General features: G+C 49.8%; 2 protein-coding genes, 1 long non-coding RNA gene and 1 other non-coding gene across 8 annotated transcripts; 3 read left to right on the plus strand and 1 right to left on the minus strand.

Annotated features, from left to right (window-relative positions):
• Positions 1 to 12,700: 12,700 nt before the first annotated feature.
• On the plus strand, positions 12,701 to 18,790 carry LOC121831528 (uncharacterized). Of its 2 annotated transcripts, XM_076543810.1 has the most exons (4): positions 12,701 to 13,852; positions 13,954 to 14,194; positions 15,598 to 17,039; positions 18,634 to 18,790. In XM_076543810.1, exons 3-4 carry the CDS (start codon positions 16,376 to 16,378, stop codon positions 18,666 to 18,668), a joined length of 699 nt encoding a protein of 232 aa, XP_076399925.1. In that variant the 5' UTR covers positions 12,701 to 13,852; positions 13,954 to 14,194; positions 15,598 to 16,375; the 3' UTR covers positions 18,669 to 18,790. The 2 variants fall into 2 exon arrangements, with proteins under 2 accessions (XP_076399925.1, XP_076399924.1); XM_076543809.1 differs by lacking the exons at positions 12,701 to 13,852; positions 13,954 to 14,194 and having other exon boundaries at positions 16,231 to 17,022.
• Positions 17,063 to 17,249, plus strand: LOC121831914 (small Cajal body-specific RNA 16). The gene has a single exon (XR_006075509.1).
• A 27,569-nt stretch (positions 18,791 to 46,359) lies between the features above and the next one.
• LOC143267055 (uncharacterized) lies at positions 46,360 to 49,857 on the minus strand. The gene is made up of 3 exons (XR_013041993.1): positions 49,560 to 49,857; positions 48,804 to 48,840; positions 46,360 to 46,943 (listed from the first exon to the last, which is right to left on the minus strand). It is a non-coding gene; the product is annotated as an uncharacterized LOC143267055 (long non-coding RNA).
• A 14,922-nt stretch (positions 49,858 to 64,779) lies between these two features.
• Positions 64,780 to 111,220, plus strand: Sec14l1 (SEC14 like lipid binding 1). Of its 4 annotated transcripts, none has more exons than XM_006990250.4 (17): positions 64,780 to 65,013; positions 67,039 to 67,131; positions 90,801 to 90,950; positions 91,054 to 91,185; positions 92,874 to 93,002; positions 93,371 to 93,608; positions 94,560 to 94,669; positions 97,595 to 97,784; positions 100,145 to 100,233; positions 100,995 to 101,065; positions 102,371 to 102,542; positions 102,840 to 102,974; positions 105,072 to 105,206; positions 107,046 to 107,297; positions 108,369 to 108,547; positions 108,819 to 108,920; positions 110,689 to 111,220. In XM_006990250.4, exons 2-17 carry the CDS (start codon positions 67,069 to 67,071, stop codon positions 110,702 to 110,704), a joined length of 2,163 nt encoding a protein of 720 aa, XP_006990312.2. In that variant the 5' UTR covers positions 64,780 to 65,013; positions 67,039 to 67,068; the 3' UTR covers positions 110,705 to 111,220. The 4 variants fall into 4 exon arrangements, with proteins under 4 accessions (XP_006990312.2, XP_006990313.2, XP_076399926.1 ...); XM_006990251.4 differs by lacking the exon at positions 110,689 to 111,220 and adding an exon at positions 109,252 to 109,558; XM_076543811.1 differs by lacking the exons at positions 64,780 to 65,013; positions 110,689 to 111,220 and adding exons at positions 65,212 to 65,400; positions 109,252 to 109,558.
• The last annotated feature ends 10,676 nt before the right edge of the window (positions 111,221 to 121,896 follow it).

Consider the following 121,896-nt stretch of genomic DNA (forward strand, 5'->3'; position numbering starts at 1 on the left):
AATGGTCACATAGAGTACTAACTAATTCTAGAAAAAAGGCTAGCTGCATATATATGTTTTTGTGTTCGAGTCTCTTATCAGTTTTCTGCAGGAAATCACGGCCAGGCCTAACATCAACTGAAGTCTCCAGAAAGAAGATGGGGCCCCACAACAACAACAATTCCACGTGGACAATAATAATATCATTAAGCTGACAAACATCATCCATAGATCAGCTTTGAACTACAAGGTGCTCAGAGCAAATTTGAGATGACTAGCTGAGATGATCCAGTCTCAAAGACTACTTGAATAAGGACTTGAGATAAACCCTCAACTTTGGCATTATACACAGACTGGATAATGAAGGATATAGTTACCTCTCCTAGAATTTGACAATTAACCTAAAATTTTTCTTTCAGGATAAAGAAAACTTCGCCCATACCCAGCAGGAAGCAATTTTAAGAATACGACGCCCACATTCCCAAAGAGGTGGTGTGGGGCGGGTGGTTTTTTGGTCTTTTTAATGGGTTCTGGGTCTGGGATAATTTTCAGTATTTAGGGGGGTTGGTTACAAGTTATTGTCAAGGGTTAGGAAAAAGGCTAAGCAAAGGAGATTAGATTTAAGGTTCTTGTTTAAAAAAAAAAGAGAAAGAAAGAAAAGAAAAAGACAATTACTAGTTTTAAATACTTTACATTGGATTGAATTGTTTTATATTGTACACAAATTTGAAACTGATATTGTTAGAAAATGCTATATGTATATTTCTAATTGTATTTATTCCATCCATTTAACAATGTAATGCAAATTTCTGATCCTTGAATGTTATTATTATCAACTATTAGGATATAAAGAAATGAAAGCTAGTAGTTAGACATTATCATAGAACTTGTAGTCATATTAGATATGTTTTAAAAATTGAGCAGAGATGTTTTAGACAGGTCATCTTCAAACCCTTCAGAGATCTACAGAATATGGCATTTAAAATGTTTTAATAACTTAGAAAATTTTTCTTTTTTGAGACATGTCGGCTCCTGGCAGTACCAATCTACTTTAGAGAAAATATGGGCATTGAAGAAACTGCATATGGAGTCAACTTTCATTCTGGCAAAAGTTAGCCACTGGACAACAAAGTATCCTCGAATCAACAGGACAAAATGGACAGACAGATCACGAAACAAGAGACTACTGATTCTTGCCAAAACAAGTGTGGTTATGGCTTTATCAAAAGGCATCTTCTGAGGCCAGGACAATATGGCCCCATCCCTGAAGTGGCCTTCGCATCCGGAAAAGGTACGGTGCCCTTTTCTTCGAAGGCAGCTTAACAGGCAGAGGGCCGATGGATTCTGTTGTACAATGGAACAGCAGCTGAAAGCTCATGCCTCTCAAAAGTAGACTGGCATTTAATAGAGGGATGTGGAGAAGAAGGGGATGCTGAGATGAAGCCATATATACACAGCCAAGAAGAATGGACAGCTGAATTAAAAAACTGTCAACAATTTCCAGAATTTAAAATCCTGAATCATGACAGGACACTAGTGGAATTCAGGTGTTTCTGGTACGTGGACTGCTCTCACCCAATGTGAGGTTGAACTGTTGACCTTGTGTACATCCTACTTCACAAATGAGTCTGTCAGATACACTAAGCCTATAGGCTGAAGATGATGCCCCAACACTGCGGAGAAACCTCAGGTGACTGCCCAGGCAGCTGGCTGTTTCTGTCAACTCACAAAATTTTTTTGGAAGTTGCTTGCATGCACTTCCTGTTTTTATTTTTGTTAGCTAATATTATTCCCTTCTTGGGTCTCTGAGGGAGTTGAAGATTAGTTAGTTATGGTTGAAGATTAGTTAGTTATAGTTGAAAATTAATTAGGATAGAAAGTACATTAGATACATCTTGGAATTATCAAAATAGGATAGATAATGGAATTATTTTCTCTGATTCGTCAAATACCTGTTTAGGTATTTATTACTTGTATATATTGTATATAGTTATTGTACTTTTGTATATAGTTTTTCTTTTGTTAGTCATAACCTTTTGCTTTTTTTTCTTTTTATTAAAATAGAAAAGGGGAAATGTGGTGGTAATCTAATTGTATTGAAATATTATTTTGATTTGTACTGAAATATTAATTTGATTGTATGTTAATAAATAAAGTTGTCTGGGGGTCAGAGCTATTAGAGCCATAGCAAGAGTGTGGCGGTGGTGGCACACGCCTTTAATCCCATAAGATCTCTGTGTGTTCAGGGATACAGCCAGCATTGGAGACATATGCCTTTAAGACCTAGGGGGCTGTACATTCAGACAGTGACGAGGCAGTCATGTGTTTGGGTTTACAACCAATGAGAAGGCAGAACAACATACTTTAAAAATACGAACCGACAGGAAGTAGGTCTTTTTTCGCGAAGCTGGGACAGCAGGAGGAAGGGTGAGATTTTAGCTCTGAGCTCTGACTTCTCGGCTTTCTCTTTTACATTGTTTCTGTGTTTCTTATTTAATAAGACGGTTGGATACATCAACACTCCCCTCCTTCCTCCACTATCCCTGTGAGAACGCCCCTGTCACCCACATCTATCTGCTCAGCCCTGCCTGAGCTCACGGGCTTTATCACCATGTGACCCTGTCCGTCAGGCGGGACAAGGGTGAGTCAGGGGACATTTCCCAGGTGAGTTCCGTTTGCATCATAGATGTCAACATGAAAGGCAAAACTGTTCTAATCCCGGAATGATTTCAGGGTAAATATTGTGATGTTCTTCTCTTGTGAAGTAGAGAAAGCTATGTACAAGAATAGGTCTCCTTTTGTGTGTATGACTTCATTTGCATTTTAAGCAGGCTGTGGGGCCTCTACTTGGCCTTAACTCCTGAGCTCTGAAAGGATGCTGGCAGAGATGGGTGGTCTAAGGTGCTGGGTCTGGAAGGCCCCTCCCTTAGCATCACCCCAGCAGCCAGATCCCATCTAGCTCTCTCCCCACCCCTCCAACTCGGCCCCGATGGAGCTGATCTGCCAGGCCCCCGTCCTGGTTGATTCTGCTACTGTGGCAAACACCATAACCAGCAGTGACTGAGGAGGCAAAGAGGTTTGTTGTTGAGAGAAGTGAGGGCGGGAACCCAAGCAGGAACATGGATGGAGGCAGGCCTGGGTGCTAGTCCACACAGCACTGCCTCTGATCGGGGGAACTCACGGAAGGTACAGCAGCCACACCTGCTGGTCAGTCAGCTCTGAGCACTCCCTCAGGTGAGACTCCCTTCTCAGGTGACTCGGCTGTTGCTGAGTGACAGCTAAAGCTCATTAGGACAGCAGGGCATGGTGGTGCACACCTGGAATCCCAGCACTCGGGAGGCAGCAGCAGGAGGACCTCTGTGAGTTCGAGGCCAGCGTGGTCTTCAGAGCGAGTTCCAGGACAGCAAGGGATACATAGAGAGATTCTGTCTCGAAAAAACAAAACAAAAAGCCAGGACACCTCCTCCGCCAAGATGGGCTGTACCCTCCAAAGCTGTGAGCCAGACTCTACTCTGAGGGTCCCTCACCTGACCCTCAGACCTTCCACTCTGAGGGTCCCTCACCTGCCTGTCAGACCCTCCACTCCGAGGGTCCCTCACCTGCCTGTCAGACTCTCCACTCTGAGGGTCCCTCACCTGCCCATCAGACCCTCCACTCTGAGGGTCCCTCACCTGCCCATCAGACCCTCCACTCTGAGGGTCCCTCACCTGACCGTCAGACCCTCCACTGGGCAGCCTCTCACTATACGCAACTCCAGGCTCAGGACTGTCCGACTTAGCAAAATGAGTAAGTGAATGTGAATAGTTTGTTTCAACTTCAGAGTAACAATGCACTAATGTAAACACAGACATACACAAATGTCACCCGCCCATGATTGTCTATCTGAAATGTAGATTTAATTGAGCTTCCTGTATTTTATCTAGCAGGCCTATTCCATTAGGATGGTGGTGAAAAAAAAAAATCACAGCTCCATGCCTCTTCTCTCACCCCAGCAGCCATAAGAGGTGGGCAGGTGAACCATTCTCTTCTTCCTAGGCAGCCATTCTGTGGCACATGATCACTCTTGAACCTACTAGATCTCCCAAGGTATGTCCTGCTCTGATTGGCTCAGGCCTGGGCACTTGTACCAACAGTCAGACAGGGGTTGGGAGGCTCTGATTGGCTGAGATCTCCCCTGAGTTAATTCTTCCAAAAGAAGGAACTTGTTTTGTAAGATCCGTTAGGGTGGTCACAGTCTGGGCTTTCTCTAAAGAAGATATAATACAGGCACTGGATCAACACTGGGGCTGGAGAGACGGCTCAGGAGTTAAGAGCTCTTGCTGCTCTTCCAGAGGACCAGGGTTCAGTTCCCAGCACCCACATCACTGCTCACAATCACCTGTAACTCCAGTGCCAGAAGACCTGATGCCCTCTTCTGGACTCCATGGGTACTGCACACAAGTGGTACACATGCACACAAATAGTCATGCACATATACACATAAATAAATAAATCTAAGTTGGGCATAGTGGCGCACACCTTTTATCCCAACTCTTGGGAGGTAGAGACCAGTCTGGTCTACATAGTTCCAGGACAGCCAGAGCTATATAATGAGACCCTATCTCAAATCAAATGAATAAATAAATAAATCTAAAAATATTTAAAGAGAACATAATGTGGCCATGTCTCTGTCCAGCCAAATCCCTCCATGTTGCCTTCTCAGATGAAAGCTACTGGGCTCTCCAGGCCCTCGGGCTGCCTCTAGTCCTTAGCCACATCCTTCTTCACTCTGCTGGGCTGCCTCAGTGGTTTCCTGCTACCTGGGAAGACCCCCTCCCACTTTCCCTAGGACTTGGCTCAGGTTCCCTTCTCCCCAAGCTCCCTTCTCTAGCTCCCTCTGCTCTCCCAGGACCTCCCTGAACATACCCTGTAGGGGGCTCTAGGTCCAGATTTGGAGATTCTCTGTGAACAGGAATTGTGTTTAGTCAGGAATATTACAAGAGTCTGTTGAAAGGGAATAAATAAATGAAAGCATATAGCTGCTGCCTTCACAGAGACCCAGGGCTCAGAGGTTCCTCCTCAATCTGGCTTCCTCCATCTCCCAATGATTAGCACTTCTCTGTCATCAGCTGGAGTGTGAGCGTGCACACGCACACGCATGCGCACGAACACACACACACACACACACACACACACACACACACACACACACAACGCCCTGTGCCCACCAGAAGGGGAATTGCCTCCCAGCAAGAGATTTCATGTAGTTCTGACAGCTCAGCCCACCTTGCAGGGGGACCACTCCTGAGACAGAAGACAGACGGGGCCACACCTGACCAGGACTGCTTGGTTCAATACCACATCTACCTCCTATTTGTTTATTCATTTTGTTTGTGTGTCCTGCTCTTCACTGTCTTCCCTAGAGGCAGGGTCTCTCACTGAACCTGGAGGTAACTGGTGACCAAGTCCCACAGATCCCGTTCCTGTCCCACATAGTGCTGGGATTCCAGACTCATGCCGCCCCTGACTTTCACGTGAGTTCTGGGGGGTCAGACCGGGTCCTCATGCTCCGACAGCTAGCACTCACCACTGAGCCGTCTCCCCAGCCCCTTGGCCTTTATCCAAATCTAAACCTCATGTCAGGACTCTGAAGATGAGTCTGCTGATGGCACTGGGGTCACTGGACCTCTTTATTTGTCCCTCTCCTCAGCATGGGCACGCTGAACAGATCTTCTTTGTCTACTTTCCACCATGATGTGTTTTGAATTGCATATGGAGGATGGGTGAGTGAGCCTTAGCTTGTCCCCAGGCTTCAACCCTAAAACTTTCAGTAATAATCCCAACCCATCACCATCTCCAGCTAACCCATCAAGCCATCAATCATAAAATCAGATAGGCTTCTGGAAATCTATGGTCCCCACTCAGCAAGGCTTGCAAGAGCAGGGTATACTTCAGCGTGTGCCACTGTCAACAAGTGAAGACACAGGGACAGGATGCAGTCATCTCAGTCACTCTGAAGACATTCTGGGACCCAGTGCTTTTAATCAGGACCCAGGCAGGTTACAAGTTGGGGGTGCTCACAGAGGCGCAGGAGCAGATGGACAAGGACATCCTGATCCCTCTCTGCCAGTTCTTCCAGGCTCCAAAAGGAGCAGAGCCTGGCTTTGAAGTATTTGTTGTGCTGAGTGACATGGATAAGGACGATGGACATTACACAGGGCATCTCAGCAACTGGAGGAGTCCCCAAGGCCTGCTGCTGACTCTCTGTCATAATGAAATCAGACATTTGCCAATAAATCGTCAGGAGGGAGGGAGTCACATCTGTGGCTGCTGTGCTCAGGAAGATGGGGTATTGTGAATAATACCACGTATTCATGCTGATTGGGTGTAGAACATGCTGGGGTATTTTCCCCAAACATCCATGGAAAATCCAAGAAACTAAAACAGAGGGCCTTGGCTTCATCTAAGAACCATTTGATGGTAGCACACGCCTTTAATCCCAGCACTGCAGAGGCAGAGGCAGAGGCAAGGGATCTGTGAGTTTGGGGCCAGCCTGGTCTACAGAGCAAGTTCCAGGACAGCCAGGGCTACACAAAGAAACCCTGTTTCAGGGGGCAAAAAGAAAAAAACCGTTTCCTCAATGTGCTTGTTGGTGTGATTTCTGAACTCTGACCTCTGTGTGCAGTCTTCCGAATCATGCTCCAGATAAATCAATTTCTCACTCTAGGCAAATGTCTAGGAATAAAAATGAGCATTTAGAGGCAGGACAGCTGGCCCAGCAGTCAAGAGCACTTATGGCACACACACACACACACACACACACACACACACACACACACACACACACACACAGGAGAAGGAGGAGGCCAGGTGTGATGGTGCATACTTTTCTTGGTTGTTCTTCTGTTTCATTTTGTTTTTTGAGACAGGGTCTCACTATGTAGACCAGAGTGGCCTGGAATCCAGAGATCCACCTGCCTCTGCCTCCTGAGTAAGTGGATTAAAGGTGTGCGCACCACCACACCAGGTGGTGGTGTACACTTTGCACTTTCAATCTCAGTGCTGGAGAGGTAGAAACAGGAGGATCCTTGGGGCCCCCAGCCAGCTCAGTCTACTTCGTAATATCCAGACCAATAAGAGACCCTGTGTCAAAAGAGCATTTGCAGAATATCCGAGGATGTCCTCTGACCTCCACATGCACCTGCACTCACATGTGCACCCACACACGTGAACACACACTCAGGCATACACAAAATAATAAGAAGTTTCTTGACTGAGCGTGGTGGTGAACACCTTAATCTCAGTGCTCAGGAGGCAGAGGTACGTAGCTCTCTGGATTCCAGGCCTGCTTGGTCTACATAATGAGAACCTGCCTTCAAACTAACCAACCAAAACCCTCACAACCTCAACAAAAGCTGGGCATGCTTAGAATGTCGGAGACAGAGACAGGGGGTTTACTGAAAGATCAAGTCAGCTTGCTCTACAGAGAAAGTTCTGGGCAGCCAAAGCTACACAGAGAAACTTTGTTTTGTTTTTGTTTTTTGACAGGGTTTCTCTGTGTAATTTTGGTGCCTGTCCTGGATCTTGCTCTGGCCAGGCTGGCCTCGAACTCACAGAGATCTGCCTGCCTCTGCCACCCAAGTGCTGGGATTAAAGGCATGCGCCACCACCGTCCAGCTTATATGGAGAAACTTTTGTATACATATAAATATTTGCTGGGGACGGCTCAGCAGGTAAAGGCACTTGGCACCAAGCCCGAGAACCTGAGCTTGGCCCCTGGGACCCACTTGGTGGAAGGAGAGAACTGACTCCTTCAGGTTGTCCTTTACACTTCCCACACAGGCCATGACATGTGTGTTCACACACACGTGCACACCGAACACAGAAAGTGTAATTTAACAAATGTTAAATCATTTCCAATTTGTGTTTTTAACTTATAATGAGTTTGGTGGAACATGACATCACTGTACAGACACTGAGTAATGGTGGGTACCTCACTATGGAAAGAGAGGTCCAGAAGCTTCCATTAACATTCTTGGCAGATGCTGCTGGGGCCACACTGATCTAAGTGGGCATGATGTCGTCCCAGTCCAAGCTGCTGCTGAGGGCCATATCTGGGTCTGTGGTCCTGCTGCCTCTGGGGTCTGTGTTGATGTCTGTAGCCCGTGTTACCACAGGGGCCCATGTGAACCCTGTGCTGAACCATGTCTTGAGGCCTCACCCTCACTGGCCTGGGAAGAGCGCCCCCGATAGGAGAGCTGATCCCACCCCTAGCCAGCCCTGGGATAGTGGACCTGATGACCCTTGCACAGGAAGGCTGGCCCCGCCCCTCATAGCAGAGTCATGCACCCCCCACACACACACACACACATTTGGGAAGGCCGGCCCCGCCCCTCACCACAGGCGTGGAGAGCTGGCCCCGCCCCTCATAGCAGAGTCATGCACCCACACACACATTTGGGAAAGCCGGCCCCGCCCCTCACCACAGGCGTGGAGAGTTGGCCCCGCCCCTCATCTGAAGGGGTTGAAGGGGTGGTGCCAGTGGCCTGGACTGACCAACTCAGCTACCACCCAGGCATACATCCAAGGCTTTGAGCTGGCCCACCCCAACCTCTACCCCATCTGTGACCTGCTGGGGTGTGTGAAGGGACTGGTCCTGCAGAACCACAGTGGCAGGATCTCCCTGAGGCAGGGCAACAGCGGGACACCTGAGAGGCGTTTGGGTGAGGGTCCAGTGCTGAGGGTGTGCCAGAGGCCAGGGGCCTTGAGTCTGACCAACAACACATTCCACAATGAACGTTCGCAAGTCAAGCCGTTTGGACAGCAGGGTGCACTGTGTGATACACAGCAGCTCCCCGTGCCGCTGAGATGGGTGAAGAGCCGATGGAGAGGCCGGAAAGATGGAGGAGCGAAGTGGTTTTGTTTTGTTTTGTTTTTTTGTTTTTTAGATTAATATTCTTTTTTAAAGATTTATTTTTTATGTATTTTATGTGTATGAGAGCTCTTTCTTTGTGCACACAAGAAAGAATCTGACCCCGTTACAGATGATTGTGAGCTATTATATGGTTGCTGGGAATTGAACTCAAGACCTCTGGAAGAGCAGTCAAGTGCTCTTAACCGCTGAGCCATCTGTCCAGCCTTGTTTTTTAAATTTATATATATATTGGTTTTTGAGACAGGGTTTCTCTGTGTAGCTTTGTGCCTTTCCTGGAACTCACTCTGTAGACCAGGATGGCCTCGAACTCACAAAGATCCGTCTGCCTCTGCCTCCCGAGTGCTGGGATTAAAGGCGTGTGCCGCTACCACCCATAATATTCTTATTTGTAGCTTTATTTTTTATTTTATTTAATTTTTATTTCTTTTTCATTTTTCCTTGGGGAGGGGTGGGGGGATGATACAAAGGTGGAGGGCAGATATGGAGGACTGGGAAAATGAGTGGGATTGGGGTGCATGATGTGAAACTCCCAAAGAATCAGTAAAAAATTATGTTTAAAAGTCATTCTTGGCAGAAAAAAATAATAATAACAAGGCCATGAAGGATGAAAGAGAGCCTCAGAGCACACCCTTCCTCGGTCAGGGCCTCGGGTACAGCTCTCCCCGCCCGACTGTCTCTGATTCATTTCTGGCGCTGTGATAAAATGCCTGGGCAAAAAGCCACTTGGGGAGAAACAGCCTGTGCCAGCTCACAGTGACACGTTACAGCCCCTCAGCGAGGGGAGGTCGAGGCGGCAGGAGCTTGAAGCGGCTGGTCACCTCACGTGTGCAGTCAAGAGAAGAGAAAGAAATGCACAGGCTTAGTGTTTGGCTAAACAAACCAGAACCCCAAACCGGGGAGCTGTGATGTCCACTTTACACCGCATCTCCCCATCAATAACGATCAAGACAACCCCCCACAGACACACCCACAGGCCAACCTGTTTCTTTCCGGTGATTCTAGGGTCAAATTGACAGTTAAAACTACCCACCATGGCCGGGCAGTGGTGGCGGCGGCGCACGCCTTTAATTCCAGCACTCAGGAGGCAGAGGCAGGCGGATCTCTGTGAGTTCGAGGCCATCCTGGTCTACAGAGTGAGTTCCAGGACAGGCTCCAAAGCTACACAGAGAAACCCTGTCTCGAAAAAACAAACAAAAACTACCCATCATACTGGGTGATTTTTTTTTCTTAAGGAAAGGAAGGAAGGGAGGAAGGAAGGATAAACTCTGAGGGCGTTAGTCAGATCATGTCAGTGTTTTGAGGTTCCAAGGAAGCAAATCATCCGCAGCCCGTGTTTGGCCCGTGACTGTTTGGTCCTGTGAACTGGAGCTGAACATACGGTGTGTTCTAGAGAGCCGCTCACATCATAGCCAGCAGGAAGCAGAGGATGATGGGAAGTGGCTGGGATAAAGAACTACCCCCTGTAACCTACTTCTTCCCATAAGGCCCCACCTCCCCAAATTCCTAGAACCTCCTGAAATTGTACAGCCCTTTGGAGACCAAACATTTAAAACAGGAATCTGTGTGGGACATTTCACATTCAAGACATAACAATGGGAATGGACCCCGACATCTCCCCTTCAAGAGTGCCCTCCTTCCACAGGGACATTCCAGGAGATGGCATCTTTTGGACACCAGGAGTTGACCCTAGGACTTCGAACATACTAGGTGAATAGTCTATCCTAAGCTACACTTTCAGACTCTCTTTACTCATTGGAAACAAGGTCTCACTAAGTTGCAAGGCTGTCCTTAAATCTGCAATCCTCCAGCCTCAGCCTTCCAAGTACCTGGGATTATAGGTGTATGCCACCATGCCCAGCAGAAGGCATTTGCATCTGTGTGTGCACACATGTGTGGGTATTCATGCAGTTGTGTACACATGCATGTGGAGACCAGAGGCCAGCACCTGAGTTCAAGTCCCTGGCACCCATGTGAAGATGGGGCATGCTGGTACGTGTCTGTGCCTTGGCTGCTCTTCTGTCACCGTGAAGAGACACCATGACCAAGGCAACTTGTAAAGCATTTCACTGGGGCATGTTACAGTTTCAGAGGGTGAGTCCGTGATCATCATGGGAGAGCATGGTGGCTGGCAGGCAGGCAGGCACGCGAGCACTAGCTGAGAGCTTACATCTGATCTGCAAGAAAGAGGCAAAGAGAGAAAGAGAGGCTGGACCTGCTGCGGGCTTTTGAAACCTCAAAGCCCTCCCCAGTGACACACCTCCTCCAACAGCCACACCTCCTCCAACAGGCCACACCCCCTCCAACAGGTCACACCTCCTCAAAAGGCCACACCTCCTCCAACAGACCACACCTCCTCCAACAGGCCACACCTCCTCCAACAAAGCCATACCTCCTATTCCTCCTAAACAGTTTCACCAACTGGGAACCAAACATTCAAATATATGAGCCTATGGGGACCATTCTTATTTAAACCACCACGGCTTGTAATTCCAATACCGCTGTGGTGGAGACAGGAGGATGTCTGGGACTCTCTGGCCAGTCCAGGTGAACCAGTCAGCTCCAGGTTAAGTAGAAACTCTGTCTCAAAAAACAAGATGTGTTTTCTCACATAAATGTGAGAATGCGTTACTCACTTAAAGAGAGAGGATGTGTGTGCACTCGTGCCGTGGCGTGCATATGGAGGGCAGAGGATGACTCAAGGGAGCAGCTTCTCTCTCTCCATCATGTGGGTCTCTGGGGATCGAACTCCAGCCATTAGTGCTGGCAGCAAGCACCTTTACCTGCACTACGTCTCAGCTACCTACTTTTAAATTGTTTGAAAGATGAGCAGAAGGTCCAGGGACGCAGCTCAGCACAAAAGTGCGTGCTTCAAATGTAAAAGGCCCCAGGTTCCATCCCAGTACAAGAAGTAAATTACTATATAATAAATATAATATAATATAATATAATATAATATAATATAATATAATATAATATAATATAATATAATATAATATAATATAATATAATATAATATAATAAATATAATATAATATAATACAATACAATACAATACAATACAATACAATACAATACAATACAATACAATACAATACAATACAACATAATATGAAAGGAGCCCCAGTCCCGGTGGCGCAAGCCCCTACACAGTCAAGCAGTGAGGATTCAAGACCCGTGACGGAGCCTACGAGGCCCTGAGCCATGCCCTTTGCAGGGTCCTCAGCACAGGTGCCGATGCCCTCATCCCACAGCAGCGACATTCCGAAGAAACACACAGAAGACCATCCGCCCTCCTGGAGACAGTGCTCTGCAGCTGCGGGGCACTCTGCGGCCTCTCCTGTGCACCCTACCTCTGCAGTAGAGACCCCGACACCTGCAACAGCCTTTCCCCTTCTGAAACAGGAGCTCACGTCCACAGTGCTCAGGAATGAAGCCACAGCCTTGTGCAGCAGCCACACCACCAACCCGAATCCCTCAGAGTCCCTTGTGAACTCCGCTGCCCCTACTGCTGCAAGGGCACACCTGGACAGGACACCTCTTTCTTGTTGCCAACCCGACTGCATCTGAAATCAACTAAACCCAAGCAGCTGGCCGCACCTGTGAGGGATTTTTCCGATTGGACCATTTGAGGTGAGAAGACCCACGCTAAACCTGGGCCATGCCTGCTGGTGGCAGCCCACATAAAATGACGGAAGGAAGCTTTTGCATTTGCCTGCTTGCCCTCACTCTCACTGGCAAGTTCACCCATCGTGTCGCTGAGGCGTTCCTTTGCCGGGATTAGAACCTGCTTCTTCAGGACTCCAGTGTGTACTGACGGCCAGCTGAGACGTCCAGCCCCGCGGGCCGAACAGCCGCTAGACTCTTGGCCCTTGTTGGACCAGCTAGACCACAGCCTATAAGCCACTGCAGTCGATCCCCTTTTTGGTACAGGTGGATCCAGTCTCTCTGTTCTGTCCCTCTGAGAATCCTGACACTCGGTTCATATGAAAGTTTCCCTCAGGAGTGCTTTGTTTGGTCTACCCTGGCGCTTGGGGCTCTTTTCTTGGGAGGTGCCGTTGAGCCCACCAGGATATTTTGAGGCACTCTCTTGTCGCCCTTTTTGGGGTGACTCTAGCGTGACTTCACCGGACAGGGCCCCCAGTTGAAAGGCTCAGTGTGCCACCTCCCTTGTAGCTGGCTGTGATCAGCCAGGTGTCGGCTGCCCAGCTGCCTCTGAGCCTCGCGGCTGCCCGCGCTCCTTGGTTTGGGGGCTCCTTCCTCCAATTTCAAACCCAGCAGCTTGAGATCTTCAAACTCGCCCCTCTCTCTTTCTGAGTTGGGGAAGTCCACAAACTTTTCCTTCCCACACACCTCTCCGTGGGCTATTTAATGCAATGCTGTGAGGTGTGGTGAGCTGGGTTTCGTTTTTTATCTAATGAGGCCAAAAGCGGAAAGGAGAAGGGAAGTGGCCAGGACTGGGCTTTGGCGGGGCATTCCAGGCTGCACTGCTCAGAGCCACCACTAGGGGGCACACGGGGCCGTGGAATGCACTTCTTGTTCAGCGGCTTTCTCTGCTCCTGTCTGCCTGGCTCTGCTAACTTTGGGAACTGTCCCTCTCTGGCTCCAAGTGGCAGAAACAGTTCCATTGATCCACATGTCGCCGTCACAGGGCACCTGTAGCCCGTTACTTGGGAGGTTCAGGCAAGAGAATCGCTTCAGCCCAGCAGTTCTCGGCCAGCCTGGGTAACACAGGGAGGGAGACCGTCCCTCAAGGGGAGCACGTTGACTGGTGTTTCCAGCCCAAGGGACACGGGAGACTGGAGGCTCCTCTCTGTGGTGACCGACTTCCACTACCATCAGCCACTGTTCCCAAACCCGTTGGTGCGGTCGGACTTGTTCTAATTACATTTTTAATTATCAAGTAAGCTGATAACAAGAGCAAAACCAAGCAAAGTTGTCCTGGCAGCAAAGCCAGACGAGGTAAGTAGTGTGGAGCAGAGGAAACTAAAACAACAGGTGTGGGCAGAGAAGTGGGGTGGGGTGAGGGTCCTGGGAACCTCACTGACTTTCTCTCACAATAGTTTCCAAGTGTCTTCGAGCCTGATGGATGGACAGACTCATACCAACACTCATAAAAGGCAGCCCAACGCGATACAACACGTCTGGAATCCCAGCACAGGGGAGGCAGAGGCAGGAGGATCAGGAGTTCAAAGTCACCCCCAGCTGCATATGGAGTTCCAAGCCAGCCTGGACTACATGAGGCTGTGAAAGAGAATTCCTGGAAAGAAGCTGTCCCTGCAGAGACTGGCTGGCACCACAGAGGTGTGGAGAGGTTATAATGCTGCAGGTCAAGAGCCTAATGACCTTATCTTGGGCTAGTTTATGCTTCTTCTTCTTCTTCTTCTTCTTCTTCTTCTTCTTCTTCTTCTTCTTCTTCTTTTCTTGGTTTGGTTTTTCAAGACAGTTTCTCTATGTAACAGCTCTGGCTGTCCTGTAGACCAGGCTTGTCTCGAACTCACAGAGATCCTCTTGCCTCTGCCTCCCAGTGCTGAGGCTAAAGGTGTGAACCACCATTTCCTGCTAGTTTATGCCTCTTAACTAGCCACTCCTCACCCATGTCAGTCCTAATGTTTTGTGACTGATAGAAAAAAACAAAAAAAATCTATTAACTTAGCAGACCACTAGCTTCTACTAACCCCAAAGCTAAGAAAGCCATCGGCTAGAACCTGAGGCCTCAAGGAGAGACTCATCGTCTTGTGACGGCCTCTTTTATGTCTCCACCAAGGCATTTTAAATTTGTATTCATTTTTTAATTTTTATGCACATGAATGTTTTTGCCTGCTCATATGTCTGTGTACCATGTACATGCCTGGTACTCATGGAGACCAAAGGCGCTGATCCCCTGGGACTGGACTTATGGTTGATTGTGAGTGCCATGTGGATGCCACAAATTGAACCCAGGTCTTCTGGAAGAACAGCCACTGCCCTTAACTGCTGAGCCAATGCTCCAGCCCTCCGCTGATATTTTATTTTAAAAGTGCCTTGTTTTAAGACTTTCTTTATTCTGTTACTATAAAAACTCCAGGAAACTGCTTTCATGTGGGAACATGGAGCCTGATGTAACCTAGGTCCGTGTTTCCTGGAATTTGGTCACTCAAATTTGACTCCAGAATAAATTATCTCTTATTTCCTTTGAGGCAAGGGTTGTATTTTTATGTCAACAAGACCCATCTCAAATAAATAGATAAAAATAAAAGGCCTTGGGGCAGGGGCGTGTAGCTCAGTGGTTAGATTCCCATCACAGTGAAATATGCAGAACCCTTCATTTCATATGGAAGGTGTGTGAATGCCATTTTTCTCCATTTTACTGTAAACTAGAATATGCACACCCCATCTGCCCTTCCCCCTTCTTTTTTTTAAAGATTTATTTATTTATTGTATGTCCATGAGCACTCTATCTGCATGTACGACAGTAAGCCAGAAGAGGGCGCCAGATATCATTACAGATGGTTGTGAGCCACCATGCGGTTGCTGGGACTTGAACTCAGGACCTCTGGAAGTGTTGCCAGTCTCTTAGCTGCTGAGCCATCTCTCCAGCGCCCCCAGTTCCTCCTTCTCTATCTCATCTGTGGATGGACTTAAGTCCAGTTAGAGTGCATTGGCCAGAAGGGGCCACTATAAACTGCCCGAAGCTAGAGGAGTAACTTGTGTGACGCTTTTTCTAGGGAGATAGAACATCGTGTTTACTCACTCCAACGGGGTATCAATGACAGACCCAAGTAACAATACCACCAAAGTCCAACCAGGTGAAGCCTCGAGTTTCCAGGGTTACTTACAGGAGCCTGGACAGCCTGAAGCCACCTGCCACTAGAAGCCCAGGTCAGCCGGATGGGTGACAGCTCTGGAAAGCTGGAAATGGGGAGCCGGACTGTTTACTCGGCAAGTTTCAGGGACTTCTTGAGTTATTTTCTTAAGGTCCCTCGTTGTAGCGCTTTCTCAAGCTTCTCTCCAGGATGGGATGTTTCAGTTCAGGGAAAATGACTACAAGCCCTGACTTGGCCCTTGGACAATTGATCTGTTTCTTGGTGGGATTTCCTGTTGGAACCCTGGGAATACTTTGGGGTAACTGAAGCCTGGTGCTGTACGCAGGGCTTGGATGCCTACTTTGGAGGTTGGGGGTTTGAGCCCAGAGATGCCACAGCACAAACTCAAACCCTTGCTGAAGCACAGTGTGATGTCCCCCAAGAGCTCTTTGTTGAAGGCTAAGATATGGTCCGATTTCAGAGGTGCGGCTTTTGGGGAGCCATCGGATCAAGGGGGCGCTGACTTCATGATGGTCAACTGATACCACTGATGGGTTCATATTGTGATGGAGGGTTACAGGCTTGCAGCAGGACCGGCTAGGTTTCAACCTGTTTTGCCATACCGGGATGGTTTGCAGGGCTCAGGGAAAGCCTCCAAACCCCTCAGAGCTTCAACTTTTTGGAACGTACCATCGACCCAATGTCCTGCACAGGGGCTGAGAGAGAGGAAAAGGGACGGTGCAGCTCCTGGCGCGCACGGGTAGGACGTCCCTCCCGTTTGTGCCGCTCTGGACGAGGCCCGACAGCCCCGGGGCTCTCGGGCCGCTGTGACCCCGACTGGAGCGCGGCCCCTTTAAGGTCGCTTTGGATGACCCAAAGGCCAGAGCGACCCTCTAGCGGCAGTCTCGATGGTAAGTCTTCACTTCCGGCCGGAAGTGCATTTGCGGAGCTGCTTCCGCCGGGGAGACGAGCCCGCGTGCTTCGTCTCGAGGGGAGTTTACTCTGCGGAGCGCGGCCCGGAGGCGCCGTGCGACCTCCGGAAACAGCTCTCGGGGCTTTGGAAACCTCTCCTGGGGCTCGCGCAGCCGCCCGCGGGAGGAACCGCGGGACGGCGGCGGGTTGCGGGGTGCACTGTGCCCCGGCGTCCCACCGGCCGGGCGCCGGCTTCCCGTTCGGTGTGCCAGCGCCCACGAGCCCATCGTGTAAACCGAATTGTATTACTCTCTCTTTTTTTCCCTCTCTCCCACTCAGAAAACGAACTATCCGGCCCCCAGCGACTGGACGAAATCACGCAACAACTCCTTTCTCCTCTGAGGAGTTTCGAGTGACCTCAGCTGGGGCCACCAGGTCTGTCGAGCCCGGAGGTAGAGTGTGCTAAGGGGGACGGACGGTCTGGGGAAAGGCTCCTGTGTGGTTGAACCTGCCCGAGGTGGGTGCAGCCTTGTACCAGACAGCCCGACCTTGACCTAAAGTAAATTCCCAGAGGAACGTGTTCCCTGGGATTAGAGTTTGCAGTTACAGGTGTGAGCATCCTAGCAGCAGTTTGGTGATCATGTATGATACTGCAAACAGGACCCTGGCTAGCGCTGTCAGAGGCCGAGCGCTGCTCGGAACGCCGCAAAGATTTGATGTTTTTTCCTTCTAAAGTAAACATTTGATCTGTTGCTGTAGTTCCTCATTATAGGTGGTTTTTTTGTTTGTTGTTTGTTTGTTTTTGTTTTTATGTGTATGAATGTCTGTCTGGTGCCCTCAGAAGCCAAAAGAGTGTACCAGATGCCCTGCAAGTGCAATTACAGATAGATGTGAGCCCCGGTGTGGAACTGAAGCCAGGTCCTCTGTAAGAGCAGCAAGTGCTCTTAACTGCTGAGCCATCTCTGCAGCGATAGCACCACCCCCCTCTAAGATAGCGTCTCATTTAGCCCAGGCTGCCCTTGAACTCATCTATTTGAGGATGGTCTTTGAACTTCTGATCCTCCTTCCTCTGCCTCTGGGTTGCTGGATTACAGGCACCCTCTACCACACCTGTTTTATGTGGTGTTGGGGATCAAACCCAAGGCTTTGTGCATACTAGGCAGGTACTCTACCTACTAGGTACACGCCACACCCCTCATGGAGTTAAACAAAAGGATATGCGTACATTTGTGAGTTCAGATATCACTGTATAAGACAGCTGTACAACCAGACAGACTGATGATAGATAGTTCACCTGGACTCTCCTGAGCAACCAGGGCCCTCACGTGGCTGTCTGTGCAGTGTGGTTGAGGGAGTAGAATTCATATTTTCCGTAGCTGCATGGGGCCATTAGTCACCATGTTGGAGGTCCTGGGTCTGGCACACATCAAAAGAGTGTTGACAGTAATCTGCCGTAGTTAAGGCATGCCACATGCTTTTCAGGGGCTTGTGGGCCTTGCTGGGGTGTGACTCGTGGTAGAGTGTGTGTTTAGTATGTCTGGGGTCCTGGTTGTTAGGGACTTAGCATCTGTCCAGTAGACAACAGGGAAGAGAATGCACACGTGGGGACTTGGTGGGGAGTGTGGTGGTCCTGTGAGGGGGTACAGGTGGAGCATGGCCGGGGGTGGGGGGGTGGGGGGGGAGTGGGGGGGTGGGGACGGGGGGAGGAGTCAAACAGGAACGGATTGCAGCCCGGGCTCAGCTGCCTTTGTGGCCAGAGACCTGGCTTGTGGCTGTTGACCAGCAAGTTTCCAAGGAAAGCCCACAGTTGAACCAAAAGAGCAAAAGGTCCGGAAGTCACTGACCTGGATGGGTGCCCCCCCCCCCCCCCCCCCGCAGGGTGCCAGCACTTTTGTTACAGGTGGAAGGACAGGCAAGTTGAAGCAGAGACTTGGCACCTTGTACGCCCACCTGGGGTCAGGGAGTGTTTCGTGGGCTGGTGGTTTTAACTAAATGTGGAGATTGGAAGTAGGGTGAAGACTGATGGCACTTGCTTTCCTTTTTCAGGTCATCTGACTGGAAGGTTGGTATGTGTGCCCTGAATGAGAGCCTGGCCTGCTGCGTGCACTGGACCTGTTGGGGTTGACTCCGACATGCTTTTTAGGTGTCTACCAGCTTAAGACTGCTTTGTGTGGTGGCTGTCAATAAATGGAGTTTGACCACACTGTTTTGATTGCTTGTCTGACAGTGTCTCACTGTGTGGCCTGGCTGGGCTGGTCCTTGGAGATCCACCTGCCTCTGCCTCCCAGGTACTGGGGTGAAGGCATGTGCCACCACACCCAGCTTCACACTCTTGGTGGTTTCTGTGCCTGTGCAAGTGTGGGCTTGCATGGCCACCATGGGTTAAGTGGCCCTGTTCCCACCCAGCTGGTGTGAGCACAAAGCACACGCCTATCAGGGAAGGTAGGCTCTGGGGCTCCGGGTCCTGAGGAAGCTAAGTTGTAAGGGATTGTCTTGACTGGGAGATGTCCAAGTCCCTGGGGTCCCGTGGCCTTCGGGGCTCTCCTCCCAATCTCCACAGGAGTTAGCAGACGGACAGTGGCTGTTCCGGGGTCTGCTCACCTGTGTGCCCTGGGGTTACTGAAACCCACTTGCTGGTGCACCTCTTAATTTTATGTGTGTATGGCTATTTTGCCCGAATGTAGGTCTGTGTCTTTGGAAGCCATTGAATCCCCTAGAACTGGAGTTACAGATGGTTGTGAGGCACCCTATGGGTGCTGGGAATCGAACCTGGGTCCCTGCTAGAGTAACCAGTGGGCTTAGCTGATGGCACATCCCTCCAGTCCCAGCTGGTATGCCTCCTAAACCCACACGGGCCCCTTGCTGGCTGGCTGGCCTTGCAGGTAGGTAGGAGGGGCACTGTGTTTTCTGTAGGCTGAGCTCTCCCTCTCCTGAGAGCCTCAGGGGTCATGGCTGGGGTCATCCTTTGGTGCTACCTTTGTCCTGGACCCTTGGTCCGTTGGGCCCAGTCTCACGTCTGGAACCATGTCACAAGTGGGGCACACTGCCGGCAATGAGTGTTTGGTTCACAAGAGCACAGGGTGCCTCGTCTCCCATATTGCACTGGGGTTGTTGGGACCGTGTGGAAGGCTGGCTTGCTGTGGCCCCTTGGCTTACATTATGTCATTGAATGTGACTCATTGGGCCTCTGTGGTCCTAACATCCCATTATCCAGCTAACTGAGGGCCTACCCAGATGTAAGGACTTGAGTGGTTTGCAACCAACCAGTAATAGGAAGGATTTAAAGCAGTAGTGGGGGCACCGTGGAAGTTTCTGGTGTCCAGCAGCCCTTTAGGTGGCCGAGAAAGGGCTCAGTGTGGAGGCAGAGACAGCTGGGTTTTCCACTGGGGCTTCATGTCCCAGCTCTAGCACGGGCCAGCCCTGTGGACTTGGGCGTGTCACTTCGTTTGTGCCTGGAGGGCCTTGATACAGAGATTGTGATGGTGACAATGCTCCGTAGAGTAACGTGGGGTCACCCCATGGAAGGAGCCCCGATCTACCGACAGCTGGGGTAGCTGCGGACTCCTGGCATCGCCTCCACATCACATTTGGGCCTCACGAAAGCGGCCCCATTGTCCACGTGCTGTCTCTAGAAAAAGACTGTTTGCTGCCTAAATTAATGTGTTAAGATGCAATGTTCACTGGAAAAAATAGTTTGTACTGATCTTTCTGGAGTAGACTGTTTTGGTGGCATGTCCCTGACTCATCCTGGTGTGGGGTGTTTCTTCTGCCCACAGAATGTGGTGTCTTCATGGTGGCTCCAGTCTGCCCCCAGAACTTGTCTGGGCAACTGGGGCCTCTCGTTCTGTCCTGGTTTGACAGTTTATTCAACGTCAACTCTTGGGCCCCTCTGACCATGGGTCTGACTGACAGCTTGCAGAATGCTGTAGGTGGAGCTACTCAAGACCCCATGGTCCTTCCAGTCAGCCAAAAAAGGGTGCTGCAGAGTCCGAGAGGTCACTGTGGCCTGGGCTTTTGAGACAGGACCTCACACCCAGTTCTGAATGACTTTTTTACCTAGTCCAGCCTGGACCCCCCAGCATCCTGCCACACCCCACTGCTGGGATTACAGGCACGAGCCTCCGAACTATTCTGGTGGGTTTTTTTAAGACAGGAGCTCACTGTGTAGTCCAGGCTGGCCTTGAATTTGCGGTCATGCCTCAACCTTCATGCTTGTGGTACAAAGTGCCACTACCAAGCTTTGTGCTCAGGGACTTCTTAGGCAGAAGTTGGCCCAGGGCCAGGGAAAGGACTAACAGAGAGATGATCATGAGGTCCGGTGATGTGATCTGAGGTGCCAAACCCTCCTGGGTAGCACTACATCTGATCCTATTCTGGCTAAAAATGCTGCCCTGAGGTGGCCTCTGCTGATGTCATTATTGACTGTGGCAGTAGGCTCCTGTGACTAGCTTGCTAGCTGCCTTTGGGACTCGGGAATAAAGATTCCACAGAAGCCAGAATATTTCATGTGGCTGGAAGAGTTCCCAGCCAACCTCTGCTCCCATTTATTTCTTCCATAGATCCCCCAACCTTGTGCTTGCCGCTGACTAGTTGACCCCAGACAACACAGGCATGCTTAAGATGATGTCTTGGCATGTCCTAGACAGGCCCGAGCCTCTGTGACCATCTCTCTGGATTCCATAAAGATTAGGGCCGGCCCAGGAAATCTGTGGTCAAGAAGGCCCCAGTGCTGGGGAGGTAGCCAAGCTGGAAAGGTGCTTTGTGAACCCGAAGACCTCTGTTTTATCCCCAGAACTCAAGTAAAAAGCTGGACATGGTGCCATGTGACAGAGCAGGCAGATCGCTGGGGTTCACGGGCCCCTGGTGTAACCTACGTGGTGAGTTCCAGGCCAGTGAGGGGCGTGTCTCAAAAGCAAGGTAGGCAGCACTTAGGGAAATCCTTAGACCAGCAATCCTTGTTGGTCAAGTAGGACTTGTAGCTTCTCTTCCTGTCCACTAGAGGGTGCAATCCCACATCGGGCGCTCTTTTCAAAGGCCGGTACTACAAAGCCTAGGGTTCGTTTTGTTTCTAAAGCCAAGATTTTCTTCAGCAGAAAGCTATGTGGGAGATGCAGCTGCAGGGCGGGACTCCTGCTTAGGAATCCGTCAGTTGGTCCCAGTTGTGCTCCGTTCCTGGGAAATGCTTGTGTCCTGGAACAGCTGAGCCGTCTGGGCTTGTGCATTTGGGGACAAGGGCATTTCTAAGGTGTCTCTCCACGCAGAGACACACTTCATCATCCTCTCATCACACGTGTTGATATGTGGATTCCCCGAGCACGGAGGGTTTAACAGTGGTTCTCAGCCAGTGGGTTGCGACCCCCTCGGAAAACCTCTATCTCCAAAAATATTTGTGTTACCATTCATAACGCAATTAGTTATGAAGTAGCAACAAAAAGTAATTTTATGATTGGGGGTCACCACAACAAGAGAAACTGTATTAAAGGGTTGCAAGCTTTAGGAAGGCCGAGAACCATTGGTTTAGAGATGTCCGAAGCAAGAACATCCTGTACTTGTTGATGAAGAGTAAGAGATGGAGCCAGTGTGTTAGATTACTGATTGCCAGCCTGATCTCTGTGAGTTCAAGGCCATCCTGGTCTACAGAGTGAGATCCAGGACAGGCACCAAAACTACACAGAGAAACCCTGTCTCTAAAACACCAAAAATAAATAAATAAATAAATAAATAAATAAATAAATAAATAAATAAATAAATAAATAAATGAAAAAAGAAAAAAAAGAAAGGGCTGGTGAATGGGGAAGTAGAGTCAGGATTCTGGAAGTGTGGTCCTCTGAGCCTGGTTAACACCTTCCTGATGTCTCAAACACATTTAATTGAGCTTTCTGATGGATCCCAATGAAGTTTAATTAGACACTAAGTGCTGGCCTCATTAGGCTACAGACTCCCTCTGGGAACTTCGATCCCTGGGGGAAGATAGGAAATATATCAGAGAAGGTGTGAGGTCCCAGGAAGATAGGAAATATATCAGAGAAGGTGTGGGAGGGCAGGATTGAGGTTTTCAGTCCTAGATGAGGAAGCCAGGAAATGCCACAGGTGACCTTTAGCAAAACCCAAGGTCGGAGAGTCAGTGGGATGGCAGAGGGAAGGCCAGCACTCTGGGTGCAGACACGAAGGGTTTGGGGGTGCTGAGCCAGTCTCCTAAGGCCCAACAGGCTCTGAAGTGGGAGGCTTTAACTTCCTGGAAAAATGGAGCTAAAGTGTGTGCATGCTTTCTTCTTTGGAGGGCGTGGGAGAGCTTACCACTCAGGAAGTAGCTTATGTGAGGAGCCTTTCTTCTTGTACTGATGAATATGCCCACCGAGAGGACCTGCAGTCTTTGCCTGAGGGATGACAGGAGTAGAACACACTGTGACAGGTAAAGACAGTCCATGCCACAGCCACATAAAGCCCTTGTCCAGTCACCATATCTAGAAGCCTGCTGCCTCCATCTTGGTCCTGCTGCAAGGTGTATGTGTGTGTGTGTGCTGTGCTGTGCTAAGGGTTGAACCTAGGGCCTTGGGCATGCTAGGCAGGTACTCTACCATTGAGCATGTGTACACCACTGTGCCCCCAGCCCTCAGTTTTACTCTTTATTTTGAGACAATCTTGATATGTTGCAGAGGTTGGCCTTCAGCTCATCCCTCTGTAGCCTGGACTGCTGGGCCTTGGACTTGTGACTGGCCTGCCGTGTCCTCCAGGAGTAGCTGGGATTACAGGCCTGTGCCTCCAACCCCAGCTGGTCCCAGCGTGCACGGGTTCCCTTGCTCATTCCTGCCCCTGCCCCAGCTGCTCATGGGTGGGAAGCGCTTAGGACTCAGCTTTTCAGCAAAAACTGGATGTGCTTGTTTTGTTTAAGTCTCTGTTTAAATCTCGAGCAGGAAAACCACAGAAGCGCTTTCTCTTCTAATCTTTACAAGCAGAAGCCTGTCTGGGCTTCGGATGGTTCACAAAGAACAACCATTTGTTCTGGTTTTTGTTTCCAGATCAATTATACAGCTACAGCCAGAGCTGGCTCTGTCCTTGCATGTGTGTAAGTCACTGGAAGGTCACTTGTCCCCAGACTGTCAGCTGGGAGAATTATGTAACGGTTACGCAATATGGCTAGAAAGCAGCCGCCATCAGCCCCCTCGGGCAGAGCAATGGAGTGGAAGCGAGGCCCTGCCTCCCTCCCGTTCGCTCTCTCGAGGTGATGGGCTTGAACCCGGGCCTTGAGCATGCTGCCCAAGTGCTGCACCAAGCCCAGCCCCAGCCCTGTGGTCCTTCTTACCCAAATCTGAACTTGCTCTTCCTATCCCTCTGCGGTTGCTCTGTCTTCTGACACAACCTCCTGGGAAGCGTAGCTGTCGTTGGAACCCCCTCGGACGAATGCCCCCTCTTTGTACCAGAATCCTTCATCCTTTTGAAAGTTAGTGGGGAATAGGAAAGCAATGTGAGTAGGTCATATATGAGGCCGGCCGTAAAAGCCTCATTTCCAACATGGCCGCTCTTCTTGGGTGTCCGTGTCCCCTCTCTGTTTCCAGGATGATAGGCCCGTTCGGATTCACCTTGTCCTTGCCTGTTGACATCCTCTCTGGCAGGCTGGGGTGAAGCCCTTGCTGATCGCCGCCTCGTCCCAGGACCACCATCCTGAGGACTCTAGGCTTTACCGCCTGCTCAGCTGGCTTCAGGCGTAGGCTGTAATGTGCGCGTGTGAAAATCCTCACCACCTGCCGTAGCAGCGGGCAGGGACTATGCCGTCATACCCTTTCCTCGGTTTCCTCATTGTCCCCTGGCCTGCTTTGTTCCTTGGCCAGGAGCCTTTGACCGTCTTGCGACGCCTTCCCACACTTCCTCCTGGCCAAGAAGGCACAACTTTATTCCAGGACAATCACATTACATGACTTGTTCCTCCCGTTTTTTTTTCCTCAGAAGTGGACAAGCCCATTGAGATAATTTAGTTTAATATGTGTTAAAATTCTGTGGGAGGAGCTGGAGAGGTAGCTCAGCGGCTCAGAGCACTTGCTGCTCTTCCAGAGGACCTGCCTGGGTTGGGTTGCCAGCACACAGTCCCATGTAACTCCAGCTCTAGGGGATCCAGCACCCTCTTGGCCGCCACAGGTACCTGCATGCAGCTGCATGCACAAACGCATACACACTCACGCATACACACACATACAAAATAATAAAAATGTTTTTTAAAACAACAAAAATGTTCTATGACACTTGCAATCAAGGGTCATGGTCCTGAGAGACCAATTTGGAAGTGTATGTTATTGTGGGTGTTTTGTGGGGGAATTTAGAGGCTGGATTATCACTCTCTAGTGAAGCACAAAAGAATCCTGGCTCACAGTACCTAATATAGTCCAATGAACAGGTAACTGGTTTTCTTGGTAACTTCTACATCTTGCAACCTCTTCCCAGAAGGAAGGTATGCATTAGACCAGGTGCCAGGTAGGAAGGCTCTGTAACAAGCCTGCTTCAGACCAGTGTAAAATCACTGTCTTGGTTAAATCTCTGTATTGGTCCTGAAGGCCTGGCATGTTGTATTTTGGCTGAATGGACAAAGGTCCCCCTGGGACCTTATCAAAATGCAAATTTTCCCTAGTCCCTGGGGCAAGGCCTGAGGCTCCCTTTTCTCCTGGGCCTGGTTCAGAATGAAGGTGAGCTTGTTTCTCCAAGCTGGCTTCTCTTACTCAGAGGTGGTACACCTAGGCCCTCCAGAGCACTGGCCTTGCTGTATGCACACATGTGGATGTTCTGGCCGTTTTAGATTTATCTATTTTTATGTTTTGAGTGTTTTGCCTGCATTTATGTGTGTGTGCTGTATACATGCAGGAGCCTGTGGAGGCCAGGAAAGGGCATTAGGTCCCCTGGAATTGAAATTGCAGATGGTTGTGAACTGCTATGAGGATACTGGGAACTGAACCCTGGTACTGTCCAAGAGCAACAAATGCTTTTTTGCGGGTTTTTTTTTTTTTTTTTGAAGACAGGGTTTTTCTGTGTAGCCTTGGCTGTCCTGGAACTTACTCTGTAGACCAGGCTGTGCTAGAACAATCCACCTGCTCCTGCCTCTGCCTGTGCTGGAAGTGAAAGCATGTATCACCACCAGCAGACCACCTGGCCACCTGGCCACAAGTGCTCATAACTGTTGAACCATCTCACCAGCCAGGCGGATGTTCATGAAGGAAGGGCTGGCTAGCACTGGCTGCTCATCTGGGCTTCTGTGTGATACAAGGTGGCTTCTCAGGCCTTGGTTTCTAGTGATGTCACAACAATCACTGCCGAATGTCCCAAGGCCTACAGTTTGCTAAATAAAACCAAAATCTTGTTTTATTAACAATAAAACCTCTTCACAATCCAGAAAACCGTTCCACAAAGGTCACAGAGGACAGTCTTTTTACTTTTAATTAATTAATTATTTGTTTGTTTATTAAAATAATTTAAATTTATTTTATGTGCACTGGTGTGAAGGTGTCAGATCCCCTGGAACTGGAGTTACAGATAGTTGTGAGCTGCCATGTGGGTGCTGGGAATTGAGCCCAGGTTCTCTGGAACAGCAGCCAGTGCTCTTTAACCACTGAGCCATCTCCCCAGTCTCGAGGAGAGTGTTTTTGAGGCATAAGCCAAAAACGCAAGGTGCACCATGGGCAGCGGCTGGTAGAACGGGGCAGTCTCCCTCTCCTGTGGCTGTCCGGCGGATGTGAGCCTCAGCAGACCACAGAAGCCACAGTGTGGTCTGGCCAGTGGACATGCCATTCAATACGTGGAGACACGTGGCCACTGAAGGAAGCAATCTCCTGGCTGATGGCACTTGTGGGGGGCTCCAGGGTTCTGGGGGATACTACAGAGAGGGGAGTCTGGAAGAGGCCCCGTCAGCACTGGAGAGTTTACACTCCCGTGGAGACTGCAGAGACCTTAGGAACAGACAAGAGAGGGAGGGGCTTCCCTTTTTGTTCAACAAGGAGAACTATCTTTAATGTTTTATTTCTTTACCCTCACAGGACAGCCAATTTGTTAGCTTCCGTCTGGACAGTTCTAGAAGACGTTAAATCTACAGCTCTGTCCCCAAAACTCTCCTAGCTGCTTTTCATTCTGTGCACTCTGAGACCTTGAACCAAAGACAGCCTACATCATCCCAAGCCACAGCCGGGCGGTCCTGCCGGATGTGATGTGACGTCTGTCTGGCCAGACTAAGTGGCTTCTCATGAGAAGTACAGTCCTGTCCCCACCTGACACTTCTGACGCAGGCAAGATTATAGATATACTTAGCCGTGTCCTGGTAGGAAGGGGGGCAACTCTCACAGCCTCTGTAAGTTGCTATTTACCAAAAGGGTAGAGAAAGCCGAGGCCCAGGTGGCTGTGGTCCACCCTGGAGTAGTTCTGGGGGCGGTACCAATCTCCATGTGTTATTTTCACTAAACACGAAAGGCTCTGCATCTTCTTTTAAGTTCAAATCTTAGTTTTACTGTAGTTCTGGGTGGGGAGACCCTGCAATACCATGTCTCAATCTCTATTTCCTTTTTTGTGAAGTGGATTCCACAGCTCCTTGGCAGTCATCTCAGAAGGGGCACGGCATAAAGCGTGAAGGATCCTTACTGGAGGGAGGGAATGCCAGGAAAGCAAAAGCAGGGTGTGTGTGTGTGTGTGTGTGTGTGTGTGTGTGTGTGTGTGTGTCACGTCACTCAGTAGAAGAGCGGGTGCTTGCTCAGAATTCACAAGGCCCTGTGTTCCATCCCTGTCACACACACACACACACACACACAGAGAGAGAGAGAGAGAGAGAGAGAGAGAGAGAGAGAGAGAGAGAGAGAGAGAGAGAGAGAGAGAGCTATATACTTTCCACTAGTCCAATAAAACCAGGCAAGAAGGAGAAGGCATGATCAGGAGTTCAAAGTCATCTCCCTTCACCTAGAAAGTTCCGGGCCAGTTTGGCAACAGGAGACCTTATCTCAATACAAAATAGAAACAGAAAGTGTTTTCTTCCAGAAAGAAGTGGCAGTCACTCCCTGACTTACCTAGAAAATTATGAGAAAGGGTACAGGGTTCAGAGGACGGAGAGAGAAGGAGCTGGAGGCCTGGAAGGTTCAGTGAGTCAGGGACAGCCAGTGGAGGGGGCAGGGACAGCCAGTGGAGGGGAGTAGGGCTTTCAGTAAAGAAAAAGGTAAAAAGTATGTTTTAGGGGAAATATTTTGAGACCCTCATTCAGATTTAGAATTAAAGGTACAGGGCGCGCAGTAGAACCATGACTAAATACTGCATGAGGCAGCCTATGTTTAAAAAGTTTAGCTGAGGGTTCCTGTGTAATTATGGCTGCTCCTGTGTTTCATCTGGCCTCCCTAGCTCTGAAGACAAAAGAGATTCTCAAGATGTCTGAGGGAATGTGCCTTGGCCACTAACAGCGCCCAGAACTGGCAAAGTTAGTTTTTTATCTACAACTGAATTCCAGGAAGCCCTTGTATTAGATTCCCTATCCCTGTGACCAAACACTGACAAGCAGCAGCTTAGGGGCTGACATCTCAGTGGCTAAGAATGCCTGCTGCTCTGGGGAACATGAATTCAATCCCTGGCACCAATGCCAAGTGGCTACAACCACGCCAGTTCCAGAGGGTCTCACAGTCTCTCTCTCTCTCTCTCTGTCTCTGTCTGTCTGTCTCTGTCTCTGTCTCTGTCTCTGTCTCTGTCTCTCTCTCTCTCTCTCTCTCACACACACACACACACACACACACACACACACACACCTTTATTTTAAAGAATTTTGAAGAAGGGAGGGTTTATTTGGGCTCACAATCTGAGGTTTAATCATGCAGGGGGTCACGTGGATCCCCAGTGAAGACTCAAAGGATGAGCATGGGTGCTCAGCTTGATTTCTCCTTTTGGTCATTCAGGGTGGTTCTTCCCTGCTGAGTCAGACTTCTCTAGAAAGTTCCTCATAGACACAACCACAAGTGTGTCTGGTGGGTGGGTCCAGATCCAACCAATGGCCACAAAGTCTAGCCCTCCACCCTTTCTGAGCTCACAGGGACAGTTCTAGTGGAGTCAGGTTTGAAAGAGACTCACCCCTGTCACCAAGAGGCCCTTGGTATTTATTTGTTTGCTTATGACTCTCCTCCATGTTCCCATTCTTGGTCTCAGTGATTTATAGAACTGCTTGTCCCCACCCATCACAGGGGGCAAAGTATTTACCCACGAAACGTGTGTGGGGTGTCTCTTCTCCCCCAGGCCCTGAATTTGAGCCCGGCTGTGGAGGCCCACAAAGGTTTCCTAGTGAGATCTGAGCCTGCTTTACCCAACAGAGGTGCATTAGAGGATTGCTTTACCACGCACATGGTTACCAGGTGTTTAGAAGGGTCTGCACTTGGGTGTGTGGTATCCTTTGATCTAGCAAGGGGAGGTCTTTTGCCTTGCCCCTTGGCATTCCTTTAAAAAGCCCTTTAGAAGAGACAGAAGGGGCTGGTAGATAAGGACCCAGGCCCTCCCAAGGCTATCCTGTGTTTCTATCTGTTTCTCTCCCCTGTATCCTTCTATCTAAATATTTTTCACTTCTCCCTCCTCAAGAGTACCCTGGGATAAAAGTGGGAGTGGGTCTCCCACAGATGGCACCATGAACAGGGTCCAGGGACTTGGTGAAAGGGGGGTTGAGGGCCCCGTGGGAAGTTTGGGCATGTCTGATTATGTAAATTAAGATGGGGTTGTTCTATTTTTGGGAGTGAAAGTTAGGCGGTAGAACGCCAAAGTTGAAAAGCGAGGCTGCAGCATATCTCTCTTTTTATCTAGGCTTCTTTCTCTCTCTCTCTTAATTTTTATCTATAAAAATTAAAAAAAAATGAAAGGTAGAACATAGAAGTATTGGGTTAGGAATATAGTTTAAGAAAAAAAATTAGGATAAGATAAGCAACAAGATGGAGAAACTATGTCCTTGATTTTCCAACTATGGGCTATGAATGCAAAATCCTGGGGAAGAATCAGAAAAATCTATCAAAGATGAAAGAAAATGGGCAGAAAAAGATTCTTGTGGAAGGTTTTGGCCTGTGAACAGCTTAAATCTGAGTCTTAAGTGGCAGAGGAAAGAGTTTTCCCTGAGGTAGTTGTAGGTAAAATAAAAACTTTCACTCTGCTGACATTGTTACTGTATGAAAACATCATACCATCAGAATTAGTCTCTGTTTGGCCATGAAGTCAAAAGTTTAGAGAACAGAAGTTTTGGGGGAAAACTTAATAACCTTTCTCTCAAAAACTGAAAACTTTCTTGGCAAAAACTTATAATATCTCTCTCTAAAAAACTGAAAGCTTTTCAGACCTTTTCTTTCTCGGATTTTTTTTTCTCTTTCTGTAAGGTAAAAATTAGATTGACCTGAAAATAACACCGGTATGGGAAAAATCACTTATAACTGCTCTAGAAAAAAAACAAAAAAACGTCTTGGAATATGACAAATCCTCTTTGCTAGTCCTGTCTCTCCTTCAAGCCAGTGTTAGAAAAACAGCAGCCAGAATCCCCTGTGGCTGGAGCCTAGCCATAGATGCTCAGGAGAGCCAAGCAAGGGCAGCCTCCTCCCCAAAGTATGGAGCCGCATGGGACCTGGAGAGAAGCTGCTGGTGTGGAGGAAACAGTGAAGCTGAGCCTTGGCTGCAGCATCAGGGACTCTGTATCTGGGGGAGAAGATAAGCCAGGACAAGACAAAGATCTATCAGGAAGGGAATCTCTCTGAAAGAGCTGAAAAAAACTTTTATTTCAACTACTTTCTGTAGCAGGAATCTTCAAAGTTCTTATTAATAAAATCAAACCTGAGCCAGTTATTGGGGTGAATGCTGGAAGATCAGAGAACCGGAACAAGCCACAGCTACCTCACCTCACCGGATCCTTGGCTGGTCTTGTTTCCTCAGACTGAAGGCCTCTGAGTTCTCATCCAGAATGGGTCTCAGCTGAATTGCTGCTCAAAAGCCTGAATGCTTAACCAGCTAAATGCTTAGCCAGCCAAATGCTTCTAATTTCTGGTCCTCACGCCTTATATACCTTTCTGCTTTCTACCACCACTCCCTGGAGTTAAAGGCTTGCTTTTGGGGATTAAAGGTGAGATGGGTCACCATGCCTGTCTGTATCCTTGAACACATGGATTTCTGTCTCTGGAATGCTAGGATTAAAGGTGTGTGCTCCCACTGCCTATCCTTTATGTTTAGTATTATGGCTGCTCTGTCTCTGACCCCAGATAAGTTTATTAGCATGCACAATATTTGGTGGAATACAATACCACAACTTTCATTTTCTTTTACTGACCCTGAAAGGCAGGGGAGCAAGCCCTCAGGGGTTTTTGCTTCTGGTACCAAAGCACCTGTCTGAATGCACAGCCTGCTCTAGGAAAAGTGTCAGATGAAATGTTAGGAATACTCCTGTCAATGCCAGCTCAGGGAAAACAGAAATCTCTCGTGGTAAAAGAGCAAAATCTTGCCAGCACTTGGGAGGCAGAGCCAGTCAGATCTTTGTGAGTTTAAGGCCAGTCTGGGCTACAGAGTGAGTTCCAGGAAAGGTGCAAAGCTACACAGAGAAACCTTGTCTCAAAAAATTTCTCCCAGATCCAAAAGGCAGTCTGGGAAATGTAGTATATAATGTAACAGCATGGTGATATAGAGAAAGGCAGTATGGGAAAATGTAGTTTTTCAGCTCAAAATGGCAATACTGCCCTAAAACTCTAATTTTTTCAGCTCAAAACGCCATTTCTTTTCAAAGCGATGTTAGAAAGCTTAGCCTTACCTCCTGAGAACTAAAAACAGGTGAACAGCTTACCTCTCAGGAGATAATTAAAATGCTAATACTGTTTGTCAACAAGCTACTTTTAAGTCTTTTAGAAAACAAGGGAAATTGGTCCTTACACCAGGAAATTGCTTACAGGATTGAGTTGTGCTTAAGATACAAGAGGGAATCATTGACATCATTAAAGAACTCATGGTAATCTTAGAAAGCAGCTTTAAAAAATTAAGAAGAGGGAGTTTTACCCTCAGTCAAGTTTAGATGAATTAGGCTCTGACATCAAACTCTCAAGCAAACTTTCAGAATGATAACAAAGCTGACTACAAACTCCAAACTTTAGAAATGATTTGCATACTTTCTGTCTTATTAACAGTTCAGTTAAGAAACCTCTTCTAGCCGGGCAGTGGTGGCACATGCCTTTAATCCCAGCACTCGGGAGGCAGAGCCAGGCGAATCTCTGTGAGTTCCAGGCCAGCCTGGGCTACCAAGTGAGCTCCAGGAAAGGCGCAAAGAAACCCTGTCTCGAACACCCCCCCACCTCCCCCCAAAAAAAGAAAGAAAGAAACCTCTTCTAGTTGTTGGCTCATAGAGTTTGCTTTTGAATATAAATTAGTTCTGTTAAGAGACCCTTTCTAAATAAAAAAAAAAGATTTTAAGATTAAAAAAATTTAAAAAAAGACTTTAAGATAAAGAGATTCTATCTAGATGTTTGCTAATAGAGTTCCCTCTTGAATATTAGTTTGGTAAATAGTTCTTCTAAGAAATCTCTTCTAGATATGTGTTAAAGTCTATAAAATAAGCTGGGCAGTGATGGCACACACCTTTAATCCCAGCACTCCAGAGATAGAGCCAGGTGGATCTCTGTGAGTTCGAGGCCAGCCTGGTCTACAGAGTTAGTTCCAGGATAGGCACCAAAACTACACAGAGAAACTCTTGTCTCAAAAAACAACAACAACAAAAAACAAAACAACAAAAACCCTAAGTAAAGTCTATAAAATAGTCCCATCGAGTTTCCTTTTGAATATAAGTTTGTGAAAAGTATAAATAAGTATATGTTGAATGTGGGTTTGTGTAGGGTGTAAATGTTGAATATAAGTCTGTGAAAAGTGTAAATGTTAAATGTGAGTTCATACTAGAATTGTTTTTATTACTCCATCAATAGCTGTTGAGACAAATTAGGTAACATTAATTTTTAAAGGAATATGTTTTATCTTCAGATATATTTAAACACTTTTTATGATAGCCCAAAATATAATTAAAGAAGGTGTCATAATTAGGGAAGCTTTTCTGTCTTCTTCCTAAAAGTTTCCACTCTTCTGTTTCTGTTTAGAAAGGGGTAGGCCTCCCAAAAGGGATAAGCCTCCCACAATCCAGTTAGTTTGTAAAAGTGTCTTTATAATTAGCATGGGTTTTTGTTTACTTGAGTGGATACTTTGAAATGACAATTTTCTTTTGAGAATAAAAATAGTCTCTTGAAAGCTGGAGAGATGGCTCAGTGGTTAAGAGCACTGTCTGCTCTTCCAGAGGTCCTGATTTCAATTCCCAGCAACCACATGGTGGCTCACAACCATCCATAATTCGATCCAGTGACCTCTTCTGGCCTGTAAGCATACATGTAGACAGAATACTGTATACATAATAAACAAGCAAACAAACAAACAAACAAATAAATACATACATAAATAAATGAATGAATGAATAAATTAAAAAAAAAAACAAAAACAAAATAGTCTCTTGAAAGTTTTACCAAACATCTGTTAGGGGAGTTTTGATCCAGGAAAAAGGCTTGGTGCAGCTAAGACTGCTGTAATCATCTTAGACCTATTCCACAAAGGACATTCTATCTTTATTATCCTCTACTCCTTTACTGGGAGGTGTGGCAGCTATGGAGATTGATATGGATATTTGCAAGCTCAGTAGGGACCTGGGCCAGAGCTGAGTTAGGCTCTGTACCCTCTCCTGCCAGAGGCTGGTAGTCAAAGATGGGCAACTTTCTTCTTGATAGCTTCCAACCTAAGCCAGAGTATGCTTGATAGAAAGTGTTAATGGAAAGTGTATCTCCATGACAGGTAAGGAAGATCAATCAAGGAGGACAACCTATACAGGCACAGTCTATCTGAGGGGCCTGGGGGGGCCTTTTTTATATCAAGAAGGGGGAATTGTGGAGGCCCACAAAAGTTCCTAGTGAGATCTGAGCTTGCTTTACCCAGCAGAGCTGCATTAGAGGATTGCTTGACCACGTGCGTGGTTACCTATGGTGGTATTTTATTTGTACTGAAATGTGATTTTCATTGTATGTTAATAAATAAAGTTGCCCAGGGGTCAGAGCTATTAGAGCCATAGAAAGAGTGTGGCGGCGGCGGCGGCGGCGGCGGCACGCCTTTAATCCCATAGATCTCTGTGTGTTCAGGGATACAGCCAGCATTGGAGACATACGCCTTTAAGACCTGGAGGGCTGTACTTACAGGCAGTGACGAGGCAGTCATGTGTTTGGGTTTACAACCAATGAGAAGGCAGAACAGAAAGACTATATTAAAGACAAACACACAGGAAGTAGCTCTCTTTCGGAGAGGTAGGAGCACCGCAGGAGGAAGGGTGAGATTTTAGCTCTGAGCTCTGACCTCTTGGCTTTCTCTTTTACATTGGTTCTGTGCTTCTTATTTAATAAGACAATTGGTTACATCTACAGTTACCAGGTGTTTGGAAGGGTCTGCACTTCGGTGTGTGGTGTGCTTTGATCTAGCACAGGGAGGTCTTTTGCCCTGCTCTTTGGCATTCCTTTAAAAGGCCCTTTAGAAGAGACAGAAGGGGCTGGTGGATAAGGATCCAGGCCCTCCTGAGCTATCCTGTGTTTCTATCTATTTCTCTCTCCTGTATCCTTCTATCTAAATATTTCTCACTTCTCCCTCCTCAAGAGTACCCTGGGATAAAAGTGGGAGTGGGTCTCCCACACCCAGCCTCTAAGAGTGCCAGCACACAGACTCTCTGAGAGGCTATTAGAAGAATGAGACATCCCCCCACCCCGCATCCCCCACCCCGCATCCCCCACCCCTCACCCTGGCTGGCCCTCCTACCTGCCACCCATCTCTTCAGGCTCTTCCCCACCCTGGTCCTTTCCAGTTCTTCTCACTCTCTTCATCAAGAAGTTTCTTTTTAGGCTGAGCATATTGGCCTCCACCTTTAGTCTTCCTGTATGCCTCAGGTTGGAGGCCAGCCCAGCTACATTTGACCCTGTCTCAAAAGAATAACCAGGTGGGGAGTATTGAAGATGGCTCAGTGACCAGTCACCAAGCTGAGGACCTGAGTTTGACTCCTGGGATCCACACAGTAGAAGAGACCAACTCCTGCAAGTTGCCCTCTGATCCCTGCACGTGTGTTGTGGCATTCATGAGCCTGTTCTTGCTTGTATATACACATACATACAAAATAAATGATAATTTTTTTCACTTCCTTTCTGCCTAAACCCAGAGGCACCAACCCTAGGATTTAAAATAATAACTTATTTAACTTTATTTTATGTGCATTGGTGTGAAGGTGTCAGATCCCCTGAAACCGGAGTTATAGACAGTTGTGAAGTACCATGTGGGTTCTGGGAATTTAACCTGGTCTCCTCTTGAAGAACAGGCAGTGCTCTTAATCACTGAGCCATCTCTCCAGCCCCCAACCCTGGGATTTTCATCCTTTGGGGTGGGGAGGCATCATGGGTGATGGGGACAGAATCTAGGGCCTTGCACATCCTAGGCAAGCATCCTGCCTGAGCCATGCCCTGACCTTGTTTGTTTCCTGCCATAAAAGCAAAGAGGCCTAATTCTATTGTGTGGTGGCCTCACACGGGGTGGGGGGTGGGGGGGTGGGGGGGGCCAAGCAGCCTGTGGCTGGGTTCTGAGACTCCAATAACTCTGAAGGACAGGCCGGGGTCTGAGCTGGGAAGAACCCAAAGGCAATGGCAACCTGGAGAAGCAGAGCGGCTTTTCTCTGTGAAGGTCAAATCAGGAACTTCCTGGTCCTGAGCTCAGGCTGGACTCAGCTCTTAGTCCTCAGTTGTCTGACAGTCAGATAACAAGTTATCTTTGGCCTGGGGCAGAACACAAAGTTGAGACAGACCCATGGTGTTTCACTTGCCAGAAGGAAACCAGTCTGGTGACAGCCAGAGCTGGGACCTCATCCAGAGCGCTCTCTCTCTCTCTCTCTCTCTCTCTCTCTCTCTCTCTCTCTCTCTCCCTCCCTCCCTCCCTCCCTCCCTCCCTTCCTCCCTCCCTCCCTCTCTCCCTCCCTCCTGATGAGTCCTCGGTACCAGCACAGGGCCTGAGCGTATACCACAGTATTTATGAATGAAAAGTGAATAGTGGCCTGTAACCTTGGGCAGTCCCTGGCCATGGATGAATCCATTCTCCTAACTCAGGATTCAAGTCGGGAATGTTGGCAAACTCTTTGGTATCTAGTAGGCCTATACTAAACTATGCTGGGCTGGCAGCATGGTTCATTTGGTAGAGTATTTGCCTAGTAAGCACAGAGCCCTGATACAGTGCCCAGCCCAATAAATAAATACGTTACACTCTCTATTCTCTTTCTGTTACCTAATATTTCTCATTCTCCCAGATTTTACAAAACTTTTAGACTAATCATTATTTCATAAAAGGATGTTGGGTCCTTTGTCGAGAGAAAAAATAGTTTTCTTCTATACAATATGCTCCTGCATGCTCACCATGGAGCCCTGGCTGACCAGGAACTCTATGCAGACCAGGCTGGCTGTGAACTCACAGAAATCCTCCTGCCTCCCAAGTGTGCACCACCACACCAGGCTTCTGCCCTCGTCTTCAGTCATCAGCACACTGACAGAAAGCATAGACTAGCAAGAGAAAAGAGCGTCGGTTTTAATGACTATTAAGTATACAGGCGCTCCCCGAAAATTTACCTTGAAGTGATCAGAATCTAGGGCTTGCAGACCGCCAGAGGAAGGGAGAGGCTTTTAGCTGAAAATGGGAGGTATCTCTGCAGAAAGTCTCTTTAGGTGAATTGCTACATTTATTTCCCAATTTTTATTTTTTATTACGTGCGTGCGTGCGTGCGTGCGTGCGTGCGTGCGTGCGTGCGTGCGTGTGTGTGTGTGTGTGTGTGTGTGTGTACAGGCTCATGTATACCACTGTGAACCCATTCTCTCTTGCCACCTTGGGATCCGGGATTGAACTCAAGTTGTTCAGTCTCAAACCCTGGACAAATGGCTGATGTGCCTATTTAACACATCAAAGCAGACCTGGCCTCAGGTTCTCCCAACAGATAGTCAGTCCCTAACTGTTACAGGGTGTGTACCCTGAACTCTCCAGCCCTGGGGCTAGGCTGCCCTTCCCCGAGAGGCTCTTCCCTCTATAATCCAGACATTTTGGTTCTCCACCTGTTTTGTACTTTGCCCTCCTGGCTGCTGCCCCTGGTTCCCCTCTCTTCCTTCTCCTTCTTTCCCCCCTCTCCCGACATGGCCCAGCTCAGTCTGGTCATGTCCATTCTGGACTCTCCCGGATGTCTCTGTCTTGTCTATGCTCTCCCTTTTATCTACAATAAACTTGCTCCTCCATCATACCCAGGAGCAGCAGCATCCTTTCCTTTCTGTTTCTTTTTTTCATTCAGCTGTCAGGCTTGGGTGGCAAACCCTCTGCCCACTGAGCCTCTCACCTGACCTGTTTAGATGATTTCTTACCCTCTAGTGATAAGTAACAGGAACTGAGGAAACTGCACCCCAATTGTAAAACTCCAGAAGGGGGCTTAAGAGAGGTGAACTCTTCTGCAAACTATGGGGCCCAAGCAGCTTAGCCACACAGCTGCCATGACAGGCTTAATAAAAACCAGCTAAAAAGTAGGCCTGACTTTCGGTTTACCGGCAGACAGTACCGGGTAGTTCCAGGAAAAAGCCATAAGCTGATACCACTCAGGGATGGGCCAGCATCTAAGGGGTGGGGGTGCTGTATCTGACACTCCAAACATTGCAACTGTTAGATAAGATCACCAGATGTCCCTGGGCCCAGCACGAACCCTATTCCCCTTTCGTCAAGATATCCCTAGACAAATGTCAGCCAATCAGGGTCCTGAACCCTAGAAATCCCCTCACTCCCAACCTCTGCTATAATAAAAACCCTACCTGACCTGGGCTCGGCGCTCTGCTATGCTGGACACACGGAGGGTCCAAGCTCAAGCTTCAATAAAGGCTCTTTGCTCTTGCAAACAGATTTGGTCTCCATGGCGGTCTTTGGGGGTCCCTGCAATCTGGGCATAACACAAATAAGGGAGGGAATAAAGGAGCCCAAGACCTTTCGTGTGCCTTTGAAAAATACCTATGTAATTTTGTTGGAAATCAAGAGAAGCACCTCCACTTCTGTTCCAAGGAAGGAAGGGGAGGTTAAGATCCAGAGTTGAGAGATACCAAGCTGCAGTCCTGCCAATCACCTTCCTGCTGCGCCCTAACCCCTGTGGTAGTTTGATTGTAATTGACCCCCATAAGCTCACACAGAGTGCGCTGTTAGGAGGTGTGGCCTGGTTGTAGTAGGTCTGACCTATTTGGAGGAGGTTTTATATAACAAGATGTAAAACTCTCAGCTCTTCACATGCCTGCCTGTGTGCCACCACATTTCCCACCATGATGATAACAGACTGAACCACTGAACTGTAAACCACCCAATTAAATGTTTTCCTTTATAAGAGTTGCCACGGTCATAGTGTCTCTTCATAGCAACAGAAACCCTAAGACACTTCTGGTACCAACTTATGTCTTAGTTGCTGTAAAAAGACACCGTGACCTTGGCAACTCTTATACAGGAAAACATTTAGTTGGGGTGGCTCACTTATAGTCCAGAGGTTTAGTCTATTATTGTTATGGCAGAAGCAAGGCAGCATGCAGGATGCAGGCAGGTGTCTTTTTTTTCCTCTGAGACAGGATTTCTCTGTGTAACAGTCCTAGCTGTCCTGGAACTCGCTTTGTAGACCAGGCTGACCTCGAACTCACAAAGATCCACCTGCCTCTGCCTCCCAAGTGCTGGGATTGAAAGTGTGCACCCCCACACACACACACCCGGCTTAGGCAGACAACAGGTAGTGAACTGAGACACTGGGTGTGGCTTGAGCATATATGAGACCTCAAAGCCCACCCCCCACAGTGACACACTTCCTCCAACAAGGCCACACCTACTCCACCCAAGCCATACTTCCTAATAGTGCCACTCCCTATTAGCTTAGGTGGGCCCATTACATTCAAACTACCATAGCCATACTCCATCCTCTGGTGAACACTCTGGTCCTGCCCCGTCTGGCCCACAGTTTTATTCTGTGTACATGAGCAGTTAATGTGTGTCTCGCTTGAGAAAGCTCACACAATCTCCTGAGGCATATGATCTCCCTCAGAGTCCTAATGCTGGAGGAAACCAGCTGACAGGTGGAGAGCGCTATTGACTTTAGGGTCAGGACAAAGAGTCTTGTTTCCTCAGGCACCTGCTGCTGCCCTTTGGGAGGGGACAAAGCTCCGGGTGGGTTGGAGCACTCAGCTCTGGCCAGCTTTCCTGAGCTGCGCCTTTCTTTCAGCTGCTCCTAGTGTGCTGAGGATGCAGGGCCAGGGCCAGAGACTTAGCAATTCGCTCAGCTACCTCGTGCCTGATTGACTGGAGGTCATGCCAGACTCTCAGGGCTAAAACGAAGAGTCTCAATCTTTAACTGACTTTAACTGATTTTATTTGTTTGGTTTTGTTTTTTGAGATAACATCTTTATAGCTCTGGCTGGCCTGGAACTTGTTATATAGACCAGGCTGGCCTCTAATTCATGGAGATCTGTCTGCCTTTGCCTCTGGTACTGGGTTAAAGGGATGCATTGCCACACAGGTACATTTGCATGATTTTAAATGAAAAAGTGTACAAATATTAAAGACACAGACACATGCACCACACACAAACACACATAGACCTACATGGAAACTAAACACCTCACCCCATATCCCCTACACATATACTACACACCACAACACACATGCAAACACACCACACAGTACACAATATACACTACACACATACACACACATCACAAACACACAAACATGCTACATACCACACATATGCACACACACAATTTCTTCTATAGATCCCCATTCTGCTTTTTGCTCAGTTAATGAAGTCAAGAGAGGGAGAGAGAAATATTGAAAAAACCCACAAAGTGGAAAGAAACGGGACTCCGTCTGTAGACCACATCAGAACATAGGAAGGGGACAGAAGGGAGAACACTGAGAGTTATGAGAAGGTCATGACCTTCTCACATTGCGGGGGGCTGTCTCACAAGCCCCGGGGTTTCACTGGCTGGTCCGGGCTAGGCTGTCTTGCTGACACAGCTTTCTCTCGGGAGTTCTGCAGGGCCAATGGCACAGCACCATCCACTGCATCTACAAAGGCCTTTGGGCCGCGGACTTCACCTGCTGGCCGCATTGTGCTCTCTGAGTGTGGCTATGTGGGCTTGACATTTGCACTGTGGTTTACAGCTGCCAGTTCTGTCACCCCCAGATGCACACCTCCATCCACATTCAGCAGTCGTTTTCCAGCCTAGCTGATAAGTAGCAACTGAACATGCTCTCTTTTTTTTTGAGATAGGATCTGGTTAGACTAGTCCAAGCTGGCCTTCAACACTTGATCCTCCCGCCTCAGCCTCCTAGTACTGGGATTATAGGCATACACCATCACACTCTTTAACTAAATCCATTCAATGAAGTCTCTGTGTTGCTGAGCATGTCCACTCTCCTCAGCCAGTGTCCTGTGGTTTGTATTAGAGCATGTCACCACAACCCAAGGCAGGCACCTGGGACGCCTTTGGCAAAGAAGCTTGGGCCAAGAGGCCTCCTTTAGGCTGGTGGGAGGTACCCTGATCCCAGGTGCTCCCAGGTCCTTCCCTCTTATGTATAAAGAGAGAGAGAGAGAGAGAGAGAGAGAGAGAGAGACCGTTGTATAGACACATGACATTTCATATCCCTAATGATCTCTCATTTCAGTGGTTATTAGCCAGATGTGGTGGCTCACATCTGTAATATCAGCACTCAAGAGGCTGAGGCAGGAGGATTGCCACAGGCTTGAGGCCAACCTGCACTACGTAGAAAGACACCATTATCTTTAAGAAAAAATGTTTTTTTTTTTTTTTTTTTTTTTTTCGAGAAAGAGTCTCTGTGTAGCCTTGGCTGTCCTGGAACTCTGTAGACCAGGCCTCGAACTCAGAGATCTGCCTGCTTCTGCCTCCCAAGTGCTGGGATTAAAGGTGTGTGCCACTACCATCTGGCTATAAAAAGTTATTTATTGCTGTTGTGCATGTGCCGGAACTCGCATGCGGAGGTCAGAGGACACCCGTGGAGTCAGTTCTCTCCTTCTATCTTTATGTGGATCCCCAAGATCAAACTCAGGTTGTTATGCCTGTGTGACAAGCCACACAGCCATCTTGCTGGCTCCTACAGTTACCACTTTTATTAGGGGAAGTCTGAGGGGTGTCTGGAATTGTCTGGGGAAGCCAGGCTTACTCTCTTAACCACTGAGCCATCTCTCCAGCCTCAGGCTTACTCTCAAAAAGACCAAAATGCTCAGTGCTCTCCTGGGAAAGAACTTTCTTTTGTGTTAAAAAGGGTCTAGGTAGCCCTGGCTGGCCCTGAACTTGCTATGCAGTTAGGATGACCTTGAATCCCTGATCTTCCTGCCTCTCCCTCCCTAGTTCTGGGATGATAGGTGTAGACTTTGGCAAAGATGATGTCTTCAAGGTCACTGGCTCTGGTCCTGGCCCCTGTCCGTTATTGGAATCCGTGACAGCTGCTTCACAGAGCACGTCTTCTCGTCTTCTCGTCTTCCAGTCTGCATGTGACTTGGAGACTGACCAGCTCTTTGGGATCTTTTGCGCCCTAGGGATCCCCAGTGAAGCTGGCGTTTCCCAGCTGCCTGACTCTAGGTGGCCGGGGAAGGGGGCTGGAGGAGATTGTGCCCAGTACAGAGCCAGAGGGCAAAGTGCCCTGTCTCAGAAAAAAACAAAAGACGCTAATATCCTGACAGGGCTCTTTTGAGGAAGTGACATCATCATACCTCAGGATGTGTAGGCTCGAGAACATTTTCCTTGGAATAAACTGTGTCCCTGGGGCTTCTTAATGAGTCCTTTCTGTGGAGACAGCACAATGGTTGGAACCAACCCCCTGTTTTCACTTGGTCAGGTTATCCAGGACAGAGGCGTGGCTTGTTTACTTGATTTTCGTTGAGGGACATTCTTTGTCAGCCAAGGGACAAATAAGGAAGGGTTCCTATCTTAGAACGTGGGAAGACCTGAAAGGTGGCTTTTCCACAGAAGTCACTAGGCTGAATCACTGCGCTCCACTCAGAAGAGGAAATAGATTCCTGGCTGCCAGGCTACAGAGTGCCCTGTACTCGGGACTGAGATGGAGCCCAGGGCTCTCCGCCCCATTTCGAGAGCCTTGGTGGCTCAGTGTTGGCTGTTGGTGGTGGCTGTTGGAAGTGGCGATGGACACTTGCCTGGGGTGATAACGACACTCCAGGAGCCAGCCAGAGGCTGTGGATGGATTTTTCCCTTTGGCAGATCCATGGCTATGAGCAAAGGAAGCCTGACGCATCGTGGATGTTTAATTCTCCAAATAGCCCTGGACTAGAAGCACCAAAGATAATCAATTAAAGAAACCTGGATACAGTTGTACAATGGAAAGATGCTCTAGCTATTTTGATGAGTAAGGGGGAGGAAGGCTTCAATATGTTATCCAGTTCTATTTATGGAACAACAGAATATGCTGGTCCATTTTTGTCAACTGGACACAAACTAGAGTCATTTGGGAAGAGAGAATCTTAACTGAAAAGATACTTCCGGCCGGTGGTAGTGGTGCACGCCTTTAATCCCAGGAGGCAGAGGCAGGTGGATCTCTGTGAGTTCGAGGCCAACCTGGCTTACAAAGTGAATTCCAGGAAAGCCAGGACTGTTTCACAGAGAAACCTTGTCTTGAAAATACAAAAAAAAAAAAAAAAAAAACCTCCATCAAATTGACCTGTAGGTTGATAGGGCATTTTTCTTAGGAGGGTCCAGCCCACTGTGAACAATGACATCCTTGGGCAAGTGGTCCTGGGTTCTATAAGGAAGCAGGCTGAGTAAGTCACAGGCAGCGAGGCAGTAAGCAGCACCCCTCCACGGCCTCTTCTTGAGTTCCTGCCTTGGCTTCCCTCAGTGACGGACTGTGATGGGGGCATGTAAGTCAAATAAACCCTTTCTTCCCCAAGTTGCTTTTGGTCCTGGTCTTTATCACAGGGGCAAAACCTAACTAGGACCCAGAATCAGGCAAAAGTGGCCCATTCCATATGGATAGAAGTCAGAAGAGCAGTTCATTGGGTGGTGTGTGTAGAAACACACACCCCATCTGTGCACCCCACTGAACATTGATTCTAGAAGAGGAAACACGCTGTACATGCCTTAGGCGGTCCCATTGTAAAGTCTAGGAGCGATAAACCAATGCTCTGGAGGCAGGGGTAGCAAGTTGGGGGGCATCACCTCGGAAACAAGACATCATGCCACAGGCCTGTCATCCCAGTGCTTGTGGGGTGAAGACATGAGGATCTGGTGTTCAAGGTCATCCTCAGCTACCTAGTGAGTTCAAGGCCAGCCTAGGCAATAGGAGATCCTGTATCAAAGAAAAGAAACGTCCTTAGACACTCTATCTTCTCCTATATCCTCACCGTAACAACTCACCATTCATTTGATGGTAAATAACGTATGTATTGTCTTTCAGTTTTGGAGGTGGAAGTCTGGGTCTCCGTGAGTCATGGTCAAGTTACAGATAGAACCGTGGGACTGGCTGGGTCCACCTCATAACCCAGGAGGGTCTCCCTCTCTTACAGTTAGTTCATAAGAACCTCAATTTTACCTGCAATCCTTTGCATTGTGCCCAGAGTCACGGGTTCCAAGGGTTAGGAAGCATCTTTGGCAGATGGTCAGTAAAAGTTACAGGAGACCAATGTTTAGGCTTCCACTCTGGACCCCAGAAGACAAGACTCAAATTCAAAATGGAGTCACTGGCGCTAAAGTCTCACGTTACCAAGTCAGAGCTAAGTTGTATAAGGTTCAGAAGAGTGAGACACAGCAAGGTTCTCAACAGTGTGTAGGACGATGATGATCCTTCTGCTGCCCTACACACACACACACACACACACACACACACACACACACACACACACACACACCCAGTCCTTAGAGAAAGGCAGCATGGTTAGCCGCCAGTTCTGTTTATATGGTTCTGACTCTCTGGTTGGTGTTGTTTTTGTTTGTTTATTTTTTTTTTAGATTTATTTATTTATTATGTACACAGAAGAGGGTGTCAGATCTCATTACAGATGGTTGTGAGCCACCATGTGGGTGCTGGGAATTGAACTCAGGACCTCTGGAAGAGCAGCCGGTGCTCTTAACCTCTGAGCCATCAGATCACCCTTTGTTTGTTTTTTAAGACAGAGTTTCTCTGTGTATCCCTGGCTGTCCTGGAACTTGCTCTGTAGACCAGGCTGGCCTCAAACTCACAGAGATCCGCCTGCCTCTGGTGGAATTAAAGGCATGTGTCACCACCACCCAGCTTCTTGTTTTTGTTTTATAAGGGAAGTAACTTTGAAGATTTACTCATTTTGTTTGGTGCATGAGTAATTTTGCCTGCATGATTTTGTGCCTGGTTCCCCATGAAGTTCAGAAAAAAAAGTGTCAGATCCCCTGGCACTGGACTTATGGATGGCTCTGAACCCCTATGTAGATCCTGGGAACTGAACCTGGGTCTTTTACAAAAGTAGTAAGTGCTCTTAACCCCTGAGCCATCTCACCAGCCAGAGAAAGTAACTTTGAAATGATCACTTTCACAGACACTCCTTCCTAGGGCCTTGTGCATGCTAGGCATGCGTCGGACTGCTGAACTGCACCCCCGTCCTCCATTCGGTGTCTTGTCTGCCTTTGGCCTCTCTCTGTCTGCAAAGCCAATGTCCTGGGCTCAGCTCACTGGAGTATTCATTCTGCCTTTGGAGTGAAGTGCTATGGGAATTAAAACCTGCAGAGTAAAGCTGGTAGGAGCTGTTCACTTGAGCGTGGTGGCATATACCTAAAACTCCAGTACTCAGGGGGATGAGGCAGGAGGATTGCGTGAGATGGAGATCAATCTGGTCTGTAGGAGACCCTGTCTCAAAAACAAACAACCCCTCCCCCCAAAGGACCGTTTGACTGTTTTGTGGTGACATTTGTTCTTGGGTGGGGAATTATTCTGTAAACCACAGACAGGTATACAATAAGGATAATAATCTCTAATTGGTCATATTTTTCCCTATCCCCCCCCCTTTTTATTTTCAGAAGCTTTTGAGACGAGAAAGTTGGCTCTCAGTTATCCACACTGGTGATGTCTTTCTAAAGCGTGTTGGTGTGCCTCTCTGGCAGCTAGTGGTGAGCCTGAGAAATGTGTAAGCTTAAAAAGCTCTTGAAGGGCCAGAGAAAGAACACTTACCCAGAATGCACAGGACTGTGGGATCATCCTGGCACTTCAGAGAATAACATAAAGAACAAAAAGCCTTCAGTCTTGAACAGGTAGACCATTGCTCTCCTGAGAAACTGGTTCCAGGAATTCAGGGCCATCTTTTTATTCCCCCCAAAACTTACCTTCCATTTCAAATCATCAACTTTAAACTATGACATAAAATGATGATTTGTGATGGAAGGTTAAAATTAGGTGAAACACACAAATTTTATTTTGGAAACAGAATATTGGTTATCTATTGATATCTTTTTTTTTTTTTTCTTTTTTGATACAGGGTCTCATATAGTCGAGGCTGGCCACCAGGCTGCTGAGAATGACCTCAACCTCTAGAGCATTGGATTCCCCGAACCCAAGGCAGCCTGAACCTGTAATCCCATCACGAGGGGAAGTTCTTGGCTTGCTGGCAGGCCACTCTACCCAAATTTGTGTGCTCCAGTTTCAGTGAGAGATCTTGGCTCAAAAGATAAGGTGGACAGTGGCAGAGGAAGAAACCAAAGTTGACCTATGGCCTTCATGTGCACAGCAAAAAGGAAAGACTGCCGTTCAGAAGAAACATCAGCAAAACTGAGTACATCTTTCTGACAGAGTGCTGCGGGCTGAGTGTATGTGACAAGCTATTCTAGGCAGGAGTGAGATCCTCCGGGCTCTGGCCTTCCACGGTTAAACACACCATAGTCAGTATTTTTCCACCCCATGCAGTTTGTTCCTGCCTCTGCTGAGAGCACAAACTCTTCTCCCACTCACAGGCCTCAGTACTTCCTAGCAAGTCTCAGTATTCCTCAGTACTCCTCAGTGCCCTTCAGTACTCCTCAGTGCCCCTCAGTGCTCCCCAGTGCCCCTCAGTGCTCCCCAGTGTCCCTCAGTGCTCCCCAGTGTCCCTCAGTGCTCCCCAGTACTCCTCAGTGCTCCCCAGTGTCCCTCAGTGCTCCCCAGTGTCCCTCAGTGCTCCCCAGTGCCCCTCAGTACTCCCCAGTGCCCCTCAGTACTCCTCAGTACTCCTCAGTGCCCCTCAATGCTCCTCAGTACTCCTCAGTGCCCCTCAGTACTCCTCAGTGCCCCTCAGTGCTCCCCAGTGCCCCTCAGTACTCCCCAGTGCCCCTCAGTACTCCTCAGTACTCCTCAGTACTCCTCAGTGCCCCTCAGTGCTCCTCAGTACTCCTCAGTGCCCCTCAGTACTCCTCAGTGCCCCTCAGTGCTCCTCAGTGCCCCCAGTGCCCCTCAGTGCTCCTCAGTGCCCCTCAGTGCTCCCCAGTGTCCCTCAGTACTCCTCAGTGCCCCCTCAGTGCTCCTCAGTGCCCCTCAGTACTCCCCAGTGTCCCTCAGTGCTCCCCAGTGCCCCTTAGTGCTCCCCAGTGCCCCTTAGTGCTCCCCAGTGCTCCTTTAGGACCCCGAGACTGATGCTGGCTGCTACGAACAGGTACAGATCCAAAGGGCAAAGGCAGGCAGGTAGGAAGGTGGGAGGGCAGTCTCCACAAGATCCCCCTTAAGTGGAGAGCTTTTCTGCAATATTAATCACGTGGCACCTGGATATCGTGTAACCACGTGGCCTGCTCTTCTAGACTTCAAACCCATCCTTCACTCTCGATGGTGTTTTTTCAAGGGCTCACAGTGGGAAAGGGGTAGCGGCTGGTTCCTCACTGTTCCCGGCTGTGGAGGATTTTCTTGTTCTGTCTTCATTCACCGAAACTGTGTGGTCCAGAAACTGCCCTCGCTCCTGCTCCCGTGGGGGCTGACAGCGCCTTGCATGGACTCTGGTGAGCCCTGATTTGGTCTGTGCAAGCCCCAGGTGGTGGGTGGGTGTGCAGTGTGAAGTTCTGGGTAGAACCCCTGGCAGCTGTACTGGACCAGGGCGTTCCTGTAGGTGGGACCAGCCCTTTGTTTTCAGTCATGTGGGGGTAAAGGGAGGGTCTGTGCTTTCATCCTGGATGGCTCCTTCCTGCCTGATGCTGCCCACCTCCTGGAAAGAGATGTTCTCAGCTCAGGTGTCCCTGGATGTCACCAGAATCAAAGCAGCATGTTCTCTGGCTTTCAAAACCCAGGAAAGAAGTTGTTGTTTCCTAAATGGAAAGGCACGGAATCAGCCTGGGAGAGGTCGTGGGAGACACTTCCCGAATACCTCAGAGTCCTTGGCAGTGTGAAGCAAGAACATTCATGCCTTGTCAAGACTCATTTGGTAGTTAGATTGTTGTGTGGTAATGAAGGTTAAGGAATGGGGGTATTCGACAGCCTACAGGAATAAATATCACACCAAGACTTGTGTGTGGAGGGGGTGTATCCATAAAGCACTTGCATAGAATGCCCAAGGCTCCAAGTTCCATTGCCAAAAACCAAAAAAGAAATCGCATCCCTTGAAGCATGGGGTAGTGGACTCTAGTTGTTGAGATAAATCAATCTGCCAGAGGAATTACTACCCAGGTGAGCATTCTGAAAGCTGCCAGAGCAGCCTAGCCAGACCCCCAACCGGCCTCAGAGGGAGGAGGAACTCACCTCCCTTAGATCTGGATGATCTAAGGAGCTGTGGGAGAGGACCAGGGAGCCAGTGCTCTGAGCCAGCTGCAGCCTGGGCCCTGGAGGGGTATGTAGCCTGGGCCCTGGAGGGGTATATAGCCTGGGCCCTGGAGGGGTATGTAGCCTGGGCCCTGGAGGGGTATGTAGCCTGGGCCTGCTGGAGACCTGCTTTGCAGGATGTCTAGTGGGTCTCCCACCCAGCTTCATGGACTTCTGCAGCTGTGAGCGAACTTTGGAATGTGATCCTAGGCTCTCCCTCTCCCATCTCTCCCTCTTCCCCACTTTTGGTTGCTAGGCTTGGACCCAGGACCACGCCCACACTACCTCAGCCACACCCCAGTTCAGTGAGGGGATATTTGTTTATTTCTCTATCCCACCTGGAGTGTGTATATGGGTGTGTGTGTGCATGTGTGTGTAAAACTCCAGGCCTTGACCATGCTAAGCAAGTGTTCAGCTGCTGATCCAGTCACATTCCTCATGAGCAGCTTGTTTTGTTTGTGGTTTTGTATGTGTGAGGCTGTTCATGTGCATGCTACTGTGTGTGGAGGTCACAGGTCAGCTCTCCACCTCTTTTTCTTTTCTTTTCTTTTCTTTTCTTTTCTTTTCTTTTTTTTTTTTTTTTTTTTTGAATACAGGGTCTTTCTGTGTAGCTCAGGCTGGCCTGGAACGCACAGCAATCCTCTTGCCTCAGTCTCCTGAGTGCTGGGACTACATGTGCGCACCTCCAAGCCCTACCCCTACACCCCATCTTTACAAAATTAGATCCAAAGCATCCTGTTTGGCATTTGTTAAGGGGATCCACCTAATGGCTTCTGTGTTTTCCCACTTTCCTGGGTTAAGGATCTTCAGGTCATCTGTATGTGGGGACACTCCAGGAGACTTGCAGAAAGCCAGCTGATGCCTCCATCAGACAGGCACGGGGGGTGGATGGTTGTTGTGTGGCTGTGAGGGTGCCTCTGTTTATTAGTTTGTTTCTTTTATGTGGGGTCTCACTGTACCCCAGGCCATCCTGGAGCTGACTCACTGTGTGGTTAACAAGCTGTCCACACAAGCAGCATGGGTGACTGATGAGGGTCATCACTTCCAGCAGAGCTGATGAATTATACAGAACATCTCGGGTCAAGCCTAAGACAAGCACTTTCCCGGTGGAGGGGGCCTGTCACTAGTGAATTGCTCAAAAGAGCTGGCCTCTTAGTGACCCTGGATATCTCCTTCTGAAGAAACACTGGAGAGATCTGGGGAATGTAAGTGTTCAGTTACTACAGAGCGGGGGGAGAGAGCCTGGCTTGAAGGTGTGACAGTTGATCTCCACTGTCAAATTGACTCGATTTAGAATTACCTAGAAGACAAGGCACACCTCTGAGCTGTACTGGGAGACATTTCCACAGAATTAATAGGGAAAGACTCACCCTGGATGTAAGCAGTGTGACTTCATGGGCTCGAGGTCTGGAAATAGAGGGGAAGGGGGAGAGTCGGCTGCGGTGGTTAATGCTGATTGTCAACTTAACAGGATCTCCCATCACCTAGGAGGTAAACCTCGGGGTTAACTGAGATGGGAGGGCCCCTCTGGTACCATCCATGGGTCCTGCCCCCCACGGCAGGTCCCCTGTAGGACACTGTCACAGTCTTCTGCCAAGTACCCAGGGCCGACGAAGCACAGCAGACCCCCCAAAGCAGTGAGACAGAGTAAATCCTTCCTCCCCTGAGGGATTCTGCCAGGGACAGTAAGAGGACTTCATATGGCGGCGCTCTGAGCCCTCCCTCGGACTGTAGCATTCTCACCCTGGAGATGACAAGCCACGGGAACGGAAGAACAGTTTGGCTTTTCACAGTGACGCCAGGAGGGGACAGCATGGCAAGACACCATGGGCAGGGCTGCTCTGGCACTGGCCAGTCCTGCACAAGGCTAACCCTAAGGTTCCTTTCAGCCCAGAACCAGGAACTGAAGGTTTGGGAGTTGGAGGCAAAGCTGTGTGTCATCGGGGGCAACTGGATGACAGGAATAACCGGATTTTTCCAGTCTTGGCTCATGATAGCCATGCCAGTGCCCATGTGGTGGGAGGTCTGTGGCACCCAGAGCCACGAAGGGTGAGGACAGCCAGCAGCTGCTCAAGGCACGGGAGTAAGTCCCCAGTGGCCCCTTTCTCACGTGGACGCTCTCTCACCACAGTGCTCCACGGCTCGTCTCTCCTCTCCTTCCTGAAGGTTATCTATGGCATCAGTCAGCTTCAACTGTGCATCCAACCAAGTCCCTCCGAAAGGGGAAAGGGATATGCTGAATAAATAGCTTCTGTCGACAGGCATACAGCGAGACTGTCCCATGCCAACAGGACTGTATGTCACCCTAATTACAAGGGGTGGTAGAGGAAGGCATGTGACTCACTAAAAAGGCTTCTAATCTCCACCCAGCGTGGGGACTGTCCTCTGAGCCTCCTACATTCTTGGTGAGAACGGACATTTTCTGTTATGTAATTTGATCCTGGGTGCCACCAAGCACAAAGGCAAGCAAAGCTCAGACCACTTCCAGCTTCAGGTTCAGGAATGTCACTCAACCTAGGGAGAGCCTTGGCCCCGACGGGGTCTGAGATAAGACATGCTTCCTAAGTCAAGATTATAATTATGCCTCCTTCCTGTAATTGTACTCATGTGCACGCTGGCACGCCTACAAGCCGGCCATCTAAAGCTGCCACCTATATTTGGTTTATAACACACACACACACACACACACACACACACACACACGCTGCTCCACAGTGCCTGTCATATTATTCAGAGTGCAGGCTTTGACTGGCATGTTAATCCCAGGGGACTTTAACTAGGATAGAAATAGCTAATACCTTCCAAGAACCATCCCGCTGCTGCCAACAAGATGAAGGCAGGCTGAGCTTTGCCAACCTACCAAGCAGGGTCCCCATGAGCTAGCTCACTGAAAAGAACAAACGACTACCTACGCTGAGGCAGGCAGGAGAAGCCAGAGGCCACCTGTCTTTGGAGTCATGGATGAATGCATGGGAAGAGTACCCAGTGCTCTTAGGAGCCAGAAGGATGGGTCTCAAATCCTCAGCATCAAGCAAGAAAGTTAGCCCAGGAGACAGTCCCCGGGAGTCAGGAGTTGCTGGGGAGAATAGTCGAGGTGTGGCTGAGGAAGCAAGAGCTGGGCCAGCAAGAGGACTCAGCTTTGCCACCAAGCCAGAGTACCGAACTTCAATACACAGGACCTGCACAATATACAGAAAGGAGAGAACCAAGTCCTTTAACTTGTCCTCTGACCTCTACATGCACTTAGTACCACCGCCACAGACACACACACACACACACACACACACACACACACACTATAATAAAAGGGAATGCATGTCTCAAGTATGGCAGTAATCAACATTCTTTTATCCACTTATGGGACTTTTTTAAAAGTATGTGTTTGATGACATAATATAAGCTGAGTGAACAGGAAAGTACCACCCGAGCATAATTGCAGACAACTAATGGTGTCTCCATCCAAACAAACCTTACGTTCCAACAGCACATACTTCTGCTACCGACGTCATCCTGGATTACATAAACTGGCAGGCTCACACCCACAGGTGCCGCCCACCCCTGCAAAGGCTGTGACGATCTGAGGAACGAAAGGCTCTGCAGACACGTTCTGATCCCACGCCAAGGAAAAGGCAGCAGCTCGGAACGTGAAGAATCTGACCTTGGCCTAACCTTCCCTCCGGATTAGCCTGTCCTGACAATGTCCTTCCTAGGACATTTCATTTTCCTGCCTAGAGGATCATCAATCAGAGATTCATCTTGAAAAACATCCTGAAAAGCGGACTTCAAAGGCCCTGGAGAAGGGGACCACTGGGGAGGGACTGTTGAACACCCCTGCCCCTGAGCACTGGGATTAAAGGTGCATGACACTGCACCCAGGTATTTTATTTATTTTTGATACAGGGTCTCATGGGCCCCCAGCTGTCCTTGAACTGGGTATGTAGCCAAGGGTGACTCTGACTTCTTTCTGCTCTTTCTGCCTCTGCCTCCTGGGCTGGGATCACAGGCATGCACGGGTTCACGTGCAGTTGAGAATGGACCCAGGGCTTCTGCACGCTACGCAAGCACTTTACCAACGGAGCCACACACCCACCCCCCGTCCATTTTATTTTATTTTATTTGTTGAGGATGAAACCTCGGGGCCTCCTGCATGCTAGGCAAATTCTTTACCACTGAACTACGTTCCCAGCCTCTGCCCCAGAGTTCTGGGCCCTTCTCACCAAATTCTTATTATAAATAAGCATTACCCTACAGCATAGACATCTGAAACCTGCTGGTCATCCGATGTGAGGCACAGAGTCAAGTGATCATGTGTTCCTGCAGGAGACTCTGTCATGGAGCATGTTCCTGTGAGGTGGCAGCAGGGACAGGGAGTCAGCTGGGCTGGCATGGACAGTGGGACAGGGAACTGGGTCCTGAAGAGGTGCTGAGGCAGAGCTTGGCAGCTTCCTGGGTGAGCCAAAAGTTCCCCAGTGTGACCGGGCCAGTGGTGGTGCCTACCCAGGGCCTGTAACACACATAAGTCGATGAGCTCTGCTTTCCGTCCTCAGCCCCTTGCTTGAGCTAGCTGGAGTGAACTCTGTTGTCTGCAACTGCCCCACCCCCACCCTCCTCCGCCCCTCTGGATGCGACAGACAGGGCACGGGTATCAGAAGACAGTGAGAACAAGCTTCTGGAAGTGAAAGGAGAGTCCGGGGAGCAATGAAGACATGGGCAAAGATTTTTGGATAACGGCCACCATTTGTTGAGGCCACATGGTGTACATCATCTTCAACGCTTCCTTTCCACAGCTGTAATAGAGACCTTACTATTCCCACGTGACCGGGAAGGGAACAAACCCAGAATGACATTAGGCCACACAGCCCCTAATGGTGAGAAACCCAGAGACTCAGACCCGGGTCCTCCCTCCGGGCTCCTAGCCTGCCCTCCTCTCTGACACTCCACACGGGCTGAGCCTGCCTGCAGAAAGGCTTGGGAACTGCTTTCCCACTCTCAGAGCCCAGACATCCAGCTAGACTGGAGACGCCACTGTTTACTCGTGTGTGACTGGACAGGTTAAGGCACTTGATGACCAAGATCCTTAGAACACAGATAGACTGGGCAGGTTTCCCAGAAGCGATGGCAAGCTGCAGAGACTCCATCACTGAGATGGCTCACGGGAGCTACTTACCACGTGCCTTCAGAGGCTGTGTTAGTTGTGTCTTGTTTTGTTTTTCTAGCAAAGGTCGGTGTGCTGCCTTTGTACTTAAGAATCTCATTTCATGCCTCTCTAATTGCCTTGTTGAAAAAAGATGGAAAAGAAGCAAGTATGCCTTGCATGGGGAGGCTGTGGGCGGCTTTATTCTTTCCTCCTTGCCTTTCTGCTTTGAGCACGTTCTACAACAAGCCTGTACACATGTTGCTTCTAGCTACAAAGAACAGAAAACCTGGACTCTGAGTGGGTTGCAGAGAAAATCTAGACTCCAAGTGGCTTGCACATCAAGAGCTCTGATGGTTTGCATGATAGGAAGCCTAGCAACAGGGGCCCTGGGCACCGCCACCAAAGACGTCCTTTGTTCCTCTGGGCCTCCCTTGTGGACAAGACTGGCTGTGGCAGTCCAGGAATCAGAGTGACAATAGGACCTTCCTTCTTGTTTTTTTTTTGTTTGTTTTTTTTTCCCTAAGAGTCCCTGGTGCCTCTCATACTGGGTCACTCTCTTCTAAGTGAGTCCGATAACAGGCTTTTTCTTTTGGGCCACCAACCAGCTCCCAAATCATGATACAGAGACTTAATATTGGGTATGAATGTTCAGCCTTATCTTAGGCTTGTCCCGCTAGCTCTTATAACTTAACCTGTTTCTCTTCATCTACGATTTGCCTCGGGGCTTTTTACCTTTCTTTCCTCCTGTGTGTCCTGCTCCATCTAGCAGTCTGACCCCAGGCATCTCCCTCTTCTTCTCCCTCATTCTCTTCTCCTTCTTCTCTCCTCATACTTATTCTCTCTGCCCACCAGCCCCGCCTATCCCTCTCCTGCCTAGCTATTGGCCGGTCAGCTTTTTGTTAGACCAATCAGGTGCCTTAGGCAGGCAAGTGAAACAAATGCAACACATCTTTACATAATTAAACAAAGGCAGGAGAAGCAACTGTAACACATCTTTGCATAGTTAAAGTACTGTCTCACAGCATCAATAAATGAAACACATCTTTACCTAGTTAAGTAATATTCCACAACAGAGTCCCTGGTAGGAGGTACTTTAGACTCTGGCCTCTCTGCTGGAGTCATCCACAGGTGAATGCCTGACCAAAGCTGTAGCCTTGAGAGACAGATGTGGGTGAGTAAATGTCTTGTAGCGGATCTGCGCTCCTGCGTGATGCGTTTGATTGTTGTTGTTTTTGGTTGGTTGTTGTTTCTGAGACAGGATGACCCTACACTTCTGATCCTCCTATTTCCATCTCCCTAGTGGATGTAGCCCAGTTGAGAGAGTACTTGCTTAACATCCATAGGATCCTGGGTTCCATTCTTAGCACTATAGGAACTGGATGTGGTGGTACACACTTGCAGCCCCAGCACTTAGGAAGAAACAGAAGAATCAGACATTTCAAGGTTATCTCAGCTACATAGTAAGTTTGCTCCCTTCTAATAGAAGGAAAGAAAAAGAAAGAAAGAAAGAAAGAAAGAAAGAAAGAAAAAAAGAAAGAAAGAAAGAAAGGAAGGAAGGAAGGAAGGAAGGAAGGAAGGAAGGAAGGAAGGAAGGAAGGAAGGAAGAAAGAGAGAAAACAAAGGACATTAGGAGCAGGCGGTGGTGGCACATTCCTTTAATCCCACCACTCAGGAGGCAGAGGCAGGTGGATCTCTGAGAGTTGGAGGCCAGCCTAGTCTACAGAGTGAGTTCCAGGCCAGCCAGGGGTACACAGAGAAATGCTGTCTTAAAAACAAAAAGAAAAGTAAATAAATAAAAAGTAAAATAAAATAAAAGCACATTAAGAAAAATAAAATAAAAATTTAGAAAAAAAAAGCCCTCATTGATCATTGTGAATATAATAATCCTCTGAGTGTCATATGGGGACAGTTAGAGTTCCCACTGACTCCAAAGTTCCACATTATCTACAGGGACTAAAGAGCCGGAGCTCCCAGGTCTTCAGTATTCCTAGGTGCAGCATGGACTCAGAGGTTCTCTAATGTAGCCCTGAACTGCCCAGAGGCTGGCCTCTAGGCAAGCCCTTCACGTACCCAGCACATTGTGAGGTAGGCAAACCTCTAAGTGGCCAGGACACAAGCAGGGGCCTTTGCTACTAGGAACAAGAGTGTTCCTTTCTTCTGGGTTCCTTCTGAGTTCTGGGTCTGCTGAAGGGTGAGCAGTCCAGCCTCGCTCGACCTTCCTCCAGCCTCCTTATGCTGCTTGGACAACATCAGTAGAAGAGGCCAGGTAGGAATGTGCATGTCTACACTGGAGACCAGCCCTAAGGTGAGGGCCCTTCTTCACCGCATCATGGTGGCTACAGGAAGAGAAGCAGAAATGTGTCCTGTCCCTCTAGCATCGTGGCTACAAGAAAGATGTGTCTAATTCCTAATGTCTGTACCTGGGAAGCCACCCAAGGATCTCAAGATCGTTGTGGATTTAGGAGCCAGGTATGGTGGCACAGTTCAGATGGTTGATGGCCTTATCAGAGAAAAGAGGCAGAGAGACAGCCTGAAGTGATGGGGCCACTTGCCAAGAAATTGTGTGGGATCAGTAGAAACCGGTCACGGTTATTCTAGAAGCTGATCCCATTGTCGTCTTAGGAACGAATGTACTTCTGCTGCTCTAAGCCGTCAGATTTGTGGCTCTCTGTTAGGCTTCAGGATGAAACCGGTTCACCCACCACAGTGTTTCCCAAGGCTCTGTGGCAGAGTGGCTGCTGCCTGCTGTGTGAAGTTCAAAGCGGCCCTCGGTGTCCCGGGGGCATGGAGGAAGGTCAGGAAGGCTCTTGGTTTTACGTCAGTGTGGTTATACATTGCTGGGATACAGTGAGCCCCCTGCTAATGAATGTCCCACAGGACATTGGCGGTCACAAGTCAGTGGCAGTCTAGCACCAGACCAGGGGCTCTGAGACTGTGATTTGCTATTTTAAAGTCGGGTGAGTTTTCTGACCTTGGAGAAGGTGGGAAACTGTGTACCCAGCCAGGCAAGGGAGCAACCTCTTTGTGAATGCCAAGTCCTCGTTGAGTTCAGACAGCACATAATTAATAGAAAGTGCTTTACAGAGCAGGACCCCTGTATTTTTTTCCAACCTGTCTATTTGAGAACCACGCACACAAACGCTGGTCCTTTCGCCTCATTCACTTGTTGGTTTTGGAACATTTTTCATATTGTTTTCTGTTTGGGAGAAATTTAAGACGGAGAAAGGATTTATTTAAATGTAGAGGGTGTTGTTAGTAACCAGCTAGAACAGTCGGCAGGGCGATAATAATAACCTCTGCGTACAGAACATTCTGGAGGCAGAAGCTGTAGGATGCGTGGCTGTGGGAAGTATTTACAAAGTGGTTTTTGTGGGTTTTTTTTTTTATACAAATGTTTTCTTTTCTTTTAAAAAAATTTTTTTTTCTGGACAGACGGTGATGGTGCATGCCTCCAATTCCAGCACGGAGGCAGAGGCAGGTGGATGGCTATGAGTTCCAGGCCAGCCTGGTCTATAGAGCAAGTTTCAGGATAGCCAGGGCTACACAGAGAAACCCTGTCTTGAAAAACAAAAACAATTTTTTTTTTCTGTCTGTAAAGGACCTGCTGCCAGGCCTGCGGATGGGGTCAACCCCAACGACCAACACATCAAAAGGCAAGAACTGACTCCTGCAAACTGTCTTCTGACCTCCGCAGGCTCACCATGACATGTAGGTGAACACACACACAAATAAATAACGTATAAAAATCTTAAAATAAAGCCGGGCGGTGGTGGCGCACGCCTTTAATCCCAGCACTCGGGAGGCAGAGCCAGGCGGATCTCTGTGAGTTCGAGGCCAGCCTGGGCTACCAAGTGAGCTCCAGGAAAGGCGCAAAGCTACACAGAGAAACCCTGTCTCGAAAAACCAAAAAAAAAAAAAAAAAAAAAATCTTAAAATAGTTGCAAATATATAAAAGTTCAGAGGACAGCTTGTAGGAGTTGGTTCTCTCCTTCCACTGTGGAGGTCCTAGGGATTGAACTCACAAACTAAAGCTTGTTGGCAAACGCCTTTACCAGCTGAGCCATCTTGCCATCCCCATTTCTTTCTTTCTTTTTAAAATTAATTAATTATAAGCCTGGTGGTGGTGGTGGCAGCGCACGCCTTTTATCCCGGCACTCGGGAGGCAGAGGCAGGCAGATCTCCGAGTTTCAGGCCAGCCTGGTCTACAGAGTGAGTTCCAGGACAGCCAGGGCTACACAGAGAAACCCTGTCTCAAAAAACAAAACAAATGATAAGGCTAATTATTATTATTGTATGAGAATGTGCAGATGCCGTGGTGCACATATGGAGGAGGTCAGAGGTCAACTTTGTGTGGTTGGTTTTCTCCTTCTACCTTTACGTGGGTTCTGGGAGCCAAACTCAGGCCCTCAGGCTGTGAGTGCTTTACCTGTCTGTCAGTTCTGCTCACCAGCCCCACAGACACAGTGAGGTATACTTTGTGACATCAAATTACATCAACATTTCATTAAAAGTTTCTTCTTCTTTTTTCCTCTGGAGGAGAAAATCCCTAAAAGTTGCTGTGGCCTTCACAGGTCCAGCCAAGGCCCCACCCAGGTCAGTATGAAATGAATGAGTATCATTATTCTCTAGAAGCCACACTTCACGGAGGGAACCTTTCCAGGGCAACGCTAGGAGCCTGGCCATGGCATGAGCCTCAGATGACCTGAACCGAAATCGTGTGTGGCCCGTGGTGCTCTGCCAATCACCCACAGGCAACTTCCAATTTCCTGGAAGAGACAGACCCGGCTCTTTGACAGTCTCCACACCTTCTGGGAGTGCAGGGGGTGGGGTGAGGGGGGGGGCAATGGGAAGAGGCGCTAGAAGGGTTTCAGGGAGAGGAAGCAGCCAAGGGCTGTGGCAGAAATGGCCAGGCTAAGGTTCAACTGAGTGTCTGTGCCAGGGCAAAGGCTGAACACCTTGAAGGAAAAGCTGCTTTTATTTCAGTTTATTTTTATTTTCCTGATGGACAAACTAAGGGTCTTATGTAGGGCAAGCAATTTACTGATGAGCTCCCCAATCGGCTCTTATGACACCCTCCTCTCTCTCCTTCTCCTTCATTTTGTTTGTCTGCTTGCTTTTGAGAGAGGTTTTAGCCCTGGCTGGCCTGGAATTTCCTATGTAGAACAGGCTCGTCTTACATGATCTTTCCATCTCGGGCTCCAGAGCACAGATCACAGATGTGCATCATTGTGCCTGGCTGAGCACTCGCCACGTCTTTCAACTCCAGTGCTTAGCCTGGTGTCCGGATAAGTTCAGCTTTGGAATCCAGGTTTGTCGAATTAACAAAGGACTGAATGAAGGAACAGATGAGCAGAGATGAAAATGAAGTTATTCTGAATGAAGGACAGTCAGGGACAGAATTCATAGAGGGAGGGCCACCGAGGGCAGCTTTAAGTGTGAACTGCTTTCCCTGATCAACATCGATCTGAGCAAGAGAGTAGGTACGTCAGTACTTTTGACAAAGACTCCTGCTTGCAATATGAGAGCTGCTCTGAGGAAGGATGGCGTAGACGGAGAAAACTCAACACAAACACTTTGCCTCTTTAGACCAAAATGAAATATTTTAAAACTATGTGAGACTGGATGATGCCTTTTGCAGATCTGGCTTCTTGGCCCGAAGTTTTGCAGCTTGGGAATGATGCAAGGCATTAGCTCAAGGCCGCTGGGTGGTTGCCAGGGCTCAATTAGGAAACCGTGCCTGTAGGGTAACCTACATTCACAGTATTTTTCCAGGCTGGAAACCTTGCCAGATGGCCCATGTCAAGACTCTGTCATGCCTTGCAAGGCTTCCTTTAACTCCTTTATCACCAGGTGGGAAGAGGGGCTCTTCTAGAAGTGGATCCACGATCAACACAGACACAAACACAATGTTGGTCCTATGTGTAATGATTCCAGAGTGGACAATGATTATCCCAGGCCTCTCTGAGAAGCCGGGATCATGATGTGTTCTTGATCCTTCGCAATCCAACATGGAATTGTTCATGCTTATCTCATTCTTTGGGCTGTGAAGAGGTTGGGGATTGACCTAGTGTGTTTCTCGGGTGACCCACCCCTAATCACAACCTCAGTACTCTTGAACTGCCAACTCCTTATGCTTTCATTGAGAGGATTCCTAATGAGACACATGGAGAAGATGGTGGTCTAGAAACCAGCATCCTTACCTCTGGTTGGGGAAGGTGTCACCTGCCATGGTACTGAGATGTTGAGGCCCATGAGGGTATGCATGGGCTGTTGATTCTGCATTCAGGACGTGAGCCAGAAGAGCCAAGGAATGATAGCCTCACACCCAGGCTTCTGCTGGGCAAGGGGTTAGCTCAACCCAGCAGCCCAAAGGAGCAAGCTGTGCTCCTCGCTACGGTTGCTGTGACTTGGGTCTTCTCAGCCTTTGTCCCACGGGCACCTGTCAGATAGGGCCTGACACAGCATCCATTGGGACCTCTGAGATGTTTAGGAACTCTCTCATGATGCCAAAACTCTGGGGAGAGGAAGAGACGAGGTGTGTACAGAGGACAGCCCAGAAGCAGCCGCCCTCCCCGGGTTGGCTACCTGAGGGACTCACACAGCATTAACCCGCCCTTGTCAGCCCACGGGTGACATCACTGACTCGGAATCTAAAGAAAGGAGAAGTACCACTTGAGCAACCCTGGCAACCCATGGACTGTTTGGGTGGTTCTTTTCTGGTTTTGTTTTCGTAAGAAGATGTTTTGTCACATGATTTTTCATCCTGTCTTGATTCCCATTCCCTCTGCGGCCCACTGAGGGTTGAGTCCCGATGAATTCCGTACTGCTAAGGATACACGGTCCTGTGATGGCCAAGCCCGAGAACTCTCTCCTATTCTGAGCAGCATCTTGGGCTTTGGCTCTGGTGAGGACACGTGACTTTCAACGCCTCCTTTGTGACCAGGACACTGCCTTCTCTCCTGTTTTCTGTCCTTCTGCAGCTGCTTAACAGCCTCTTCCCTGCTTCTTACCCATGATCCAGCCCCAACTTTCTCTTTCTCGAAAGGTTTATTTGATCTTTTAGTTACGTGTATCTCTGTGTGGGTATGTGCACATGCGTGCAGGTGCCCATGGAGGCCAAAGGCCTTAGATCCCCAGGAAAACATCCTCACCTTCTGCAGGCACAGGAGGTGCTCTTAACCACTGAGCAGTCTCTCCAGGCCCTATGAGCCAATTCCTTTTTGTTTGTTTTGAGATGCTCTAAGCAGGCTTAGCTGTCGTGGAACTCCATATGTAGACCAAGTTGGTCTACAACTCACAAAGATCCTCCTGCCTCAGTCTCCCAAATCCAGAATTCTGCCCTTGGCCTTCTCTTTGCCTCTGTGTGCTCATGTGTTGTGGAGTACTATTTTAAGATGTGTTACATTTGTTTATGCTGTGGAACATTTATTTAATGATGCAAAGATGTGTTGTGTTCTTTTATGTTGCTTTTGTTTAACTCTGTGAAGCTGTGTTACTTTGCCTTTCTAAAACACCTGATTGGTCTAATAAATAGCTGAATGGCCAATAGTGAAGCAGGAGAAAGGATAGGCAGGACTGGTAGGCAGAGAGTATAAATAGGAGGAGAAATCTGGAAAGAAGAGACCAAGAAGCAAGATAAGGAGAGGAGGATGTCAGTGGCCAGCTACCCAGGTACACAGCAAGCCATGGAATAAGAAGTAAAGAAAGGTATAGAGAACAGAGAAAGATAAAAATCCAGAAGCAAAAGGTAGATGGACAATTAGTTAAGAAAAGCAGGCTACAAATAAGCCAAGCTGAGGCCGGGCATTTATAAGGAAGAATTAGCCTCTGTGTGATTTATTGGGAGCTGGGTGGCAGCCCCCTAGGAGCAAAGAGTAAAACACTAAACTGCACTCATGTGTGCGTGTACATGCTATTAGGGGTCAAACAGTCACACCACTGACCTCATCTCATCCTTGGATGATCCTGCTTCATCATGTCCCCTCTGTGAGACCTCACTCAGCTCCCAAGCATGCTTCCGCCGTCTAGTTCTCCTATGACATATTTCTCTCTCTTTCTGAAAATGTCTTAAGTAGCCCAAGTTGGCCCTGAACTTGGTATGTAAGTAAGGATAACCTTGAACTTCTGATCTTCCTGCCTCCACCCCCCCCCCCAGACATGTGCCACCACGTCCAGCTTATGCAATGCTAGGGATGGGCAGGTGCTCTACACCTGAGCTACACCCTAGTCCTCCCTCCCTTTTATAGCGAGCATTTTCAAGCACGCATTCAAACTCAACCAGACTAGTTGCTTTCATTGTTAACCAGAGACTACTGGTTGCCTTCAGCATCCATCCTCTGCTCTTTCTAGATAACAGAACTATTCATTTTTACCCTGATATATAGCAACTTGGAATGTAGGTTACATATCCTTCCTTCCAGTTAAGTGTGCTCATGTGAATAAAATCTGGCCATAGATATAAGGGATATAAGGGAAGCCTCCCACCAAGAAAGTGCATTTCAAGACAGGATGGTTGATCTTAGCTCTTCCTCCTGTTGGCTACTTGGATGTGGAAGATTCCTTGTCATGATGGCAAGCAGCAAGACAGTGGGGACTGATGTCCCTAATCCATTTCCAATGAGACACTTGCATCCACATGGCTTAATCCTCAGGACTGAGACCTAAGTCTTCTTGTGCAAAAGTGACTCGCCATTTTTATTGTGGGAATTCTTGTTGCTTAATATGATGAGAGTCAGTGTTGGCCTCACAAGATTCATGTAGAATTTATTCTAGCATGAGATTCTTATTTTGGCAAAAATGGTGTGCTATGGGATGGTCTTTCCGTATGCTGTGAATATGCGTTGCTATGATTGGTTAATAAAGAAGCTGCTCTGACCTATAGCAAGTCAGGTTATAGCCAGGCAGGAAATCCAAGAGAGAGATGGAAGAAAAAAGGCAGAAGCAGGAAGAGACAACAGGCTACCACCCAAGGAGCAACATGCCAGTAGACTGGTAACCCCACAACCATGTGGCAAAACATAGATTAATAGAAATGGGTTAATTTAAGGTGATAGAGCTAGCTAGCAAGAAACTTAAGCCACTGGCCATACAGTTTATGAAACCTTAGACTCACAAATATAGGATAGATAGGATATCTTCTTTAATTTTGCCAAATACAAATAGACTAGATATTATAACTATAATTCTTGCTTGATAATTGTTTTGTTATATGTAATTTTACTATGTTAAAGTTAAAACCTTCCTTTAAAAAAGGGGGGAGGGGAAGTGCTGTGGATATCTCTCTGTATAAATAAAATGCTGACTGGCCAGTAGCCAGGTAAGAAGTATAGGTGGGATAAACAGAGAAGAGAATTGTGGGAACAGGAAGGCAGAGGAGGAGATGCCAGCCTGCTGTCCACGGAGCAGCATGTAAAGGCAACAGGTAAAGCCATGGAACATGTGGCGACATAGGGAGTAACAGAAATGGGCTGAGTTTAAGTGTAAGAGCTAGGCAGTGGTAGGCCTGAGCTAATGGCCAAGCAGTTTAATTAATATAAGTCTCTGTGTGTTTACTTGGGTCTGAGTGGCTGAGGGACTGGCCAGTGAGGCAGGCTGGGACACAGGAAAACTTCAGCTACCTGGACGGTGTGGCTGGCTGCAGGTGCTCGGGAGGGTTAACTGCCTTTGCTTTGGTTCATCTGCAGGTTACTCAGCGGTGATCTGAGGTGTTGACGGTTGACTGGTCACAGAGTTAGATGCCCTGCCAGCTCTGGGTCTCATTCACACAAGTTGAGACATCAGTGTCTCTGATCACAACACTTCTGCTGTTGGCTTTTGGTCACAGCAGGCTTCCCTCCTCACCTTTGTCCCGCTCACAGTGGACAGGGAGTGAGAACTCTGCGCTCACATGCAGAAAATCACAAGCCCCAAAGCCATTCTTCGGGTCCTGGTAGATTTTTGGCACCTGATCAATAATGTGGATTTCAAAACACTCAAATGGGCTGGGTGTGTCAGGTAAACGGCAAACTGTCTGCTTGGTGTATGTGAAACTTAGATTAAACATCAGTGCCACAAAACAAACAAACAAAAACAGAGCCACACCCTTTCTCAAATATACCATGTTACACATCTGAACAAATGTTTGCATTGTAAATTGTTACTTTAGTAGGGTCTGGTGAGATGTCTCAGCAGAGTTTTTGTTGTTTGGTGTTTCGTTTTGTTTTGAGACAGGGTCTCACTATGTAGCCTTGGCTGGCCTGGGTCTTGCTATGTAGACCAGGCTAGCCTCTAATTCACAGAGACCCACCTGCTTCTGCCTGATAATGGGATTTAAAACATGCACCACCATGCCTGTTGAGGACCAATCTTTTTTTTTTTTCCAGACAGGGTTTCTCTGTATAGCTTTGCACCTTTCCTGGAACTCGCTCTGTAGCCCAGGCTGGCCTCCAACTCACAGGGAGCTGCCTGGTTCTGCCCCCCCCCCCCAGTGCTGGGATTAAAGGCGTGCACACCACCACCACCACCACCACCACCACCACCACCACCACCACCACCACCACCACCACCACCACACCACCACCACCACCACCACCACCACCACCACCACCACCACCACCACCACCACCACCACCCAGCGAGGACCAATCTTATTTTAATCATGTTCTTATCCTTCCCTTTCTTCCTCTGGATTATTTTGTACATACTCCTAGGTATTATATCATTTCAGATCAAAATATTTCAGCGTGTACCCCCGAAGGCATCTTTCTCTCTTATTTTTTTTTTAATTATTTTTTTCATTTCTCTTTATGTACATGGATATTTTTGCCTGTGTAACGCTTGTGCACCACAGGCATGCAGTACCAGAGGAGGGCAGAAGAGGACATCAGATCTCTTGGGACTGGAGTTACAGCCGGTTATGAGCAGCCATATAGGTACTGGGAATCAAATCCATGTCCTCTGGAAGAGCAGTCAGTGCAGTTAAGAGCATAATTGTCTGGCTAAGTGAGTTTTCCAATTCCTCTTAATCTGTCAATTAGATTCCCTTCCTTTTTCTTTAGAAACTATTCGATAAAGAATGTTTGTTTTGTAGCTCTAAGGTCTGCACTTTTCAGACTGGTCCGCACGGTGTTATTTCGCACCACCCTCTAGTCTCTATTTCCTGTAAATCTGTGGTCGCATCTGTAGGTTAGTCAGAACACGGTGGGCTCTGGACAAAGCCACCTCCATAGGCGCCGCATTCGCTCCTACCAAGGGGCTCATCTCACCGATCTGTCTCTTGCAGAAGGACCTTTTAAAGGTGAATGTGATCTCTACACGAGGACGCGTCACCGTCCAGTCTGAGGAACGTGGGTAGCAAAGCTGGAAAATGATGGTTCGAGCTGGAAATAGTGTGATCGAGCAATGAATGATAGGCTTGTGTGGTGGGTAAACAGTCCCTGAAGGAAACTCCCGAACTCTTCTGGGCAAAGAACACCGCCCGGGGTGACTAATGTGAACGGAACAACAGTGACATTGATGGAGAAATTGTGTGTTGCTTCTAAAATCAGCTTTGTAGTGTGGGTGGACGCGCCAGGCGTCTGCTTATAGTCACAGGTCCCTCTTCTGGACCCCTAAATGTCCCTGTGTGTCGCTCTTAAGTTTTAAAGTGGGAGATGCTGAAAAGCAGGCACACCTAGCACCCCACCGAGGCCCCTCGCCTTGGCTCCATCCCACAGCCCGGCACTTCCCAGCCATCTGGAGGTGCTGACAAGGGTGCTTGGGTTCCACCCAGCTCCTCCCCGCCCGGTTTGCTCCATCTCCATTACTAGGCCAGAGTGCGTTCAGAGCACGAAAGGGGTGAAGGATGCTTTCAGAGCCGTCAAGAGAAAAAATGAGGCACTTGGGGAAGCTCCAGACGGCGCAGGCGCAAAGTATCCAAGCTGGAGGGCCGGCTGAGGGGACGACGCTCAGAGGTCCCAGTTCCGGCTCCGCGGAAGGAGTTCGCATTCGAATTTTCCATGTGGTCCGTGGCAGACAATTGCGAAGTCCCGCCCACCGCTATCGCCCCTCCCCTCCCCATGACGCAAAGAGGAGGAGCCTCTGAGTCTCGCTTCGCGTCCGGGCCGACTACGGCCTGAGCTCCTCCTACGCACGCGCAGATCGCGAACTCGCGCCGGCGCAGTTCGGCCCCAGCCGGGCGGTCGCCCCTCCCCCTCCCTAGCAACCGCCTCCCGCTCCCTCCTCCGCCCCTCGGCCTGGTGTGCGCACGCGCACCCCTCCCGGGGCTCGCCCCTCCCTCCCCGTCACCCGTAACAACCACTCGAGCCCTCGCCGCGCCCCTCGGCGCTCCCGCCCCGTCCCCCGTCCCCGGAACCGGCGGTCGAGCGGCGGCAGCCGAGCCTGTGGCACGGCTCTCTCCCCGCGGAGCCGCCGGCATGAACGCATCCCGCCTCCCCGCGTCCCCGACCCGGTCCTTTTGACAAGAGGTAAGCGCGCGTCGTCGTGGAGGACTAGGAGCGTGCCCGGGTCCCCGCCCCCGGCAGGGTCCCTCTGCCGCGGCGGCCGCGGGCGCTCGCCCTCTCCGGGACGGCAGAGCCGCCCGGGTCCCTCAGCCGCCGCCGCCCCCACCCGGCCCGCCCCCTCCGTCCAGCCCCGGCCTGCAAGGAGGCGCTCCCCCGGGGCCGACCCTGGGCTGATTTTCAAACACCAATTATCATGCAATAGAGGCAGCCCCGGCCTCTGGTGCCATTTGGCGGTGGTCACTCCGGATGCCCGCGCAGGGAGTGGATCGGGATCAGGCCCCCAAAGCCGAGAACCGGCCCGAGTTCAGGGAGCTGGTGAGCAAGCTGGTCCTTCCGTGTAGTCACTTTGGGGTAAGAGTTTTTTAATACAGGCATCACGTAGTGCTTGCATCCTCTCCTATCCGTCAGCACCTGGTAATCATTCTCCTTTTATTTGGGAGATACCTGAAAACTAATTTTCTCAATTACAAAAAAAAACGTAAACGATTATTGGATTCCCCACCGAGCACCAGCATTGTAAGGTTTACGAGAGTGAATGGAACGCGGTCTCCGCGCTCCAGGACGCGTCAGCGCTGGGATCAAGATTAATGAAGGCTTGAGTTTGGAGGAGAACTGAGGAGTTTGGTTCACGGCCTCATGGTTTGAAAGCTGGGAGTGTAAGATCATCTCACAGAGATGGAATCAGGAACGACGAATGGCATGCTTGAGGTCACCCAGAGTTATTAGCCTTTATAGTTTTTCAACTGGTGGAGGGTGGTTTTTCAGCATAGCCTGCTCCTTCTGAGTGCTACGCCACGCCAACATAGCAGAGAAAGTTGCAGAGCTGTTTAAAGCATGTAAACAGGGTAGAAGTGCAGCGATATAGATTGCAATTCTCTGAAATATATCGGTATAGATTTGTTGTTTGTTTGTTTGGTTTGGTTTTTTTAGAGACAGGGTTTCTCTGTGTAGTTTTGGTGCCTGCCCTGGATCTCGCTGTAGACCAGGCTGGCCTCAAACTCACAGAGATCGCCAGCCTCTGCTTCCCGAGTGCTGGGATTAAAGGTGTGCGCCTCCACCGCCCACCGCCCACCGCCAGGCTCATTGTTTGATTTTTAACAGCTGGAATTTGTGGTGGTTAGATACTCGATACCTGAACTTTTGAATGTCTTTTCACCATATTGAGATGTTATAACATCCTTACTGTTTGGACCTCAGCAGGACTGGTGGGCTCACTGGGTTCTTTTTTTTTCTTTTCTTTTTCTCCCTCTCTTTTAAGTAGGTGAGCAAAACGTTCCAGATGACTCTGAACACAAGGGTGTTTGCAGAGAAAGCCAGCCTTGCCGGCACTAGAGTGATTATGTATGCAAAGGAGGGTTCCTTGACCTCAGGCTTAAGCATGTAGTTGATTACTTTGCAGGATCACAGCTCCAGGAGGCTGGAGGTTCTTGGAGCCCCTTGAGTAGAAGCTGGGCAGCTTCCCTGCCATTGGTAAACAGTCTCTGAAATTGGAGCATGCAGTTAGAAAACAGGAAGCAACAAAGTTCCCTTTGAAGCCAGCTCTTGAGTATGCCATAATTTGAGAAACAGTAGTCCCATCCAGTGTCCGGTCCCCCATCTCCATGTCATCCCCAGAGCTTATGTCTTAACGTGTTACTATTTTTGTTTGGCTCCTGGTGGAAGTTGTTCAAGAGAAAATAGTTAGAGTAATTGAATCCTAGGATTTCATTGCTGTGGAGGATTAGAACTCCTGACCCAGGGATGCTGATGTAGGGGTAGAGGGCCCCCTTCAGACCAGCGTGGCTCCATCCATGTGGGCCTCCTTTTCGGTTTCTTAATGCCTTGTTACTTCACCCATCAGAGTATTTTGGCATGTCATCTTCCTTTTTTGTGTGTGTGCTTGGGATTATGACATGTGGGTGGTCTCTTTAGGATGGGGCATGGTCCGTGAATTCAAACTCACTTTTTTCTGTAATGTGGTTATTTATTATACATATTTTTGTTTTTCAGGAGTAAGAAGATTGCTATTAAATTACAACCATGGTGCAAAAATACCAGTCCCCGGTGAGGGTGTATAAACACCCTTTTGAGTTAATTATGGCTGTAAGTACTTCACAATTCAGTTTACTCTGCCTTCTTTTTGAGATTAAACTCGGATGATCTGCAAACAATGCTCACTGTTATCATTGCTTCTCTTGCTCTGCTGTTCTTGTGATTGGGACTTGTGTCCAGAATCTTTGAGCCTCTGAAACTGCACATCTGTGCGTTTGTGCTTTTGCAATGTTTCTGGGGTGATGTGCGCTTGCATCATTCTCTGCTTGAGAACACAGAAGTGGGGTCCTGACCCAGCACTTCCTGTGGACTTTTCTGGTTGTCTTTGTTCAAGTAGCTGCGCACAGGGAGTGCGGTTTCTCCCTTGTGATGCTTGTTTGGGTGAGAACTTGGTCCTGAGGAAAGTCACCTCCATTGGTCTCAGAGCTGAGTACTGTACATTGGAGTCTTCCCTACGCGTTAATGAGCAGCACTGTTCAGTAAGTTTTTCCACCAAATAGTAAATCCCTGATTCAAACCCAGGGTCCACAAATGGGGCGGTTAAAGTGTTTACTTTGTTGTCTGTCAGAACTGGGCTGACAAGCGTTTTCCTGGAGTGAAAAGAAGCCGAGCACCATTTTCAATCCCTTGTAAATGGCCGCAGAGCGGTTCTTGTCATCTCTTTTGCGGCACTGTTAAGGTGTGAGGCCCATATGGAGATGCATGCCATACTCAGGAGAGCGCATCTGTCATGAGAATTACGCAATCCGAGATGCACCTGTGGCACTGGCACCAAGCTCGGAACACGCGCCGCAGCCCAGCAGGGAGATGAGCGCTGCTGCATTTGGGGCCCTTCCTGTCCGAAGGAGTACCCAGGCTGGCCTGGGACTGGAGATCTTCCTGCCTGGGGCTCCCAAGTGCTGGGGACTACAGCTGTGCACCGATAACCCTGGCTGCTGCCCTCCCTCCTACCCCCTGCGTGACTCTTACCTGTTTCTGCTCCTTATGTGGAAAAGCTCCGGGATTCCTGTCCTTGGAGCATCTACTTGGCATATGCTTTGATATTAGTTAGATCTATGGTCTTGAAAAGCAAAATACAAACTCATCTCAAGGGAACATGTCTTGCTTCTTTTCCCTGATTGAAGTATTATTTATGCACGCTGAAAAGGCCTCATGCAGCTGTGCAGTTAATCAGTTTTAACAATAATCGCCCACACCTCTGTCAGGACAGGACATTTGCATCCTTTACCACAGACAGCTCCTTGTACAGCTTCTTTGTCAGGTGTGAGCCTTGGTTGTTGTTATGGGTAGGAGCTTTGTAGCCTAAAAATAGTTTTGTATTTCCCCTAAATATTTTATGTGAATGATTTGTGAGAAAGACGCTTTTCTGTTTGTGTGCTGGCTTGGCTTTTGGTTGTATGGGGCAGGGCAAACCGGGCCCCCCCCCCGCCCCCCCCTCACCCCCCGCCCCCCCCCCCCCAGCCGGCTTGAAAGGAGTTTTGTTAGAGGACATGGGTGAAGTGATAGGAATCACACAGAGGTTCAGGAATTCCTGCTGGGACAGGCTGGAGCCTGGTGGTGGAGGGTGGCTCTTGGGAGCAGTTAGCTAGCTTCTCCACATGGGACCCTGCCTGCTCCCTCTGTCCCACCACCCACTACTTTACTTCCTCCCTCTTCCTCCCTTGGGGCCTGCTGAGCTGGCCACAGCCTTGGGGTCCAGTTGAACTCTGGCATTTCTTGTTGCAACTTCAGTTTTTGTGGAGCCGGTTCCTGTTACATTTCCTACTTCACATTAGGGAGAGAGGGAGGGAGAGAGAGAAACAGACTGGACCCATCCTCTTCTTGGGCTGAGGCTGCGGTGTCCAGGGGAGTCACCTGACCTTTCTTCAGTCAGGGAGGCGGCGTGGGGCAGTCCCTGTGTGGAGAGGCACCAGGATGGGGCTGGCAGGTTATGTTTGCCAAAACGTGGTGTTTTAAAAAGCTTTGTGTGGGCTGGTGAGGTGGCTGGTTGGGGAAGGCGCTTGCTGCCAAGCCCAGTGAGGCTGACCCACATGTTGGGAAGAGAGAACTGATGTGAGCAGTCGTCTGACCACCACACTTGCACTCTGGCACGCATTCTACCCCTCCCCTAGGAAATGGAAAAAGATGTTTGTTTGTGTGTTTGTTTGTTTTCAAAAGTCCTGCATTGAGTCTGTGATCAGAGGCAGAGGTTAGCTAGCCTCTTCCTACCCTGGATTTCCTAAAAAGGTGTATAGATTGCTTAGTGTTCAGACTTCCTGATTTCCTTTACTGTTTTCAAAATTAGGAAGTTTGCTTTGCAAATTTTATGCATGACTTTTGCATAAATTCAAATTTGAAGCCACCCCCAGTTTTTAAAAACAAGTCACTTGTAAACTACTTTTGTTTTTGGCAGTGGGTAACTTCCTCTTGGATTGTTAGGTTTTTTCTTAGGTCTGAAAATAAAATATATTTCCTTCCTCCTCCCAGAACTAGGATTGTCGTTGTCCAGTTTTGTACAGCATCTCTCGCCCTTTCCTGACTGTGGTTTTGAGGCATAAGAGCCTCAGCATTTACTTTGTTTTATTTATTTATTGTTGTTATTATTATTATTATTGGTTTTTCCCCCAGCAGGGTTTCTCCATGTAACAGCTCTGACTGTCTTGGAACTTACTGTGTTGATCAGGCTGGCCTCGAACTCAAAGTGCCTCTGCCTTCCAAGTGCTAGGATTAAAAGTGTGTGCCACCATGCCCGGCTATTTATTTATTTTTATTAAGGCAGACAGTAGTGTATTGTGTGTAACCCAGTGGCCCTGAGAGTCCCACCATGGCTCATCCGTGGAGGGGAAGGGAGCGCTAAACAGGTGCATTGTCCTCTCAGAGGAGAAGGCGGGAGCGAAGGAACCACTCCATTTACACCTTTGTTCTGTGAAGCCAGGGTTTGTGATTTCAGAGTGCAGAAAATCTTCAGGTGAACATTGCTGACTACAGACAGGAATCACATATTTTAATTGCATTTCTGTTGAATTAATGAAAGTTCATTATTGGCTTGAGTGTCAGCAACATTTTTTTAAAAAATCTTGTTAAGGTTTCATTAGCTCATTTGAATTAAAAAATGGCATTTAAGCAAACAGAACTGAAGTGACGGTTTTGAGCAAGCATTTGTGACATTCTGAGGTGGGTGAGGGGAGTTAGTGGGGGATGAGATGCTTAGCTCAATGTTCCTTTCATCTCCTGCGGTCCTACTAATGCACATTCCAACATACTTTGTGAAGGTTCTGGGCCACGGTGGTGTCCCCGGCTTCAGGTTTCAGCCAGACACATTTCCTGGTGTGGCTTATCCTTCTTGCTTCAGCTCCCTGGCCTGTACAAAGGGTTTATGGTCTCCTGGGAGTACCTGGTGCAGGCTACAGATCGGGGTCAGGACCAGGCAAAGGTTGACATACTGGGGTGACAGTGTTTCATTTTAAAAATTCTAGGACAAAACGCAAGTTTTAAAGCTCAGCCAGGCAGGCGTAGCGGTGTGTGTGGTAGCGAGAATCTCACGTTCAGCCTGCCTGGGCCGCAGAGTGAGACCCTGACTCAGAAGTGAGACAGAGACTTTTAGGTACACCGCTCCCCTCCCCCCAGGGTTAAAGACGTTCTGGCTGGATGTGTGAGAGGGGAGCTCTGGAGCGGTCATGGCATGAGAGCGCTGGTGTTTTTTCTGTCAAGGACAACTGTCCCTTTGGACAGTTGAGATGTGTGATGGAAGGCTCTGGCGGCTTCTGCCCTCCCAACACTCACAGCTGTCTAGTCCTGCTCCTGCCCTGGCCTCCCTCCCCCTTTTCCGCACTTCTGTTCCTCTGTCCCTGGTGGTACTGCTTGCCACAGAGCACCCCCTGGATGCCGAAGTTCGACACCCTGAAGGTTGTGCCTGTGGATTGTGCAGTCTGTCCCCGCTGTCTCTCAGCCCCTGCCCAGCCTGAGCCCTTGTCCCTTAAGTAGTAGTGACCTGGTTACGTGTTCGTTTTCCTCCTCTGTCTTTGAGCCCTTCAGGGCACCCTGTGGACCCCACTACCGTGGGTTCTGGAGGTGATTTCCTGCTACCTGCTGTTCCTCCAGGGCCCTGCCTGCCTGTGTCCGGCCCTTTAAGATCATTCTGTTCTGGCATGGTCTGTGAGCCTGGTGCCTCTGCCCCTCCGCGTCTTTTTATATTCCTTCGCCTCACATGTTTGCCTTTCCCATCTGTCTCTTCAGATCTTGTTCAGCGTGTCCTGCCCTGCTTCCTTGATGCCTCTCGAGGCATGCCTCATGCCCCCCCCTTCCTTTTTCCCCCCTTCACTGCTGGGGGATGAACCCAGGGCCTCACGCATCCTGGGCACGTGCCCCACTGCTGTGTCTCACCCCACACTTCCGACTTGTTCTTAGTATTACATCAGCTGTAGGTACTTGGCTTATGATTGCATTGGCTTTTCGAAGTGCCAAGTGTTCCTCAGAGTGGGGGTGCCGCCCGTTGTTGCCCTTGGTCCGAAAGCACACAGGCATGTGGGGCCCGACCGAGCAGCAGATTCCCACTTGTTCACCTGAACCCTGAGGACGAGGCTCTGTGTGGATCTGGTGGGAACTCAGATCTAAACTGCAACTGTGACCTGTTCTCCCAGGCCTTTGTGTTTTCTCTGTGAGAGAGAAGCAGTGTGCTGGGTCCTTAGGTTGTCCAGGGCGTCACCGGAGAAGGCCCCTCTGTGATGATGAAGTGTGATGCTCCTTTTTCCTGTGAGGTGTGCAGAGCTGTTGGTACACACAGGGCCGGCAATGGAGTGGCTGCTGCACAGTTGAAGAATATGAAGTCTTCATTGCCAGTGTGGTTGTTGATTAAATAGCCCACCAAACACACACACTGTTTCTTCCCATTTCCCGTTTGCGTCTTACAGCCTCTCTCTAAAACAGCTGAAAGGAGGAGATAGAGATTTGCACAAGTCTAGATGCAAATTCCACCAGCCCCAACTAGTTTGTACCCTAGTGAATAGCCAGTGGTGGACTAAAGGCCACATCCTCCTCGGCCTTTTTCTGGTACCCCTTTGCCCACGTCCAAGTATCAGACAAAATGAGTCCCTTTGTACACACAGATGGTTCTGCTGTGACTTTTAGCTCAGATGGGCATTTATCTTTAAGCTTTATTATTACAGCCATATGTAAACAAGAGGAGAGGGGAGCCTACTGTTTGCTAATAAGTCCCTGTGGACTCTGTGGGGTGCTAGGCAGAATCTTAAACTAGAGTGCATCCTGAGGAGGCGGCTCTGCTCCCTGAAGGTGGGTAGGGTGGGCTGCCCGCTGGGATCTGCAGATCAGATCATATACAGATGAGTATATAGTGTTGAGTATATAATGTTGTCATCCAACCATTTGTTGTTTTTTATATTTATTTTATTTTTATGTGAGTATTTTGCCTGCATAGATGTAGGTGCACCATGTGTGTGCTTGGTACGCTCATATGTTAGAGGAGGGCATCAGAACCCCCCTAGATTTGGAGTTCAGATGCTTGTGAGCTGCCATGTGGGTGCTGGGAATTGAACCTGAGTCCTCTGCAAGAATAGCCAGTGCTCTTACCTGCTGAGCCACCTCTCCAGTCCCCTTTTATCTTCTTGAACTGCCTTTTCTTCCCTTCACCTTAGGTTTCATCCTTGGGTCTTTTTCTGTTTCTGATTTTAGTTTCCAATTTTGTGGTAATTAGACATGATATTTGCAATTATCTGTTGTTTGACCTCAAACAGCCTGGTGTGTGGTGAGTTCCTTTCTCCTTTTTCCTATGGATATGTGGTTTAGGCTGGATTTAGACTCTCGATCTCCCTGCCTCCATCTCCAGAGTAGCTGAGATTCTAGGGCCCGGGCCTAGCTAGAGTTCATTTCTACTCTCACAAATGAGCACATGCTCCCCAGGAGACTTCCTCAGAGCATCCATGCAGCCGGCATGATGGGGCCTGGGGTCCCGGTGGCTTGCACGTTCCTGGTCATTCCCTGATGAGTGCAGATGCTGTGGACGTGCTGTGCTCTCGGATGAGGTTCAGCATAGCGCCCTGCTGCATTCGGCAGAAGCTGAGGTAAGTCAGCTGACTGACTTGCTGTTCAAAGTGGGCCATTCTCGTTTGCATGTGGGGAGCAGGCCTTTCCCGGCCTTCAGCCCACTCCTTTGCACGCCAAGTCAAATCATGTTTACTGCAGGGGGCGGGAAGGGAAGGGGAGCATTATGGGTGCTATAGCATTTTTTAGAGAAATGAGGCAGGATCAGATTTAACTCCAACAAAAACAAAAACAAATCTCCAGACATTGCATTTTGGGAAATTTCAGGCATACACAAATAAAGAGAATTGTAGACTGCCGTGTACTTATCACCCAGTTCCCAAGTGTTATCATCTTGCAGTGATTTTCTGCTGTCCTCTTTGGTACCCCAAGTCAGGTTGTTGTTATGGGCAGTATTTCTCCAGCTCACAACATAACCATGTTGTCACCACAGTTAATAGTCCTTCCTTGGTATCGCTCACTCCACCACCTTCTCAGGTCCCTAAAAAGAAAACAGGGCTATGGCTTACTTCAATGGTTCTCATCCTGTGGGTCTCGACCCCCTTGGGTCGCATATCAGATCTTTACATTACAATTCATAATAGCAAAAGTACAGTATGAAGTAGCAATGAAATAACTTTATGGTTGAGGTCACCACAACATGAGGAACCATACTGAAATGAAAGAGTCACAGCACTGGGAAGGCTGAGAACTAACTGCTGGCGTACTTGTCTCCTGCTTCCATGTGGTGCCTGTCTCTCGGCCCACCCTGTCCCCAGCTCCTGTCCTCCCTTTGCATTCCCGCCTCTGATTTGTTAGGGAAACTGGGTCATTTGTCCTGGCTGCTGCTGCAGCCTTTTGCTGATTTCACTGTTCTCTTAAGCCAGGAGGCAGAGAGGGCCCAGCCTGAATACAGTCATTTAAACACGTTCTCCATCCTCCAAAACGTGGATTAAAACCACTGTTCCTGGTCATTCCCTGATGAGTGCAGATGCTGTGGATGTGCATGCCAGGTGCCCAGTCTCTTTAGGTTAAACTGGGCTGTCCTATTTATAGTTTCTTTTTAACCTAGTGACTTGGGTCACATGCTCGTACTGAGCACCATGGCTGTATTGGCACAGTTTCTGTGAAGTGTATGCAGGAAGCTCTTGGGGGAAGACTGGTCCATGGGAGGCATTTCGGCCAGGTGTCCACTTGTGCTGGTCACTTGGGCTTTGCCCTTTCCCACACTTCTTTCTTCCGGCCCTTCATGAGAATCACTGTTGTAGAGAGACAGGTTAGAGTAGGTGGCAGCTGTTACAGTTGGCATGTATTTCTTGTGTGTTTCTATTGGTGCTGTGGTAGCGAACATGGCAGGTACTGCCTGTCACCCTTGTAAGGGCAGGATTAGGGGCTGCCCCTAATTCTTAAATTAAGAATTAAATTCTTCATTTAAGGAAGATTGTATGCAGTTCCTGTTAGTTCCAGCTACCGAGGAAGCTGACGCAGAAGGATCACTTAAGCCCAGAATTTGAGACCAGACTGGGCAACATAGTGGGAAGTTGCTTGGAGGAGGGAAGGGAAGGAAGGGAAAAAAGCTGCTTTTTGTCTGTCTGCCTTTCACAGTTACTAAAGTCCATTTTGCTCTTTACCCTGAATATGTATTAAGCAGTTTGTCTTAAGAATGAGTCAGTCTTGGGAAGAATGCTGGTGTGTCTGCGTGACTTCTGGGAACAGTTGATTTTATCTTTTTGTTGGGGATTGAACTACACTAGCTACATCCCAGCTCTTGGTCCTGCAAGTTGGGACAGAGGTCACATTGGAGCATCTTTTGGTCAGATGCGTTTGTGATTTACACTTGGATCGTGTCCCAAGAGCCTCTGGTGCAGATCACAGTTTGCGTTCATGCTGAGGTTGGTTGTTACCGTAGATGCCTGAGAAACACGTTGCCACATAGCACACTGTTTCTATTAGTTTCTTGCTGAGCACGCGGTTTGTTTTAAGTAACATTCTTAACTCTTGAGTGAGTAGTAATCTGATTTTTTTTATAAAAAGATGTAAGTCTGAGAAGTTATTATTAAGTGAGTCTGTTTTCTTGGTAGCTGTTACTCTGTGATGTCAGTTTTCCTAGTCATGAAATGCTTTTCTCTCTTAAGTTTCTTGCCTGTACACATATTAAAACCAAGGCCAGAACTAACAGTTTCAGGTACGTATATTCAGAAGTAATTGATTTGGGGATAATGGATCCTGCAGCACTTGCTTCCGGACACCATCACCTGCCTTTTTACTGGCTGACGTCATTGTTTAGAATAACAGTTCTTACCATTCTACATTCACACAGCTGAACCAGAATTTTTAGGGTAGGCACACAGTCTGGGGTCTTGCCATCAGGTACTGGTAGTTCTGAAACCTGCTCAAGTTGGAAAGCTGCTGGGTCAGACCATTCACAGGAAGTTAGGAGAAAGCAGGTGGATTCAAGTTACAGCATTTTAAACTTAAAATCCCAGAGTACGGCCTTCACTGGGCTGTGCAGTCTGCTCCCCTGTCTTTTCTTGTAGGGAGTGCAGCATGCCCTGGGGAACTGTCTCCGTGCTCTGTGGCCTCCTCCAGAGTGCTGGGTTTTTGGGTAGTTAAGTAACTTCAAAGATACGTTAATAAATGGGTGCTTCCCTGTCTTTAAACCATGTAGATGGCTTTATTTGCTAATTTTAGGTAGATTTGTACTATATGTTAAATTTTTGTGGTTGTAAAACGTGCATATAATAATTTCATTTTAAAGCATTTTAAATGTATAGTTTAGGGTATTAAATACAGACATAATTAAATACAGTGCCTCCATCTTAACCATCATTTCAACCAACACTGTACCCATTAACCAGACACTCACACCCCAGCCATCATCTCCCCTCCTTTGTAGGCAGTGCTGGGATGGAGTCCAGGGCCAAGTCCATACTAAGCAAGGACCTTACCACCTTACCCACCCTAATTCTGTTTCCTGTGTCTGTAAGTCTGTCTTCTCTTTGGTTCTGCAAAGATGTGGAGGCATTTTTGATCTTCTGTATCTGCTTAGCCTGATATTTTCAAGGCTCCTCTATGTTGGATCAAAATTCCTTCCTTTTCTTTTTCTTTTTTTGTTTATTTGTTTTTGAAACAGGGTCTTACTATGTAGCTCTGGCTGGCCTGGATCTTTCTGAAACTCAGAGATCTGCCTGCCTCTCCCTTCCAAGTGTTGGGACCAAAGGTATGCACTACTACAGTTGGCAATTTTATTCATTTTTTTTTTTTCCTTTTTTGGGGGAGCGGGTCAAGGTTTCTCTGTATAACAGCCTTGGCTGTCCTGAAACTTGCTTTGTAGACGAGGCTGGCCTCTAACTCAGAGATATGCCTGTCTCCGATTCCTGAGTGCTGGGATTAAAGGCATGTGCCACCATGGCCGACTTAATTTCGTTAATTTTCAAGACTGGATAATGTAATCCATTGTGTATGTACATATCCATTCATTGATTAACATTTTGGTTGCTTCTGCCTTTTGACTATGAGGTATAATGTACATTTTAAATACTTTTAAACATGTATTCTGTGTGTCTATAATGTGTGTGGAAGTGAGAAGACAACCAGCAGGAGTTGATTCCTTCTGTACACCATGAGGGTCCCAGGGACCATGCCCATGTTCAAATGCCTTTCCCTTCTGAGTTATCTGGCCAGCCTCTGCACTGTACTTTTTGATTTTGTTAAGATTTATTGTTGTGTGTATCAGTGTTCATCTGCATGTATGTATGTGTACCACATGTGTGCCTGGTGCCTGCAAAGTCCAAGAGTGTCAGATTCCTTGGAATGAGTCACAGGTTGCTTTGAGCCACTATGTGGTTGCTGGGAACCAAACCTGGGTCCTCTACAAGTACTCTTAACTGCCAAACCATCTCTCCAGCCCATACTGTACATTTTTACTCTAATATTAACAACAATAATAATAATAATTGCATTCCTCTCCATGTGTGTTGTTTTGTTTTGAACTTGTTTGTTTGAGGGCATGGTCTTGCTCTGTAGCCCAATCTGACCTCAGATTCATGATTCTCCTGCAGTGGTTTCTTGAGCACTGGAGTTAAGGCGTGTGCATGCAAGCCCAGCTCCAGCCCATCCTTTACCTTGGGTAGACTCAGACTAGTTCAGTCATTCCAAGGAGAGGGTGATTTACATCTTTTCTGTAGTGTTGGGACTCAAACCCAGGGCCTTGTCCATGTGGCCCTTGCCTTTCCCATCCAGCTAGCCCCCAGCCTGCTGTGGAAGTGGGATGACGAAGCAATAGCTTTCCACAGGTGGCCCTGTCTGTCCCCTCGAGGTCTGGCGTCAGTCAGGACTGCTCTTGACTTCCTGTCTTCTGTGACTGAAGCCTGAGCCCCTCAGGCTCTGATGCGGCAGAGCTGATAGCAGCGCTCTGCGGGCCCTTGGCTGTCTCGGCCAGCTCCTCCACCGGCCTGCTGACTCCACACGGCTTTGCTTGTGGTTCCTGACACCAGATACTATTTCCATAGCTCATTGCATTCTTTTATGTGGGCAAACACATGGCATTTTTAAAGCTGACAGCTGCAGTTCCCTGGAACACCAAATGCTTCTTCTGAAGGCCATGGATTATCTTTTATGCTGTGAAAAGTGAAACAGCTCTGCTGAGTGGATGGAGCTTGACTTGAAGGCCTGCACAACGGACTGACTGTTGGAGGTGCATTTATATTTGGTTTGTTCCGTTCCGTTTTATCTTGCTGTCTCGCCTATGCTGGCCTCCATCTCCATCTCCATGGGAGAAGGACCCTCAGCTCCCCATTGGGCCTTCCGCCTCCACCTCTCAAGTACTGAAGTGACAGGCGTGTGCCACATACCTGGTCTGGGAGGGTCTGGTGACTTGAGGCCAGGGCTTCCTGCATGCTAGGATGCTAGGAGAGTAGTCCCCACACTGAACTGCCTCCAGCCCTAGTGTCCCTTTATTCTCTAGTGGGGACCGGCCAATGTTGGGATTTTAATTCTGCTTATTGAAAAATTTGCGTCAGCATATAGAGTTCTTTTGCTTTTCCACATGTTTGTGGCCAGGCGCTGTCAGGCAGCAGTGGTTTGCTTTGTTTATTTTTCTGTGAGCAGCAGATAATGCTGTTTTAATAGTTGAACCCTAACACAAAAGAGTGGGATTAACATGCCGCTGATGTGTTAGAGCCAAGTATAGCGCGAGCTACTTCGTGGGCTGGAAATGCAGGAATGAGGATTTCAGCGGAGGGAAGTGGTGGGCGGAGTAGTCTCCAGGCTGCTTAGTGGAGAGAGCCAGGGTAGCGTCTTGTCCTGACCAGCAGCTGGGCTTGCATGGGTCTGTGCCCCAGTTGTCATGTCCAGCTGCATGTGTGCTGTTGCTGTGGAGTTTGCCCTTGAGTGAGGTGCCCTGCCCTCCACTTTCCTGGCATGATTGTTTTTGATGTAGGGTCTGGCCATACTTGGCTCAAACTCCTGCCTGAAGTCCTCCCACCCGTCTCCTCGAGGGGCTGGGAGTGCAGGTGCTGGTCCACTGGGCTTCCTTTACTCTGTTTGTACCCATTTAAATAACATTATAATAAACAGCTGCTCAGCACTTGGGATGGGGGGAATATTTTATATTTTAAAAGGGCTGTCAGCTGGGAGTAAGGGTGGTACGCACCTCTAACCTCAGCACCCAGCACATGGACTGTACAGATGGGATGTTTGAAGCCAATCTGGGTGCATGGTAAGACTCCCATCGGCCAGGAACGTGTCCTGGGCACAGAGAGGTTGCTTTACTCTTAGGAATCCACATCGGCCAGGTCCTTAAAACTGGGTTTTGTTTGAAGTCCAGCCAGCGGTTGGTAGTTGCAGGGGGCGGGGACATGTCCTTGTATTAACCTGCCTGTGTCCAGATGAGTGGGCCGTTGACAGAGGGGTCTTGAACATGTACAGGAGACCCTTCTGTCCCTGTGGTGTAGTACTTGGGTGCTGTGGTCCTCTGAGGACTGGGGAAGTTGTCCTCTCATAGTGTATAATCCAGGCTGTCTTTGATCTTGTGGTCTTCCTGCCTCAGCTTCCAGAGTACTGGGATTACAGGCGTGAGACACCATGTATGGCTTTAAAGAAACTTTAAAGAACTTTAAAGAAACTTAGAGAGTATTAATTGTGTAGCAGTAAAGCAAAGGGAGGACCATGTGTCATTGGGGGTGGAAAATGATTCTAAGCCCAATATCCACCTTCTGGAATCTGGTGATTCTCTGGAGAGTTGACACAGCTCATTCCCTTGTGTGGGTTCTCAGGTGTGTAGTGGGCAGCAGAACTGTCTCCACAGGCTGTCTGATGAGGCCATCTGGCTTGGCCTAGAGACCAGCCTGGCCTCCTATGTGGCTGACAGGGAGCCTGCTGCTGAACCAGCTTTTGCAAAGCAAAGAGCACAAGTCCAGGAACAGTAGCTAACATAGGAACATGCTGCAGTGCCACATTATTGATCAGACTGTACAAATGAGTGAGCTTTAAAACTGCCGGCCAAGAGACTGCCTGTAAGCAGAAGTTTTGGTCCCACCAGCAACTCCCAAGTACCTGGCAGCTGCTTCCCAAATAATTGACTCAGAGGCTTAATATTACTTATAAATGCTTGGCCAGTAGCTCAGGCTTATTACTAACTAGATCTTACATGTAAATTAACCCATAATTCTTATCTATGTTTAGCCACAAGGCTTGGTACCTTTTCTCAGTACCATATTCTCATCTTGCTTCCTCTATACCTGCTGGCAACTCTGACTCCCCCCTTCCTCTTCCCACAATTCTCCTAGTCTGGCTCTTGCGCTCAATCTCTTCCTGCCTGGCTACTGGCCAATCAGCATTTTATATTAAATCAGTTTGAGTGACAAATCTTTTGTTTGTTTGTTTGGTTTTGGTTTTGGGTTTTGGTTTTTTGAGACAGGGTTTCTCTGTGTAGTTTTGGTACCTGTCCTGGATCTCACTCTGTAGACCAGGCTGGCCTTGAACTCACAGAGATCCGCCTGGCTCGCTCTCCTGAGTGCTAGGATTGAAGGTATGCACCACCACTGCTGGGCTTGAGTGACAAATCTTTACAGTGTACAAGAGAATTATTCCACAGCAACTGCCCCAACTGGAGTGGGCTGACTGTGTGCTGCAAACTAGAGCAAGCCAAGCTCTCCTCCAGCCCTTTAGACCTTGGGCAACACTCAGTTGCCCAGGGGCCAGTTTACAGTCTTGCTTTAAGAGACTTCCCCTTGAGCTGGGCAGTGATGGTGCACTCAGAGGCAGGCAAATCTCTGAGTTCGAGGCCAGCCTGGTCTACAGAGTGAGTTCCAAGACAGCCAGGACTACATAGAGGAACCTTGTCTCAAAAAACCAGAGAGAGAGAGAGAGAGAGAGAGAGAGAGAGAGAGAGAGAGAGAGAGAGAGAGAGAGAGAGAGGGAGAGGGAGAGGGGAGAGAGAGGAGAGAGGAGAGGAGGGAGGAAAGAAAAGGAGAGAGAGAGAGGGAGAGAGAGAGAGAGAGAGAGAGAGAGAATGAATCCTCCTTTTTCTTCCCTTGGTTTCTCCCCACCTCACATCCCTCCAGGCTTACCTGTGCCCTGCTGTGCCAGTCAGTGCCCCTCCCTGGTGTTTCATGGCCCTCTGGGTTTCTGTCTTTTAGGTGGACAGCGTATGTCAGCCAAGGGCCATCTGGGAATTTCAGGCTCTCATTTGCCCTGTCATACTGCCTTCCAGTTAGTCTTCAAATGACAGGCCTTGGAGGAGGACCACTGAGCGGCATACATGATGGTAGAGGGGAGGGGACGGAAGCAAAAATCCAGAAGTCAGTGGGAGCCATCCTGCTGCTGGGGTCAGGTCTCTAGTACCAAACTGCGAGAGTGCCCAGAAGGCTTTTGTCTTGAGAACAGTAGTGGACTTTCTGGGGCTCTGGGAACCCAGGCTAATGTTGACACTTATTCAGGCCACCACAGAGCCCAGTTCCTGACATGAGTCCAGATTGTGTTTCCTCATTGTGTAGGGAATGTTAATACTATTAGCAGCAGGCCTGCTTCAGGACGGCCTGTATTAGGGGCACATTCTAGAGGACACCTCATCACTCAGAGCCCCAGTCTGTGTCTCATGAACCTTCTCTTTCTGTCTTTTCACCTTCGGGGCTGTATTCGTGCTTCAGCAGCAGTGGAATGTCCTAGCTCACCATTGAGCCCGATCCTTGCCTGTGTGACCAAGGGAGAGAGACCAAGATGCCGACAATTACATCTGGTTTCTTTTTTATGGTTGGCGAATTACACATTAAAGTAACTGGTTTCCAACAAAGCCTCATGAATTTTACATCTTACATTTAGGGTCCTGGGGATCATTGTCATGTGAATAGATGAACACAGGTTTTTATATGGTGCATTTTCAGAGAACCGCTGAATGAAATCCTTACTTTGGCCAGGCCTAGTGTTTTCAGCCTGAAATCTCAGCTACTCTGGAGGCAAATTCCAGGCCATCCCAGGAAACTTAAGGAGACCGGGTTTCAAAATAAACAATAGAAAAAGAGTTGGGCTAGAGTGCCATAATGAAGTGCTTGCCTGGCGTGTGGGAAGCGCGACCAACATGCAGTGCTTCAGGGGAGGAACCCCGAGAGCTGAGCCTTAGTTGTGAGCTGTGGGCAGACTTGGAAAGGCTCTCCTTGCTCTGCAGAGCTTGGCTGGCCTTGGCAGTGTGCCTGTGCCTGTACTTCCTACCGCTTCCTGCCCCGAGGAAGTTAGTGTGCTGCCATAGCATACTGCGCTGTGAGCCTGTCATGGGACAGGGTCAGAAACACTAGGCAGTTTCTAATCTCTCAACAACAGTGCTTTAAGTTGAGGAAGATGAAATGGCAGCCCAGTGAGCAGTCACCTTCCCTAGAACATTGTGGGTGTGCCCTCTGTGTGTGTGTGTGTGTGTGTGTGTGTGTGTGTGTGTGTGTGTGTGTGTGTGTGTATGCGCGCGCGCGTGCATTCGAAATCCTGATGCCGAGTCTTCTCTTGTGGTTTGAAATGGTATCTCCCTGTCCTGGGGAGGACAGAGCAGGGTCCAAAACCCAGAAAACTCACTGTACTTCCTCACTTTAACATGCAGAGATGGTATGAGCTTGCCTTTAATCCCAGCACTGGGAAGGCAGAGATAGGCAGATTTCTGAGTTCGAGGCCAACTTGGTCTTCTGTTCATAACAGCAAAATTAAATTATGAAGTAGCAATGAGATAATGTTATGGTTGGGGTCACCGCAACATGAGGAACTGTATTAAAGGGGCACAGCATTAGGAAGGCTGAGAATCACTGCTCTTGAGCCTCCCTCCTCGTCCTAGACTTTCCCCACTAGTGTCCTGTGTGGTGTGACTTCTTGGTGATGAAGTCTGGTGACTTAGAGTCTGCTCAGAGCCAGCCACACTCCCCTCCCCCCCAGGTACTCTGCTGTGTGCCTGTGGTGTCATGAATCTGCCATGCAAACTGTCCTGAAACATTTCTCCAGCTTCAGTATATTACTTTTTGGAATGTTGTTCAATGGTGTGCATCCCACCCTGACTCAAGCATTTTGTCTGATGGTAACAACGATGCTGGCAACCCTGCCGCAGAGCTCTGTGTGTAGTAGGTAGGGATCATAACCCAGAGAAGCTACCCAGAAAGGTGAGGAACGGTTATCTGCAGGACGTAAGCAGGTGCAAGGTGTGGTGTCCCCAGGCTGCTGTCTGCGATGCCAGTCTTGAGCTGTTCAGACAGCAACATGAATGAGGACAGGCTGAGTTTTCTAATTAAACTAAAAAGCAGAAGATGCAGTTAACCAGACGTGCTTGGTTATACTTAGAAGTTTATTTTAAGACTCAGTTGCTCCCTTCAGTCTGTTACTGTTATTAACATTTCTTGGTGGTCTTACCTGGGAATTCTTTTTTTATAAGATTAAGAAAAAATTATGTCTGGAGAGATGGCTCAGAGGTTAAGACCATTGACTGCTCTTTGAGAGGTCCTGAGTTCAGTTCCCAGCAACCACATGGTGGCTCACAACCATCTGTAATATGATCTGGTGCCCTTTTGTGGTGTGCAGGCAAAAACATGCAGACAGAGTACTGTATACATAATAAATAATTTTTTTTTAAAAAATTACATCTATGTGTGATTGCCTACATGAATACATGCACACACCATGTGTGTGCCTGGTGCCAACGGTCAGAAGAGACTGTCAGATCCCCTGAAACTGAAGTTAGAGATGGTTGTGAGCTGCCATGTTGGGACTGGGAACTGAACCCAGGTCCTCTGCAAAAGCAGCAAATGCTTTTCATCACAGAGCCATCTCTCTGGCCTCTTGCAAGGGAATTCTTAAAAGAATAATACAAGGATTTCTGGGTGTGAAGTTGACCTGGCTGCAACACCTGTCACCCCATTGATAGCTAGGGCTGATTGGTTTGACTGATCTGGTTGGCTAGTCCAGTGTCCCCTTCCTCCAGCACTGCTCCATGTTGAAGAGGACAATGTTCTCCAAATAGAGGAGGACTGGTCTTCAGTCAAGGGTGTACAAGTAGCTGCACTCCCCTGCTAGAACCCCCTAACAAGCTCTCAGAAATACAGGTATTTCAAGATAGACTATCTAGATGCCCTTGGTAAATCAAGGCTTTAGCTGTCGAGCTAATTGGTCCTTATTAGGTTCAGCTAGAAGCCACAGAGGCAGTGTGGAGCAGTCTCTTCCACATAACCATATACAGTCGATTTGAGTAGTCCATGTCACCGTGGGCTCAGGATGGGCAGGAGGCCAGTCTTGGTTGCATTGAAATTCTGCCCCCCCCCAAAAAAAAAGCCAGGCATAGTGGCTTTGTAGCCCCATCACTTGGGAGGCTGAAGCAGGAGGATTGCCACAAATTTGAGGTTAGACAGGGTTTCTCTGTGTAACAGCCCTTGCTGTCCTGGAACTCGAGTTGTAGACCAGGCTGACCTCGAACTCACAGACATCTGCCTGTTTCTGTCCCTGTCCTCCCATCCTATCCCCATGCCCTCCCCCCATTAGAGGCATGAGCCACCCCACCCCCCACCTCAGCACATTCACATTTTCATAGAAGCTTTTAGCTGAGAGCTGGCTTGGGATGCACTGGAAAGTCCTTGCATGTCCTTGCTTTACCGGGTGCACCTTGCGGGTTGAACATGGGGCGTTTCTGAACTAGATCACCTGGAAGGTGCGTTTGTCAGCACCACAGACTTTGGTGTTCTCTAAGGTGAAGTGCATATTTAAACTTCAAATAGGTTTAATTTTAGAGAAGGTGGTTGGGGGAATGGCTTGGTGTCTATCAAGTTTTCTATGCATGTCTTAGTTTGAGACTGGGGCTGATGATGGAGAGAGGGGACTCTGTAGTCACCTAGCTGATTCCCCCATGCAGTCTGTAGTTGTGAGGCCAGTGGTGTAGACTTGAGCTTGGAAATGGCTGCTTGGATTGGGTGTGTAGTGAGGTGTGTCGTAATTAATTAGGCTATAACTTTCAAAGGGGCTCAGTTTAGAATTGTAGTTTTCTTTAAATGTATTATTAAGTATGGACACAATGTTGAGCAAGGGCTCAGCATCTACCACGAGAGGCTCAAGAGTTGGAGGCAAGCCTGGGCTACCTGGAGAGACACTATCTTAAAAACAAAAACCGAGTGTGAGCACCCAGAAGCCCTGGAACTTGGAACCTTGGTTTGTTAGTACTGAGCAGAATTTCAGACAGGGTCTTACTGTGTAGTCCTGGCTGGCCCAGAACTCTCTATGTAGACTAGACAGACTGGTCTTAAACACAGAGAGCCTCCTGCCTCTGTCTCCCAAGTACTGGGATTAAAGGTGTGTGCCACCAAGCCTGGAAAGAGGCAGGTTTTGCTGTGGCATTCTGTCAGGAACACACAAGCCCACAGAAGAATGAACTGTGATCTAAAGTAGTTTTCCCTGGGGAGCGGGCACTGTCATTACCTAGACTTAGGTGTCCGTAGGCCTTCAACCCTCCCGAGTGGCACTGGGGTTAACGCCAGGCCCTGCACTTGTAGGCACGTGCTGTACATCTGAGCTGCCCCTGCAGCCCATGCATTTGACTGGCAGCCATAGGGCCAGGGCACCGGAAGCATTTGTGGCCCTCCTAGGAAAGCGTGCTTGGTGCCAGAATCGCAAAGGCTTCTCTGGAGTTGACCAGCAGCTTGCCACCGCCATTATCTGGACAGGCAGGGCTGGGACTTGAGTCAGTCTGCCTCTCGAATGTGTCCAGTGTTTGTTTCTTGGTTGGTGGCGTTGGATAGGTTATGGTGTAGATTATTTACTCACTGATTCCCCCCCCCCCCCGGGGTAAACCTGTGTCTGATAAGCAGGGTTTTTTTGGTCATATCTAGTACCCCAAAACATCTCAGCTGTCCAGAAAACAGCTAGCTTGGTTTGTTAGCTAAATTGGGTGTGAACTCAGTTCATTTGGGGTGGGGTGGAGCTGTTCTTTAAACAGGATTTCTTTGAAATAACTTTTTCTGGCACCGTGCAGCACTCAGCTCATTAATTCGAAGTCGATCCGCCTTCACTAAATACGGTTTTCTTTAGCACAGTGCTAGCTTTTAATATGTCAACATGGAATCCAGAAGTCGGTTCAGAGCTCAGAGCTCTGTTGCCACCTCCTAAGCTGCAGGCTCAGAACCCTTTGAAAGGGGAGAGTGGGTGTGGAAGTGGGAGGAAGGGTTAGTTCCCCAGGAGCGGCTTCCTTCTCGGGCAGGCAAGTGGATGAGGCCCTAGTGTTATTTTTCAAACAGTTGCTGCCTTAGACACCAAGTGTGCAAACGATCACCACAGCTTTCTCTTTCCAAAGCCAGTCTTCCTTTAAAGGGGCCTCAGAGCATGCCTGCCCTCTGAAGAAGTGATGGGTGCTGGCGTCGGTTGGTTCTGTTCAGCCTTCCTTGCCTTTCATGTTGCTGAATGCTGGGTGTGCTTAGGAAGCTGGATGTGCCCTGGGGAGACAGGACAGCTCTGGGCTTGCCGCTGCCCCCTGGCTCTTGTGTGGCCCTTGGGGAAGAACGCAGCTTTGAAAGTAAGAGACTTCCTGTCCGGCCTCCATATCCATCCAGCCCGTGAGCTGGAGTGGCGAAGGAGACGTTAGAGAGGTTTTGCCCTGCTGTCCTGTGTGGGGCTGGGGCTCGGACAAGCACAGGTGTGTTTTCTGATGATTTCCTCATGGGCAGTGGTGGCTTAACTCTTGGTGAGGACTGCCTGGGTCCTGCACACTGCAGGTGTGTCCTGTCTTGGCTTCTTGGCCCTCCCATAGGATAAGCTAGGGGAAGTAAGTTTCCATAAGAGCGGCTTGCTTCTGTCTTCAGGGGCTGCTTCTCCGCTGGCTGGGAGCCCCGTGGGTTGCAGCTGCTGTTGAACTGAACACTAGGTGTTGGTGTCTGTGAACTCTGGAGACTGAATTCACGCCAGCCTTCCCAGTCTCCTTTCCCGTAGCCCTGTTTCCAGTGCTCACAGTCTTCAGGACTCATTGGCCATGCTGAGTGGGAAGCAGACTAGAGTCACTGTTTGTGTGGGAAACTTATCCCATAGTGTAAAAAACTTTATTAACAAGACCTTGTTTCAGGCGTTGAGGTTCTTATTTCCATGGGAACGAAAAGAGAGGCAGGATTTGGTCCCTGCCCTGTGGTTGATACTGCCAAAGGAATGTCAGGATGAAGAAGCATGGAGGGGAGGGGAGGGGAGGGGAGGGGAGGGGAGGGGAGGGGAGGGGAGGGGAGGAGCTCGCAAGTACTCTGAAGAGAGAAGCTCTCTACCCTTTAGCTTCTCCTGAGCCTGAGGGCCAAGGTGCCACCTGGTTGGTCACCTCAAGGCACAGGGGAGGGGCTCTGCCATGTGAGACTGCACAGGTGTGTGACTCCCTAGGCAGTGAAGGGCTTCAGTGTGGTTTCAGTTTCTGGCTCCACCGTGGGGTCCACTCAGCTTCTAGAAGGCAGTGGTAACACTAGGTGTGATCTCGACACACCTTTGATCCGAGCACTCAGGAGGAAGAGGCAGGCGGGTCTCTGTGAGTTTGGCCATGGAGAAAGACCCTGTCTCAAAATAAAATAAAATAAAGACCCTGTCTCAATTGCCACACCTACTAAAAAAAAAAAAAAAAAAAAAAAAAAAAAAAAAAAAAAAAAAAAAAAAGAATGTAACGGTGTGTTTTAAAAGTGGCTGCTCTAGGTATTGACGAAGAGCCTCCTCCCTTTGCTGTTTCTTGGTAGGTTCCTAGTCCGCTCTTTAAGAAGAGCTGTAGTTTGGAGTCCTGTGTCCTTAACTTCTTGGTGTGTCAGTGACAGAACGTGCAAGACCAGCTCCCAGTCCCTCCCCTCCTTCGTTTTTTGTTGTTGTTGTTTGAGACAGGGTTTCTCCTTGTAGCCCTGGTTGTCCTGGAACTTGCTCTGTAGACCAGGCTGACCTCAAACTCACAGAGATCCTCCTGCCTGTGCCTCACAAGCGCTGGGATGAAAGGCCTGCGCCACCACTGCCTGGCCCCAGCCCCATTTCTAATGCAATGCTTTCTGCATTGCTGGGCAGAGTGGCAGTTCGTCCCTGGAATCACTCAGTTGGGGCCTCCTGAGCTCTGTGTCTGTGGAGTGATCTGAGCAGGTAAACGAACTTCCCAGAGGCTGTTGGTGATGAAGTGCACGGAGAGGCGGTCACTGTGTGTCTTGTGAGGTTCTGGCTGTCATGGAGCTCAGGATCTGTTTGAGTGGAGAGAGAAAGAGGCCTGTGTGAAGCTAGACCTGTAAGCACCATCAGTGCCACGTGCAGGCTGCCTTCCTGCCAAGCTGTCCTCACATGACTCACTGGGTTTCTGAAAACGGGACTCATTGCTATTGGCGCTTCCCCTCCTGTGGAGGAGGAGGAGGGGGAGGAGGGCTGCCTTGTCCCTAAGGAGGACTTTGCCGGAAGATAAGGACCCATGCATGTGTCATTGTGTTCCTGCTGGGCTGCCCGATCCCCTCCTCCATTCCCGACCCTTGGGATACCTTGTAGTTCCCTGTCCTTTTGGAACATGCTGTCCCTCACTGCTAACTGTAAACAGAGCTCGATGGGCCCAAGGCCCAGTGAAAACCCAAGGCCTGTCCTGTGTGTCTGCACACTACCGCCTAGTCAGGCTGGAGTTTTCTCGGGTTCCTTCAGTAGGCAGTACTGTGTGTGTGTGTGTTCCTGGGCCCTCTGCAGCGTGGTAGTCACTGGCTGCCTGCTCTTCCCATCCTGTGGCTGTCTAGCACAGTGCCTTCTAACCGTACGTTCAGATGGATATGACCTACAGTTTCACAATGAGCAGATGTGATGACCCAGAACCAGGACTGAATCGAGTCCTAGCCACAGCCCAGGCAGAGGGGGTCTGCTGTACTCATGGCGGAGGCTACCAGCATGCAGATGGGCAGGCCTGCGGGCTGAGTGGCTTGCAGCCTTGTTCCACTGGGGCTGTGCTTTCCAGCATGCTGGTGCTTTGGGGCTCCACCTGGGTGCAGGAGAGTCTAAGCAGCTAGTGTGTTTTCTAACCATTGTCACACACTTCTTCCTTAAATCTGCTTTTGGTTGTGGTTCATTAGAGACATTGCCATAAACCCTCTCCCCATTTTTAGTTAAATCTTACAGAGGAGTGGCCCCTGCCAGTCTTGTGTGCCCCTGCTTCATGGAGGGTGCAGGCGGCAGAGCAAGTATGGGGTTTCCCGTGCCTGGGCACTCCCTCCAGCAGTGTCTGTAGTTCTCTAGTCTCTGGATTGCTGCGGAGCCATCTAAACCTGGTGCTTAGGTACATAGAGTTCACAAATTACATCACGTCTTTCTTTCCCTTAAGTTTTATTTTAAGATCATTGTTGATTCATAATATATTAAAATAATACAAAATGCTGCTATCGTGAGCTATGAGCTCTTCAAACCTGTTTCCACTGTGGAACTGCGTCACAGAAATAATGTCCATCCACACTGTCGGGTACCGTTTCATGTGCTCCAGTGATGCCACTCTGCAGACATTCCCTCTGCCCTTCTAAAGCCCCTCACAACCTCTGGCTTCCAGTTTCTGTAAGTTTGTCTTTTCCTGAATGGTATATAAAGTTCAAGGTCATCTTAGTTACATAGTTAGTTTGAGGCCAACCTGGGAAATATGAGACCCCCATCTCAGGGCAAAGCAGACAGACAGTACAAGTGGATTCCTGTGGGTGTGGCTCCCTAGGCTGTGGACAGTGTGTGTGCAAATGTAGGGTCATTCCTTTCCATGTGTGCGCACTTCCTGAAGGACTTGTGGCCATTGCTGCTTTGAGCTTGCATGTCTGCCACCCCATCGGGCTGGTGCTGGGTTCTCTGGTGGCTTCATGTTCAGGGTTCAGTTTTTAGAACATAGCTGCTCTCCAGATAGGTGGCAATGGTTCACATTCCTGCCAGCGGTATCTGAAGGGTTTTTCTCTCCACGTCTTCCTCAGCTTTTAGTGTATGTTGTGTCTGTCATCTGGTGGTGTTCAGTGTGGTGCACAGTGACAGTGGCCTGCGTGGTTCTGTCTGTGTCTCCTAGTGGCTGGTGTCTCTGCTCCTCATTTCTTTTTCTTTTTCTTTTTTTATAATTTATTTAACTTTATTTTATGTGAAATCATGTAAAGGTATCAGATCCCCTGGAACTGGAGTTACAGACAGTTGTAAGCTACCATGTGGGTGCTGGGAATTGAACCCACATTCTCTGGAAGAACAGCCAGTGTGCCTAACTGCTGAGCCATCTCTCCAGGCCCCTCTGCTCCTCATTTCTGTGTGGAGCTGTTTGCATGTGTCTAAGCTCCCTGGGAACTCCTGTTTCCCTCTTTTTTGAGATGATGGTTTCACTCCTTTAACCCCATCTGGACTTGAACTCATAATCCTCCTGCCTCCCCCTTCCAGCTGTTGGGGTTGCTGACATGCACCATAATGCTTTTATTCATGTTCTGATTGCATTTTAATTATTAAGAGGATTTTTGTTTTGTTTTAGATCATGGTAAATATTTAACAAAAAAAGACCATCCTAATTTTTTCCTTCCTTCGAATTTCTTTTTTTTTTTTTTTTGGTTTTTTGAGACAGGGTTTCTCTGCATAGCTTTGCGCCTTTCCTGGAGCTCACTTGGTAGCCCAGGCTGGCCTCGAACTCACAGAGATCCGTCTGGCTCTGCCTCCCGAGTGCTGGGATTAAAGGCGTGCGCCACCACCGCCCGGCATCGAATTTCTACATTTGTCAAAATCGACTTAGGCAGACCCTGAGGTGCAGTGGCGTTCAGCTGTGCGGGTGCTGATTGTACACACAGCCCTGGGTTCATCCTCTCAGCCCGGAGGAGGAGGAGGAGCGGCACACTGCAGTTTTCTGCATCTGTTTGGCCCACTGGGGTTCTGTCTCTCCCAGTACAGAGCGGTTAGCCTTTAACTGCATAACCATGGCCAGGGTGAGGGATCTTCCCTGTGGATTGTTTTTCAAAGTCACATTAGCTGGGTTGGTTCTTTTGCCTTCTACATAGATTCGAAAATCATCTTGCATTTAACTACAAGAAGAGCCTGCCGGGGCTTGCACTGTGTTGAACTTGCATACGCATGTGGGCAGAATTGCCATCCTCACTAGGCCAAGGCTTCTAGTCCATGACCGTGGGTCTCCCCTCTTCTGGAAGATTGCTGTGCTGCAGCCTGGGGACAAGGTGCTTTTTGTCTAAGGGTGCAGCAGTGATGGCTGTCATTTCCTTCTGTCCTGCCATTTGTCACAGGCCTATGAAAGGAGGTTCCCTACATGTCCTTTGATTCCAATGTTCGTGGACAGTGACACCGTCAGCGAATTCAAGAGTGAAGATGGGGCTGTTCATGTCATCGAGAGGCGCTGCAAGCTGGATATCGACGCTCCCAGGCTGCTGAAGAAGGTAGCTGGAGGAGGGGGACACATAGGAGGCTGGGAGCCGCCCAAGTTCACGTTCAGCAAGAGCACCGTTAATAAATGCTTTCCCTCTTTGTCTCTTCTTTAAGATCGCAGGAGTCGATTATGTTTATTTTGTCCAGAAAAACTCCCTGAATTATCGAGAACGCACTCTGCACATCGAGGCCCACAATGAGACGTTTTCTAACCGGGTCATCATCCATGAGCACTGCTGCTACACGGTGAGTTGTGGCCCCAGCCCCCGAGGCCCCAAGGCCACGTGCAGCCACTGTTAACAGGACGGTTCTTTGTGCTGCACCAGCTGCTGTTGCTCCTTCGAGATGAGTGGCAGTCGGGGAGCTGGTGCAGCGTGCTGGGGGAAGGGCTGTGTGGTTGTGGCAGTCAAGGCAGCCAGCTGTTCTTGTTTCTAAGGCAGGGACTGGCTCGGTACCCCTAACTGTCTTGGAATTTGCCCTGTAGACCAGACTAGCCTTAACTTACCGCCATCCTGCCTTGTCTCCTGAGTGATGCTGGATTATAAGTGTACCCTTGCACTCAGCTCCTGATTAGTTTGTTTTGTTTTTTTGAAACAGGGTTTCACAGTGTAGCCCTGGCTGGCCTGAGTTTATTATGTAGAGCAAGCTGGGCTGGAATACACAAAGGCCTACCTGCCTCTGCCTCCAAGTGCTCAGACTAAAGGCATGTAGTACCAAGGCCTATGGTGATATATTGTGTACCCTAATAAAATTTGCCTGAAGATCAGAGAACAGAACAAGCCACTAGATTAAACATAGAGGCCAGGCAGTGGTAGCACACACCTTTAATCACTAGCACTCGTGACACAGAGATCCCAACCTCTGTGAGTTCAAAGTCACCCTGGACTACGTGAGATTGATTCAGTCTAGGAGAGAAACAGCCAGACACTGGTGGCACACACCTTTAATCCCAGTACTTAGGAAGCACACATACATGCCTTTAATGGCTGGATGGAGAAAGGTAGATAAGGTGTGAGGAGATAGGGACTAGAAGACTTTTCAGCAGAAGTGTCCCTTCAGTTAGAGGCTCTTTCGGGCTGAGGAGTCCTCGAGGTAAGAGGGGGTGGCTGTGGCTTGCTCTGCTTCTCTGATCTTTCAGCTTTCACCCCAATATCTGGCTCTGGGTTTTTTATTTAAAAACCTTTTAACATTCGGACAACAGAGGCCAGCTTCCTGGTTGGTTTTTTAAATATGAAGTTTTGTTTGTTTTTTCCTGGCCCAGCTTCTGACACTTGGGATGTGTTTGGAAGCCAAGCTTGAGTGTCTTTGTGAGCAGAGCTCTGGGCATCTGTGCAGCTTGGGCTTCACTGCGTGCTCTTATTGCAGGAGCTGCTTCCCCAGAGCATGAGAGAGAGTAACCCCTCCTGGTCTCTGCTCCAGCTGTTAGCCTCCTACACCGCCCTCCACACAGAATCCAAACGAGCACACTTGTCCCTTCTTCAAGCCCACAGCACTCCCCATCCCTGCAGAGGAACCCGGAGTCCTCACCCCTCCCCACGCACCAGCCTTCCGCCCCTTGCTGTGCCCTGCAGCCAGCCATGCCGGCTCTAGCCCTTCAGCCCTGCTGGGCCTCTCTCAACTACCTATGGCGTATCTATCCCTCTGGGCCGGAGCAGCAGAGTATGGCTCCTTTTCTGTCCACGTACAGCACCACGTACAGGTGCTGGGTGAGCAGATGAAGGGGCTAGAGGTGAAAGGTCACTTAGAAAGTCATGAGTTTATGATTAGAACCTTCGAATGGCGACTCCATCTGGGTAATGCTTTGTCCTGCCTTCTCCTTCCTCGTGACAGTGATGCCATTAAACAGGTTTCTTCTGGGTACTGGTCAGCTAGCGGGAGCGGACGGGATGTCTCTGTTGCGAGCGTGGTAGTGGGAATGGGTTCTCTGCTTGCAGGTTCACCCTGAGAACGAAGACTGGACCTGTTTTGAACAATCTGCAAGTTTAGATATCAAATCCTTCTTTGGGTTTGAAAGTACAGTGGAAAAAATTGCCATGAAACAATATACCAGCAACATTAAAAAAGTGAGTGTCTTTCTTGGGATTTTATGGAGAAGGAGGTGGTCGTCTCTGAGAGAATGACTACAGCCTGGTTGTCTTTTAATTTATTGTTTACTTGTTGAGACACAGTTTCCATAGTTCACTCAAACTCGTAATCCTCTTGCTTCAGCCTCCCAGGTATTAGGGTCACAGGTGTGCACCACTGCTTCTAGTGAGAATTATTTTCGATGTGGGTAGGTGGGGGATAGGGGGTTGAACTTAGGGTCATACATGTGCTAAGCTAGCATTCCACCACAGAGCTGTGTCCACAGCCCCCAGATGCTGGTGTGGGTAATGTTTTATAAACGGGTGAGTGGGGGTTCATGTTATATCATAGCTGTCTTACCTCAAAGGGGAAAGAAATCATCGAGTACTACCTGCGGCAGCTGGAGGAGGAAGGCATCACCTTCGTGCCCCGCTGGACCCCACCCTCTCTGGGGCCCTCATCAGAACCATTGTCAGCAAGCAAGAGTCAGACCACATCTGCAGCTGTCCTGGTCCCAGATGCTGCTGCCCTCAAGGAGGGGCTGAGCGGGGAGGGCCTCAGTAGCCCAGGCACAGCATCTGAGGCTGTGGTGGGAACCCCTGACGGTGAGTCTGGCACAGCCAGGGGACCCGTGGGCCTCCCCCCTCCCCCATGGCTCTGTCCAGCTGTGTCTCCTAGAACTGTCGACCTTGCACAGAAGAGAAAGACCATCTGTGTCTTACCTTGTCTCCCAAGCCTCCCACTTCCAGAACACCTTCATTTGTTCTTTCTCACTAAATAGACGTTATTTCTAGTCGTTCACTGATTGGGGCCCGAGAATGTTCTCTGTGTGTTTTGGCCCCTCCAGTAACGATAGTGGCAGCTTTTCCATCCCACGGCCCTCTGCTCCCTCCGTATAGCTCCCACTCCGAGCACTCAGTGACCAGTGTTACTCCTTTAATGAGGGCTGCCTCCAGGTGGACGAACCCTCAGTTCAGTGGGTTTGCTGAGGCAGAGCGCAGTTGGGTGACTTGTCAATAGTCACACAGCTAGTGAATGTCAGGGCTGGGCCCACGGTTTGTGTGCATTTCTATGTGCTAAGCACATACACAGGGCACAAGTTCTTAATTTTTAGTTACAAAAGGTTTAGAAAATAGGGGAGAAAATCAGAAAACGTAGGAAGATTCTAACACTGAGAAGCATTGTTAAGACATTGGAATTTACCTTCCTTCATCCTGTTTGTCTTTGGACGGTCAGCTAGGGGAGGGAGTTGGTGTAGTGCCCTTGAACTCAGGCCCTGTGTTGAAGATGAGTGTATCTGTTAAGCGATCAGCCTGTCCTGAGCAGTACTGAAATTACAGGCGGAGGACTGTAAGTAAGGAGGCGGAGAACCTCCCCGTGTTTATCGGGATCTGATCTTAAAGACCAATTACTCACCTGTGGTTATCAGTGATATCACCCTAGACTGCCTTCTTGCCCCGAAACACTCCAGCACACCCTGCCTGCCGCACACCAGCCTCTCTGAGGCGACCCAGGCTCGCTCCGTGGTCAGTAACACCACACACCTTCCATTCCAGACAAACTGGACGCCGACTACATCAAGCGGTACTTGGGCGACCTGACCCCGCTCCAGGAGAGCTGCCTCATCAGACTGCGCCAGTGGCTGCAGGAGACACACAAGGGCAAAGTGAGTGCTGGCCCCTCCCTGTCAGTGCTGGCCCCTCCTCCGTCAGTGCTGGCCCCTCCCCGTCAGTGCTGGCCCCTCCTCCGTCAGTGCTGGCCCCGCCCCGTCAGTGCTGGCCCCGCCCCCGTCAGAACTGCGCGGGCCTGCGCAGGCGCCTGCAGTCTCCTTTGAGGCTCCTGAGAGTAGAGCTCCTCCTGGTCCCGCCTGCAGTGCCCCTGAGTGTGTCGGCTGTGGCACCAAATCCTCACAGCAGGTTTAAGATGCCATCCACACGCGAGTAGCTGTGTTTCCTGCACTTCCCAGAGAAAAGTCTAGCTCAGAAACTACGAAATGCCAATCAGCAGAACATAGTGCCTGTCCATGTTGAGGAGCTGGAGCCCAGACATGTTGGGGCATTTTTTTAAGTGTTGGCCTTAGCATACAGAGAAGTCAGCTTCATTGTGACATTTAATAAACATACATCATTGTACTTGGTTATTCAGGAGAATGTCATTCTCCTCCTCCCCCATCACAGTGGAGCTTTGGTTCTGAGATTGGGGGAGATCCTAGCCCCACAGAAGTGAGGTTTATGGAAAACGGGGCACTTACTGTGTCTAGCCAGTGTGGACATTATCAGGTAAAGGGAGCTGAGCATCATGTGTGCCTGGCCTGGTCCCTCGGGCCTGGTTGCCTTGGCTCACAGCTGCCAGTCACAGTCGTTAGGGAAGCAGCCACAGAAGAGCACCTTTGCTGGACAGCTGTATAGTGGATGCTCCAGCTCCTTCAGTCCTCACGGCTCTGTGGGTGAGTATAGTGTGAGAATCAAGGCAGCGGACGGGTTGGCAACTAGCTGAGGTGGAGCTGGTGCGTGATCAAGCCAGATCCTAACTCGGACCACTTGGTTCTGGCACCCCCAGTCCTGTTCTGCCCCTCCCCTCCCCTCTCCTCCCTTTTCTTTTTAAAAGAAATGTAGGTAACCGGTTTATTAGGGTGAGAATTTATTTCTATGTATGTATTTAAATTTTTTATTTTATGGATGTGAGTGCTTTCCCTGCATGTATATCTGTGTGCCGTGTGTGTGCAATGTCTATCAAGGCCAGAAGACTCCCTGGGACTGGAGTTAGAGATGGTTGTGAGCCTCCCTGTGAGGACTGGGAATTGAACCTGGGTCCTCTGGAGGAGCAGCCGGTGCCCTACCTGCTGAGCCGTCCGTCTCTTCAGCCCTGCCTCCTCTACTTTCTTTTTTGGGAGAGTCTTATTGAGCTTCAAACTTGGAAAAAGATTTTTTTTAATGTTTGTTATTTTATGTTTATGGGTGTTTTGCTTACATGCATGTCTACACAGCATGTTTAGCCACTGATCTGTCTCTCCAGCCCCAAATAGTAGAAAACTCTTGATCCTCTGGTGCCAGCCAACTGAGTGCTGAGGTTAGGTGTGTGTACCCTCCTCCATGCCCGACTCCCAACACCTACATTCTTTGGTTTTTCAAGACAGGGTTTCTCTATGTAGTTTTGGTGTCTGTCCTGGATCTTGCTCTGTAGAACAGGCTGGCCTTGAACTCACAGAGATCTGCCTTGCTCTGCCTCCCAAGTGCTGGGATTAAAAGGCATGCACCACTGCTGCCTGGCCACCTCCATTCTTAATCACTTGGGTAACTAATTCTTTTCAGATGATTGATGCCATGTCCTCAGCACTGGCTTTGTCTCACATGGCCAGGAAGGGTCATGGGAGGCTACTGTTCCTACTCACTTCCTGGCCCATGATGGTCCCACTACCCTCATTCATGAATATCTAGCCTTGGGGGAGATACCTGGCTCAGAGTAGGCTGGGAACACAGCCTCAGGCTTGTTCTTTATTCAGGCAAGCATCCTAGGGAGGAGAACATTCCGGTATGTCTACACACACCAGCACCTGAAGTGTACTGTGTACAGAAAAGCTGTCTTGCTACAATTCACACAGCGGCCAGATGTTTAAGTAGTCCGTTTACAGCCGGTTGTGATGGTATATGCCTTTAATCAAGCAGAGGCAAAGGGGTCAATGTCTACATAGTGAGTTCCAGGCAGAGCTTTATAGTGAGACCCTGCCTCAAACAAACAGATCAGTTTGCTTCCACTTTACTTTGCTGAGTTGAAAATGGTACGGTCAGGATGGTTTATCCAAGTACTGACTGCTTTTTTCATGACACTGGGGGTGACTTTTCTGGCAGCAGTTTTTGGTGGTGCAAGGGCTAGACCCTTGCCTTGTACTTGCTAGAAAAGCATTTACTGTGCTCAACCTAGGGATGCTGCTTCTCGGCACTGTGAACAGCATGGCTCACTGTTGGCAGGAGGTAGGTGTCTCAGGTTGGGTTTCTATTGCTGTGAAGAGACACCATGACCATGGCAACTCTTATAAAGGAAAAACATTTAATTGGGGTGGCTTACATTTTCGGAGGTTTAATCCATTATCACATGGTGCAGCATGGAGTGCAGGCAGACGTGGTGCTGGAGAAGAAACCAAGCTGAGAGTCCTACAGGGTTTTTTGTTTTTTGTTTTTTGTTTTTTTTTGAGACAGGGTTTCTCTGTGTAGCTTTGGAGCCTGTCCTGGAACTCGCTCTGTAGACCAGGCTGGCCTCGGCCTCTCAGAAATCCGCCTGCCTCTGCCTCTGCCTCCCGAGTGCTGGGATTAAAGGTGTGTGCCACCACCGCCTGGTGAGTCCTACATCTTTGATCCACAGACAACAGAAAGTGAACTGTCTCACTAGTGTGACCTGAGCATATGAGACCCCAAAGCCCACCTCCACTGTGTCACACTTCCTTCAACAAAGCCACACCTCCTCCAACAAGGCCACATCTCCCAATAGTGCCACTCCCTACGAGCTTAGGGGCCAATTACATTCAGATTACCACAGTAGGTTTGACTTTCTCTCCAGCAGCTCCCACTTGGCTTAGAGACCTGTCTTCTCCTAGATTCCAAAGGATGAGCACATTCTCCGGTTTCTGCGTGCCCGGGATTTTAATATTGACAAAGCCAGAGAGATCATGTGCCAGTCTCTAACTTGGCGGAAACAGCACCAGGTGGATTACATCTTGGACACCTGGACTCCACCCCAGGTCCTTCAGGATTACTACGCTGGAGGCTGGCATCACCATGACAAAGGTAGGGTGAGCTGACATGGCCACAGCTCTGTGCTTCGTGGCACCCTCCATGGCACCCTGTAGCATGTGGGGGACAGCCAGGCATTGGGAAGTGGTACGAGTGCCTTGCCTTCTGTTCTCAGGGAGTCTGGTTGGTCCAGGAGAACACTGCAGTGTGTGATACAGTTCAGTAGCCCAGCGCTGACAGACAGCTTGACCACCACCTTTAGAGTAGCCAAAAGCTGCCTGGCCTGGTCTCCTGCCACAGACAGTGCAGAAGAGCTCGCTGAGGCCCAGGGCTCAGCACGGGTGCATGCCAGCCACCCCTAGAAAAGGCAGCTTCAAGAAACTCCCCTAGCCCCTCATCTGCCTCAGCCTTGTGGGAAGATGCACCCTGTCCACTCGCTGCTGACCTAGAGCCTTCCAGCTGTATGGGGTGGCACTGTGGCCACAGACACGACAGAGACACTAGGAACTGGGCCCTCCTCCCCTTGAACATGTCTTTTCAGATCAACAGCTCCTGGAAATCTTGGTCTTAACTTTGTGAATGTAGTTCTCCAGATTAATTGTAGCTTTATTAATTTTTGCTTTTGTTTTTATTTTTTTGAGACAAGATTTCATGTAGCCCAGACTAGCCTTGAACTCTCTGAAATAGTTAACAGGAGCTTTTAACTCATCTGTTTTTGTTTTTAGTATTGTATATAATTGAGGGTGACAGTAACTTTTGGGTTTCTGCTTGACACAGGGTCTCTTTATGTAGCATAGGCTAGCCCTGAACCCAAGATCCTCCTGCATTAGGATCCTGAATTCTGAGACACAGTACTGTGCACTCTGATGCTCATGACTTTATTAATTTTTACTGAAAATGTAATACTTATTTTTATTCCACTTTGTGTCTTAACTCTTTTTTTGTTTTCAAGACAGGGTTTCTCTGTGTAACAGCTCTGGCTCTCCTGGAACTCAATTTGTAGACCAGGCTGGCCTCGAACTCACTGAGATCCACCTGCCTCTGCCTCCCCAGTGCTGTGATCAAAGGTGTGCCATCATGCCCAGCCGTGGCTCAAGTCTTCAGGTTAAAACGTTTTGGTAGGAAGATACTGACAGCCCAGCTGTGGTGGCTTATGCCTCTAATCCAGCATTTAGGAGACAGGCAGGCAGATATTGAAACCAGTCTGGAAAACACAGTGAGTTCCAGAACAGCCAGAGTTATAGCTGAGACCCTGTCTCAAACAAAAGATTAAAAGATGTGTTTTACTAAATATCAGGAGATCCAGGTGTGGGGGTGAATGTTTGTAATCCCACCCCTTGAGAGGCAGAGGCAGGGTGATCTTACAGAGATTCAAGGTCATCTATGGAGCAAGTTCCAAGCCAGCCAGAGCCATGCAGTGAGACCCTGGGCTGCAGGTGAAGTTCTCCAGGGGACAGGAGAGGATGGTCCCAGGAAGGATGACAGCAGACCTGGTGTGCTGAGGATGCTGACCTCAGCACTGCCCCTCCAGCATGCCTGGGTCCGGGGCCATGCTGTAGGGTGTGCTCGGCCCAAGGTCTTCTCTCCTCTGCTGGGTGGTGAAGGTTCTGGAGTGAGTTAGGCGGCCTGTTCATTGCGCCTTCAGGCTAGGGAGCCACGGACCCAGCACTTGCTGACTGTGGGACTCATGGGTTTCCAGATGTGTGACCTCAGGGAGGAAGGCTGGCTTTTTAAAAATTTTGACAATTGCCAGGTGGTGGTGGCACACGCCTTTAATCCCAGCACTCGGGAGGTAGAGCTAGGTGGATCTCTGTGAGTTCGAGGCCAGCCTGGGCTACCAAGTGAGTCCCAGGAAAGGTACAAAGCTACACAGAGAAACCCTGTCTCGAAAAATCAAAAAAAAAAAAAATCTTGACAATAACTTTTTAATAATTTATGGAAAAATTATTTTATAATTTAAAAGAAACCTCTGTATTCATAGAAACTATGTGGCTGTGCTGATGTCCCCTGTACTAAACACTGAGCTTCGCAGCACCCATGGCACACAGGTTGGGAAGCCAGGCAGGCTGCACCCCAGCTCAGTCCCTCTTGGCCTGGCCCAGCTCAGCAGTGTGGGCCCTATGTCCTGTCATTTGCTGTCAGCTGACGTGGTTGCCCCTCCCCGGGCCATTCTGACACAGAAGCCAGTCTCCCTCTGCTCCGTACAGTAGGCCAAGCGCCATGCTTACCCTGCCTATCTCAAGCATGAGCGCAGAAGAGCATGCTTCCCTGGGGAGCCTTTCTGGGCTGTGCAGGGGACGAATACAAGGTCTCACAGGAGGGGCCTCTGGCATGGAGCTGCTCTTTAGCCCTTGTGAAGACTCTTAGAGGTATGTCCTGCCACTCGACACAGCTTCCTCCCTGCCTCCCTGCAGATGGGCGGCCGCTGTACGTGCTCAGGCTGGGGCAGATGGACACCAAGGGCTTAGTGCGAGCCCTCGGAGAGGAAGCCCTGCTACGATATGTAAGTGCTCTGGGGAATGCTGGGCCGCGTGCTGGCCTCACTCTCGCTGCCAGCAGGACTGGGGCATTGTAGCTGGCTGCTGGGACAAGTACGCATGCTCTGCACTTGGGGACATGCACCGCAGGCCTCAGGAGGCAGCTCCTACCGCCTCTGACTCACAGAGCAGTCAGCCATGTCACACCTCTTGCCAGATCCCTTTTGTTGACCCTCCCTGTTTCAGGCTGATGGTCCCTTTCACAGACTGCTGAGCTGTCGCCTGGCTCCAGGCCACCCCTGTATCTCCCCAAATCTACTGTACCCCTGGCCCAGAGAAGAATCTGTTCTGTCAGTTTGAAACAAACTAAGACTTAAAAAGGCAAATCCCATTTCCCCAGTATTCACAGCTCTTGTTTTGCTGTGTATTCTTTCAGGTGCCTGTACCCCAGCCATGTGTGTTTACACACACTCACCACACACACACACACACACACACACACACACACACACACACACACACACACACACGTGCACTTATTACTCCACCCGAGAGCTTTCCTGAGCCTCCCTGGCAGCTGTTCTGCCTGCCTCTGTCGTGGCTGATATGGTGAGACCTGGGTGTGCCCACACTCCTCACCCCCTGCTGCTGTCCTGAAGGAGCCTGTCCTCCTCACCCCCTCCTGCGGTCACACGTGGCTGTGTCGTGCTGCCTTAGCACCCTCTGTGAAGTCGGATGTTAGTTGCACCTTCTGGGACTGACCCTGGCCGCTGTCATTTGCTCACAGGTTCTTTCCATAAACGAAGAAGGCCTGAGACGATGTGAAGAAAATACCAAAGTCTTCGGCCGGCCCATCAGGTTGGTGCAGCCTTATCTCCGTCACATAAAGAACAGGAACTAAATACTTTTAGCTGATCTTTGGCACCACAATCTGATAGTCGATGGTTTCCAACATGTTCTAGAAGGTTGAAAAGCAAGTGATAAGGTCAGTTCCAGGGCTAGTGCCAAGGTTCCCTATCTGCCACCCCTGAGTTACCAGTCTGCCTGGTCCCAGGAGCCAGGACCAAGGTGGTTTTTCCTGGTGGCTTTTGTGCCCTTCAGCCCACAGTTCTTTTTCATGAACCTGCTTCTAACTGTGGAGTACTGTTCTGAAAATGGGCAGAGGAGGGGGCTGGAGAGAAGGCTCAGCAGTTAAGAGCACTGGCTGCTCTTCCAGAGGATCTGGGTTCAATTCCCAGCACCCACATGGCAGCTCACAACTGTCTCTAACTCCAGTTCCAGTGGATCTTACTCTCTCACAAAGACATGCAGGTCAAAACCAATGCACATAAAAACTAAAAATTAAAAAAAAAAAATGGGCAGAGAAAAAAACTTAGAAAAGAAAAGCCGGGCATGCTGGCTCACAACTGTAATCCCAGCACCTGAGAAACCAGGCAAGTGGATCAAGAGTTCAAGGTCATCTTCAGCTATCTGCAGTTCAATGCCAGCATTTGCTGCATGAGACCCTGTCTGGGGTCGAGCAGGTCCGTTCTGCCAGGCCAGGGTGGGCCGGGTCCCTGCTCACAGCTGCTTGTCGGTTCTGGAGGCGGTACTAGACCTGTGAATACTGCGATTGTTGCCCTTTACACTCGGTGTGTCGAAGGCCTGGTGTAAAGGGCCTTGATGACAGGCCAGGAGGCCGCACCTGGATGCTCAGCATTGAGCAGGTCTGAGGGGCCTCTTCAGAGCTGGAGTCTCATTAGCCAGGCTGTCCTTGAACTCCTGATCCTCCTGCCTTTGATGCCTGAGCACTGGTGTTTCAGCAGTTCATAGACTCGCTGTGGTCTGTCAGGACCTGGTCTTGTAGTTCAGGCTTTGTTCCTGTCACGTTGCTAGTCTGTGGTTCATACATGCAGATGTAAGAGTTCACAGCACCTTTGTTTGTTTGTTTTGTTTTTCAAGACAGGGTTTCTCTGTGTTAAAAACTCACTATAGACCAGGCTGGCCTCCAACTCACAGAGATCCACTTGCCTCTGCCTCCCCTCCCTAGTGCTGGAATTAAAAGCGTGTGCCACCACCACCCAGCTAACAACATTTTAATTTTTAAAGATTGTAGAAAATGAAATAGGACACCGTTTGCCAAGTACCATCTGTTAAATAAACCCATCCTCGTGTTATTCATAGCTCGTGGACCTGCCTGGTGGACCTTGAAGGGTTGAACATGCGGCATCTGTGGAGACCTGGGGTCAAAGCCTTGCTGCGCATCATCGAGGTGGTGGAGGCCAACTACCCGGAGACGCTGGGCCGCCTCCTCATTCTCCGTGCCCCCAGGGTCTTCCCTGTCCTCTGGACACTGGTGGGTTTAGATGCTGCTCTGTAGCCAACCGGGCCTACTCAGTTCATGCCTCCCACTGAAGCTCCAGCTAGGCAGGAGAAAGCAAATAAACACAGATATGAAGTGCCGCGGAGTCTTTGAGGGGGAAACAAGCGGGCTTTTCCTGAGGAGGGAGCCTAGTGCTCCGCCAGTAGACGTCACAGGGTGCATGAGAGCTGCGACCCCGCCACCTGGCTCTCGCCTGGTGTTACACTGCAGGCCTGGTCTCTGAAGACCACGGCAGCAGCTGGAGTTACTGTTCTGTCTGGTTACTTTCAGGTTAGTCCATTCATCGACGACAACACCAGAAGAAAGTTCCTCATCTATGCAGGAAATGACTACCAGGGCCCTGGAGGCCTGCTGGATTACATCGATAAAGAGATAATCCCAGATTTCCTGAGTGGGGAGTGCATGGTATGTATCGGCAAGACCCGTGCCAGGGCCAGGCACTGGCTTGCCCTGAAGGTTTTCCGAACTTCTGCTTGGTTGCTGGCGTTACTTTGTTGAGCTGGACTGAGCCACTGAGGAGTCTTTAGGAGGGTTGTTACTAGGTCCATATCTCTGCGTGATGTGAGTGTGTGAGCCTGAGTGTATAGGCCCAAGGTTGGCTCAGTTGGTCTCCACTTTGTTTTTGAACCCAGGACTCACTAATCAAGCGAATCTGTCTAGCCAGCTTGCTCCAGGGTCCCTTCCTTCCACCTTTCCTGAAGTGGAGTTACAGACAGGCTGGCTGTTCAGCCCACTCTGCATTTACAGAGGTGCCAGAGATCCAAACTCTGGCCCTCACAGTTTGCATGACAAAAACCTCATCTGTTCTCTTCAGCCTTTAAAAACACTTGTAAGATGTTGAATCGACTCCAAAGACGATTTCTCCTTGACTAAAGTAAACCAACAGAATATTCAGAGTTGAAACGTAGAAGAATTGTTTCTTTGTTTTGTAGGTTTGGGATTTTAAGAAATGAGGTGATGGGTAATTACCCAGAGGCCTCTGCTGGCAGACCGTCTAGTGCTGGAACATGGAGGCTCATGCCCAGAAGCTGCCGTGAGGGTTCAGGGAGCAGGAGCCCACAGAGATGTGTGACTGGCTCTGTGGCACACAGTGGGAATGGAAGTAGCGGGGAGTCAGAGTTCTCAGCAGGCTCTCTAGTCACACGTGACACTGACGTTGGTCTTCTGAGGTCTGTCTCCGGGGACTGTCTGGTTGTTTTAGCTGGAGAGCTGAGCTTTCAGTGTGGTTTTTCCAAATGGCTGGAGGAATTTAGAAAACAGGAGAGTTGCGCTTCGCTTCCATGAGGGAGATTGAAGGTGTCACCGCAGTTCAAAGGGCATGTGAGTTGCCATCACAGTGATTATGAGCACGGTTAAAGCATGGGCTAGGCTGTGGTACCCATGGCTGCTGTGGAGGGAAAGGCTAGCCATCCCAGGCAGTTATGACTGGCACTTATGAGCTGGGTCGAGGGCTCCTGACCACCGTCGGTCACACCCCTGCCAGTGTTTGCCATGCTGTGTTGTGTCCAGAGTCGAGTCGAGGCCTCCTGAGGCCTGTTCTCAACTCTCCCCAGGGGCTCCTCAAGCTGGTTGTCAAGAGGTCATTCGTGAACTCTGTTGGCTTCTCTGTGCACAGGGGTATTGAACTTTGGACCAGGCTAGTGTTTATTTATTTATGTATTTTCCTTGAGTCACAGTCTCATCATGTAGCCATGCTGGCCCTGAACCCACCATAACCCTCAGTGCTGGAGTTCAGGCTTCACTAGAGAGCCTGTCCACACAGCGTTGGTGACCTTGGTGATGGTGGGGACGTTTTCCACTGGTGCTGTGCTACCAGCCAAGGGCTGCAATCTTGCTTTGTGTGGAGTTGCTTCCGGGTTATAATCTTAGGAGTGCTGAGATTTTATGCACTGGAATGTGAGTTTGCTTTATTAAGGTCAGTTGGAAAATCACAATGAGAACAAATTCTAATCAGCTTAGCTTTTTCAAATAAATTCAGAAAAAGTAGTAGTCCTTTGTTAGGTTTTGGCTGATGCATTGTTTGACCAAGGTCACACAGCATGCTTGTTTTATTTTATCTCGCTCAGAGTTTTTGTGTCTGTGTGGTGCTGAGGATAAACCCGAGCACGGTGCACTTTAGGGGGACTGTGCTGCCAGCTGCGCCCTAGAGGGACTGTCGCTTCTGTGGCTGCTGGGGATGAAACTCTGCCCAACCAAGTGCTTTTCTTTTATAGTGCAATATAAATTCCTTTAATTCTCATGTAAATCATCTTAGTAATTGAGTTGGTTCCTCATGCATATTAGTGTGAATCCTGTGGTAAACCAGCTTCAGCTTGTTCTCATTTATTCCGAGTAAAAACACTTGTATTTAAGTGGGCTGCACAAATATTTTGCTAAGTACTACAGAATATTTGATAACATTGCCAATGTTCTCTGTTTCCCCAGCTGCCCCAGGAGGTGGGCATGTGGGATGAGGGGCTGCCTGGCCTCTACCCGGCTCTCACTGCCATGTTTACTTTCTAGTGTGATGTGCCAGAGGGTGGACTAGTCCCCAAATCTCTGTACAGGACTGCAGAGGAGCTGGAAAATGAGGACCTGAAGCTCTGGACGGAGACCATCTACCAGTCTGCCAGCGTGTTCAAAGGAGCCCCGCATGAGGTGCCCGCCCTTGGCCTCTCCCACCTACACCTGTTAGGCAGGGCTTCCCTTAGGGTCCTTGGCTGCTTTTTCTGGTCTTGGATTTAGGTTTTGTTGGCACTGAGGTTGGTAAATGGCAAGCCTGAAGGGTAGAGCTGCCTCAGGACACAGTGCTCTCTGGGCAGAGTGTACCTTGAAAGCAGATTGGCCCATCCACTGCTGCTCACTGCAGAGCTCTGACACCCCCCCACCCCACCCACACACACACACACACACACAATGGGTCTTGCCTGGAGGGCTCTTGCCTGCTCCTGGATTGGGTTGGATGGTTTTATGGACTAAGTTGTGCTCGGTAGTTTTTCCTGGCTGGGTTCTGGTCATTTGTATTTCTTGCAGTCCTCGCTGGCTTTTGTCAGTCTGAGGGGACTACCAAGAATGGGAACTGAGCACATCTTCTTTCCCTTCTTGGCAACGTGGGGTGTGGTGACCAGGGTAGAAGCTGCAGTGCTCCTGTTTGACACGTCCCTCTCCCTGTCCCTGTGGCGTGAGCGTGACTGCTCGCCCTTGGCTTAGCTGGGAGGCAGCGCTCTATCCGGAACAGGCCCATCCGTCAGTGGAGTGCGCGCCCCACTGACGGCTCTCTGCTGTGGCCACCCCTGTCCGCTGCCTGCCAGCTGTCATCGCTGGTGTGTCTTCAGACAGCTGACCGATCGATACACAGAGGCACGCTGAGAGAGAGCCTGGCTGGGCTGGGCTGCCAACAGGCAGGCACAAATCCGGGTGCCTCCCTCCCTCTCGTGGTCCCGGGCAAGGACCTTGGTTCTTTGACTGTCCCAAGAGTCATTTGCCTTCATTTCTGATGGGGAGGCAGGCTGGGGTGGAGGGGCCCTTCTTTGCTGTTTATGAGGCAGTGGCTGTCAGTCTTGTCTTTTGCAAAGCTCCGGGCTCACAGTGATTCCTAAGTCACAAAGCACCTGTCAGTGTTGACAGTGAACGCCTCATTCTGCCTTGGGGTGTAAGGAAAGCACACATCAAAGTACTGCCTGGAGTGAGGCTGGCTTCAGAGTTCCCATCGCCCGCCCGGCCTGGAGTGAGGCTGGCTTCAGAGTTCCCATCGCCCGCCCGGTCAGCACAGGCCCAGGTCTCTGGATAGATCTGCCCCTGGGAGCTTCTTTGATGGAGAGAATCGGCTGCACCCTTTAGTGGTGCCTGCTGCTCTGAGGGGCTGAGTTCCTTCAGCGGCCTTACAGGGGTTGGAGGAGGCGAGGCAGCAGACTGCATGGCCGCTTCTCCTGCTTTGCAGCCTTCCGCCTCCTCACAGACCTGCCTCTTCCCTCTGGAACACCAGACTGATGCAGAATAAATTCCAGGCCTGGGACTGGCACTCTGTACCCGCGGCGGTCGCCCCCAGGGCACCGCTGATCTCTCCACCCACTTGCGTGCCTTCACAGGCACGAGGCTCTGCCAGCCTGTCCTTCTGTTTATACACCTCCCTTCTTCAGGGCCTGCGGCTGCTCCCTAGCTTGAGGCCATCCACTGACCCCATGTCCACACTCATGAGTGTTCCTGACCTTTGTCGGGAAGATGAGGAATGGGACTCTTCAGAGTCCACACGGGGCTAGCGGTTTGGCTCATTGGTGACGCCTAGTGGGAACACTGAGAGAATGGTGGGGAGGTTGGTGGATGGGCATCTGGACGCTTGAGTGGCCTGTGGCATAGAGAACTGCCTATTTGATCTGTCCTGCCCCTTACCAGCTCACACATCTGAGCCACAGAGCCCTAGAGGGGCCCATCCTGCCCCAGCCCTGGCCAGGCCTTGTGCTGTGAATCAGTGGCTGCTAATGGAGTCTCTTTCTCCAGATTCTCATTCAGATTGTGGACGCTGCCTCAGTGATCACCTGGGATTTTGACGTGTGCAAAGGGGACATCGTCTTTAATATTTATCACTCCAAGAGGTCTCCCCAGCCACCCAAAAAGGACTCGCTGGGGGCTCACAGCATCACTTCTCCAGGTGGGAACAACGTGCAGCTCATAGACAAAGTCTGGCAGCTAGGCCGGGACTACAGCATGGTGGAGTCTCCTCTGATCTGCAAAGAAGGCGAGAGTGTGCAGGTAGGCTGGCCATCTGACGCCGTGCTCACTGTCCTGACGAGGAGCTTTTCCAGCCATGTGGCTTCTGCCACCAGGAGAAGGGCACAGGTGGGCCCGCTCAGTCAGACCCCTCACAGCCAGAGAGACTCAGGATGCACAACTGTTCTGGGGCACAGTGGAAGGAGCCATGGACTGAGGAAGAAGGCCTGAGACCAGAGTGATGAACTTAGTAAAATGTGTTTCCCACTTCCCCAGAAGCCTCTGCACCCAAGTGCCATGAGACAGGGAAGAGATACTTTGTAGCACACATCTGGGTTTCAGTGACTCCGCTGAGCTGTGATGCTGAGCTGTGACTGGGCGTGGCTTTGCCTCCAGAGGAAAAGAACAGACAGAAACAGGGGCCAGTGCAGAGGCCACTGCCAGCCCGATAGGAAGCATGGCAGCTCTGGAGTGTGCTGGTTCACGTTGGCTCCTGGGCGGGGTTGGCCCTCCCTTGGTGCTGGCTCCCGCCCGCCCGCCCGCAGCAGCTCTGGCAGTCAGTGCCTGCTCTCACTCCCCCGCTCCCACAGTCCTCTGCCCCACACAGTGGTCACCTGCTCTCTACCCCTCTGTGGCTTGCAAATGCAGGCTGCCAGCCCATCAGCGCTCTGTGAGGCAGCTTAAAAGGGAGTCTTCACCCATCTTAAAAGCAGTGCATGTCTGAAGCTGGCTCTTCCTCTCGATTTTTAATCTGGATGGAAGAAGTCGCTGGAACTGACTGCCGAGTTCAGGGCAGGTGACGGGAGTGTGGCGGAAGTGTTCTCTGGCCTGGAAATCTCTGTCCAAGAGACAGGCCCACCTCACAGCCACCACCCTGCCAAGCACCTGCTGCCGCCTGGGGGTCTCCAGAGGCTGCAGGCTGCTGAGGGCAGCAGACACAGTGCAGGCTGCTTCCCAGCCCCTGACAGAGGCCTCAGAGCAGGCCACATCCAGGAGGTGGAAGGACATGTCAGGCTGTTGGCAAGCTCTCAGGACAGGCCTCTCCTGGGAGCTTGTCAGACCTGTTTGAAGGTTGCGGCAGAGTGTCCTGAGTTACACTGCCCGCTGTTGCAGGGCTCCCATGTGACCAGGTGGCCCGGCTTCTACATCCTGCAGTGGAAGTTCCACAGCATGCCGGCATGTGCCGCCACCAACCTGCCCCGAGTGGACGACGTGCTGGCCTCCCTGCAGGTCTCTTCTCACAAGTGCAAAGTGATGTACTACACAGAAGTGATCGGGTCCGAGGATTTCCGGTACGTGCCTGAGGGGGGGGGGGGGGGCTGGGGGTACTCGGTCACCATCTGGGGCTCTGTGGGCCGCAGGAGAGGGAGGGAGTGCAGCCTCACCTGTGGGCAGAGCACAAGAAGTGGATTCCTCCAGTGGATATCCGTGTCCCATCCCTGCTTTGCAAGTTCTAGTGCGGGAGGAGCAGATGCAGATGAGCTGGGGCTCCAGCAGGCACTGGGCATCTGGGTGGCTCAGGGAAGTTCCTCACTCCTTGTTCCTTCTTGGTTCCGTTTGCAGAGGCTCCATGACCAGCCTGGAGTCCAGCCACAGTGGGTTCTCACAGCTGAGCGCCGCCACCACCTCTTCCAGCCAATCACACTCGAGCTCCATGATTTCCAGGTAGTGCTGCGAAGCCTGTGCCTAGTGCGGAGGGCGCCTCCTCGACGGCTGTGCTCCAGCCACCCTGGATTGCAGACTCCTCACCCTCTAGATAGCGGCAGGCTCTCCAGATGGTATACTAGCCACGTGGTCCCAGACTGTCAGGACAGCTAGTTTTAACTCTACCCCTAACTTTAACTCAATAGCCATAGATTTTGTATGCAGCGTGCACAAAATCACACCAGAGCACAAGGGCTCTCGAAAGAAAAGTAGTTTATCTACAGTAAGAGACTGACTGGTCTCAAATGTCAATGCAAAAAATTTTTCCAACAAACTTCACCTTGTCCACTAGCGAATGACTTGTGTGACATCCTGCAGAGACGAGCCGCCTCCTCCACGGAACTGAAGCTGCAGCAGGCAGCCCCTAAGCTGCGCCGGAGTCCTCGAGGCTCCGTTAGTGGAGGTGGCCTGTGGATTCAGGACAGCCCTTGAGGTCCCTTTCCTCTGAGGACTTGGCAGCCTACAAGAGCACCCGGTCCTGGAGCTGAGCCAGCCCGCTCCTGAGCAGGGACTCTGCCCAGGAGGGGCTGCCAGGCTCCTCGCGACTCCCGACAACACCACCATCATTAAACATTGCTTTCTCTTTCTTCCTCTTCAAATCTTTTGATATTTTTCAGAGCAAAATTTTTCTGTCCATGGACTTGGGGAAGGGAAGGGTTCTATCCTCTGCTGAAGGCTGTTTTTCCTCCTGCAGATGGGCAGCTCTGTACCCACCAGCACCCGGGGTCCCCAGTCCTCAGTCCTCAGCACCCAGGGTCCTCAGTCCTCAGCACCCAGGGTCCTCAGTCCTCCTAGCACCCAGGGTCCTCAGTCCTCAGTACCCAGGGTCCGCAGTCCTCAGCACCCAGGGTCCTCAGTCCTCCTAGCACCCAGGGTCCCCAGCCCCCCGCACCTGGGACCTTCAGCTCTCAGCGGGGTGTTTGGAAGCAGTAGGTCACACTTCCTTTTGGAAGTGTGGCAGTGCAGACTCCAGCAGTGTGCTCCAGGGTGACGCATGGCTTATAGTGGCCTTGGGTGTGTGATGGATGTTGTAGGGGCGTGTGCAGGTGCCGTTTGCGTGCATGAGGGAGTGGGGTGCTGATGGGATGGTAGGACTTCATTTGTTCTATCAGCATTTTATAGAAGCAGACCAGAAGTTGGCTTGCTTTGTCTTTTTCTTTCTGATCCCAACTTCCCAAAGCCTGCTGTTTGAGCAGGCCCTCACTTCACAGCTTTTATGGGGAAAGTGTGTTGCTTACAAAGCTGTCTGGAAGTTGCAGGTGGCCGATCTCCACGAGAAGGGCATGGGATCTGTTTGAGTGTGTGGTAAAAGTGTCTAAAGATGGGTGCCAGACCCATATGGCCGTGAGTGTGTTCGACAGGTGTGGAATCATGTGTTGATGCTGCTCTGAGGCACTGGGTGATGTCTGTGTGACTTGAGAGCTTTGTGGAGGCTGTGGCATGTCAGCAAGCATGAGGAGACACTACACGGCAGCCTGGCTTGGCCAGTGAACCCGCTAGCTCCCGGCGCCCTGCGTCATGCTCAGGCCTCTGGTTGCTGGCCTCTCTGGCCCTTCGCCATGCATTTCCTGTGCGTGGGAGCCATTTCTAGAGAGCACAGCAGGGCTGCAGTTACTGTGCCCATGCTGCTTCCGGTCAGGGCTTCCCAGCTCCAAGTGAAAGCACCTGAAGATGCCCCGCTCTTTCTCTCTTCTCTCTCCCTCTCCCTCTCCCTCTCTCTGTGTCTCAGATGGCGATTTTGCTGACAGCCTCCAAGAAAATGCTTCACTCAACAGTCCACATGTGCCCAGATGTTTGTAGAGCTATTTGAGTCGCAGCCTTGTCTCAGGCTGAAGATCTGTTCCCTTAAGTCCATTCAGAAGTGGCACTGTTCAGCCCCTCAGAGCTGAGCGCATCTTTAAGAGCTCACAGCACATGACTGCACACTCCCAGGCCTTCAGCTTTCCCCGAGTCACAGGGCGCTGGCTGCCTTGTGAGGGTGACTAGGTGTGATGTGAGTGTGTGGCTTGCAGAGTCTCTCCTCACAGTGCCCGGCACGTGTCCTAAAATGCTGCTGTCTCGCCCTCCCACCCCCAGGACCTACTCTCTGGGTTCTCTTCTGTTCCTAGTGTCTTAATTCACTCTCCTTCCTGAATCCATTATTTGCATATCAAATTCTGTAAATGTTTTGTAAACATATTACCTCACTCTTGGTAATACAGTACTGATAGTCTTTAAAAGATTTTTTATTGTTACAATAATAAATGTGAACTGTTTAAGAAGAGTGTCCTTTTCTTCTTGAGAAGTCTTTGAAGAGTGTGAAGATTGAGGAGAGAAGGAGGCTGCCGATGCCCACAGGCAGGTGAGGCCTGGCTGTGGAGTGGGTGGCCCGTAGTCACTCTGCCTCGACGCCTGCTGTGCCCTGTGCAGTTCAGTGAATCAGACAAGACTGGCACAGCCTGGCTCCCAGGGTCTTCACATTCCTTACTGTAAAATGGGTTTCTCTAAGCGGGTGTGGGCCTGCGGAGGCCTGAGTGACCTCATCCTGGCTCTCCACTTGCAGAGGCAGCAGAGCCAGGACAGCAGGGCACGTACAGGTTATGGGGGAGGTCATCACAGGTGTGCCAGCTGCCAAACTAGAACCTCCCCAAAGGGAGGGTGAAGTCTGTCCCCAGATGGGGGATCAGATCATTCATGGGGTAGAAGGCAGGAGGTTCCCAAGTGTTGTTCATAGCCTGGTTGTGAGTCCTGTTGGGGAATGCTCTCCTGGACGGTCAAGCTGGGCTCCCTGATATCCCAGCCCGAGGCTGGTCAAGGCAAACCTGTCTTTCCTAGCCTTGGCTCCAAGCTCACATTCTTGTGGAAATGAGAGACAGGATGAGGATAAGGAGAACTTACAGGCATCTAACCCAGGTCTCACCTGTTCAGATAGGACCACCCTGAAGTGGCAGGCCCTAAACTAGGCCAGAGTGCTAGCCTGTGCTCATCCTGAATGACACCATGTATATAGCCCAGGCTAACCTGAAACTCCCTCTGCAGCCTAGGCTGGCTTAACTCCCAAGTGCTAGCGTTACAGGTGTGTGCCGACACCCCCAGCCCCATGTTACAGTTGTGTGCCGACACCCCAGCCCCATGGTACAGGTGTGTGCCGACACCCCAGCCCCATGGTACAGGTGTGTGCCGACACCCCAGCCCCGTGTTTTCTTTGATGCCAGATCCCTGGAGAACTCTGACCAAGCCTGAACCTTGGGGTGCCTGCAGTTCTCAAGGGCCAGGGGAGGCATTCTTAGTAATGTTGTCATGGAACAAATCAACTGGGCTCAGTTCTGTTTAGAAAGTAAGGTTTGGAAAAGGAAACCATCTTTGGCAAGATGGTGTGGGTGCAGTTCTCACTGCCAAGCCTGAGTTCCACGGCAGGACCATGTGGTGTAAGGAGCGAATGGACTCCCATGGGCTGTCACTGGTCTCCATGCATGTGCAGTGTCACACGTGCCCACACACAGGCACATACAAGTACATGTCACTTTAAAAATTGAGAACTGAGGGCTTAGAGAGCTAGGCATTCTGGGAAGATAGCAATGGTGACCTCACAATAAATACAGCCAAGGTAAAACCTGCAGCTGGTGGAGAGCTGAATCCTATGCTCCAAAATGCTCAAATGACAGTATTGTGTGTATTTTTCCATAGTAATAGCTCCTGTGACCATCAATCTGCCACAAAACTAGGCAGTAAGGTATCACAGAATGCCCAAAACGGCCGTGCCATGGACAAAGCACTCTTCACAAAACTTTCCTGCACTCGGAGGAGAAAGCAGAGGTGTTCTGGCAGCTACTGTAACAGGAATGCCTCGTAGCCTGGGGTCTTGCTGGGCAGGTCTGGGAGCAGCAGCGGACTGGCCTACCTGGCCTGCCGCACACACCGAGCAGCCAGGGCTGCGGGGAGCTGCGGGGCAGCTCTGGGAGCAGAGGGGCGACTGTTGCAAACTCCGCCAGATCAGCAGAAGAGGGAGCCATATTAGCTGTGGAAGCCTAGAACACTCACATAAAAACCAGTGTCAGAAAAGACCAGTCAACCCCACATCTGTCAAGCAGATGACCAGACATTAAAATGAATCTTTTTGTTGTTGTTGTTGTTTTTTTTTTTGGTTTTTTTCGAGACAGGGTTTCTCTGTGTAGCTTTGCGCCTTTCCTGGAACTTGCTTTGGACACCAGGCTGGCCTCGAACTCACAGAGATCCGCCTGCCTCTGCCTCCCGAGTACTGGGATTAAAGGCGTGCGCCACTACCACCCGGCTAAAATGAATCTTAAAGCAGGTAGTGGTGCATGCCTTTAATCCCAGCACTCAGGGGGTAGAGCCAGGCGGATCTCTGAGTTTGAGGCCAGCCTACAGAACAACAACAACAAAAACCATTGAATTTTAGGCCTGCGATGTGGGTTGGTTCAGAGGGCTGGCCTCGCCTGCTGGAAGCCCTGGGTTCCATCCACAGCACTACATAAAACAGGTGAGGTGGGGCATGCCTGGAATCTCAGCACTGAGGAGGCCGGAGAGTTCAAGGTCATTCTTGGCTACATCGTGAGTTAAGTGGAATCCTGGGCTATAGGAGAGCCTGACTCAAAAAATAACACACATACCGAAATTTTTGTTTCTCAAGACAGGGTTTCTCTGTGCAGCCCTGGCTGTCCTGGAATTCCCTTAGTAGACCAGGCTGGCCACGAACTCACACAGATCCTTCCTGCTGGGATTAAAGGCGTGTGCCAGTACACCTGGCTCTCTCACCACCACCCCACTTTTAAAAAGAGAACTAGAACATGAAGAGGCCAGCAGAGATAGTCCGTGGATGGAAGTCTGAGACTCAGAAGTGGGGAAGAGCTGCAGCCGTGGAAACGAGACAGTCAGTCACGGACACTGAGAGACTGAGCAGCCGGGAGCACTGGGGAGGAAAACCGTCCCAAGTGAAGAGCCACACAAGACTGACGGCCAAGACGCTGGGCGTGCAGTGGGGGTGGAGCCAGGGCGAAAACCAGGCAAGGCCAGAGCTATTTCAGTGATAGTACAGAACTAAGAATATCCTTAGAGGGCTGTTGAGAAAGCTCAGCGGATAGAGGGGCTTGTCACCAAGCCTGGTGACCTGAGCTCCTGCCCCAGGACCCATATAACAGGAGGAGATACCAACTCCTGACCGCTACACGTACACTGTGACATACGTGGACACACACACACAATTTAAATATTAACAAAAAAACCTTGGTGCACGTGGGTGGCAACTTGGCGTTTTTGAGGACTGAACTTAGGCCAGGAGCCAATGAAATGAGAGTTCTCAAGGAAAGAGTGAGCTGAATGAATACTTATGGCCAGCAAATTGGCTTTGGTGTCTAAGGGCCCAGGTGAAGCTGGCCATGGGCCTGACTCAGGAATCCTGCACCCAGGCCTTTTCTGGGGCTCTGGAGAAGCTGCTGGTATCTGCTTGGAGCACTGAATGTCCAGCCTGACCACAAAACTAGAACAGGAGAAGTGGGTGGGATGCCTGGTGGCCGGTGTGTCCCACAACAGCCCTTTAGAAAGCGGGAAGGGGACGTGCAAACATTGTGTTCAGTAATGCTCTGTGCGTCCTGTGGTTTCCTGATTGGCTAATAAGGAAACTGCAGGCAAACCTCTAATGTTTTGATTTGGGATAGGGTCTGGTTCTAACCTGGGCTGGCCTAGAACTCACTATGTGGACCAGGATGGCTTTCAACTCCCAGCAATCCTCCTGTCTCAGCCTCTCAAGTCGCTCAGATTATAAAGTGTGTGCCTCTATCCTCAGCTAATTATGGGATGTCTTAAGTCAGGTTCCCTCTGCCCTTTGCCCAGCATTCAATGTGCCCACAGTAAAGAGAAGCTAGCCAAGGGCTCTCCAGGCACAAACATGAACTAGACAGTTAATAGGGAGTCATGAGCTGTGGGGCAGGGAGTTCTCCTAAGTCAGATAGACTTACCAACATCTTAACAAATGGCCCAGATTGGATTGTTTCATCTAGAGACAAAAAAAAAAAAAACCCACCAGTTTAAAACAGGAGGATCGGGGCTGGAGAGATGGCTCAGAGGTTAAGAGCACTGACTGCTCTTCCAAAGGTCCTCAGTTCAATTCCCAGCACCCACATGGTGGCTCACAACCATCTGTAATGAGATCTGGTGCCCTCTTCTGGCCTGCAGTCATACATGCTGTATATAACAAATAAATAAATCTAAAAAAACAAAAACAGGAGGGAGGGGTTGGGCATGTGGCCCAGTGGACAGAGCTTGCCAAGTGAGAAGAAACTGGGTTTCATCCCCAGTGACACATAGTCACATATGACCAAGGCAGGGAGGGCCCCAAGCTCAGGGTCATCTCATCTGTGCATCTAGTTTGAGGCCAGCCTGGGCCATGTGAGACCCTGTTTAAAAACAACCAAGCACCACGAAGTGGCCAGCCACTAATGGTGACCAGGACAAGTGCCTCTTCCCAGCCGCTGCTGTGATTGGCATGTGGTGGTTCCAGCACACACAGTGTCTTGTCTGTTCAACTGTGCAGAGCCTGTTTCCTTTATTATAACAAGGGTGCTGTTTCTTATGCCTGTTCAGGATGAGCTTTAGAAAGGTCAGTGTGCCTTGAAGGAAGAACACAGGTTTTCTCTTCTCCCAGTTATGTGATACAGGTGGTCCCCAGTATACTGCCTCCCAATACAATTTACCCGAGGATCAGAGGGAAAAGCCAGCCACTACACAGAAGTCAGGCAATAGTAGCACATGCCTTTAATCCTGTCACTTGGCAGGCAGGGATCTGTCTGGATCTCTGTGAGTTCAAGGCCACACTGGGAACAGAGCCAGGTGTGGTGGCACACGCCTTAAATTCCAACACTAGTTAACCATGGAGGTCTGTAGGTCTGTACAGAGACAGACAGGAAGTGATAGCTGGGCAGGAAGAGGAAGTGATGTAGCTGGACAGAGAGAGCAAATCAGATGGCAGAACAGCAAGGCATATAGGCGTGGGTAGACAGGAAGTAGCTCGTTTTAAAAGCTGTGGAGTTGGTGAGGTGAGCTTGGCTGTGACTTTCCCTATTTCCCTGACCTCTCAGGTTTTCACCCCTACATCTGGCTCCGTGTTTTTTATTTAATGTAAGATGAATTTAGAAATTTGTCTACAAGGTGGTGTGGACAGGAGCTGTTCTGAAGCAACTCACAGCAGCCCCAGCACATGCTGTGGCCATGCCAAGGACAGCGACGCAGGGCGGGAGCTGGGGTGGAGGCAGCCAGCCGTCCCTCACTTTCGTTGTTCCTGAGGGCATCCTGCTGACCCAGTTAAGGCTGGTCCTCACTGCCACGCCCTGCCCATGGCTGTCCTTTCTTCACAGGGGACCTGGGCTGTTGCTCACCCTGACCTTACCTTTGGATTGAACCAGAACCAGACAACCAAGAGCTCTCTCAGAGTCTGTGCCGGCCCTTAGGAGGTAGGGCCTCCGGGGAAGTCTTTAGGTGACGGAGATCTGCTCCAGAAGATGGTGGGTCCCCACGACTCTTGGTTCCTGGCCATCCGATGAGTGGATCTTTTTTTGCATCTTGCCATAAAGGGAAGGGGGCCGATTAGCTCAGGCCCAAGCCCTCAAAACCTGAGCCAAAATGAAAGTTCTCTCTTTCTAAGTTTGTCGTCAGGGATTTGTCAGTATGGTGACCCAAAGCCCATTGACACCGGGGGACTCTGCAAAGGTGTTGGGAGAATTAACCTGTTTTGTGTGAAGCAGGTGACCTCCCACGCCATCAGGCCAGAACTAACTAGGATAAAAAGGCTGACGTGACCCCTCCTCCCTGCCACCCCGGGATTCTCCTGACCCCTCCCAACCAGAGTGCAGTCCTGGCTTTGGACTGGAATGCCAGCTCTTAGTCTCCAGGCCGTCAGGCACAAGGAAGGTTCTATGTTGTGTTCTCTCTGCAGGAGAGGACAGGAGGAGGCCATCGAGAGCGGAACTGAAACATCCCCAGGCAGCTCTTCCGCTCCAGAGCCCCTGGGAATGAGAGGGCAGACCATTTGTTGGGGTGAGCACCAGGGCCAGAGTGGGGGGAGCTGACAGAGGAAGATGGTGGCCAGGGAAAGCTGTACCCCAGCTTCTGGCTCTGCCTCTCTCGTCTCCCCCAGGCTGGCCTCCTGTGGATTGCTGGCATCAGCCCCTGTGGAGTGTGCGACCCACCAAGTTGGGGTGTCTGCTCTGTTCGTGGTTCTGCCCCTGTCTAGAGCCGGAGCCGGCCTGCCCTGGGGAGGTGGCCCTGACTTCTGATGGAGTCAAGTGGAGGGATTTCTTGCAGGCCCTAGCCTTGTAAGTGGGAGGTGATCTGGCCTCGGGCCCAGGTACCTCTGCCTTCCGGGGCACCTCCTTCTATCAACATCTGTCAGCAGATGTGTTTCACTGGTATCTGTAGAAGGCCCTGTCACCCAGGCTGGACTCAGGACACACTGGACATTCAACAAACTCAGTTTTCCTTCTGACTTGAAAAGAAATGAAAATATTGTCATGGACTCCTAAGAGAGTCCTAGGCCCCATAGAGAGGGCACACTGATCCCAAAGGCTGGAAAAGGAAGGCCCAGCACCCTGGGGGCTCCCTGAAGGGAAGGTGGGGGCACCTGTCAGTCAGCATCAAGATCGGCGCCGGGTGCAGTGACAATGGCTGACAGATGTGACAGAGCAGGAAGAGTTCACTCCGGCTCACAGTCTGAGGTGTAGCCCATGCCCTCTCCCCGACCCAGTGGGTGTTGCCACGTGTAGCCACCTGGGCGGGTACAGAGTTTGGCACCAATGGAGCAGGGTGGCTAGCCAGCAACTTCTCTCTTGGGCCTGGGCATCCTTGCACTTCTGGCCAGAGGCTTATTACTCCCTAGAGCAGTGGTTCTCAATCTGTGGGTCGTGACCACTTTGCGGGGTGTCGAACGAGCCTTTCACAGGGGTCGCCTAAGACCATCAGAAAACACAGATGTTTACATTAAAATTCATAACAGTAGCAGAATTAGTTATGAAGTAGCAACGAAAATCATTTCATGCTGGGGTCAGCACAACGTGAGGAACTGAATTAAAGGTTCACAGCATTAGGAAAGTGGAGGACCACTGTCCTAGAGGGAAACACAGACCCCAGCCTAGTGTGAGCACCAGAGGAGCCTAGGCCTGACTGCTTCTAGAAGGTTTTAGGGACTTACAAGGGATCAGGCTTCACACTTCAAATGGCTGGGTAGAGCTGGGAGCTGGGGATATCGGGTAGTGGGCCTGTCCTGGTGGTCCACAGTCTCGTCATTGGAGTTGGGGCTGGCGAGGCTCCCTGTGAAGTGTGAAGACCTGAGGCATTCCCTTCCTAGCCCATGTCTTCTGGTTCCTCTGTACCTCCCTTTAACGTTCCACTTCTGTATACATGAGATGCGAACACATCAGGGCTTCCAGTCGGGACACAGGGACCAGATGGGAGGGGAGGCTGGTCAGGGAAGCCAAGGTTGCCCAGGAGGGGGGTGGGCTCAGCGCTCATGGCTTGCCTCTCACAGCCTTCCCTGCCAGCCGGGCCCAAGCTGGCCAAGGATAGACCGAAGGGCCTCCCAGGGCCACTGCTTCCCACGGCAGGATGCGTCAGGACTACCACAGCATCCTCTGTATGAAATGCACACTGGCTCCTCGGCCACTCCGTTCATCCCTTGTCTCAAGGGTGTGGCGCTGTCTCCGAAGGAGCGGTGGATAGGTTCATTTCTGCTGACTGAAGGGCTGGAGTCCCAGAGGACCTTCACTAATCTCTGCTTTCTCGGGGCTTCACAGTATTTGTAAAAGGATTTGAGCTGGATCAGTGCTGGCTCCAGGTCAGACAGCCCAGTACGCTCACACCCTCCCTGCAGGGCCAGGGCTCTGTGCCTAGGGAGCCCCCTGGAAGATCCTCCACCGTGACACTGTAAGTCGGTGGCCAGTGTCTCTGCATGTCCCCCCGTGCCTTGCACAGACTTACATGCAACCCAAAGACACTTGTGAAATCAGCTTGTCAAAGTGTTACTTGTAAAGCCACTCTTGTCCAGCCTGCTGTCCCCGGGCCCCTGTCAGGACATGGCCTATTAGACAATCTAACCTACCAACTCTTTGGAGTCCTGCTCCAGGCCTGCCCTGAACTCATTTTCCCAACTCCAGCCTTATGGGCAAACAGGCTCTGAGGGACTGTGCCCACCGTCTCAGCTAATAAAAGAGAAAGCAAGAGCCGGCCATGCAGCGCCTTGAGACTGCTGGCCATGGCGTTCTACCCGCCAAGGCCAGAGGGATGAGATTCCCCTGAAGGCCAGCAGAGATCCTGGCAGGGGTCAGGTCCGCTTGGGAGGTGGGAGTCCAGACCTGTCCCAGCTAACATGGCTGTTAGGCAAATGAAAGGCTGATTTCCTATTCCTTCAAATTCTAGACACAACCTCCCTCCCCCCTCCACCCCTTCTCTTTGTTCTTTCTGCTCATCAACTGTGTGGCAGTGAATGCAGTTCAGGTCTCACCCTGGAAGGAGAGGTGGAGGGGCAGAGTCGTCCCACAGAGCTGCCTGTGGAGGAGGAAGCTTAGCCAGGAAAGACAGGGAGGGCCGCGGGGAGGGGTTGACAGTAGCCTCACCCCTGCATCCCCCTCAGCCAGTCCCCAAGCTCTGCCCCAGGCTTGCCTTTGCTTTTCTCTCTTCCCTAGGACACAGGGCGCAATCCTCTGCCTGGGATCCGGAACAGGAGCCGCATTGGCAGCGTAGGCCACTGGGAGTGACGGTGCCCTGTCTGTCCCTGTCTGGGGCCACAGAGACACCAGGTATGGACTAGGTCTGCATAAAGAAAAGCAGGTTTCTGTGTGGTCTGGCCCTGCTGGATGCAGAGGTGGTGGGACAGCTGGCTTCCGGTTGGAGGAGAAGCCTTGTCTGTAGAGATAGGGACCCCAGCTAAGAGCCCAGGCTGGCCTTGAACTTGGGATCCTGTGACCCATGGTAATGAAACACCTTTTGTCTTTGCACTAAAGTTACTGGGTACCCTGTGGGTCCCATGTCAGCGTTTCGTCAGCAAGAGACACTGTACCATCTCCGGGAAGCAGTGATTTATTTCTGCTTTCAAACACTTCAGCATGCCTCCCGAGAATTGTGTAGTTCGAGATTCTCCTAGAGAAAAACGGGCAGGAGGGGCATGCTTTGAGAGCAGCTTTTACAAAGGAGCCCAGCGTGACTTGATGCACTTCCTCTGGAGTTGGAGCACACACACGTCCTGTGTGGTGTTCCGCCCTATGGACTTGAAAGAGGCTAGTGAGCTTTTCTTTTTTCTTATTTTAAATCAAGAGCCTGCAGAGATGGCGCTGTGGTTAAAAGCGTTTGCTGCTCTTTGAAAGGACGGCAGTTTGGCTCCTGCATTTCCAACATTCTGCTGCCTAGTACTCTAGGGGATCGAACACCCTCTCTGGCCTCTGTGAGCACCAGGCGTTCATGTGGTGTACAGACATACGTGCAGGTAAGACACGCACACACATAAAAGTGTTAAGTGAAAGAAAAGCCTGAGTGATTTATGGTGCTGGCAGCCACAGCACCTGACAGCCACCACGCCCACCTGTCCCCAAGTCTTGTAGCCGGCCAGCTTTACCACGGAAACAGAACAAAGGGAAAGAGAGGAGGTAGGCTCAGGATGTGGTCACCTGGACATTTCGGGGAGTCCCTGTTGCCCCCTCATTGGTACACTGAGTCCCCAGTGTCCACCGTCTGAGCTCCAGCTTGGCCAGCACCTCCTTTTTTCCTCTCTAATGTCCCTCGAGGAGGACTGAGTTCCTCACTGGGATGTCGCTGCCCTCCCCCTGCCCCCCCCCCCCCCCGCAGGAACACCACTTGGCTCCCCACTTGGTGGGTGGGGTTTGTTTCCTTCCTGATTTTCCCAGCTTGGAGCTGCTGGCACACTGGGCACCATCACCTGGGGTACAGGGCTGCTGCCCTGGGCCCTGTGGGCTGCTTAGCAGTGGCCCTGTCCTCCTAAGTAGACAGAATTGCTCCCCAGTTGAGACTCACTTATTTAATACAACACCCTTGTCGCTGGGAGCGAGTACAGCCTCACGAGGTTAAGACATTTATTTGCCCGGAGGAACACCCTGAGTCCAGGACTGTGGGGTCGGCTCTGGGCTCCTGGTTCTGGGCTTCCAGGCTGGTGCTCTGTCCTTAGTAAATGCTGCGGCAGATGTGATGTGCCTGATTTTAATGGCAGGTGCAGCCCAAACCCTCCCAAGGCAAATTCTCACGAGGCAAGCTCTGCAGCTGCAGGTGCTCAGAGCCCTGCTCGAATCACAAATCTCCTTTGCTCTAGAAGAGACACAATTCAATCCCAGCCCCCTCCGCCCCTGCAGAAGCCAAAAGTTGAAAGCTGGCTGTGGTGGCATAAGCCTGTAGTCCTGGCCCTAGGCATCCTGAAACAAGAGAATCACAGTAGGTTCAATGCCAGCTTGAGCTACACAGTTTGGAGATAGCCTAGGCTACAGAGTGAGTGTGTGAGTTTTCATTTCTTTTCCCATTGCCATGATCAAATACCCCAAGTAAAAGCAACTGAAGGGCAAAGCTTTTATTTCAGCCACAGTTCAATGTACAGTAGTCCCTCGGGGCGGGAAGTCAAGCTGCTGGCCACATCCCATTCACAATCAGAAAACAGATCAGTGCATACTGTTCTCATGGCCCTTTCTCCAGTTATACAGCCCAGGACCCTAGCCAGGGAGGGGCCCCAGCCACAGTCGTGGTGGGGCTCCCCACAGCAGTTAAGGTAATCAAGATAATCCCACAGGCATGTGGAGAGGCATCGCCTGGGTGAGTCTAGAGTCCATAAAGCTGACAATTAACATTACCTACTGTCTCAGAAAAGCCAGCCACCCCAGGTCCTGGAAGCTGTTAGCGCTTTCCATGGAGACACAGACTCTGTCCCACCCGGTGGCACCTCAGGGGCGGCTCCTGA

Source organism: Peromyscus maniculatus, chromosome 8 (genome assembly GCF_049852395.1).
Source record: "Peromyscus maniculatus bairdii isolate BWxNUB_F1_BW_parent chromosome 8, HU_Pman_BW_mat_3.1, whole genome shotgun sequence".
Taxonomy (NCBI): Eukaryota; Metazoa; Chordata; class Mammalia; order Rodentia; family Cricetidae; genus Peromyscus; species Peromyscus maniculatus.

What these genes read in the sequence shown, in the direction of transcription:
- LOC121831528 (XM_076543809.1), top strand. Translation starts at nt 16,376, where the DNA reads ATGTCCTGCACAGGGGCTGAGAGAGAGGAAAAGGGACGGTGCAGCTCC. An exon ending in ACCTCAGCTGGGGCCACCAG is followed by an intron (nt 17,023 to 18,633) that starts GTCTGTCGAGCC and finishes TTCCTTTTTCAG; the next exon opens with GTCATCTGACTGGAAGGTTG.
- Sec14l1 (XM_006990250.4), top strand. Translation starts at nt 67,069, where the DNA reads ATGGTGCAAAAATACCAGTCCCCGGTGAGGGTGTATAAACACCCTTTT. An exon ending in ATACCAGCAACATTAAAAAA is followed by an intron (nt 93,003 to 93,370) that starts GTGAGTGTCTTT and finishes CTTACCTCAAAG; the next exon opens with GGGAAAGAAATCATCGAGTA. An exon ending in TCCTGAGTGGGGAGTGCATG is followed by an intron (nt 102,975 to 105,071) that starts GTATGTATCGGC and finishes TTTACTTTCTAG; the next exon opens with TGTGATGTGCCAGAGGGTGG.